General features: G+C 42.8%; 1 protein-coding gene across 1 annotated transcript; it reads right to left on the bottom strand.

Moving 5' to 3' along the window:
* Nucleotides 1-33724: 33724 nt before the first annotated feature.
* Nucleotides 33725-136333, bottom strand: BICC1 (BicC family RNA binding protein 1). The gene is made up of 21 exons (XM_063307748.1): nucleotides 135820-136333; nucleotides 104628-104674; nucleotides 97706-97775; nucleotides 65892-65971; nucleotides 64160-64318; nucleotides 63058-63111; nucleotides 61461-61655; nucleotides 59714-59965; nucleotides 56675-56806; nucleotides 52759-52945; nucleotides 51946-52104; nucleotides 51271-51467; nucleotides 49830-49971; nucleotides 48853-49009; nucleotides 47066-47231; nucleotides 45028-45067; nucleotides 42839-42993; nucleotides 39613-39766; nucleotides 38777-38937; nucleotides 37213-37312; nucleotides 33725-36474 (listed from the first exon to the last, which is right to left on the bottom strand). The coding sequence occupies exons 1-21, from the start codon at nucleotides 136013-136015 to the stop codon at nucleotides 36344-36346; spliced, it is 2934 nt and encodes a 977-aa protein (XP_063163818.1). The 5' UTR covers nucleotides 136016-136333; the 3' UTR covers nucleotides 33725-36343.
* Between the last annotated feature and the right edge of the window lie 7846 nt (nucleotides 136334-144179).

Genomic DNA, 144179 nt, shown 5'->3' with positions numbered 1-144179 from the left:
TTGTAAACCACCCAGAGTCCCTTTTGGGAGATGGGCGGTGATAATTTGATTAGTAAATAAATAAAATAAACGTAGTAGGCGCTTCCCGAAGGTCTTCTTTGCAACTGAGGCTGGACAGCTGGCTGGGCCTTGCAAGGAAGGGCTGACTCAGCGCCAGATGAAACGACTGTCCAATCTTCCCTGAGACTAAGGTTTGAGACAAACCTGAAAATTCCTTGAATCACAGTTTTTTCACAAATATCAACAGGACAGAATATTAAATAAATCAGGTCTACAGCCCATCAAGCCAAGCCAAGCCTATCATTCTCCACAGAGTTATGATGTCTCACAAGAATTTTCAATATATACATTTTGACTGCCTACCTAATGCTACTGAAACAGGAGTCGAGGAACTTAAAATGCCACAGGGCCTGGTTTGATGAGCTATAAATCAGGCACTCTTACTTTAAGGAGCATCTTGGGGTTGCCAAAAAGAATCAGTGCTGCATCTGCAGGATCCTGTAAAGAAAAGACCCATCAAACTTAGCAGGCCTAAAGAATAAGAGACCATCTATTTTCACATACAGTAAGCGAGAATAAATAAGATGTGTGAAGTGTTCGACTCAACTGGAATGCAGACATGTTTGCTGCTTTTAATACAACAAGAAACATTGCTATCCCTTTGGAAATCCGTGTAAGAAATTTCATATCTTTTCTGCAGTTCTGATCAGCCATATTGCACAAAGATTAATTTGAGGGTACCATTGTTCCTCCTCTTTTGTGAGAGGCTTCCTGAGAAGGTGGCAACATCATGGCTGCCACACTCCAATTTCTTTGATCCTTCTGTGAATGTGTGTGTGGCGGGAAAGGGATAAGGGAGGCAATTGCTTAGCAACCAGGAGAAGACAAGCAGATGGTGGAGGGATGCAGGGAGTGTGAGACAGAGAGAGACGGGCTTTTGCCTCTCTGGTCTCTCCTCCTCCTTTCTTCTACATTATCTGAAAAAGAAAATGCTGCTTCTGGCAAACGGAAGTACCAGAACTTGAGCTGGCAACTTGGTCTGATTTTCCTCTTCATTGTTGTTGTTGGTCTTTTTTTTTAATATCTAGATTTTTAAAAACTGATCAGGCAGAAGGAAACTGGGGAGCAACGTTCAATATGAAAATGATTCAGAATCTTTCCCCACAGCTCAGTTGAAGTGTCATCCTCCAGTCCTTCATCTGGCTGAAAAGTATCCCGGCACAAGGCCCACTGTCCCTGCTGCCATTTCCCATGTGGTCTCTAAAACCTCTGTTCTGGCTGGCTGCCAGGTCCTGGTGCCCCGATTTCAGGGGTGCATGACGTTTTAAGCAAACTGACTGGTCAAACCTGCTGCTTTGCTGCCCTCCTGCCTTCCGAACGTCACCAGCTAGGAGGAACCACCCGCCAATCGCAGAAGCAGGCCATAAGAAGGCTGGAAGACTTGGGCTGCAAAAACCAAGATGTTCACAAGATGGCGGTCAAGAGATACAGAAAACCAGTGTGTGGCTGGCATCTAGTGGTCATACAGTGCTTTCAGCCCAGCTCCGGTAGTTTTAGGCTAAAACCTCCTGTTTTCGGACATGTTCACTTCCTACTGTCAAAGAGTTTGCATCAGATAACTTTCTAAACTTCCAGAACATTTTGTAAAGATCCATAAGACATTTGAATCACTTTTGTACATCACAAAATCTCATGTCTGGACAAGACAGAGACCACCCTGACAAAAATGTCTTCTCCTTCCCCTCCTTCTCCCTCTCCTTCTCCTCCTTCTCCTTCCTCCCCTTCCTTCTCTTCCTTCTCCTTCTCCTTCTCCTCCTTCTCCTTCTCCTTCTCCTTCTTCTCCTTCTCCTTCTCCTTCTCCTTCTCCTTCTCCTTCTCCTTCTCCTTCTCCTCCCTCTCCTTCTCCTTCCTCCCCTTCCTTCTCCTTCTCCTCCTTCTCCTTCTCCTTCTCCTTCTCCTTCTCCTTCTCCTCCTTCTCCTTCTCCTTCTCCTTCTCCTTCTCCTTCTCCTTCTCCTTCTCCTTCTCCTTCTCCTTCTCCTTCTCCTCCCTCTCCTTCTCCTTCCTCCCCTTCCTTCTCCTTCTCCTCCCTCTCCTTCTCCTTCTCCTTCTCCTCCTTCTCCTTCTCCTTCTTCTCCTTCCTGCCTTTCCTCCTCCTCCTCCTCCTCCTCCTCCTCCTCCTCCTCCTTCTCCTTCCTCCCCTTCCTTCTCCTTCTCCTTCTCAAGTTACATTTGCATTATCCTGGCATGAAGACCAGATCATAATATATCAGATTAGATATTCCAGTTTTGTCTTAGAGGCTTATTGACTGAGACATTATACTCCAATTCTCTCAAGAAACAAGGACTACATTCATACATGGTTTCTTTAAGCCACAATCACCTGGGTTTACACAAAATGCTAAGCTATAAACTATGATTAAAAACCATGCAATGACTGGATTTACCCAGCATGCTAAATGAAACAAATTTTATGATGGCTTAGTGATCCCTCTGTGCTTAATGTAAATTCAGTTGTGTTCCCTGGAATGAACTCTCATGCATGTCTAGAACTGTTACTCTAAAGAGACCACAGGACCCTTTTGAGAATTGTCACAAACCATGAAGATTGCTTTAGACATATAGTATTTTTGAAAAGGAAAATACCTGCAAGGAAAAACACCAGCTTTCAGGCCTTTAAAAAGGATGGCAAAAAGTCTTCCAAACAAAATCTATCAGAGAAGCACTGCAGTGCCCAGATTTTTGTAAATGACTCATGACATTTCTCAGGGACAATGTCAAAAAGCATCTTGAGTCATCTTAATAGTCATCTTTTGTGGACAGCTGACAGGAGAGGCGATGCCCATAGTCAAAATCGCAGTTTGACCAGAGGCGAGACTCGGCCACTCTCCGATTTTAAGGTCAGCGCGCCATCTAGTGGTAGGTCGAAGTATACTTGCAAGTGGCCAAAATTCGCTATCCGTTTTGCACCATCCAGATTCTTGTCACAAATGCATACAAGGAAATAAAACAATGTTGAGAAGAATTAGTACGTTTTGGGCAATATTCCTATTTTGAAGCCTTATCGCAAAGGAAAGGGGGTGTCCTCTCATCCTTATGTATTATTTATGGTGGCAATTTTAGAACCAAAATTACCTCTTGCAGGATCAGATGCTCCCGTCTTTTAAGCATTTTCTGACCATTCTACACTCATGCGCAGAAACATGTTTTGGAAAGGAAATCTGCATGAAAGAACAGGCCTTCAGAATGAAAGCATTGAGCGAGATCTACCAGCCTCCTTAGACATGCAAAGAGATTTTGAACACATGCCTCAGAAGACAATTTGCATTTGCCAAAATGTCTTTTTCACAAGCTAAGATCACATCTTCATTTACAGTGTCTTTTCAAACAGCCACATTTTCTGAACGACATTTGCACTGCAGAATAACTGGAATGACAGTAATCCAAATCATTCACCATCATATGAATAATGAGCTCCTTTGATCTCTCAGTCACTCATGTGGCCTTCAAGTATAATGAGAAGGTCTTACAATCACATCTCACCACAAATCCTGATCTTTCCTAGGAACTGAGAAGATCTTTGAGCTTCTGGCCATTGATAAAATATAGTATGGAAAAATTAAGACGTTGTTTGCATTTATTGGTTTTTGCTCCAGTTCACACACTATGGTGTTCAAGAAAATCAGAGAGTGAAGGGCTTCCACTGTTTCAGTGAGTTTGCTTACATTTCTGTTGTTCCACAGAAACTGGGAAGACTATCATCGCAGGGGACATGTTTGAACTGACAACTGAGTTCTAATCAAAAGCTTTTATTTACATGTACTTGTGGTGATACAATGGCACGGTATCCTATAGTAAAGCTCTTATTAAAAATTGAAGGTTAGAACTATTTTACATTCATAACTACAGCCAACAACCCAAGTTCAAAGACTCAGGATACTCTCTAGCACAGGGCAAAACTGCCCTTAAGGACATCTTTCTGCAGAGAAAAGACTGGCAAAAACTTATACCCTTTTCTTTCTTTATGTGTTAAACAAACCAAGATGTTGGCAAACCTTGCTAGCCCATATTTTGTTCCCAGCACATATTTTTGGTTAGCAATGTCTGGTGCTGAGTGCTTAAAAGGAGGACCAGCTTTCTTTCTTTCTATTACACACCTCTCAGTTGAGTGGTCTATCAACCATCCTCCTCCTGAGTGTGTATATTGGGGTGAGGAACTGAATCTAACTGGGGAGGGAGGTAGAACTGGTTCCCTTTAAGTCTCACCAGGGCCAGCCAAATCAGAGTCAACCTTCTCCCAGAGAAGACTGCTTCTGCTCCATGTTGGGCGAAATAAGGTCTCACATTGGTCTCTCATTGCAAAATCAGACCACAGGCTAGATGTACTTTGGAGGCAGCACTTTTTGCTTCCTTGGTGAACACACAGAGCCTTCTGATAGCCTTCCTATTTACTTCTCACTCTTTCAGCAGTGATCCTGTTTTACGAGGATTATCAGTTTTTCCATACTGAGCAAACTGGCTTCGTTTCCTGCACTTGGTTGCTTGTAAAGAGAGATCCCAGGAAGTGCTGCAGTCAAGAGAAGAGAAAGGGGTTTCTCAACCTTAGCAATTTTAAGATAGGTGGACTTCAGCTCCCAGAATTCCCCAGCCAGCCGTGTTGGCTGGGGAATTCTGGGAGCTGAAGTCCACCTATCTTAATGCTGCTAAGGTTGAGAAACACTGGAAGAGAACTAGCTGAGACTATTCAAGGTTGTAAGTGGCTTTACAGAATTTCTAAGTCTTTTGGAACCAACACCTCTTTTGGATTTCTCTTTTGGAAAGGAGGAGACATACAGTACATCGAGCTCCCAGCTGTTACAGCGGTAAGCTTGACTAGACATAATACCCAATTCTTAATGGTTTGTTTTGCCATTTTTCCTGGTTGAATGAAAAAGCTGAGAAAAAGTTCAACATTTTGGCAAGGGGCAGCACAATGTATCTGGGAAAAGAGGGAACCATTAATGGCAGAAAAGGAGGCTTTCTGAGTCAACCACCACAGCACAGAAGAACATTCAAAATATTATGCAAAACGATTTTTAATTAAATGCAAGTTTTCCATTAAAAGCACTTTTCTCCTTAGGCTTATCTTGAGTCATATTTCCTCACTAGCATCTGCCAAATAATCCAGACTTGAGCTTCTCTCTTTTTAGCAAATAGTCCTAACTACATTCTTGGTTGAATGAAAAAGAAACCTACATAATGGTGTCCATCAAGCTAAATATAACTTGGATGGTTCACTGCTGGCTCTCTAATCTCCTGTTGTTTTGTTGTCTGCCTCAGACTGAAAAACAAACAAAAAGAAGTGGGGGAATATCAAATAGCTGGCAGGCCACAGTATATGTGATGGATTTCATCTGAGGGCTCACAGACTAATCCTTGGATCACATCAGGCTTGTAGATGATGGAGCCACAATAAGTTCTGTAACTACCAGGAAGTGGGGGAAGAATATCCTGTTTATGCCACCACAAACTCAGCCCAAAAGTTATGTTTTTCAATCATGTCACACACTCATTTCTAATTAGCTAATTATCTGGCATTCCATAATGTAGTGGTTAAAATCTCAACTCGAGCCATTGATCCCATCCTTCTCAAAATTCATGTCAATTAAGGTTACTATGTTTATTTTGCCAGTGTTTTACTAAACAAGCTGGTAGGTTTATTCATTTATCATATGTACCCCTCTGTCTTCAGCCAGAAAGGCTTTCAGAGCAGAATCAAGTCAAGCGTCCTTCAAGTGGAGCTTGACACATTCATGTGGTTTACCTGATAGCAGTACAGGAGCAACCTGGAGGCCTGGCAAGAAAGAGGTGTGGAGTAAAAAGGAAGAGGGGGAACCTTAGCTCAGAGTGGTGGGTCACACAAATTCCACAATCCCCCCCCCCCCATACGCCCAAGGCCTGCCTTCCGCCACTGGAAAGCCTTCTGCTGATGGCTGGCAGACCTTCTGGCAGAGTGTGGGACAGGCGCAGAGCTGCCATAGCTCCAGAGCCAGAAGCTGGAGGTGGGCATGCTTTCTCCTGACACAGTGGCAGCAAGTATTGATCCGTTCGTTTATTAAATATTTAAATGATGTTTTCTTTGCCTTGTGAGAGGAAAGAAGGAAGGAATCAGTCACAGAAAATGGAAGTTATGTTGTAAGGTACTGAGATTCAACGGACGAACACTGCTGCGGGAAAACGGGCCTTTGGCTTTGAGATAAGCCAGCCTCGTTCTACAGCTGACATCCACGTTGTTGCAGGGGCCTCCTGGACCTCTTCAGGCTTTCTTGTTATTTCTGGACGAAGCCGAACGTGGGGGCTTGGGGAGTGCAAGAATGTGGTGGTGAACTTCAAACAGGAAGCAAATGATGTACTGAAAAGTCACATTTTAATTGTATAAATATGAAATAACACGAGTGCAGCAAAGGAATGGCTTCTGCATCCAAGAGAAATAAAAGAGCAGGCTTCAGTGATGGAAAGTCCTGAGGTTTCAGAGGTTTGAGGAGGTGCTTCCAAATGTAGGGCTTGGAGTTCGGGGTCGCACGACGATGAAGACGCATTCCTGGCTGGCAGGCAGAGCCTTCTCTTCCTCCCAACTGAGCAGGGCTCCTGAGCTTCTTGGGCACATCCAGGCAGGGAAACTCCATGGGGCCATCCCCACTCCAGGGTATTTCTCTGGGCAAATGCCACACGGGGCGTCGGCCAATCTCCAGGCCGTGGCTACCCCCAGAAGGGGCTTTTCTTTTCTTCCCTTGCCCTGAGAAGCCAACACAGTCAAGACCAGAAATTGGGGGGGGGGGCAGAGAGAGGCGGTGATTCGGGTGGTTCCTCGTCGGCTGGCTGGCTCAAGCAAACCAACTGTAAGGGGTACAAAAAATGCTGCCATGCGTTTGGGTGGTGACGTCTGTGGCGTGGAATGTCAGTGGGGGACTGTCCCAAGTTCACCTCACCTTCAAATACTCCTGTTTGGTGAATAAACAATTTGGCTGCAAGTTCCCCTCCCAGCATCATTGGAGGTATGGCTGGCATTGTCCCAGGATGGGATCTGTTGGTGCTCATGGAAAGAATTCCTTCCTCCTGGAAGATGTCTGCAAGATCTACAACTGTACCGTTCTACATGAACTCTAACAACTGTTTATTCTACTGGCTCGTGGTCATGATTCACTGCTACTGCACGGCTGTCCTACTTTTGCATTTGGCTCTGTTGTTGACCACGTTGTTCTGATTACTTTGCAGGCTTACGCTGCCAAGCTTCTGACCATCAAGAAAGCTAGAGTGTCAATAGTCAGATATATTGAAAGGAAAAAGGATGTGATTACCAAATCTTGGATATCTTGGCTTTGCCTATGCTAGACCCCATTTGTCAATGAATATGTTTTGAGACCCTTTTGATCCTAACTGCCTTCTGATGCAGGGGAGATGCTGATCCTTGCTTACCAGACAGGGAAGGAATGTACCACAACCAGCCATTCCTAGGCTCAGAGAATTCTATTATAACTGGGTTGTATGTGTGACTTATTAAGTAAGTACTACTTAGTTTATTTTTTCAATGTTCAGAAGCAGTCTCTGGTCCAGAGAATGTCTAAGCAGGGAAACTGGCTCTGGTCTAATCTCGAACACAGGAGATGACCTCATGGGTTCCAAATCAAATGCTGACGGCCTTGAAAAAAGGATCATGCATGAGGTGAACCTCAGAGAACCTCAGAAAGTTCACAGGGGATAACCAGGCCATAGAAGAGGAGTCAAGACTGGCCACAGAGGGCCATGGCCATCTGTACTAATCAAGATCAGGTAGACACATGAGTGACTGGCTACCCACCATGCCAGGTTAAATGGACCAATGATCTCGTCTCATCACTTCAGACAGAACGGTTTAACGTAAGGGTTGGCTGTGGACGGTTGACACTACCAGACAGAGGGCCCCCCAAATAAAATAACATTTCCCCTCAACTCTCAAGAAGATCTCAGGTAAGATCTAGCAAGAGTTCTGCCATTTGACCTGGGTTGCTGGCTGGAGATATTAAAGTTGCACCCTGTAAAAGAGGGCTTGTCCTGGCTGTAATACAACTGGAACGACCAATTAAGGTTTTCCACCCAAGATCTTTGGGTGGAAATCCTAACTTTCATCTCTAGCAGAGGGATCTGCAGGGGAGTCAAAAACGTCAAGATGGAAGCCACAGTTATGTGATCAAAGCTCTGTACCCTGAGAGCTTTGAACAAACTCCTTGTTTCAGCCCAATCCAATCCTAAGTACAAAGTATTTCAACTTCATTTCAGCCTCTGTGTAAACTGGTGGCTAAGCACGCAGAATGGCGCTTCCATAGAAGGCAAGAATTCTGGTATCCCAGAATCAGCAGCAGTTCCTGGTCAGCCTTTCTGCAGATGCTCAGGAACGTTTTCAAACACCAGTCCTGCAGTGAAACTTGGCCTTTGTGCAAATCAAGGGAAAGGAGATTCACGGGAAACCAACATTTGGGGACAAAACCATTTTCTTGTGGAAATGTAAGCCTCAGGAGAGCCAAGTTATCCTGGGTCAAATCTCAAGGAGTAACTTTACTGGAGTAGCTTAAGACTTTTTTTGCTGGTCCTCCAAGATGTTTAAACATGAAAATTAAGTATTGCACTCCCCAGAAAAGGCAGAAAGCAGAGCAAAATATAAATCTACATTGGAAAGATACTCTGAGAGGAAGGAATTCTTCTGCAGTATATTGCAACATATCATTACTCTGTTTTTATCGTTTTCCATTTGGCAAAGCCTGACTCTGCTTCCTGTCCATTCCTCCTGAAGGGGGAAAAAAAAATAGGCCAGATGTGGCTCCATTTCAAATTGTTTTAAACCCTGCCAGTAGCAATAATAAATAACTGAAATGTTTCACAATTGGTTGGCGTACTTAAAATGTTAAGAGTAAGAAATGAATTAAAAAACACAAAGCAAAACATGTACAATAGTCCCAAACTTTCAAGGATGGTGCCAGGAAAATTGCGTTTTTGGTCTCTTCATGCAGTAAAATGCCAGAAAAGACCAAAAACGCAATTTAGAATAGAATTCTGGAAGAGATGGCACACCAGAAAGAGATTGCTAAAGATTTCAGATACATTTTCTTCAAAGGAAATGGAGATAGGTATCCAGAGAGATGATAGCTATTATTAATGTTGTTATCAAGAGTAGAGGACGCTGTAAAATAATTCTCCCAAATCCTCGCTCCTGAAAGTTAAAATCTATCTCCTTTGCTTAATTTTGCTGAGTTGCCAATTTGCAGTTTGAAGATCTTCACCGTCCCGTGGTATCTCTTCTGGACGAAGTGCGGCTGGTGCAGCGGGGCTCGTCAAGAGTTTTCGCAGAAGATGGCAGCTTCGGTTCCCATAAGTATTCCGACCAACAGGTTCAGAATCCATATGGGAGGATAGTTGTTAAACTAGTTTGGCACGATCTGGAGGCCAGGCCAGGGTCGGTGACGGCTGAAGTTTGCTATAAGCAAGACTTCTTCTTTGCAAATAACCCCCACCCTGGCACTGACTCTTAGTGCTATCCACTACCAGATTTGTTCCATGGAACCTTCATTCCCAAAACTGAGGTTTCATTTCATTATTTCATTATGAGAGATTTTGCATACTGCCTAATTCCTAAGCTTCAAAGTGGTTTACAGTAATGGAAAACTAAAGGAGGAGCTAGCTAATAAGGATTCCTCGGTCGTCATCAGCCCCCAAACGCCTGCAGAATGACATGGCCTTAAGGGCCTTCCCAAAGGCAGGGCCTTTCCAGATTTGTGCATTGGAATGCGTTCTTGGCTCTCCCACCTAAACTGTATTCATCGTATCTCTGGGTATCTTAAAAGCTGGCACTAACATATGCTATCATGCTTAACACGTGTATTTTTTTTTTTGTCTACTCCTATGCAGTACTCTCAATACTTGAAGATATTTAATGAATGCTAATAATGCTGCATGATTAAAACTCTGATGCCCCTCACTTCTGTTCAGCAGATGTAAGTGAATTATTACAGCTGATTAAAATAGTTTTTTTTACTCAATTTAGATTTTTGTTGTTTATTCGTTTAGTCGCCTCCGACTCTTCGTGACTCCATGGACCAGCCCACGCCAGAGCTTCCTGTCGGTCGTCAACACCCCCAGCTCCCCCAGGGATGAGTCCGTCACCTCCAGAATATCATCTATCCATCTTGCCCTTGGTCAGCCCCTCTTCCTTTTGCCTTCCACTCTCCCTAGCATCAGCATCTTCTCCAGGGTGTCCTGTCTTCTCATTATGTGGCCAAAGTACTTCAGTTTTGCCTTGAATATCATTCCCTCAAGTGAGCAGTCTGGCTTTATTTCCTGGAGGATGGACTGGTTTGATCTTCTTGCAGTCCAAGGCACTCTCAGAATTTTCCTCCAACACCACAGTTCAAAAGCATCCATCTTCCTTCTCTCAGCCTTCCTTATGGTCCAGCTCTCGCAGCCATATGTCACTACGGGGAACACCATTGCTTTAACTATGCGGACCTTTGTTGTCAGTGTGATGTCTCTGCTCTTAACTATTTTATTGAGATTGGTCATTGCTCTTCTTCCAAGGATTAAGCGTCTTCTGATTTCCTGACTGCAGTCAGCATCTGCAGTAATCTTTGCACCTAGGAATACAAAGTCTTTCACTGCTTCTACATTTTCTCCCTCTATTTGCCAGTTATCCATCAAGCTGGTTGCCATAATCTTGGTTTTTCTGAGGTTTAGCTGCAAACCAGCTTTTGCACTTTCTTCTTTCACCTTCATCATAAGGTTCCTCAGTTCCTCTTCACTTTCAGCCATCAAAGTGGTATCATCTGCATATCTGAGATTGTTAATGTTTCTTCCAGCAATTTTAACTCCAGCCTTGGATTCCTCAAGCCCAGCATGTCGCATGATGTGTTCTGCGTACAAGTTGAATAGGTAGGGTGAGAGGATACAGCCCTGCCGTACTCCTTTCCCAATCTTAAACCAGTCTGTTGTTCCGTGGTCTGTTCTTACTGTTGCTACTTGGTCGTTATACAGATTCTTCAGGAGGCAGACAAGATGACTTGGTATCCCCATACCGCTAAGAACTTGCCACAATTTGTTATGGTCCACACAGTCAAAGGCTTTAGAATAGTCAATAAAACAGAAATAGATGTTTTTCTGAAACTCCCTGGCTTTTTCCATTATCCAGTGGATATTGGCGATTTGGTCTCTAGTTCCTCTGCCTTTTCTAAACCCAGCTTGTGCATCTGGCAATTCTCGCTCCATCAATTGCTGAAGTCTACCTTGCAGGATCTTGAGCATTGCCTTACTGGCATGTGAAATGAGTGCCACTGTTCGATAGTTTGAACATTCTTTAGTGTTTCCCTTTTTTGGTATGGGGATATAAGTTGATTTTTTCCAGTCTGATGGCCATTCTTGTGTTTTCCAAATTTGCTGGCATATAGCATGCATTACCTTGACAGCATCATCTTGCAAGCTTTTGAACAGTTCAGCTGGGATGCCATTGTCTCCTGCTGCCTTGTTATTAGCAATGCTTCTTAAGGCCCATTCAACCTCACTCTTCAGGATGTCTGGCTCTAGCTCCCAGACCACACAGTCAAAGCTATCCCCGATATTGTTATCCTTCCTATACAGGTATTGCCACCTTTTCTTGTATATTGTTGCCACCTTTTCTTGATCTCTTCGTCTTCTGTTAGGTCCTTGCCATCTTTGTTTTTGATCATACCCATTTTGGCCTGGAATTTACCTCTGATGTTTCTAATTTTCTGGAAGAGGTCTCTTGTCCTTCCTATTCTATGGTCTTCTTCCACTTCCGTGCATTGCTTGTTTAAAAATAATTCCTTATCTCTTCTGGCTAACCTCTGGAATTTTGCATTTAATTGGGCATATCTCCCCCTATCACTGTTGCCTTTTGCTTTCCTTCTTTCTTGGGCTACTTCTAGTGTCTCAGCAGACAGCCATTTTGCCTTCTTGGTTTTCTCTTTCTTTGGGATGTATTTTGTTGCCGCCTCCTGAACAATGTTGCGAACTTCTGTCCAGAGTTCTTCCGGGACCCTATCTACTAAGTCCAGTCCCTTAAATCGATTCTTCACCTCCACTGCATATTCCTTAGGAATATTAGTGAGCTCATATCTAGCTGATCTGTGGGTCTTCCCTAATCTCTTTAGTCTGATCCTAAATTGTGCAAGAAGAAGTTCGTGATCGGAACTACAGTCAGCTCCAGGTCTTGTTTTTACCGACTGTATAGATGTCCGCCACCTTTGGCTGCAAAGGATGTAGTCAATCTGATTTCGGTGTTGTCCATCTGGTGAAGTCCATTTATAAAGCCGTCTCAGGTTGTTGGAAGAGAGTGTTTGTTAGGCTGAGTGAGTTGTCTTGGCAAAATCCTATCAGCCTATGTCCTGCTTCGTTTTGTTCTCCCAGGCCATACTTACCTGTAATTCCAGGTGTCATTTGACTGCCCACCTTAGCATTCCAGTCTCCCGTGATGAAAATAACATCTTTTTTAGGCGTGTTGTCCAGTAGGTGCTGCAGATCCTCATAGAACTGCTCTACTTCAGCTTCTTCAGCATCTGTGGTTGGGGCGTATATTTGGATCACTGTGATGTTAGATGGCTTGCCCTGAATTCGAATTGAGATCAGTCTATCGTTTTTTGGATTGTATCCAAGCACTGCTTTAGCCACTTTACTATTAATTATGAAGGCTACTCCATTTCTTCTGTGGTCCTCTTGTCCACAGTAGTAGATCTGGTGGTCATTTGATGTGAAGCGGCCCATTCCTGTCCATTTCAGTTCACTGGCACCCAAAATGTCTATCTTTAATCTTGACATCTCACCAATAACCACATCCAATTTGCCCTGGCTTACATTCCAGGTTCCAATGGTGTGTTGATCCTTAGAACATCGGATTCGCCGTTCACCACCAGCACCGTCGGCCGCTAGCTGTCCTTTCGGCTTTGAGCTAGCTGCGTCATCACGTCTGGGGCTAGTTGAACTCATCCTCTGTTCCCCCCCAGTAGCATTTTGACCATCTTCCGACCTGGGGGTCTCATCTTCCGATGGTATACCGACATATCTCTGGTTGTACTGATCCATTTAGTTTTCACGGCAAGAATACTGGGGTGGGTTGCCATTACCTTCCCCAGGGATCGCATTTAGTCTGACCTCTCTGTCATGACCTTCCCGTCTTGGGTGGCCCTTCACGGTTTAGCTCATGGCATCATTGAGGTGCTCAAGCTCCAGCACCGTGACAAGGTAATGATCCTTTGCTCAATTTAGATACTATTTCTATATTGTCTTTTCAAGGGGACGTAAGCAGCTTTTTTATGACCAAGTGGGGACAGAAAAGAGTAAGAATGATTACTTCCCATGATTTGGAATCGTATTTCCAAAGTACTCTTTGGATATTTCCCAATATTTCTGTTGAGGTAACTTAAAATTGTGTTTGCCTTTTTCTCAGTCACGTCACAGTATCTTCCTGCAGGGACCAGCATGCAATGATCATGCAAAGATTTTTCTTTCTCCAGTCCTGGAACTGGTGAAGAATGACAGAAAGCAGACTAGCAATTTAGAACGTGGTTATAAGATTACATTTTATTTCCAATTGACACATGAAGACATCCATCTGGTTACTGGGAAAACCTGGCTGTCATACAGCATTATATTCAAGGAATTAGGACTCAACGGAACTGCATTTGTATCTCTGTCTGATTCCAAACTTAAATACTGGCAATCAGCTGCTGGAACTCCATCCAACAGTGGGAACCCACACAGAGATCGGAGCAAACTGAAGTGTTAGGCAGGCTGCAGAATAGATGTCAGATATTCACAGCAATGAACAATCCCACTTTAGCATGGGCCCAAGCAACAGAGCAGACAAGGGGGCATTACTTTCCGAAATAAGGGCAGGAGAGCTCTCCCTCCAATGAAGACGGTGCATAATAATCCCTCACCCCATCATTAATGCCAACTATCTCTGGCTTTCATGCCAGACTTAATAAATCATATTTTGGAACATATGTGCTGAACTTGGGGAACAGCCTTGACTGCAATGAATCGATCTTCCTAGGTGGGCTAACATCAATAAATTGAGTGGGGCTTCAGCCAGATGGCTGTAAATAGGGAACAAGTGAGCTAAGCCATTTGGGTCAGTCTTGAGTTTGGGGTGATGGGGCCTGACTTGAAGAGGAAAAGTGAATTTGTGCCAAGAAATTAAATGGGTCCAAGAAAAGCATGCTGACTAGGTTAAGGGCCAGCTGCGATCTCCTCCCCAGCCACAAACATTGGTCCCTTTCCCATCAAAGTCCTGCAGAATCAAGTTCCATGTAATCATGGGTGAGTTTAGGGTCTGAAAACCTGCTCCAAGGACTAGGACTGCCAAGGGGCAAAAACACTTATGTTCAACAAGACCATTCTGTACCTTCTGTGAGTATGTAATCTTACAGAGACCACAAAACCAATCTCTGCTCCCCTTCTGAAGACAGCCTTAGGGTTAAAGCCTGCAATGGTGAATCAGGTATCTTAGATTAATTATATTGCTCTTCTGGAAGCTAATCTCTTTTAAGGAGCTTCCATATTTGATTTATTCCCCTTTCCATATGGAAATAACTTTTTGTTGTTGTTACTGCATGCATTCGGAATAAAACAAGCAAACACCTTTAAACACTCCCATGTTCAGTGTAAATTTTGCAGACCAAACTGCAAGAGGCAGAAATGTGTGTTATCCCAACCACTCTCATGGTTAGGCTGTTCCTGTGGATGAGAAAGGAGAGAGAGTGTGAAAGGCCCTAAGGTCATGTGGTGTAGACCAGTCTCTCTCTTTCACGAGGCAGCCACATGGTTTGATGCTGCCATCAAATGTTGCTTCTGTCTTTCTTTAAACTTCCAGAAAATTTGGCGTTTTCCATTAATGAATGGAATAATAGCCTATTTGATAAAAGATGTTGGTACAATAAGGGATTAGCTATATATGCATAACCATGGAACTGAGTAGAACTGATAGAAGTATTTCCATTATTTTTCTGGATCACAGTTCACTATCTAAATCCCTCCCTCCCTCCTTCCTTCCTTCCTTCCTCCCTCCCTCCCTCCCTCCCTCCCTCCCTCCCTCCCTCCCTTCGTACTGTAATTGAAAAAGGAAAGTGCTGCCCCTAAACAGATCATTACCAGATTTACACATTTACAAGCAGAAGAAAAGAAATACTAAGAGCCATTTGTCAGATAAATTGGCTGAAATATCAAGGTTCTCAAATACAGATTTTCAAAGTTGCATGTTGTTATCTTCAGTGTAGGAAAATCTTGACACCATACCCAGCAGCTTCCTGAGAAAGATTTTCTTTTTTGTGGGCAGTTTCCAGCTAAGCCCATAATAAATCAGAAAGAAGCTCAACACATTCTGAGGACCAAACGACAAGGCTTAAAAGTCTTCAGGCAATCAAAATTAAGCCTCTGGCTGCTTTCCTTGAAGCCAAAGATAAGGCAAACATTCCTGCTGACAGAAAGAGAGAGAAAGAGGGCGATACTCAAGCAAAGTCTTATTATTAAAGCCCTGTATTTTTCCAGATACACCAGCTGCTTTGGTGAGTTGCTTCCAAGATAACTGGGGTTATAATTCCCATAATTCCTAGCCTTCCTTAACTCGTGACACACAGAAGTCTTGTGGGGATCCCATCACAGGGTCATAAAGTCTGAAGACATCTACAGAGGTAAACGAAGATGACCCAGACATTTAGATGTAGACCTAGATATTTTGGGGGGAAAAGTGTCAAAACAAAACCTAAGATAAAACTGAATTACTAACCCCTCCCCACCAACAAACTTGCATAGAAACAAAAACAGAATAAAAACTTGGAAATACTATATGCATATACACGTATATGTATTAAGAAGAAAAAGCAGGTCAAACATATACAATATTTTTACCTAGAAAAACATTTGCACAGTTGAATGTTTCCAACTAGGGGAACAGAAAACATTGTCACTGTAGCTACTAACTTTGCTTGAAAACATCTATTCTTCACTGTGGGCTCTTTCTGAAGTGCACTGTTGTTGTGTTATTGTTTTTTTCCAGCCAAGATAATTCCTCTCACTTTTGAGTATCATTGATCCAGTGCAAGATGAAATATTCGATTTTCAGGATAACAGCAGAAAGTGAATCAGATGTTACATTAATTTTTGAGCCAGAGGAAATATGGACAATCAATCAACAGCAGGATTTGATTTGAAAGAGGGCTTGGTGATTTTCCCAATTCCTTCAAAATCAAAAGGATTGGCTAATTGGGCATTGCCATGAAAGACAGTAACATGGGCTGATTTTCTTACCCGCACACACCCAACACAACCCAGAAAGGTTATAATTGATATAGTCTAGCTATGGTAGAAAGGAGTCCCATCTAGGAATTATTATTATGCTCAATTCTTGTGGGTACAATATTGGAAGACCTGAAAGACCAGGTTAGGGCCAGGCTGCTGTGGAGAAAATCTATCTTTGTGATTGCTACGAGTAGAAAATGACTTGGCACATAATCAATCAATTCAAATTATTTAAATAAACATCTAACCCAACAGTTACTTGTGTGCTTAGCCCAACCAGCAAGAGGTATTGTCCTCTGCACCAAATTCCTGGCAGCTGCTGAAGCCTCAAGAGCGAGGAACACAGAGCAGTAACAAACAGATGTGAGGCAAATGGGGGTTAAGATTGTTGGCAGGAAGGCACATGGTGGAAGGCCCTATTTTGTATAGGAAGCCCTATTAGTGACACTTTTGAGGACCAGGAGATACACAGATACATCACTCTGACATGCAAGATGGACTATCTTATACTCTCTCAGTTGAAGTAGGTCATCCCTGTGGGAGACCATACAGTGATTCAGTTAATCCCCCACCTGGGCCTTCATCCTGCCTGCTCCATTTTCTGGTCCAGTGTGATGCTGAGAGAGGAGATGCCTCATCATTTTTTCCTACATCTGCTCTCACATCACATGGGGCAAAAGGCAGGATGAAACATTGATTCACCAATAAATGTGGTGGCCTGATGTGTTGTTGTTGTTGTTGTTATTTAAATGGGAGATATCGTTCATAGATCTTCCGGGTTTTCAGCTGAGCTCTGACTGAGTCCCGGCTGGTGAGCAAACCGTTTGTTGACCGTCCTTTTGCCTGTGTTTCTGGGACGTTTTTAGTGGATGTGAGATATCCATTCTACTCTTCTACATTGTGTCTCTCTTTGAAGTCTGGATGAAAGGAACGGAGAGGCTTTGTTATACAGCTGGCATGGCAACCCCCAAAGGCCCATGCCTGGATAATGGAATCAGCATCAGAATATCAAAGTTGGCCATTGCTATGGCTGTACAGTAGAAGCAAAAATGTCCTTCTCTGGCCCAGTGACCAAGAACAATAAAAAGGAGGAAAGAGAGTCACGGATGACAAATTATGAAGATGTACACTAACCCACTATCCTGCTGGAAATATCTATCTTGGGAAGTGGACCAATGTGTTTCTGTAGCTCAAGGTTTCTCCACCAGGGTTCTGTGGCACCCTCAGTTTCTGCGAGAGGCCCCTAGGGGTTCCCTGGGAGATTATGATTTATTTAAAAAATTATATCAAATTTGGGCAACCTCAAATTAAAGAGGTAAGTTTCATTCTTTATTTTCAGTTTAAGAACACTGTTAATGCATATAGACAGGCCTACCCGTGAAACGATTAGAGTCATTTTGTAACTTCTGGCCTATCTTTGAGCCTGAATGTGCAGGGGTTCCTTCCCCAAGGCCTGAAAAATATTTCAAGGGTTCCTCCAGGGTCAAAAGGTGGAGGAAGGCTGCTGAAGCTCCACAAGGACTCACGCATGGAAATGGGTGCTTCAGGCCTATTTCTTCCCTTGTACCTCATCTGTCTCTGACAATCACTGAATACTATACCTAGTAAGACAGATACTCCATTTTAAGTGATTATTAAATTTAATTTGTTGTTGTTTATTCGTTCAGTCGCTTCCGACTCTTCGTGACTTCATGGACCAGCTCACACCAGAGCTTCCTGTCGGCCGTCGCAACCCCCAGCTCCACCAGGAACGAGTCCGTCACCTCTAGAATATCATTCATCCACCTTGGCCTTGGTCGGCCCCTCTTCCTTTTGCCCTCCACTCTCCCTAGCATCAGCATCTTCTCCAGGGTGTCCTGTCTTCTCATTATGTGGCCAAAGTACTTCAGTTTTGCCTTTAATATCATTCCCCCAAGTGAGCAGTCTGGCTTTATTTCCTGGAGGATGGACTGGTTTGATCTTCTTAACTTTGATCTTCTTAACTTGGCGATCCTCCAGGGAAGAACAATGAAGCCAAGGAACAGGGGTGTTGGGGGAAGGGTAAAAATATTGACTTTTTTGACTCCCTTTGCAGATGCCCCTGGAAAAGAAGGGCAATAACAACAGCCAATCATGGGACCATTATGGTGAGGAAACTCTGATGGGGGAAGCAAAAACAGCAAAACCTGCAGGGGTAGCTCAGGCTTAAGCAGCTTAATGGTGGGTGGCTCTGCCCTTGACAAACCCAGTCCATTATTTCTCTTGCACTTCTGCCCTCATTTTTCACACTTTCCCATTTAAAACAGCAGCTGACAAGTCAGAATTCTGAAAGGCCAATTATGCTCAAGAGTCTATGAATTGTTGAACTCTTTTATCATAATGGATCTATTTATTCCAGCAGGACTTGCTTCTTAGCAGCACCAAGGCAACCAAATGCTTTTATGCCACAGGGGGTTGCTGGCAGAATGAGCTGATACAATGAGGGGGAAATAAATTACATCAAGGTGTTGGAAGGTTCCAGATCATCCAGCAACCCAACGCCATGCCAAGGGTGAGGACCTCCTTGATTAGGCTTATCACTCCTGGGCTGCAAGAAATCCAGATGAATATGGTGGATGGCAGCAAAGCACGAGCGCAAAATCTTAAGCATCAGCAACATTAATATTTTAGGACTCATAGATAATACTGCATTGATATTAACCTTTTTTAAAGGTTTAGCTAAATTATCAGAGTGTTAATAATCTCTAGTCAACATTGTATAAATACCACTGTACCAAATAAGACAATATATTATTCATGTTTTAAAATAATACTACTTGTGTTTTAAATAATAATAATACTTAAAAAAAAAAAAGACCACAAACTCTTAGCTGTTTGCTGCCCTCTAGCGGTCAACTGGAGTTCCCAGCAAAGAGATGGTAGCGGTCGAGCATTTCAGATGATCTCTGAATTCTTTCAAATCTATAGCTGAGATGGAGTTTTATCACCAATAGACTATAATTAACCCACCCAGGTAAAGATAAAGTTATCTAAATTATTTATGTGATATTTATGTGTTTGTTTGTTTGTTTTAAAGATTTATAAAGCCACCCACTGTGGGTGGCGTACAGCATAAAAACAAAGTATAAATCAAAAAAGAAGGAAAAAAAACAGAAAACCATATAGCAATAAACAAACAATATATAAATACAAAATATAAAATGTAAAACAGCAACCCAGTAGTAGGATCCTCAATGGATTTGAGAAGAAAAAACTATGTAAGAGTCAATTTTGTAATTGTATTTATATTTGCTGCAAAGGAAATTGAAAGCGTCTTCTTTCTATTTCTTTTTATTCTCCTTTTCCGCTCTTTCTTTCTTTCTTTCTTTCTTTCTTTCTTTCTTTCTTTCTTTCTTTCTCTTTCTTCACTCTTTTTATTCTTTATTAGTTTGTGTTAGTTTTTATGTTCTTTGTAAAACTTTTTACAAAATTTATAAAACAAAAGAAAAAGAAGGAATAACTACAAGCCCATATTATGTATAAATAAAGAACAAGAAAATTGTCCAATTGGAAATTGGGAAAAAAAAAGGAAAGAGGAAAAATAAAGAACTGAACGATTTCTACTGAAGAGGCTGAATTCACTCAACTGTTCCCAGCGTGCATGCGCGCGCACGCACACACACACACAGAAGACCCACAACTTAGATCACAGTTCCATAAAATAAAAACCACATTCTGATCTGCATCTAGCTTTCCCTAGACCTGAGCTTGCATTATAATTCCCTGATTTCTAACAAGCAGCACAGCTGACCTCCCTCCTTCCTTCAAAGCCGAGATAAGAGAGGGGCATCTTTGCCCTCCTGACTGATCCCTGAGAGTTTGAGGTCCGCGGGCTTCATGAAAATCGTTCTCTAAATGCCCACTTACTGGATTGACAGGTCAAGTTTTTGTCTAACTCTTTCAGTATCTGAACCCCTTGGATTCTCCCACTCACTTATTCCACATTCTCTACAGAATATGACTTGAGGTCTTTCAGCTGTTGAAGGTAATTCAAGTGGAGGATTCACCACAAGCAGTCTTGTTACCTTCATGGTGTTGACGGGAAGGACTCCCTGTCGCTCCCTCTTGCCACAGCCACTCCATATCAGATAAAAGTTAGAAGCCAAGGAGGAAGGAGTGCCATTTCTCATCCTAGATCACAGGCTGCTGGTTCCTGCAGCAGAAAAGAAGACCATTGGGGGGACATGTCCACATAGCTACTCTTAGGATTCTTTGAGGAATTATTTTGTATCTTTGTTTCTTTTGCTTCTACTTGACTATTTTTTAAAGATTCTATCATCTTTGCAGTTCAGAAAAGTGTTGAAACTGTTGTTGTTGTTCTTCTTGTTTTGGAGTTGTATTATTATTATTATTATTATTATTATTATTATTATTATTATTATTATTTCTTTACACAATACTGCAGACATAAAATTATCTCCCAAGGACAGAAGAGGAGAGATGCATTTGTTCTGCTTGGCGTTTTTCACAAGCTGCGATAGAATCGGAGGTTACTTTTATCAGTCCCCCTCGCTTCATCTAAGCACCAGTTCAGGAGCCCAAACAAAGCTGCAAGCTAAGGACCACACTCTCAAAGTTTTTAGTAGGTCTCCATGATTCCCAAGACACCATCGTTTGTACCTTCTTCTCTAATGTACCAACAGAGGAGGGAGAATGAAGGATGACATGGGCTTTATTGGATCAAAGAAACAGCAGCTCCAACACAAAGCCCTGGAAGATTTTATCTTCAGCAGACAGATAGATGTCCTTCCTCCAATAACTTCAGAAGTAAAGTTGCTGAGGAATCTGCTTAGTGTCTCAGAAGCTAAGAAGGCTCTTGGGCAAAGGAGGGAAGATGATAATAACAGAATAATCCTGAAATAAATGAAGAGAAGGTATTTTCATGTCCTACAAAGACTTTGGAAAGTTGTCTGTGTTTAATCACAAGGATTGCTTTTTCATCTCCTCAAATTCAAAGATTCACAGCATTTGAATTTATGTTTTAAAACATAAAACAAGTTTGGGCTGAAATTTATTTTAATTCATTCTTTTGAAAAGATCCTGTAGCAGTTTACGATGATTTCTGCTTTCAGACATAAAGACGTAAAAATTTTAAAAAAGGGGAAAAGCAAATGACCAGATGGAATGAAAGTGCTCAAGGCCAGGTGATCTCTCGGAAGATGGACGGACCTCTGGCCCATTGCTCTGCCAAAGCCTCACGGGATGGTTTCTGCCAGATGACACTTGGCAAAGATTGGATGGAGATGCATTCTCAGCAAAGTGCATGGTGGCCAGGCTTCCTTTCTCTTTGTCTCTTGCCATGTGACAACATACTTGGAGACATTATTCTGTTTTTTATGATCTTGAAGCATCCATCCAGGGATGAATTCTGTGTCACTCAGAAGTTTACACGCTATCATCATGACACAGAATGATCTGAATCAAAACTGAAATGTGGTTGGCTTGGAAGTTAAGAGGCTTCATTTCAAAAAAGTTATAAATGTTCCACGTAGTGGATTTCCCACCCCAAAGAAGTGCAGGATGGAGGGAAACCAGGCTGGTTTTATGATTACAATTTTGAAATGATGGTAGCAATTTCTGACTGAAGGCTTCTATGCAAGGGGAGAGGGGAGAAAAAGTCCTCCCTTTGACTTTTGGGGGGGGGTGCCTTCGAGTCAGTGTGGACTGCCTGGATAAGTCCTGCAGTTTCCTTGGCAGGATTTCAGAAGTGGGTTACCCTTGCCTGTTTCCCAGGGCTGAGAGAGAAGGACTGGCCCAGGGTCTCCCAGTTGGCTTCGTGCCTAAGGGGGGACTAGAACTCTCGATCTCCTGGTTTCTAGCCTGGTGCCTTCCCCACTACACCAAACTGGCCCTCTCCCTTTAACCATACATGATCATTAAGGCATTTTAGTGATGTGTACTCTGCCTCTCCAGGAGTTTTTTGGGAAATCAATATATACAATTAAATGAAGTAATACAGATAAAAGCTGAAAACAATGGATACTGAAGTAAGTGTAGTATGAGTAGAGCTAAATAGTTTAAAAAATTAAAGGTATTGGAGCATTAAATGGCCTTTGCCTGGATGGAGGACAGCAAAACTGGCTTTGACTTTTATTTTATTTTATTAATTCTGTTTACCTCTCTCTGTCTTCCCTCCCACCTGTCCATCTTACCTGAGCACAGGAGTCGTTCTGTGCCCCATCAAATCCCCTTCCTGCTTGCCCACCCAGGTGTCCTGACAGCCTCAAGTGTTCCAGTGCCACAGACATCCCATGAGTAAACTCCTGGTAGTCTCTCAACAGTGAGCATGTCCTTCCCTTGAAGCTGTGGGCAAGTTCCAAGTGAAGGCCTTCCACAAAAATCCCAATATACAGCACCTGCTCTCTGTGGTGATGCTACTTAAATACTCACAAAACATCATTGCGCTCCGTTGGCTGGTTCATAAATCAAGAACTGGGTGACAGGCCACCATGCGGCACTTGACGACATTCTGCTTTTAGAATCAGCCACTCCAAGTCAAACAACATTGCAGGCAAGTCACTTCCCTCTGAGAGAGACGAAGTCCCTGCAGGATCGTCTGAGAGTGGATAGGTGTTGATCTGTTGTCCTTTGTGGCTGATGGCCTGTCAGAGGAGCGTCGCATTGCTGTTCAAATTGCTTGAGTCTCCAGCATGGAGTCAGCTTAAGACTGTGAAGGGCCCCTATGTCCCCAAGAGTTAAGCAGCAGCAGTAGCAGCCCCTTTGCTAGAAAGGACACTTGGGGGCCTTCCAGGGGCTTTTCTAAGATTCTGATTTGCTGTCCTTCGAAGCCACAGTAAATGAGGAAAGGTCTGGAATGAATTTAGTCAAATCTCCAGGATGAAAATGGGAACTTACTGGAATATTGATGCAACCCAGCAGATGCAACGTAAGAATATGAGGAACAGCAATCGCATAGGATATTGTCCTCTAATTTTTAACTCTCCTTAAGAAATACACTTTATAACCTTCAACCATGCGAGAAGAGCAGAAAAGAGAAGAAAAAGAGAACAGTTGGCAAAATTCAGTTGCAACTGCAATATTTGTCTAGATCCTGTTTGTCCAATCCCTCCTTGGCTACCCACCGGGTTGAATCGGCCTGTTGTTGTCCATTACAATTTGCCTGACCCCTGTGTACCTGAAGTTTTTCTCAGATCCCTTTTCTGATGAAGATGATACCAACTATTTTTCAAAACAAATGCCCAACAGGTCAATTTCTCCCTAAAGTATAGAGGCAAAGAGGATTCTTCGGAAATTGCGAGTGATTTCCTGAAGTTGAGGGGAGTTTTCAGATGCCAGTCCTGGGCTGATAGCAGTAATGGAGAGACCTTTGCTCAGCAGGGAGAGGTTTCCCCATGAAGTTCACCCTGAGGTGCTCAGAAGGGGGACGTGGGGGAGACGTCACTGTCAGAGCTTGAATGCAGAGCTCAGCCACCACAAGGCTACTGGTGGGGAAAACGTTTGGTGTTCCCCTTCGAGATCCCTCCAGGAACAGCATTCCACTTGTTTCATTCATTCAACCTTCGGTTATCCTGTCATTGGACTGAAATATTGAGATTTATTTTAGCTCCTTGAACTTAATTTTTTTTTTGCAAGTATGACAAGAAAGCTCCAAACTGGGACAGCTTTAATCAGAAAAGGAATCTCTCCTGCAGCCCTTGTATTGTGCTGGTTGCTGTGGAAACCTCGAGATTTGGAGCCAAGTTCTTCCCCTGCATTTTCTTGGCCTGCTTCTCAGCGCTGCCCCTTCCTTACTTTCTTGGCTGTCCCACAGGCAGACATTCAGTGATGTCCTCCAGAGAGTCATATGGTTACTACACTATTTCTGAAAATTAATAAAAATTCTTTTAACCGTGTTATGAAATGTTAGTCCTTGATAGCTTCTAGCTCACCGGTAACTTCCTAGAGCAGTGTAAAAGCACACATGGTGATTTTACACACACAACATGTTTGAGGAGCCCATTTCCAATAAAGTGGGCATGGGGTACTTATTCATGGGTCATCAAATCAGGTTTAAGTCTTGGCAACCATTTGGACAAATGCTCTCCATACCGACCAGTCCTTGGGAATATCTCCAGCGTTTCCAAGGACATTCCAGGGATATCTTTGACTGTCCATCTTCTTGATTCACCATTTTCCCCTTGCACTTTCCTTAGCCTTGCCAAGCATGACCATTTTTCTCTAGTCCCTCCTCTGCTTGCATCCCACGTCCAAAAAAATGTGAGCTTCTGATTGTTGATAATCAGGGAAATAATTGTCCTTTATTTGGTCCAGAACAGACCAACCTCTTGTGGTCCATATTGGTGGACACAGAATTGGTAGCACTTCTTTGTTAGTCTCCTCACCTGCAGCTTTACGCAATTCAGTGAGTGTACCATGGGCACCTGGTGCTTCCCTGTCTGATGGCTGGTTTCCTGCCCATCACAGCTCCCTTCCTAGTGCAGTCAGTCCCTGAATATCTTCTTTCTGAATGACATTCTGTTATCGCATTTACGAAGGGCGTGGGTAGTCTTTCCACCTTTCTTTAACCTCTTTTGTTTCAGTCAGAACTCTTCTTTGACTTCTCTTAAATGTCCTTACATTAGTGGAACATTTTCTTGCTGCCCAAAGAGTCCACCTGTACAGAACAACATTTATGTACATCTGACGATTTCTCATAAGGATGAAACTGGTCAGGCAGTGCTTCCTGGCGGTCATGCAACTGAACATTTCCTTGTGGTTTTTCTGAGCTTATGAAAAAGTCTCTTGTTTTCCTTTTCTAGTCCTTTCTAGTCTGTTCTGGACTAAGCAATTCTTCTGGGGTCTTCCTGGCATGACACTGGAAGCCTATGTCAAGTTGTCATGCTTACTGCTTTTGGCCCACGGCTTTTGTAGCCTTTTGTGAAAGCCACTTGGATTTTTTCTTGGAAATTTGGAAATATTTTTTCCCCACGTTGGTTTTCCCACTGTCTTTTGTTTTCTCCCATAGCACCCTGGGCTCTCTTTCCATAAAGAAAGCCTGCTGAACCAGTTCCTTCCTTCAAGAAGCGGCAATAACTCATTGCAGATAACTGCTCACACTCACAGTTTTCCAGAACCAAAGGAAGCTTCAGGACAGACTTTCATGGGGTCAGATTTCTTGGGAGAGTCCTGGAGACTTATGCCAGTTTTGTCATACCCACTTTTTCAGGATAGGCACTGCTACTCATAGCACAGTGCCAACCTCTTAAGAGCACAGAGCAAACACTTGAGCTTCTTCTTCTTCATCATCCACCTACAAACTCAACCTTTCCCCCCTTTCTCCCTTCTACCAAAACTGAACTGTGTGTTTTGCCTCCTCTTTCTACCTAGGCAAATGGAGTCACTCATAGACAGGGATATAAGTCACTATGAACTTCTGTAGGAACGGAGGGATATAAATAAAGCAAGCAAAATATGTCTGTTGCCATCACCGGTCATGAAAGGCCCATAAAAACGTACCTTCAGAGGTCCTCATCTCGCAACTTGTGACCCAATAGCAAGATTTTTGCTCATTTTATCAGACCACATCTCTGTATTTTCATGGGCTGAAAAATAATAGAGAAATAGTTATTCAGCTTTTGGGGCCCCCAAATAATAGAGAAATAGTTATTCAGCTTTTGGGGCCCATTGTCTAGCTTTCTGAAAGAAGGGCAGTGTGTGGGGGGGTGTTCTTGCCATCTTTTTGTCCCCAACCCGCAGCCAAGCAAAACAACACTTAACAAATACTTCATGCTGGAAATGTAGAAGTGAGAGGAGGGATTATTTTATCATGGTTAACTTGGCTAAGGAGTATTGGCTCAATCTTAGAAGAGCAATTTGTAGAATTAATGGAAATACTTGTAAATGCAGACTGTTTTGTACTTCTCTCACAAAAACTTTACACAGTTCTCCTCCTTTGGTTAAAGCAATTTTTAACGAAAACATTATTAGCTTCAATATATATACAGTATATATAGGGTGTATCCAAAGCCAGGCCCCAGAGACCATTTATTACATAAATTACACTAAATGTTCAAATTGGTTGTCATTTTCTTCTAAACGCTTCCTTATTCCTTTGATGCATGATCTTTGAACATGCCTAAGTACAGTAACGTTCTTTCCAAAAAAACATTATTTAATAAAACATATTGTGATTGGCCTATGGTGCCTGACTTTTGATACATCCTCTCTGGGATGCTATCAATCCCCAATGGCTTATTGGCCCTTGGGATCTTGGGGCATCTTAATATTTGTCTATTACTGACAATTCTCTGTGATTTATTCTCCAAAGCTTAGTGAGTTCCAGGTCCTAGAATTCTTAGAAGGTGTCCGGTTCAAGGGGCATTTCATTCTGTTTCCCAGGATAGATATCCAAGGGGCAAAAAAATGCTTCAGAGGGTTAGGGATGGAGATGAACAGGGAAGGCACGGCCTGTCAGCTATTGTGGGACTCAAGTGCTGCTATCCTGGCCAACGTGACAAATGATCAGGCATTATGGGAATGGCAGTCTAATAACCCTGGAAGGTTACAGTTTCCCATCAGGGCTGTAAAGCAATCATACAAGTCAATCCTGAGCCTTTTGCTTCTCTCTAAGGCTTCTGGGCTCACCTTATGCATGGATTTAGATGGATAATGGAGTCTCCCCTTCCCTGGGATGGGTACAGGTATCCATGCTTGGAGGGATTTCTGAAAATAAGACTGAGTGTTTCCACATGAGGCGTTAGTGTTGCTTCTGGATCACCACCACAGCCCTCTGATTTCAGGTGCCATCAGCCAATTTACTTCTAGCCCAGTTGTGGTTCTGCAGGAGATGTCTTACCATTGGAGTGCCACAGACCTGGGGCACAGTTCCTTTTCCCAGTGGTGGGACGCCTGCCTTGTAGGCTCCAGAAGCCACCATTTACCATGCTTTGACTAGACCAGTGGAAAGACTTCACTGGTTGGAAGCTCTACCACAGACACCATGCCCAGGTCCTCTATGAAATGCCAAGTGCCTTAGCTGAAAGGCAGACTCTAACCCAGTGTTTCTCAACCTCAGGAACTTTAAGGTGTGTGGATTTCAATTCCCAGAATTCCCTAGCCAGCCATGGGTTAGAGCCAGGGCTTTTCAACCAGGGTTCCGTGAGAGGTCCCTAGGGGTTCCCTGGGAGATCATGATTTATTTAAAACATTATTTCAAATTCAGGCAACTTCACATTAAGGAGGTGAGTTTCATTCTTTATTTTCAGTTTAAGAACACTGTTAATGCATATAGACAGGCCTACCCATGAAACAAATATAATGATTTTGTAACTTCTGGCTTCTATTTGAGCCTGAATGTGGTTTCAGGGGTTCCTTCCCTGAGGCCTGAAAAATATTTCAAGGGCTCCTCCAGGGTCAAAAAGTTGAGAAAGGCTGGGCTATAGGAATGTGAGTTTCCAGCAATCAGCGTGAAAAAGTGGTGTCCCCCTAATTTAACAGACCACAGTGTAGGGGCTACAAAATTAAGCACTCTAAGAAACAAAGGCAAGGGATGGAAATATTTTAAGGAAGCTGATAAATGAACAAGCAAGCTGGTGGCAGACAGTCCAAGGCATGGAGGTTACAAGCACCCATGTTCTTAATTGCTTAGCAAATACGCCAAAAAATCATACTGGAACCACCAAAACATAGAACAGTATAACTGCTTTCCTGAGGGGCACTTCACCTCATTTGCCATCTCTCCAAATTAAGAACTTATTAATGGGCAGTTGAACTCGCTCTGAGCTTTTCCACAACTTTGTTCTGGCTTCCTTGCTCCTTGACCATTGCCAAAGGACAGGAAGAGGTGGACCTTAAGACACTCCAAAGATGGGGCAGGGCAGGCTGATGCTTTTAAACCTCCTTTCTGTATGGCACTATAAAGAGAATGCAGTTGGCTGGACTGCCCATAAAATTAAGTTGAATTCACACCTGTGTGTCCAGGCTGAACGTCAGCTGATGGCTGCAATATCACACTGCACACAACATTGCCTTGGCTTTTATGTCATATCCTATCATATTCATATGTTCAGCTACAAGCCACAAAAGGGGTTGATGTTCAAGAAGGCAGCTGTGAGAAAGAGACCTGTGCCACCAGCCAAATGACACCATTAGCCTGTCCATAAACCATTTCAATTTTGTACGGGAGAAGTGCCTGCCGTCCAAAAAGTTTACAAACCCAACCAGAAATCCTATCAGACGTAGCTCAGACAGCTTAGGCTCTTCCCTACGTTTCAGGATATGGGCTCCTAAAACCCCACGTTGGCCCACAGGTACGTGCAAAGTTTAGGCATCCTGATCAGGCTGTATGACGCAAGGAACCCCTAAGTGCACAGAAGCTGATATAAACTCTACCGGGTACAGAATCAGACATGATGGCTTCCTGCAAACTGGAGTGCGTTCTCCGCGTGGATGAGCCATTGTCTGCAGACTCAGATCAGGAAGGCAGTGAACGTGGGAGGTGCCCAAAAGCGGTCACCTTTCGGTCAGTACTTTGTACCACCTCCTTTGGCAGAAAGAGCAGCTTCCAAGTGTCTCCTGGAGGCAGCTAACAGGCTTTCCACTCTTGCTTTTGGATTTTTTCCATTCTTCCAGCTCGGAAGTGTCTTTGGCCTCCTGCTTGCCCTGTGTGTCTGAGGTCTCCCCACAGACCTTCCATGCTGTCGAGGCCTGGGGACTCTGGAGGCCATTCCCGAACCTGGATCTTTCTTTCCTGCAAGTGCTTCATGGTTGGTTTGGAGATCCTTTTTCAGACTGTTGACTTGCTGAAATATCCAACCTGCAACATCATCTGGCTGCACTGGATAAATAACTTGCAATATCTATAACTACTGTATATCAAATTGCAGGTAGTCCTCACTTAATGACCATTCGTTTAGTGATGGTTCAGACTTACGATGGTGCTGAAAAAGTGACTTACAACCCGTGCTCATATTACGACCATCACAGCATCCCTACGGTCACATGAACACAATTTGGGTGCTTGGCAACCGGTTTGCATTTATGACCGTTGCAGTGCCCTGGGGTCACATGTTTGCTTTTTTTGACCTTCCCAGCCCGCTTCTGGCAAGCAAAATCAATGGGAAACTGCATGATTTGCTTAACAACCATGTGGTTTACGGCGATTCGCTTAATGACCGCTGCAAAAAGGGTTGTAAAATTGGGTTGGATTTGCTTAATGACTGCTTCACTTAGCAACTGAAATGCCAGTCTCAATTGTGGTCATTAAGTGAGGACTACCTGTACTTCTTTTGAAGCCAGTGATGCAAGTAGCAGAAAAGAGACAAAAAAAAAAGAGGAATGTGTTCCTAAGAATGGTACCCTTTAGAGCTGACTTGCAGTTCCCATACATGAATTCTCCACATGAAAATGTTGAACAATTCTGGGTCTCTTTCTCACAATAGCGAAGAGGAAAAGAAAATCAAAGGTTGGTGAATTAAAATTTAGGAGAAGAGTACAGGTAAATTGTCTTAACCAACCCCTGAATAGCTCTAAATGTGTGTTTGTCCCATAAAAGGGGCTTTGCGCACGCACACACAGACACACACACCCCCAGAGCACGGAGAGTTCCTTCTGAATCGCTCTCAGACCTGGAAACCTCCACATTCATCACTTGAAAGGAACACCAGGCAGCGCTATGTTTATGTAAATATTAGGTCCACAGAGTTGTGCGTGGTTCCAAACACCGTTTTGGGCTTTTAATATTCAAAGGTCGGAGACAGGATGTGATGAAGAAACTGGAAAATCTGTAGCCAATTTCCGCAGAAGAGGACTATGATTCAACCTTCGATTCCAGGGCTTATGTATACCAGATGCAGCACAGTGTCTTCTCAATTTCAGCTATTAAAATCCTCTCATAATCCCATGGCTGAAGAAATCAACTTTCCTGTCATTTGGGTGACTTTGAGATCCCTGCATTTCTCAGGGACGTGCAAAGGCCTTAAGCCCACGGAAAGGATTTCAGGAGTGGAAAAGCTCACACCATGCTTATAGGGAGTTGACAGGTAATTTCAACGTTTTTCTCCTCTCCTTAATTTTGCCCCTCGTCCACCGCAGGATAGAGCTCTTCAGACAGAGATTTATTGAACAGTGAGTTGAAAACGAACAGCTTCTGAATTCAGGACCTGATGGTGGATAACCTCACTGGTGTGAGGCTAGTGGCTGTTGCGTAAACCAAATCCAGATGCAGGCTGGCCCACCTTCTCAGAAGACTCAAGCTCCCCCCTCATTTCCCTGAAAGGGTAGGGGATAGAAAGAAAGAAAGCTCAGTTTTGAATTCTGTGCGTATCAGGTTCACACTGGAAAGCAAAAGTGATTGTTGGAATTCTTTTTCTTAGTTCCTCTTATTACTCAGAACCCAGAAACGCTTCTTCCCTGAATGATCATTTCTGGCCTCAATTACTCTTAAAGAGTTCTGAAATTGTATGATAGTATCTAAGGAGCATTTGATAACCTTCACACTTGAAAAAAAGCAAATAATTATTTTATAAGTTAAACCATGCTTAACCTGCTTTTTCTGCTTCTATCAGCCTTTCTCAACCTTTCGACCCTGGAGGAACCCTTGAAATATTTTCCAGGCCTTGGGGAAGGAACCCCTGCACATTCAGGCTCAAAGATAGGCCAGAAGTTACAAAATGACTCTAATCGTTTCATGGGTAGGCCTGTCTATATGCATTAACAGTGTTCTTAAACTGAAAAATAAAGAATGAAACTCACATCTTTAATGTGAAGTTGCCTGAATTTGAAATTTATTTAAAACATGAAATAATGTTTTAAATAAATCATGATCTCCCAGGGAACCCCTAGGGACCTCTCACAGAACCCTAGTTGAGAAACCCTGGCTTCTACCTTCCCACCCCTCTTTGAATGACTGTATCTCTTTCTCTTATACCACAATAACCCCTGGCTTATCTCATCATTGGCTTAATTTTCTTGAGATAATTTGGCACACCCACCTATCCACCCTTTCTTTAAAGTTCTTTTTCTCAAAACATGTGGTAAACCAAAGATTTCCCCCAATGTTTATCTTGCAGAAAAATGGGTAAGGATGACTGGTGTGCCAAATGTCAATAGCTGTATAAACTTCATGTTCTAAGACCCTGTCATTCGAAAACTCAGAAAGAATTCAAGAATGGGACATTTAGAATTTCTTATGCCTTATAGTTCAGCCTGTTAAGGAGAAAAGCAGTGTGAGGCACGTGTCCCAGGCTTTGATTTCAAGAAAAAAAGTAATATAATAGAGCCACTAAAATACTGGAATGAAATATCAGAACTTTCTGTACTTCATGGATGGATTCCAGATTTCCAGAATAGGAGTCAAGGTAAGAAAATATGATGTATCACTTCAAAATGGTGGAATGAAACTGTTAGGTCATCATCAAGAAGGTCCCCATCAAATATGGCTTCTGCAGCATTTCTTTACCAGAATAAATCACTTTAATCCAAGTATTTGCCACCTTTTCCATCAGCTTCTTGTGAGGTTGCAACTGATTAAATTTGAATAAATAAATAAATAAACAGGCTTTGGCTGAACCCCACATGGGATTGTTTAATTCCTGCTGGGGCTGTGTTTTCAAACTTCAGTCACAAGAAACAGGACTGTAAATACATAGACCTTTATTGACAAACTTTAAAGGTTTAAAGTATCTTCCTTAATACATGAATTCAAAGCATTTTGGAAAAAGCGTAGTTGGACATGAAGAATTAGAGAAAACATTACTTTGATAATTTTTTCACAGTGGATGTAACATTGGCCAAGAGCATTATAAACGAATCTGGAGGTTTCTATAATTGAACTTTGATAAGTAGATATACTTATCAAATCCAGGCTTCATCACTGCATAGAGCTGTTGATATGCACATGGATTGTGTGATGTTAAGAAGTTCCCTTTTAATCAATGTAGGCTTAGGGGTGTAAAAAGATGCACATGGCATCTGTAGACAAGTCTCCATTGAAAGCCCTGCCTCTACAGATGAAAAGATATGCAGGCTAGGCTGGTCACTCTCTCCCGTTTCCCCAAAGCATCTCCCAAAGGCCCCCCCGCTTTTTTTGACATTTCAGATCTTTATTATACTTCAGATGGATCATGCTGAAGGCCCTTATTTCAGGAAGAAACCGATCAATCTGTCTCAGATTAATCTGAGCGTGGCAGGACAATGCACTTCCAACTGTTGTCTCCCATGTATGGATTGACTACAAAATACAGAACAAGATACCACTGTATCTGCTTCGTTTCAGTAGCTTCTTTCCCATACTTCTGCCACCTCTGGATTGTTCTCCCATCTCTTTCTCCAGCAGTAAGTCATTTCTCGATTTCCTCCTAATGTTCCTTCGAAGAGGCCACTTGAGATCCCCAGACCTTTAGAAAGACTCCCACCACAGAGCACCAGCAAATTGTAATTTTATATATATAATAGAAAGGGGAAGTTATTATTAAATGCATGAGACATAATCTTTATTAGCTGTATTTAATTTGTTCTAGTGCTGCTGAATTTTGAGAGGTCAAAGGCTATACCTCTGACCATTAGCTCTGCCCCAGAGTCACACACTCTGGCCTTATTTTCAGCCTGTGACTCAAGGTCTGGCATTATGTCTTTGGGCATTATGGGCTGGTATTTCTGGAGGAGATGCCTGTACTTTTTCACTATCCAGGCCTTCCTTCTCTGGATAAAATGTCAAACTGTCATTCTTCTATAGCAGCTGTTTAAAAACAATCATTCCAGTTGGATAGTCTTTTCTTTAAGTGTCTGCTTACCACACAGCATTACTTGTTACCTGCAGAAACTTTAATTAGCTCATCCAAAGGGCATCAGAATCTTTGCCCAAGAATCAATGGAGATCCAAACCAATGGAGTCCAGAAAATCAATCTTCTTTTTAAAATTCAGCTTAGATATCTAAAACATTACTTGTATTTTAAGTTTTGCTATGTTGCATGAAAGATAATGAATTATCTTTCTCAAAACAGGCACATTAAGGATAAGGCTCAGATTGTCAACCTGGCAAGGCTACTTTCCAGAAGAGGGTGGCTTTGGGGAAGAAGAGAGGGGGTGTTCAATTATTCAATCCCCACATCTGCATTTGGGAATTTGGGATCTCATAACATCTCCAGCTGTTTTGGTAACAGTAGACTGCATACATAAAAGGGAAGGAACTGAACACAGGGACTCCACACCACTACTGCAAAAGAAAAATAGCGACATGATCATGGTTCACAAGATACATGCCTTAATCCAGAAAAATAAAATAAAATTAAAACAGATTCAGAACCCACTGTTCTTCCTATCTTCCCTTTACAGTCACTGTCTGAGCTTAAGGGAAAAGTAAACAGCATCACTTTTGCTGTCTTTAGGGCAATCAATCCAGTTAAGAAAGAATATGATGTTGGCTAGTAAATGTCTGCAAACAAAACCAGACTTCATTTAATCAGCAATGTAACAAGGATTATATAAATTTATTCTTTCATGTAACATTTGATTAGTTTGAAATTCTCCATTTTTAACGTTTAATTCCATACTTTATTTATTTATTTAAAAAAATCACTAAAAAGGATCCCTTCCCTCCCAAAATACAATCTGTATCTGCTCTATATTTACAGATAACTGGTCGCTATAAAGGCACAAAATTTAAAACGAATGCTTCCGTATTCTTTGTGCATAACACAATACTGACAATACCGAACGTCGCATTGCCATTTTTTCCTCTTGTGGAATCCAAAAGAGTGAGAAAGTTTGCATTTCCAGTGTGGTTTATGGGTGTGGGGTGTCCCTGTGGAAGTGTGGGCCTGTTGTTATTCTTATATCTCAGACATTCTTCGCTTCAGCGCAGACCACTGCAGTTTCAATGCATCTTCCAAGTGTAGTACTATCAAAGCACATGGCCATCTGAGTCCAAACTGGGGGGGGAGGGGGGGGAGGAAATAGTACGCACAATTCCATGAGAGAAAAAATGTCCAGTGGGATGGATTGTGGGCTGGGTCTCAATGTAAACTGAAAGAGTGCAAGTCCTCATCTGAATAAGTCTGGCACAGATTAAACAAAGTTAGTTTTCCATTTGTGGTGGAACACTTGATATCCCCAGGTCCTGAACTTCTAACCCAAGTGCTTTGCTTTGCAACATAATAAAGAGACTCCCACTGAAGGGAGGTTGCCTGATAAAAGATTAGTATTCTTTGAAAATATCAGGACCTCTGTTTTGTACAATCTGAAGTACAGGCTATGTATCAAAAGAGAAAAAAATAATTGGTTTCTTGAGTAATGCACAATTCAACACTGAGAAAAAGCACTAGCTGTACTAATCCGGCCCTGTTTTTCCAAAAATCAGAGAAATATCAGCAGCTGTTTCAGCAGGAATGAGAGGCTGTTGAGATGTCACTGGATGTGATTAAAATGAATTCTGATGTGGAGCAGATGATTATTTCAAAATGTTACAACTACGCTCTTACCTTTCTAAGCTTCCCTTTGTGTTTTCTTCATCACAGAAAAAGGAATATCCACAAAAAGTGTGAAAACTACTTCTCACCCCTGTCTTGCATATATAAAAAAACCACCACGGTAATTGTTAATGCCTTTCTTAAGAGTGGTTTGCCTCCACCCTAAAGAGTTTGTACACTGTACATAAATAAAAAAAATTACAGTACAAGTAATTCACAATATATGCAATGGGAATGTCTTCCTTCTATTGACAAATTCACGTTTGGAAACATCATTTTGCGTCACTGAGAGGCACTTCATATTATCCTTCATAAATTTACACCAAGTCATTTGACAGGAACAATATAATCAGATTCCTCGACCTTTCACAATATAAGAACACAACTGTTTGCCCCACCAAGTTGTCCCACGAACTCTCTCCAGGGATCGCCCAAACACAGAGTCTTGAAAATAGCCCAACTCAAAGCGTTCGTGGCAGACAATTATGAACTTAAGTCAAGAAGGCAGGTGTCACGCAGGTACCTGACGAACATCTCAGTGGGTGCACGGAGACTCACGCCAGCCACATCCTTCTGGGAATAACAACAACAGAGCTGTCTTGTCAAATGAAATTAATGCTCTGTCAAACGAACAAGGGCCCGGAGGTCCGGCTTCATGAACCCCTTCCCATTCTCTACCATAAACTTTTTAGTAGATCAGTTTAATTTCTTACGCACTATAAGTGTACAGATTCTAAAAAATAAGACGTTTGCTATAAATAAAGTGTCCTTTAGTGGCAGTTTATACTAAAATAGTCTTTGCTTTGAGATAACCATTAAAATCAGGTTTAGCATTACAGGCAGCAGCTAAATAGGGTTAGTGATGGCAACAAGGTCCATTTTGGTCTTTCACTGCACCTTTGACAGTGTGCAAGCTCAGTTGCAAATATTTCGTTAAGACTTCCTTCCAAGTGAGGTTGGAGACTAATATTGGTAGACCTGATTATGGAAAATTTCCCTACAGTTGTCCAAAGAAAACCATCATCTACATTTCAACTTGCTCGTACCATTTATGGGGAGCCTTTTCACCTATCGTGGGAATGCACCTGGCAAACATGGATTAGTGCCACTACAATATCTTTTTTCCCATGGAAATTAGAGGAAAACAATAAAAATTTCCACAGGAAAAGCAATCAGAACACATAAAGTGCAGAAAGACCTCAATTAATTATTAAGCAGTACCAGAAATTTCCTTGATAAAAACCACAAGCTATGAGCCCCCATCTGGCACCCCTGCCCGTCACTCTCCAAAGAAGTAAAAAAAAAATTCATTCAGTGCATACAATATAGTTATTATAAGTAATAAAATACTAAACGCACCCTCCCCCCATATTATTGCAAATTCTGTCCAATCTACGTGAGTAAGGCATAATCCACATTTGGTGCTTGGAAAAACAGACAAATGTCCTCACTCCCTCTCGTTCGGCACATGACATTGTGCAAAAAAGGAGGCTTTGGCCCTTGATACCTAAACTCCCAATGTGCAGAGGGTGGTGTGCAGTGATGACGGTCCACAGGATTGCGCGTCCATTGATTTGTGAAGTCCACCATGAAAGCCTCCATTTCCTGCTACCAACGGCCACTCACACTGGCAATGTCCGAGTGATACTGATGGGGCAGTCTTCCGCTGGCACCGCCTTCCAGAAACGAGGCCCGGACATTGGAGGGGTCAAACAGTTTTCTTCGGTTTTTGTTCAGTTCTGTGGGGGGGAGGGGAGGGGTTTGGGGAGGGGACAAAAGCTTCCATTTAAAATCTGGCAACCCCATGCAACCTAAGAGAAAACACATTTCTGCAGTTTCACAGTCCAGTGAAAATGCAAATCAAATGAACGCAGGCACGTCCCTCCGAGATATAAAATAATGCAGGGTGGATCTGGGTAGGAGCAGGCAAGAGATCTGCCATGACTCATCTGGAGCTTGAGACAATCGTTCTGGATAATGGCAGGTTGAAGGTGAAAGAGGCAACAAGATGCTTACTTAAGAGGGATGCAATCAGCCCATGAGATTCCTGGCCTTTCTAAAGCAGCTTCTTCCAGGGAAAGCCTATAAGGGATGGGCTCTGTTTTGGGATTTTGCACACCCCGGACTATGAGCCATTATAGAGGTTAATCTCAGGGTAGCGATCAGACATCATGAAGCTCCTGGTTCCAATCTTGTGGCAGCTGATACTTGGCAAAGCTCCTAAGCTCACTCACGAGAAGTAACTCAATGTGAAATCAGCAGGTCGCACATTGAGCAGATACGCGGGTGGACGGAGGAGGAGAGAGAGATTAAGGCTTGCAGTATAGGGATGGGTACGGATATTACTATGCACAGGGGGACGCTGAGTTTCTGCAAACAGACATCCAGCATTCTGTGTATGAGAAGAACTCAGCCAAGGAAAAAAAGAGGGGGGGTGTGATTTTTACAAAGCACACGATGTAGCAATTTGCCTTTACCTGAGATTGCCAGCAGCATTTTCCTTCGTGCGCCAAAAGTAGTAATCCCAAGCTCTTTCAGATCCTGATCTGTTAGAGTGAGGAATGTCTGAAGATCAATCTAGAATAAACCACAACACAGTCACATCGCAATAGCCAAGATTAATCCATTTGTTTCTTTGTTTGTTTGTGCTCTTCCACTGAGAGGGCAGAGGGCTTGGGCTGAAGAAAAAAATTCCGCTGCATTGTAGACAAATCCGTCACACGTGAAAGAAGCAAAACCATTATCTCCAAGTTCTGAGTAATCATGGCTACTGTGGTAACAACAACATCCAAACCATGTTAAAGTCAAAGGGACCTATCCTCAGTATACGACGTTCTTATATCAAATGCAACAGGTTCTCTTGGAAGCCTGAAGAAATCCTAGGAGGGGATTTAAGAGCTTAACTAGATGAATCACTTTGGAACTCTTCATGGCACAGAATTCCTTCAAATCTCTTTTGGAGAGTCATAAAACCTTGGCTACCAGAACAATTCAGAGATGTTACTGTGCTCTAAAATTAGTTTATATCAGTTGAAAATTTCTAGATCCCATCTGAGTGGTTGCAAGGGAATTAGTATACATTGATTTCTAAAAGGCAGTCCCCTTTTAGTTATTCATGGCAGTTTCTGAAGAAGTTTTAAAATTACCAATTGGCAATTATTGGTAATTTAATTGTCTGTATTTCCCAAAACTGATGAACCGCTGCAACACAAACAAATTAATTTCATTGTTCTGCTGGTATTGCAAAATATTAGATAATTGATTTCTCTTTGGATATTTAATGAAATTGCACTGGCTGAAAAACATGTAATTTTTGAAGAAGCTTTCTGTTAAAGAATGCTTTATTCTGATTTGATCTCTATTTTTTAGGTGTCTTAAAAAGAGTTTCCTAATTTTAATTAATAATCATTAATTCAAGTAATGTTAACTTTTATTATTGCCTGTTTTTGTGGGGGTATGTTGTCCTCTGGTGTGTGTGTGCGTGTGCACACATGCAAATGCAAGCACACACAAGCAGGGATTGGTATATACACACACACACTTATGAATCACATGTATGTATGATAGGAATAGAATGTTTCAGCTACTTCTCTAACACTGAACAAGGAGTACCCACACAACTTTGTATCTATACAACTGAGTGAATTAACACACAGCCTGAAGATTCACAGGAAATTCCGTACTTTTTCTGCACTCCTATCAAGGCATCCCTTTCTGATCGTTTCCTGATGGCCAGGAGTCTTCACACTACCTAGGTCACCAGCCTTCCTCTTCCTATTGGTGTTCCCCAAGCGGGCTTGCTAATGGCATCCATGCTGCAAATCAAACTCTCATTCCTCCAGAGAGCTACTTTTCAGGTCTGAGTGCGAGCAACGGAAGGTGGTTTGGGAATGCAGAATTGGTCTATTCCTACAGCCAAGGTCTTGATAGACGTTTCAGAGAAAGTGCAGCAGATGGGAGCAATTTAGTTTGGAAAGCAATCAAAACAGTCTACAGAGAACAACAACAATGACAACAATAGTGCCTTTTTCAAACACTGACCTCTTGTTGCTGGAATATGTCTGTGTATTTGCCCAAACCCAGTTTGCTGAACAACTCAGGTAGGTCAGATCCCTTAAACAGACTGTTCAAGTTACAGCCGTTGCTTCCTGTCAGGGAGGAGATGCAATCCATGTAGTTGCTACTGCTGAGATAATGCTCACCTAGAAGTTCAAGAGAAAATACTTCTGAGCTTCTAGTTAGTTTGCATTCACTTAAAGGAGAATCCCACCCATCTGCTTAAGTTACAATGCATGGAAACTACTATGAAGTAGTGATTTGAATTTACGCCCACTGTTGAATTCTCAAGCTTTTACATTTTTGCTTTCATGGAAGCAGAACACAAAGAATACCAGTGAGAGGAAGGCAAAAATTACATGCCATCACAAAAGTGGGGGACGCTGGTTTTGTGCACCCCAGCCACTTCTATCTCTTGGGAGGTGGCCTGGGAGAATGGAAATAGCGTTATGACATCCGGGTATGAAGCAGAAGAAACAAGGACAGAATAGAGAGAAGAAATGTGACACAGGGCCGTAAGTGTCACCAGCTGTCTAATGCAGCGTTTCTCAACCTTGACAGCTTGAAGATGTGTGGTCTTCAACTCCCAAAATTCCCCAGCCAGCATGGGCAATCCTGGGAGTTGAAGTCCACACATCTTCAGGTTGCCAAGGTTGAGAAACACTGGTGTAATGTTTCTAATATGACATTCTATCATTTATAATCATAGGTTGATGCAACAAACTGATCTTTGTTTGCCTAAACCAACCTGGAACTAAATTTTATTCAAGCCCTTAGCTGTGCATCAGAAACTAGACCAAACCAACAGAGTAACTCCTTACTTGATTTTTGTTTCCGCTTAGGGCTTCCCATGGAAGAAACAAAGTCCCCCGGAGCTGCAGGGCTAATGCCGTTGTGATCTCTCCAGTTATCTGAGTCACTCCCACTCCCCAGGTGTTCCCGGCTGTTCGAGCAGGAGAGAGACATCGAGGAGCCCTGCAGGAAGAAGGGTGACCAGAACAGGTGGTGAAAATGCTGTCTCGGCTTACCCAAGAACACAAAAGCGATGGCGCAACCCATCTGCCAGTGAGCCCAGTAGAGAAGCCGTCCCACGGGCTTTGGGAAGTTGGAGGGAGGAAACAGAATAGCTATTGTCCTGATAAGCCACTTCATACTACAGGACGTGGGCTGGATGGTTCAGTTCATCTCTTTGCTGCTTTCCTACTCCCTCCCCTTAAAGCTGTAGTTTATGAAACAATGTTGAGAAGAAAGGAAAGCTTTAGAAGACTTTTTTGTTGGTTTAGTGAATTAGGAATTGTGCTGCAGTAGGTTAAATGGTAAGTTAACTGTGTCCCAATCCATGCCTCAGACCAATGTTTCCCAACCTTGGCAACTTTAAGATGCGTGGACTTCAACACCCAGAATTCTGGGTCTTGAAGGCCATGCATCTTAAAGTTGCCAAGGTTGGGAAACACTGCCTTAGACCAAGAAATACGAATGTGATTACTTTCTTTAATAATGACTAAGCAGAACCTTAGAGTATCATTTTATCTGTGCTCTCTTGCTGATATGTATTCAGGTTTCCTTCAAGATAAGTCCATGTCCTCTTAACATGGCTGCCTGTAAATCCACACTTTCACCCTTACTGCTTATCTCCTGGAGCATCCAAACCATTTCAATTGTTCCATTCAACTCAACCATTTAAAACTCTCAATTTGAGAACCAGAGATCACGCCAGGAGGGAACAGCAATGCCCACATATCAGCATCTGGGGCCAAGGGACCTTTCCTTCCAGTGCAAATAAGGTTTGGGGCAGGGGCATCCACAAGAGGTGGTTGCAGGTGCCTCCCTTCCTCTATCAGCCCATTAAATTCTACTGCAAAAACAGGAGCTCTATAAAAGGAAATTTGTGCTTCAATATTCAAGATAAGTCTGAGGAAGAATAAAATTCACATTCATCTCTCACCATTCTTCCCAAGCCAGAAAAACAAACACACTACCATACATACTGAGCAACGTTATCAGACTTTAATTTTTTAAAGCGTAAAGAGCATCTGAGCATACAACCGACCCCAAAGGCTCTGAGAAACTGCTGGCCATCAACAGAAAGACTTGCACTCTTTCTGCTGATGGATCAACAACTTGAAAGAAAATATGGGACTTTGCTTTTATACGTGATAACAGCAGCAAGACTTTTGTATGCACAAAGATGGAAAGATGCACAAATTCCCGCAATGGAAGAATGGATGGTGAAATTAATGGAGTTGACACAGATGGCAAAACTGACAGCATTGATAGGAGAAAATACCGTGATTGGATTTGTTTCTACGTGGAAACCACTTTTGGACTGTTTTCTTGTAACTGAAAAAAATGAAGTTTTGATTTTGGGCTTTGATGATTAGATTATTGGTGTTTTATAGAAATAATGTTAGTTGAGGTTTATTTAAGAGTAAGAGATTGATTTATATAGTACGCATTTATATCTGTGTTGGAGAAGGTTGGAAATCACCTTCTTATTCTTTCCGGCTATTTCTGCACTTTTTAGTTTTTCTTTTAATTCTGTATTCCAGCTTTTCTGTCCTTGGTATTTTAACTGTACTTTGAAACTCTATGAGAGTTCCTGTAAAAACAACAACAGAACTTGCACTCAATACTGGACGACAAAACAAGGGACCGAGGGATAGCTGCCAAAAGCTTGAATGCGTGAGCAATTTTTTAAAAAATTATTCTTATCAGAGAAGTCTTACCTACTTTAAGTAAAGGCATGCACAAATGAAGAATTATTTGCGAAGCTCAACATGATCAAAGCAGCAGTGTTTTTGCTTGGTTAACTTTAACCGTCCATCAGTGGCACACTGCGTCCTGCTGGGTTGTCCCAACTTTTAAACAACTCAGACTGATCATTTTTAAAACCAGTGTTGCTAAATACTCTGACACAAGTTATTTTCTAAGACTGGTGGACATTCTGCAAACAACCCAATGTAAGCAGGAAAAACAATGCAATCCATCTTTTAAAAACATTATTATTATTATTATTTTTCCCAAATGTTTCATGTGTAGCACAAACAATGAACGCCTGAGTCTCTGAAGAAATAGCTTGCAGAGCAAAGAACTCAGACTGTGGTTTGGTCCTGGGGCTACTGCCAAATGACTCAGAATCAGCTATATTTTTTTCGTCTCCTGATAAACTCCTACGGGGAAAAAAAGACAAAAGTAAAATGGCCGGAAGATAACACAAAACCTCTACTGCTGTTGCCGGCAAATGAGTTTTGCGGTCCTGAGAGGAAGGGGGCAATTTCCCCTGAAGGAAGACAGTGAAGAAGTTCCCAAACTGCGAAGCAGGAGGCCCCCTGCCCCTCACCCAAACTGCGGCCATGGACTAGAGCTTGGTAACTTTATACTACCCCGCTCCCTTCCCAGAGAAATGTCACGGTCACGTCATCTAATCTCGCTGCTAGAAGCACAGGCGCAACAGGGTCCGTTCTCCACCGGGATGGATCTCCCCACCCTTCTTCCTCTTTAGAAATCACCAGGCCTTGAATCCTTCCCATCTTCAAATTGTTTCATTTGCACACCTCAAAGAGCCAAAAGCCATGAAGGTGCTTTTCCTGACAAGCTGGGCATACATTTTAATTGGAAGCCATCCTCACCATCTCTTCAGGCTACAGATGGGGAGCCCCACATGGCAAGGATTTTACTAGACAGCTGCTGCAAAGCCGCAAGAGATCAGTAGTGTCTACGCTGGAGAACACGAATGGTCACAGAGGAACAGCTCCACAGGTGTATTAAATGGATCCAGCAAGGTCCTTTTATTCTTCTCTATCGACACAACCCTGGTTTTCTAAGTCCTTCCCTAGATTCTTTACACCTTCGGTTTCTTACAACAGACAAATAAAGGTTAATGTAGGACCCACAGTTTAACAGAGGCCTGGAGGAGTCACGCAAGGCACTTTGTCAAAGAGACTCCGAAGTCCCAGCAGCAAAAATCAGACGTGACACGCTTGGAGTTCGCACAAAAGGCTCCAATTTCTTCTTCATACAGAACACACACCCTGTAGTTGTACTTACCTCATAGGTTGTCGACATGGACGGTTTGTAGGCTACATGGTTAGCCCTTCTCAGTTCCTTGATGGTTTCTGCTGGCATCGATTTGGAGAAGCCCAGCCCACTCCACGTGTTCGTGGGGGTTCTCACCTCCGTAACAACAGGCTTTTTCAACATAGCTTAAAGGTGACAGAAAGCATATTTATAAGGATCCGTATTCTCTCTCTCTCCCCCCCCTTCTCTCCTTTTTTTGGATAATGAGCAGCCAAAGCGCTTTATGCACATGGCTCTTCAGATCCATACATTTTTCTGCTCTCAACTTTTACCACTTTCCAAATCTTTTAAACTTGCTAGGGTCACTTCATATTTCAGTCTATACTTCTGAGCGTGTGGCAAGAGAAGATTACGTTAATACGTGAGGTGGCCTGGTGTGTGCGTGTATGTATTTCTACACATGTACGCGTTGCACACCCATTCATTCACCCACACAAACTAAATCGATTCCTATAGATTACATTGAGAGAAAGGTTTGGAGGGCATATACCCGCCACAACGGTAGCTCTGAAGTTTCAGGAGACAGAAATCTTCAGAAGTAGAACAGAACTTATTTATTTATTTACTTATTCCAAACATAGAATGTGGCACGACCTTTTTCAATAGAAAAAAGGGAACTCAGTGAGGGGTTTTTTGCTGTTTTTTTTCCCCATCTCAATTTCAAGTGAGAAGTACGGGTAGTCCTCGCTTAACAACCATTTGTTTAGTGATGGCTCGGACTTACAGCGGTGCTGAGAAAACCGACTTATATCGTATTCGCACTTACGACAGTCGCAGCATCCCCGCGGTCACGTGATCACGATTTGGGTGCTTGGCAACCAGTTCACATTTATGACCGTTGCAGTGTCCCAGTCATGTGATCACCATTTTCGACCTTCTCAGCTGGCTTCCGGCAAGCACAATCAATGGGGAACCATGTGATTCGCTTAACAACCATGTGGTTTGCTTAACAACTGCCTCAAAAAGGTCACAAAATCGGGTCAGATTCGCTTAATGACCGCTTCACTTAGCAACTGGAATGCCAGTCCCAATTGTGGTCATTAAGTGAGGACTACCTGTAGAGACCAAGTTCAGAAGCATGGGAGTAGGCTACCAAGCAAACGTTTGGTGGGAAAGATTTTGCTAGTTGACACGCGGTTAAATAAAGGATGAAATTGTGTGTTATAAATGAAGGAGAATTCATATGTTTGCCCCCCAAAAAAAACTTTTCAAAAACCAAGTGGTTAAAACCTGCAACTTGTGGCACTCCCCAAAATGGAGGCTACCTAGTTATATTTGATGGCTGCAGACCAGAAAAGAAACAGAAAACCTAATGACAGTCCTTGAGGCACCTGCTAGAGCCACAATGACACAAGAATGACATCAAACGGGTCATAATGCCATTGCACTAACGCAATTTGTGCCAGTTGGATTGCATAACTGTTAAATTTGTACGCAGAGAGCATGATGTACATCACACCATTCCTGAATCACGATGGCTCTAGGGGTTGAAGGAGGAGTGCCTCAGTGGCAGCCGGAACGCCACACTCCAGCGTGCGTCATTTTCTTGCAGGCCCACTGCATCTTTCTATGGCTTCCATGAGTCTTCCCTATGTCTTTTCAGTGAGTCAGAGATACATCCAGTATGCTGATGCACACATATACCAACTGTGCCAGCTGAACGGAGAAAGGTCGGCACGAAACCCCGTTTGTCTTGTGGGTGTCGCATAAGCATGCACAAAGCCTTCAACCCTCCCAGGTGCCGTAAGACAAGGATATGCCCTGCTTAACACGAGAGAAAAGCTCATGCGGTCACGCCTAATTCCTGTGCCTTTTGCACACAGAAAATGCAAATAGAAACAGGAATAGTCCTGCAACAGGCAGGCCCGCTATTCGGATCACCTGCCCCCCAAAAAGGGCATCAGAGTCAAGAAGTTAAAAATTGACCCTGTTTGCTCAGAAAATGGAACTCCAGACGCCTTGAAAGGGAGAGAAAAGAAACAAAGAAAAGTGGGGTTGCGAAACGTGGTGTCTAAGCTACCGTTTCTCCATTTCAGCAACGACCGCAGCCCAAGCCGAGAGCAGAAGGGAATGGATTGCAGGGGGCGGGGAAGCAGAACCCCGTCCATCGCTCTGCTGACAAACAGATACATACTGCAAGTCACAGTTGTCCCACATACCTTTGGTTGCTAGTAGCTTCTTCTGTTCGTAGTCAAATGCCTAAACACAAAACACAGAGAATGCCACTTAATCACCGCCCTTGCTAAAGGTCACGCCAACCCTCCGCTCCACAAGCCACAAAGATTTTGATTGGGGTCCATAGCTTCGTCTAGGAGGAATGCTTAGCACCACCCAACAATGTGCCAGCAGTCCAACGAACTTTTGATATACTTAAAACCTCCATTTAAAACTAGCTAATTAGGGCTGTAATTACCACTGGGGGAAAAGCTGGGAGTATCAGCAATCCAGTTTCAAAGTATTGGGAATGTTCAGATGGCAGATCCACTGGACGAGCAATCCATAAATCTCTGATGCTGTTTGTACCAGTACAATGCACAGAGTGCAATCTCGGTCCCGCCCCAGAAGCCTCAAACAGGCCTGTGCATTGTGTCTTGCTGTACAATGCCCCTCGATATCCTGCAAGTTCACCCCATTTCCTTGGGAGACCAAGTGGTTACAAGCACAACCACACGGGGAAAAGCATTTAAAGGTTTCTGGAATGCCAGCACACCCCTCTCCACACCCCTCTCCACACCATTAAACTTCACTGTGTAAGGTCCGAGCCACATGTGCTATCTTAGTTTTGCAAAGGGCTTCTTGAACACTTCTGAATAAAAGCTCTTCTTGCATTCGTATCAAAAGTGTTAGTAGAATGGAACAGGATTTAGCCATCCCTTTTTTCTTTTGCCCAGCTGGGTGGCAACATCGGGCTAACCTTGATGGATCTCCAAAAGTGGAGCAGGATCGTATCTATATTCCTGAATGACCATGAAACCTGAGGGGCTGTAGGCTAGATTGGAAATTTTTTTTAAAATGGGGAACAAGGCAATGGCAAGCTCTTCCCAAGAAGACATCTCCATGAAGTTACATTCAAGGAGCAAGCCTCAACTTGATAAAGATTCTACCTTTATTTTCTTTTACTCTCTCCTTTCAGTTTTAATTTTATGTTTATTTTATATTTATTTAGCGCTGGATTTACCCCACTGTTCTGTGTATTTTAACACTCAAAGGTAGTTTACCACAATTACAAAAAAATGAAGTATAAACCCCAGCAAGATTCAATTAAAGCCAGTTGTTCAAGTCGTTCACAAGTAGAAGCTTGGCAGAAGAGATGTGTTTTTAACCACCTTCCTGTGGCCTGGGTACCACCTGGCAGCAGGGGATCGCCAGACGTCCTGCTGCTAAAATGGACAACCAGGCAGTTTCGGAGTGGGAGGGGAGGTCCCACTGATCACCAGTCCCTTAAACTGTGCCCAAGAGAGCCTTCAGTCCAGGCCTTTCACAATCTCCCTCTGCCTTTCACCTGTTGCACCAAGTGCTATTTCCGGTGACATTTCAAGGGAAGCCACGCATAAAGCTGACTGTGGACATTGAGATGGGTTTTGAGACAGCATGGGTGACTCTCACTACGTCCAACTGGCACAAGAAGGGTGCGCAGTTGGTGCACTAGCCTGTACAGGTAGTCCTCGCTTAACAACCATTCATTTACTGATGGTTCAGTCTTATGACAGTGCTGAAAAAACTGACTTATGACCTGCCCTCACACTTATGACTGTCGTAGTGTCCCTGCAGTCACATGATCACAGTTTGGGTGCTTGGCAACCAGTTTGCATTTATGACCGTCGCAGCATCCTGTGGTCATGTGATCGCCATTTTTGACCTTCCCGGCTGGCTTCTAGCAAGCAAAATCAATGGGGAACTGCGTGATTCACTTAACACTGCCACAAAAAGGTCGTAAAATCAGGTGGATTTGCTTAATGGCCGCTTTGCTTAGCAACCACAATTCTGGTCCCAATTGTGGTTGTTAAGTGAGGACTACCTGTACTTATGTAAATGCATCCACACACCCTCTGAAGCGCCTTTACACAGCTGAAGCCAAGGCACCGCCCAGCCGTATTCGCTATATTTACCAGGGACGAGGCATTATTAACTGCGGAAGGCACAGCTCCCCAGCAGCATTTCCCAGGGCTGAAGTCCACCCTTGGAGGCCGTCAATACCTGCATGTTCACATACGTAGACTGCGGGGCAAGGTGTGCTCTTTCCGAATTCTGCTGCGCGGCGGCCGCCCTCTCAGCTGCTCGTTCACTTCCCGGTGCCTTTTTGTCAGCCACCGTGGTCTCTGAGGCACTCAGTTCCGAATCCGACAGCAACCTCTCCCCCGGGCTGCAAAAACACATGTTTTCTTTTAAAAAAGAGATGGAACTTACAATTTATGGTTTTGATGATGAGACAGGATAGACCAGTGTTTCTCAGCCTTGGCCACTGGAAGATGGGTGGCTTCAACTCCCAGAATTCCCTATGCTGGCTGGGGAATTCTGGGAGTTGAAGGCCACCCATCTTCCAGTGGCCAAGGCTGAGAAATACTGGGATCGATGAAGCAATGCAACTAGATTTCACACAAATGGCCTACTGAAGGACAAGACCAATTAGCACACTCTCGAGGCAGTGCTCGTTTCTTCAGAACATCAGCTCAGTTTTTCAGCGAGCCGCTGGTGTTTGCTTCAGGCAGCCACACTGCAGAAAAGCCATCCTGAAGTGCGGCTGAAGCTTGACCTACTTCCAGAAACCAACATTTCCTCTCCTAGCTCTAAAACATCCAAATGCTACTGAGAAATAATACATAGCACTTCATGGACCAAAAAGTGTTTGTTTCCTAGCCTAATTTAAAAAAACAAAACAAAACCCTAACAGATAGGACTTCCAAAAGACCATGGTTAACTTCATTCCATGGGCTAGAGATCATCTTGGATCTCTCTTACATAACTTTCTTCTTCGTCTTCGTCATCTTCGCCTTCTCCACAGCTTGTTTCCCATGCACAGGGAGGCCTCTTTGGGAAACAATGGTAAGGATTCCCACTCTTCTATCCCGAATCCTCTCACAAGCCAAGGGGCAAAGCCGTGTCGTTCCAACCTGACCCAACCTAGGGGCTGATGCTTCTCTCCTTTGGTTGACTGTTGAGGCTGCCATAACAGCTAAAGAGGGAAGACATTCTCTCTGAAACACATCTAGATTTTATTTTTTGAAGCAGGCCCTGGGAACCACGGCTACAATCAATTCCATTCTTTTGATCTGTTTGTTTGTCTGCCTTGGGATACGAAGAGAGCTGGGAATGCTGCTGGGTGAATCACCTTACTGGATACCTGCAGTCCCACCGCTGCAGCCATTCATTAAGCAATGGGAGGCCCACCCCAGAGAGGAAAAGAGGACGCAGTTCCTCCCCCCGCCCCCCCGGAACTCTCCCTCAGAGTCAGTAGTGTGAAATCTTTTACATTTTACACTCTCCCAAACAGACTCTCCACTATGAAGCATGACCCACATCAGCAGGAATTTGGAAAGGAAAATAAAGATGCTTACAAATAACTGAAGCCTTGACCAAAATGCAGCACGCCACTAATTTTCTCAGAGGGAGCAAGAGTGATAGGTAAGAGACCAATGATAAATCAAAGAAGTTGATAGCTCATCACACATTATGCAGGTCTTTGCCAGAATTATTCTCACAGCCCAGCAAACCAGGCTTACAATGTTGGGGATGTTAGTACTGAGGAAAGGATAATATTAATGCAGTAGAAGTAGCCCAGTTATGATGGGGAAAAGCACATGAGCCCAATGAAAATCATCAAGAGATGATGCAAGATAATGCTGGTTGAGCTGCCTAGGTTGGATCTGAAGCTCCCTCCACGGATGTGTGATGAACAGTGTTTTTTATTAACACAACCACCATACAGAAAACACATTAAACCGCTCTGCACTTTGCACAATCTTCTATTTATAAATAATACATACTGTAAATGAGAATTTTTGGTGCCTTGCAATAATTCTACGGTCTGCCTCTTTGCACAGGGCTGCTTGGAGGTGCTCATCATCTGCTTCAGATCACTGGCATTTGCAGAATGCGAAGGACTTCTGGGCATACCCACTTCCACAAAAGCGTCATTGCAACCTGCAAAAAGCCAACGGCAGTGAATTTGCGCATGTGAAAGAATGACTCCCAACAGGGATGAGCTAAGTCAGAGGTCATCAGCTGGTAGGCACATGTGGAATTTGGGGGATGACAACACAAGGCTTCCACTTCACCAAAAGACAAACTGTCCTGGCTAAACGGGCTTGGGAGTTCCTCCTTTTTCAGCTGGCCTGGAGCATTTTATAACAAACTACTCACTACCTGGGACCCAGATGTTTTCTAGGACTGAAATAACTAGGCTTTATTAACACAGGAACAGGCAAAGAATCATATATTTAAGAAAAATGTATTGAGTCACATATTGAGGCCATATATTAAAAGACACGGACAACAATTTTGCTATGAAAGACTACCTCCACTGTTTAAAAATGGAATTAACAAAAATAAAATGCAAAGCTCTGTATACAGCTCCCCTTTTTTTGGCAGTGTTCCTGGCCCAGTTCAAAGGGAAAACATTGTATGCTGTTCACATGAACGTATTTGTATCAGCCCGTTATGGTTCGTTGTTATTCTGAACCAAACCACCAAGAAATTCATTTGGGCAACGCACAGCGACATTTTAGGAACGTTTTCGACATTTGATTGTGAGCATCGTGTCAGCATTTAGCTGATCTAAACAGGCTGCCCTGCCTTATGGTCTTGGGTACTTTTCAACTTTTAGAGCGGAAATACTCAGCTGGCCTTGAAAACGATTCACCAGCCTTCTTAACATGAAACTTTTAGCCCAAGGGGTTGTGCTGCCCTCCTACAGTGCAGAGATGATGCAACGTTAAGCACACAACGGTACTTTGGGTTATACCTTCGCCAGTATTTGTCTTGGCTGTCACTTGTTCGGAGGCATTATGGCTACCCATCGTCCGGGAAGGATCACTGTGGTTTGAACTTAATACGTTTTCACCAAGAGCTGTGGCAGAGAGTGCAGGATACTTCATAGTTGAGGTCTGGAACAGTATGTTAACCTACATTTAATCATCTTAGACTTTGAAAAAAAAAGTCCATTAAGGACCTCAATCAGCAGATTACTTAACACCTCTCTAACCCTGCAAAAAAGTATGAATAGGGGATATAATAATTTTATTCCTACCCCTCCTGTCTGTGGACACTTAGGAACGAGATTTTTTTTTTAAAAAAATAGCATTTCACATTTCCTCATAGAACTGAATCATCTGTATTAGACATATATATTGGTGACTTATCAAGGTGGGCACTTTCACTTGACTTTTATGACTGCAGCCCACCAACTGTGCCTCTGCGGGCTTTACGGGAACCATTGAGAACCTCACACACTGACTTGGCAACCGATTCATGCCCACTTTATTATCTAGACAGGGACAGATGAACTGAAATGAATCTTGAAGAATGACTTTAATTCCTAGAAGGCTTTGATCACGTTGCTTCTAGTTGTGTGTTCTTCTAACAGTTACACCAAGTCTGTCCGTGAGAAATCTCTTTTTTCTGCCAGATTGGTTGAACACAAAATTAGGCAGGTTGAGGAAACACACGTGGACCTTTGGTAGGAGGGACAGTGTTTAAATAAGTTTTTGACACTAGTGGACAACATCTGTTTGGCTCCTGGCTCTGCTGCGGGCCCATGGAGAGGACTGCTGTTCTGGGTTTACAGAATGTTAAACCATATACTTGAAACCAGGCTTACGGTTTTAAATATGTGTTTTATAGGCTTCGTTGAATAATTCCTTACTAATTGTTTAATTGCATTGGCATTCGCTTTGGCATTGTTGAAAAATGAAATTTCAGGATACCAATTTTATCAATTAATGGAAACATTCTACAATTTCCTATGATTTCGGAGAGCCTCTGCCACGTGGCAAGAAAACTACAATCGTGACTGTTTTCACACCCGGAGAAGCCAGAATTTCTAATGTTATGATACGCAAAGCCCCTAACAGAAGATTATTTATTTATTTATTTATTCATTTATTCATTCATTTATTTATTATTCACATTTCTATCATCGCCCATCTCCCCTCAAAAGGAACTATCCTGGTTAAGTTCCACTGAAAAAGGAACATCCCATAGAAGGTAGCAGCAAATCATTTTTGTACTGTTGCCAAGTAAAGTGCACCAGTATTTAAGCTCAATTAAAAATAAGCGATACTTTTCCATTTTGATATAAGCTGATTACACAGTACTGGGCAAAGTGTACTCAAAAGAAAACTCTGCTTAGTTCCTTGGGATTTACTCTCCAGGAAACATGCTTAGGATTACAGCCTTTTGTTTACCTTTACATGACCATTTAACGACGTTGGGTTTTTCTTGTTTTCCACTTGCATGCCATTAACATGAATATCAACAGGAGTTAAGCCGGGAGGGGGAGATGGTGTGTTTTGACTATAGTTTGGCACTCCTGACAACAATATACTGGTTAATGTGGCTTGTGCAGTAGGTGGCATCATCAGGTGAGGAATAGCAGAGAAACCTGGAAGAAAATGTTGGAAGATCTATCTCATTACTCTGCCTCGTTTCTGCTGATGCTGAAGATGCCTAAAGACCTAAGCAGAAAGTTAACTCACAATTCAGCAGAGCGAGATTGCACAGAATATGATCCAACTAACCCAGTACTACCTTCTCTGGCTGGCAGCTTCTCTCTTAGACTCTGGCACAGCTTTTTTTACACTTGGTTCCTTGAAATGCCAAGGACTGAACCTGGGAACTTCTGGATGCAAAGCATGTGCTTGACCACAAACAACAGGGAAACGAAATGGCCCAGGCACACTCTGTGCTCATCAAGAAGTCACAAGGAGTCAGATGATCCCATTTTACAATAATGGGATAGAATTAAAATAGAGGCATCATTTTAATGTCCTGGTCCCACATCTGTTCTGTAGGCTTAAGACTGCTAGATTTCTCTGTTTAAAATGTCTAAAATTTAAACCCCAAATGCACCTTATACCAACCTGTAGTGCTTGTATTAGCAATTGATGAAGCCCAGAGAGTTGGACTTGGGGTGCTTGAACTTGGACTCTGCAAAGGACTAACAGAACTATTAAGAGCATTTAGGAGGGAGTTTGTGGGGGTGGATGTGTTGACAGATAAAGTGGTTGGACCCAAGAGACCTGCAAAAAAAACAAAACCCAAATGAGATATTTCACATGTCTGTAGATGAACAACCAATGCTTTTTCAGACCAATTCAAAACTAAATGAGTGGTTTTACTGTTCTGGTGGACAATGAAAACATTCAAAGAAGACCTGCTCTACTGTAGGTGGCCAGGATGCCTACTTCCCTTGGATGCTGCCCCTAACTAAAAATGGGGTTTCCTGGCCTTCTGGTCTCTCTCTGCTCTATTCTCCAAAGATGTGCAGTCAACAGCCTACCTTGGAAAGAGGCCGCCAATGCATTGCATGCTTTATTCAGAAATCCCTTGGCCACCTAGCCCAATAATTATATCTCAGCGTCCATGACTGCAGTTCTTCCCTTATTGCTGACAACCCCCCTACCTCTAAAAATCTTCCCCTCACATGACTTCTATTTCCTGTATCTTCCTTAATTTCTTCCATTTCCCCTCATCAATTAAACAGAGGCTTTTCTTCCATTATTGTCTTTTCTTATGTACAAGAAAGAAAACACCTGCCCCACCAACATAAGCTTGCATGTACAAGCTGTTGTTCAGCCTGCTTTTAAAATAAATCCTTAAACCTTGAAAGCACATGGTTAATACAGCTCATTCTGAAGAGGCTACAAAATATTAGGGAGGGTTGTAGATTGTACCAAGTCCAGTTAGTCCGAGGCCAGCTGAGGTCAAGATGTCCAAGCCAGGACAAGAGAGGCCAACCGGGCAAGAGATGGGGGGCGGGCTTGTTGCTACGGCAATGCCACTGCTTTCCAGACCCAGGAGACACTTCCGTGCTTCATACATATTTAAGGCATTTCGCTCAACACTTTTCACAATCACAGACTGCCAAAAGAAAACATGGCCATGAGTGTCTAACACACATTTCAAACAATTCCAGACAACTGGCAAGAGTAACCAGTCCTGATTACAAATCCACTCTTAAACAAAGCTCCTCCTAGTAGTAACAGAAAGGGAGTAGCTCCTAAACTCCATGCTTTTATTTATACAAAAAGGCTGGAATGGTGCAGTGCATTTTGCTTAGGCTTCTTAGCTACGTACCAAATACGCTGTCATTGAAACAACATCCCTGTTCTGTAATATTTCAAACGATGACATAAATTAACCTTTGTGCAAAAGTCCATTCATCGTATCAGCCTTGCTTAGAATCACACTAAGCAACAATATTTGGTGTTGGATATAAATGTTGTTCCCTGCTTGCCTCACTCGAGGGGTTTCTGAGTCCAGCTGTGGCCCAGAAACAGCTGCAAATCTCTGCTTTAGGCAGCAAACCCACAAACACAGATCCCTGCCCTTGTTTAGAACTTTGTAGGAAATTATGGAGACTTTGCAAATTTATTTTATCAGTAGCTCACGCCAGCATTTTCCAAGTCAAATAAAAATATCAGAGCATAAACTTTTTTCTCAATACAGAGGGCAAGAGAAACAAGATTTCCCATTTTCCAGAGCCTTGAGACTCCTCCCTCCCCTCCATTCAACTTTATGCTAACTCTCTTTCACAAACAAGTCACCACAATAATTGTGTCAATGAAAAAGCATGTTTTGACACACAATGAGAAATTGGTTTAATTCATCTTGGTGGCAAAACAACGGTTCCATTATTTGAATCTGCATCTTGGGCTGTGGTCAAGTTGTCAGAGAAGCTTTTCCTTGTTGTGTGCAGTCAGCCTAAAAAGATGAGCGCCGTAAGGAATTTTGAAAAACATCTGGCCAGATTTTCTTCCTTGCCTGTGTTTCTCTTAGCCTTAAAATTACATAATAATGAAACGCTGGCTACATCCTTGTTTTTCTTGGAGGCATAAGACCAACAACGAAGACAAACTTTCTCGTACTTTTACAGGGATTAATTTGATATTAAAAATATAATCTGATGAAGTCATTTCAAAGACACCATTTACTAATTAATAACTATCTTTAAAAATAAAGCCCTCAACGACAGAATGGATATTATACTGTGGTGACTAGATATGCTTGTTCCTATTAAATAACATACATGCCAGTACCAAAGAAAGGAGACTTAACAGTATGCAAACTCTCACACAATATCTTTAACTTCATGTGATAGTGAAATCATGTTTAGGATCATCCAACACAAATTACAGCCTAGATGTTCAAGCTGGTTTTTGAAAAGGCCAAGGAACAAGACATATTATTGCTGATGTGTGCTGACCTATTAAGAAAACCAAAGAATACCCCAAAGAAGTCAATATGTGCTTCATTAACTATAGAAAAGTCTTCGATAAGTGTCAACCATGTTAAACGCTTGAATGCCCTTAAAAAAATGGGAATCATTTTTTAATGAATATCTCATTATCTTCATACAAAACCTACACACATAACAGCAAGCCACAATCTGGATGGAACACGGTGAAACGAATTGGCTCCAGACTGGAAAAGGAGTGAGACAAGGCTGTACACTCTTCCCTTTCTTATTCAACCTAAATACTAAACAAATATTGAGGGGGGCTGGGTTGGGAGATGAGTGTGGTTTTAAGGTAGGAGGAAGAAACATCAACAACTGGCTGATGACACTACTCTGACAGTCAAAAATGGAACGGATCTCCAAGCTCTAGTAATAAAAGTCAAGGAGCATTGTGAAAAAAAAATGGGATTAAAATTAAATTTAAGGAAGACTAAACTAATGACAACAGATACAAGCCTTAGAATTGATGATGAAGATATCGAACTAAGTGGTGGATAGCTTCTGACTTTCAGGATCAACCATCAACAGTAAAAGTAAAGCCGCCCAGAGTCATGTCTGAGATGGGTGGTGGAAAGATGTGCTAAATAAATAAAAATAAATAAAATAAAGGGACAAGTAGTAAAGTACAGCACTTGGTAGAGCAGCCATGAAGGTCTTGGAAATGATATTCAGATGCCGTGATGTGTCTATACCCACAAAGATCAGAATAAATGGTATTCCCTGTGACACTCTGTGGAAATGGAAGTTGGTCTTTGAAGAAGCAGGATAGGAAGAGGACTGATGCTTCTGAACTTTGGTGTTGGAGAAGACTCTTGAGAATTCTTGAATAGCCAAGAAAACAAACAAATGGATCATCAAACAAATCAATCCAGAGTTCTTACTCAAGTCAAAAATTACCAGGCTCAGATTATCAAATTTTGGACACATTATATAAAGAACAATCTTGAGAAATCTACAATGCTGGGAAATTTAGAAGGAAAGAGAAGAAGACGACTCAGCTACAGCACACTGCTGGGAGACTTGAAGGGCCAGATTGGCCAGCAAATTATCCTGGAGAAGGTCTATCTATGTGGTCACTATGATTTGACGTCAACTTGATGGCACATGATGAATGAACGAATCAACTAAATAACGAAAGACGTACTTTCTTTCCCTTCCATTATTTCACAGATCTCTATAGAGGTAGCAAAACTGATGAAGAATCAAAGCCCGTATAAATTAATAGAATCCTAATAACCACAGCAATTCAGTTTTAAATAGTTGATTTGAGATGTTTCTGCCCAAGGCACCACTGGAGTGAGGCCTAGAAAGACAAATGTTATGTTCTGTATGGGAAATGCTCATTTCATTCCTACAAAGAGAACAAATATTTTCCAGTGATAGATATATACAATTATTGCAACTTAAAATAGTGAGGCATAAATCACTTTTGCTTGCCTGTTGCTACTTCTACATAAAGAGTCCTTCTCTTTCTTGGAAAGGGAACAGTTTGATGTTGGCATCTTCTTCCATCGTGGAGAAGGTAGATGGGACCTTCAAAATGCATCACTATTCCCCTCCCCGCCCCCAATAAAAGGATCCTGCACAGATAAACTTTAAGATTCATTTGGTATTATTTTTTTTAATTACCAAAGTGTATGGTACTGATTATATCGCTTAAGCTACCCCAGACTGAAGAGGAAAGCGTATTACGGTGGCTATTAATTGCTAATTCACAAAAATCCTGAAATAAAGCCACGGTGACTCAGGAGAGGAGGAGGAGGGACATGGTGGAAATTGGCCTTGGCTGCAAACTCAGATTAGAGCCTAAATATAAAAACTTCAAAAATATTCACATCCCCTCCGCCTTTGGTTCCTTGTTTTCGTGTGTCATTTTATTTTATTTTTTTATTATTTGTATGAGTCTCAAAGGCTGGACATGGCCTGTTTAGTACAGCAAGTCTGTCCTGGGAGCAGACAGGTGACTGCACTGTCTTTTCCTTGTTCCTTAATTATGCAGCACTGCTAATGTCTAAGCCCTAATTCTTCCTCGAGGATTAGACGAGAATGGGCCGAGCCAATCAGGAAGTGGGGAAGGAGAGAGAGATGGTCAACTAGCAGCTGCAATGGAAAGTGGTTTTGGACTGGAGAGTGGAATTCCATCATGCTCCCAAACGATTGGTTTTCTTAGCTCTAAATGGTTTTACAAATCTTTATAAAAATACACACTGGATTCATAGCACCTCAGTTAAAACAAAAGTCTCATTATAATAAGTCCCTTATTACAATGATAAAAAGAGTCTTGCTTAATTTTTAAGCAGGATAAGTTAAAGAGTTGCTTGCCCAGAAAAACTAGAGCCTGTTCTACCAACCTTGCTCGTCTGCTTCGGCTTTGGCTTAATACTGATGAAGACATCTAGCTGCTCCATCAGCTGAGTGATAAAGTGTGGTTCTACGTCAATTTCTTCCTTCATATCAAACATCAGCACAAGAGGAAGGCAGCCCTGGAAGATCAAATGCAAAATCCAGTATCAGGTCCAGGAAGCACTTCATGTTTTGTGCAAAGCACAGTTGAACAACATCTTCTGCTCAACACATGAACACCTTCTCTCTCCTGCATTTTCTCACATGGCATTTCTAGAGGTTTCCAGATTCTAGAAAGGTCAGTTGCTTGACATATCCATACTGATAGACACACTAATATATCTACATTACTCAGGATGTTTCACCATTTCAATTCTCAGCACTTCACAAACACGGGCAGACGCACAACAACTGGTAAGTCTGGAGAGGATCTGCTGTATAACCAAGAACTTAGAAGCCCTAATAGTTTCCACTTTTATCTAGATGATCCCTAATTGTATTGGAAGGGAGAGTTAACTGAACGTCTCAAAGAGCCCCTTGAAACCAAAAGAGTCATTGCAGGTCTACTGGGAATAAATCTTCTGATCCCTTCAGCAATAGGCATGTATGTATGTACACACACACACGAGGTAATTATTTGCATACAGACATATTATCACCACCAGCTAAGTGATCATGCAGTAGATTATCCAGTCAAATCTCAAGAGGTGGAAAAAGCCAATAATGAAGGTATGAAAGCCAGGAAGACAAGACAATTCAGCACTGGAAACGTAACTAATGCATGCAAAGCATAAAAACAGAATTATGTAGCGAATCCGGCCCACTGCAGATGGCAAGATGAAAAATTTTCATCTTTCAATAATAAAAACCATATTTTCCATAAATTTGCAATTTCTAACTTTTCATTCCAGTTCTACCTTCTAGACCACCCAAGCACAGGTCTACTTCAACTGAGAATTGTTAAAATATTTTAAGATTGTTGTTCTGCCTCCCTTTTCTCAGGTTAAACACATCCAACTCTTCCTGTTGATGCTCACTTTCTTCTTCAGATTTTTCACACTCCAAGGTACCTCCTCTGGGTACAGTCCAGTTTGGGTATGCCCTTAATGTATGGCAACCAGAACCAGACATGGTACCCCAGAAGCAGATTTCCAATAAAAATTGAATGATGCAATCTTAAACTGCAATGTAGTCTATTTTTATAAATGGTGAAATCATGGTTAGCATTTCCTGTGCCTATAACTGAAGAAAGCCTTCCCACTAAATATGGCAAAATGAACTCTTCCATTGATGCATGGTTTTTACATCTGCATTAATCCAACTGGATTTTGAACACTTTGTAAGCTGTAACTCAACCCCACTGCAGGTGTGTGAGGGTGGGGGTAGGGATGGAGTTGGGAACTTAAGGAAATCTGCTCTGTTTGAAAGTAATGAGAAATGCCACTTGGGGAGAGCAATCAAAACTAACTGTTCTCCAACCTTACTACCCCTTTTCGTTACCAGTCAGATGAGGTCGTAGAATAAAAGAATCAGTGCCTGGACAGGTAAATCAGGCTGTTGTTGGAAATTTCTTAGTAAAATATTGGAAGGGCTCTATCTCATCTGACTTTGACAGTACAGAATGGCTTTCATGCCATTTCATTTTCTACAGTGAAAATGCTGGTTTTTCACTGGCCATTTTCAGGGTTTCATCCAATGGCCTGAATGGGGGTGGGAAGGGCTACCTATGACCCAGCCTTATTCACTGTGGCTCACAGACCCCATTCTAGAGAAGGGAGTCTAGTCCAGCAGGGAGGCAGGTGAAGCCATTGTTTTAATATATGTTTTAATATATATAAAGTTACAGTGAGAAACCGGTGCCTGAAACCCATGTTTATCACTTAGGAGAGTGACAAATTCCAAGAAGGGACAAGAAAAATAGTCATGAGACATTTCTGACTCAAAAACCTTAGCATTCTGAAATCATTCTTTCACATGAACGCCTCATTATTGTTTTCTGAATATTTAAAGTTACCATGCCCTACTCCTTCATCTTAGCACAAAAATAACTTTGATTTTGTTTCAATTTATTTTTAATATATCTGTACAGAAATAAATCAATGCCTTTGTTACCTTCCTCTAGGAACATTACTTAAAGTCCTTGTTTTTTATTAATACCTAACCCATGACCCCATGGAATATTGTGCTAGATCTGAATATTAAAATACTACAGAATAGATAAGGGAACCAGGTCTTACCATCCCATAAAATGTGTACTCCCTCGCTGCATTGAAAGAAAGAATGGCTCTGTTAATGACTCTCAAAGGCATGGACATCCCACAAGTGTATACGATGCTTTCTAGCACTCTCATGGTTACTATTTTTGGGTTATGGGATTTCCACATTTAGCAACTTCTTTGCACTTTCAAGTCTCAAATTCCAAAAACACACAGGAGAACTTAAAACTAGAGGAAACTTTGGACTGGATACCATCAGACTCCACTTCTGTGTCAAGGTATTTTCAAATTACACCAGATAACTAAATAACCATTTCTGAGATGGATAAGTGAACTATTTGCTTCTTTTCACCAGAGTTATGAACCAGCCAAGAGAAGCAGGTTAAATCCCCTTGATTTCAGAGGGAAAGATAGAAGCCATTAAATTAAATGGGATTCCTAAGTGATCAAGTTTTCTTAAACCATGGTCATTAAGTTTTAAGAGCATCACGCTATCTGAAAATGTAGACATACTACAGATATACCCACTGAGAGCTAGTACAAATTGAGGTTGCTAACCTGGGTTTGAACTCCTGAGCCTGATTCCTACTCAATTCACCAAGGGGAAAAGTATCCTTCGTGGTGTGGGTAGAAGAATTTCAGCCAAGCCTTACTTTCTGGGTGATTCTCTTCCATAGGAGAGGAGTGCCTAGTTACTGGTAGTCCTCCGGAAGTGACCTGAGACCTAAACGTACATTCTCAGTGGGAACTAGGAGCTGATGACCCAGGAATGACAGAAGTCCCTACTGTACCTGCTGCCACACCCACAGCCCCGTCCTTCAGAGTATTTACCATGAGATACTGTCTGGCAAGACAGACTGATTCGATAGTGCCTTGGAGGTAGACTGTGGATTTCTTCTGGGGGTTACTAGGATCGGGGAAATGGATCTGAGCACCAGTTCTCTGCATGATGTGCTTGATGTTGCTGCCATTTCGGCCCATCATGAAGAGATGATGTTGAGCTGCTATGTCTAGCTGGGTGCTGACAGGGATCGCAGAAGCCAGGCTCCCAGCCAGATGTTCCAAAAGCAGAGCTGTTCCTTCCTGTTCAGGAAAAGAGAGTGAAACAAACTTACATTCACTTCCTTGCTTTAGATCCTGGCCATTCGAAGGAGTGGAAAGCATCTTGTTCTGAAGGCGCAACTTTGAAATGCCCCATTTTGCAAAGTCCCACGCTTAAGATTGTTTGAAACAGAATGCTACGCCCCTTCCAGTAGGCTGAATATTCAATTTCTAGGAGATTATCCAGCAAGCGTAAACTCTGGTGATCACCCTAGTATGCTTGTAGGAAGAATATAGGATGACTACACAGTTCACAGGGAGAGGCTGTCTCTGTACGAACGAGAGCCATTTGGCATTTCTCGTGACAGAGGAAAGAGGATTTGCTTGCCACAAATTCAGCCTGAAAGCTGTTTATCATGGGACAGATAGCGCTAATAGGCGCAAGATACATTCGCATGAAGCCTTATGGATAATCATACAGAAGTAATTAAAACCAAGCTGTGCAACGTGTTATCCAAAAGTTCTCTCTTTTTAGTGCTCCACACTATTCTGTGCTGGGAAAATACGTAACTATATTTTACAGGATTGCACGACTGGGGTGTACAAAATTATGCCTGATATGGATAAAGTGGACAATGGGAAGCTGTTTTTCTCTTTCCAAAATACTAGAACCAGAGGTCACCCCATGAAATTGAATCCTGGAAGAATCAAGACAAAAGGACATTTCTTTCTATACAATGCATAATTAAACTTTGGAATTCATTATCATGAGATGTGTTGCTGGCTACCAGCTTGGCTGGCCTGAAAAAGGGGCCGGACCTATTCATGAAAATCATGGAGATCAGTGACTCTTAGCGGGACTTCTTCTGAAGGCCACTGGCTGGGAGACTCATTGGCTTCCTTGTGCAGTGAGTTGGCCACTGTGAGAGCAGACTGCTGGACTAGATGAGCTGGGGGTCCAATGCAGCAGGGTACAGCTCGTGTTCTAACGATAAAACTATACAGCCTGACGTTGATCCCAGGTATTTGTCTCCTACTGATGTGCATCTTGGCACACACTGTCCATAGACCAATAACTCAGAGAGGCTTAGCCAAATGCTGCAATGCTAAGCTAGAAAGATCAGAAGGCAAGATCACAATTTAACAGGCCTAGGCATGGTGGACATTATGTTCATGTTCTCTAAGCATCTTCTGATCGATGCATGGCAGCAAACAGAACCTTGCTCAAGGTAAAACAGATGGCAACAACTTTCTTGCCCAAACGTATATGGTATTGCCCATTGAGCTGTAAGCAGGCCCATCTTGAAATCTAAACATAGGCATGTGGTCTAGGCAACTCTGATTTCTACTTATACTAGAGAGTATCTCCAATTGCTATTTATATTATGCACGAATAAGTTCTCGAGAAGCAGCTCTGGAGGAGCATTCTCCTCCCCTCTTGCCCATAAGAAGCCTGAAGCATCTGCAAGCCCCATTTACTGACCCTACCCTCAGGAAAGACAACCTCATCAATGTCGTGCCCAGACCAATAATTTACCTTCACGGCACTAGCATTATTCTGGGATCCTCTGATGATGACCGTCGCACCATACGTCCGAGAACGCTGTTTGAAGGAAACTGAAATATTGTATGTCTGCGATATATGCTGAATCGTGGGAGAACTTGGATCAGGGATTGGTTGAAGGATTCCAGCTATAGGTAATTCAAACATTAACACCAAAGGGAGCAGCTCCTAGAAGGGGGATGAGGACAAATCCACAGCAAATAGTCAGTGTAAATACAATCATATCAGGTCTGTTAATATGCTGCATTTTGAATGTCAAGCTGAGAGGGCTTCAGGAGATACCTCTCCTCTGCACAGCCATCACACTGAACAGCCCCTTGTTATTAAAAACAAGGTGGTCTTTGTTGTCAATTCTGAGGCAAGGATTCTGCTCCTAATTGGCACTGATGGAATTTCAGAGTGGAGCAGAGAAGAAGGACCAGGAACTATTTCAATTTTGTACTTCATGCAATGCATCCCCAGTGGTCTACATCATTAAAAGGACATTTAAATACAATTAAAAAGGAGGAGAAAAACTCAGCAGAACATCAAAGGACAAGAATAGGAATAGCCTTAATGTGTTTGGCAGTCTCCAGCTTCACACACGGGCAGCAACGATGCATGGAAGGAAGCTCATAAGAAATCCAAGAACTACAGAAAGTAAGATTGACTGATGAAAGCAGGAAGCCAAAACCAACGATTTTCAGCAAGTGATTCAGTGGTTCCAGTTCAGAGGAAGCAAGAATGAAAATATTTGCAAGCTGGTAGAATTCCCCATTTTTAATAGTGTACAAGAAGTAAAGCCTGCTTTTTCCAACCTAAAGCATCTCGGTTGAATTTCCTATGCTACTTAATGGGCTACCTGGTCCCCACTTGGCTTGCCTCCATCTGTCCTTGGATTTTGTAATTACTACCAGGCTGCTCTTCCCTGTCTGCTTGAGAACTAACTCTCACAGGCCTTTCCAGTCCCAAGATTAGTGGGGTGGGGGTGGGGGGTTCACATGAGACACAAACTACAGGGTGATCGTTCTTTGCTTAGAAGGGGAGAGCATTTCAGAGAATGGGGCTACCACCAAATAGCCCTCTTCCCTGGATCTACATATAATGGTAAAATCAGGGGAGCCTCCATGGGAGGAAGATCTCCATGGAAGAAAGCACAGGGCAGTCCTAAACTGTTATGGAGACTTCTACGGAGACAAGACTAGGATTCCCCTCATATTCCTACTGAGTTGGCATTAATATTACTGAGACCCTTCCAGACCCTTGGACAGGGTGCACAGTGACAGGAAAGCTACAGAGAAGCTTTGTCCTTCTATGCTGTGGCTTATGGCATCACCTCTCTTGACTGCAGAAGGCGCAAACATCCTTTACATTCTACTTCACTTGACCTGCAGCTGAGCTTTAATTCCACTGGTATTGAACTAGGCAGTCAGGAAGACACTGAAAAAGGTTGTAGCCCCAGGTATGCTAAATTCCTTGAGCTGCAAACTTTGAAGTACACATAAACAACACTCCTGGAAGGAAAACAAACAAAGTTAATTCCCACTTTTCCTTTCTTAAAAAGGATGCCATGACAGCATCTCATAATTACCCGTATTCTAACTCTGGCAGACTCTACTCCGGCTGGTTGCCCTGCGATAGACACCTGTGAAAATTTAAAGACCAAAAGTTAAATTCTAATACTAGCAGGGGCAGCAAGAACAGTGAATCCTTGACTAAACATCAGTGCTCTGCAGATCCCTCCTGGAATTCTAGTGTCTTACTCTCAAAGACCTGTTGGCACACCAGGGTCATCCGTGGGGAGAGGTGGTAAAAGAGAGGGAAGATGGCAGACACACTCACAAAAGTCTTAAAGCCTATTACGTCCCAGTGTGGCACAGAAGCAAAAACTGTCTGGATATTTGGGCCTTTTTTGGTTGTCTACAAAACCTGAGAAGTTGTTGCCACAAGCACTTCACATTTGCCCTAGCCTTCACAGCGTTAAGGGCATTAAGAACAAGTTTTGAGATTATAAGGGCGTGCTCTTAACAAGTCTGCAGGAAACACAGTATAGCCGTTTTAGGACTTAGTACGGAAGAAGCGTTCGTCAGATAGAGAGAGAAAAACTGGGCACCTAAAGCCTACCACATTTATTGGACGTGTTAATGGGCACAGCACTGCTGGTGCACTCAGGGCTACCATGCACAGAACAACAAGGGGAATCAAAGGAAAGATAAAATAAGGTCAGTGATTTGTCAAAACCACACACTGAAACACAGTTTGGTTTCAGGAACATTCTATGCAATGCTTTAAAAATACGTTGTTGGGTCCTGCTGAAACAGTATGCATTGTGCAAAACTGACAAAATATTTCAGTGCACAAAGATGATGACAATACACCCAGAGTAAGCATTTACTGCTTAAGGCTTGATTTCAATTAAAGACACTCCAAGGAACCCTTTTCCTGGAACAGAGGACTTTTCTTAGCAAAAGCATGCAATTTTAGACATGCAATATGCCACCTCTTCCTCCTCCTCCAAACACAATCTCACTCACACACACACACACACACCCCCAATGTGAATGTGATACATCTAAGAGAACTGGGTTAAATGATTTTCCATGAAAGCTTTGCAGAGTCCTAGGAGACAACTCTGACTTCCTCAGATTTGGTGTGTGGTCCTAGGGTTCAACATAATCTCAAACAATACCCACTTGATTGCTTTTTTCCGCTTGGTTGTTTCTATTAGAATCTGGAAAATGGATGTGGCAGCCTGTTTCTTCCATCACCTTTTTAATATTATTTCCTCCTTTGCCGATCACATGAGAATGCTCTGTATGAGACACGTCCATCTTCAGGGTGACCCGATTACTCTGAAATAAGGTCCGAATATTCTTTACTGCACTCTCCCAGGACAGAATACATTTCAAGCTGCCTTGTCCCACACTTTACGAAACAGTTGGTATTCAAGCTCTGGTATCCAATCTAAACCCATTTTTCTGGTGAGATTTCATTCGGTCCATTTCAAATAACCTTTCCTGAGTTGCAGTTAGCAAGTGGGAGGATTTTTTAAAAAAAATTAAGAATGGAAATATTTTTTACCAACCAAAGGGAACATTCTTATCTCTGACCACGCTCTCTATCTCCAAGGTGCAAACAAAACAAAAATCCATAGATAGTGTGCATTTTTAAAGAGTTATGGCCATATGTAGTTCAAAACTGATAGTCATTAAAAAAAAAAGCTGTCCTTAAAAACGGATGTGCTTCCGGGTAGTTTCAAACTGCATACATATATTTTTGTCCAAGCAAATCCATGACTGTGCAGCCCAGCGTATCACACGTGGACTTGAGCACGGAGCATAGCAAACACCTTTGCAAACAGCTTTGTTTCTGAGGCATCCAGTCACCAAATGGTTGGTTAGCATCAGAATCATTTCTAGTTTCACCCCCATGAAACTTCTACACACATCCAGCGTAGAAATCAAGCAAAAGAGTTAAGAAAGTCATTCTCAACCCTGAAAAAAACGTTTTTAAAAGTTTTAGTGGTCCAATCTTTACTCATCAGGGGCTGGCACAAAGACTTTGTCACTTTCCAACTGCAACAATTTATAGGCTGGTTTACAAAATTGATCTTGCACAGAAACTCAGCAAGACTTGGGGCCGCTGTATTTTAACACTGCAATTAGTTTTTTCTGGCCCTGCTTTTACAGAGTCTGAGATGGGAAGGTGAGCGGGTGAGAGCAGTTTTAACAACTATTCACAAGGACGTGAACCGTGTGCCAATTTGGGAATCCTGATGTCAGATGAGTAATTAGCTGAGGACTTACTACCCCATTACTTCTGGAATCAGAATCAAGAGGCAAAGGACCAACCCGTGAAAACATCCCTTTCCCAAAGATAGGCAACATTCCTACATTTGTTCAAGGTCTAGATACATAATTTGGGTTGGCAAAAAGTTTGACCTAAGGTGCATCTTCTTTATTTTAGCTACATATTTTGCTTGTTATGGGCAAGTCAGGATGCTTGACCATGCCTGGTGGCCAGCTACTAGAAGCCACACCGTGAATAACTGTGGCAACAAAGTCCTTACATTGAAGTCCCTTTGGCTGGATGCTGCTTGAAATGCATCAGCATGGCAGAACTGGCTAGATTTGACATTTATATAAGCCGTGATTACACACAGAATTGTTGATGGTTGTAGACTGATTGTTTTTGAAATCTTGGGGAACTGACTATTAAAAATCCATAACAGATAGTTCATCATCTCTGGTGAGAATGCCTTTGAGAGACACGTGACAGAATATCTTAACTTCTCTGATTCTTGTGAACACTCAAATTCAACTTAGGGAGGTCCTACTGCTAAAAAGGCTTTCAAAATTAAAAAACAAACAAACCCTAAAACCTGGAATTCTAGCCCAAAGATGAGTAGTTACATTTTCAACTTACTTTTGTGTCCAAGACAGACATGATCTTTTCTTTAGCTTCTTTAACATTCTCCTTTTTTCCAGAGACTTTAATATGAGGATCTTGAAAGAAAAAAGAAAGAAAAAAATAGTTACTTTGCAAAAAGGCCAAATAACTTAACAAGTCGCCCAGTCTGTCTTATACAAGCAAGCATCCTGCCTCATGCTTTTCATACATATTCTATTAGATAGGTTATACAACAAACACACAGGAGGCACCCTGTGTATTTCCTGGAGGACAGCCCAAAGCTGCTTCGTCATGGACTAATTTATGGCAGACACATTAATTTCCAAAGGTTTGAGATGGGCTATACTAGAGAACCGGTCAGTCAGTTAAAAAAATTCCATTTCAGTGAAACAGGTTCCAGGCTATATATTAACCCTGCTGGAATGTAACACAACTCACTGTTAAGCATGACATGCTCTATGTGCCATCACAGAAAAGTGGGAGTTTAATTCCCTTCACAAGTGGCCTCCCAGAGTAAAGGCACTGCCAGTTTTCAAGTAGCTATCATCATCATCATCATCATCATCATCATCATCATCATCATCTACATGGACAAGTCCATGTACTTTTCTTGGCCACGTTTTCAGAAGGGGTTGGCCCTGGCCTTCTTCTTCCCAGGGCTGAGAGAGAGGGACTGGCCCAGGGTCACCCAGCTGCCTTTGTGCCTAAGGTGGGACTAGAACTCCCGGTCGCCCGGTTTCTAGCCCGTTGCCTTTAGCGACTACACCAAACTGACTCTCATTAATTCTGAGCCAGATTTACGAGCCCCAACATTCATGAACAGCCTGCCCATCCACATGTAACATTTCTGTTTATGAATGGGAAGACACAAATACACCATGCTCGTAAAGCATCTTTGCCTATATTGCCTGGAGGGTCTTCTAGTTCCAGCAAAGTAAAAGGACGCCAGCTTTTTCTCTTCCTTCAAGCATACTTCCTTACGGGGTCCAGCAGAAAAGCTAGCACTGCATTAGGGTCATACCACGTCCCACTGAAATCAGTGGAAATAAAATATTAATTTCTACTGACAACTGGAATAGGGATGCTGGGATCCAGATGACTAATCACCTTTGCATTGGCTGGGCTCCTAGGCCAGATACACCCTTCCTCTTGAGATATGGCATTAACTGAACAGAGGCGTAGGAATGCATGCAGACGAACACCAATTCCCCAAAACTGGTGGATAATGCCACCATTCTACAACATGTTGGATGGAGGCTTTCTCTGTGCAGCCTAATGACTACACGGACACAACATAACTGAGCTGGCAATCTCGTTTGGTCTGCAGACACATTTGGCATTTGGAAAGCACGTGGCATCATTCAATAGGAGGCAAACTAGCCCTGTCAGATGTTTTCTACCCTCGCAGTGGGTAATCCGAGACATTCTTGCTCATCAGCATGAAGGTGTACCAGCTCCTCTCCTCCTCCTCCTCCTCCTCCTTCTAATTAAAAGGATCTTTTAAAAGGTCAGGTGGGCCAGACAGCCTAGTAGGCACCAAGGGAAGGGTCTGCAAGGAGACCTGTGTCACTGACACCATACTGTGTAGCATAGCAGACTTCCCGTGCTGGCCTTGTAGGAAATATGAGTGCTCTCTGACTCATACGAGTTGGTCACGTCCAATCAGAGCTCCCTTCTGGATCCAAGTTATTACATATGTTAATTTGGGCATGGGGGAAAAAAATAGTCTGATGCTGGACTATACTTCCAGAACGTGGGATCAGACATCTTATGAAGAACTCTGGCATTCAGCAAAGATTAATTATTTTACAGAGATGGAAAGAAATCTACACTCCTGATGTTACAGAATGTATTCAAGATACATGTTCTTCATAGATTTTTGAAATATCTTTATAGTCTAAAAATGAGAAGATGAGGCAATATGTTTTTATAAACTTAATTTTAGGGACTGAATTAAAGTTATATTAATGTAATATGGATCTTTTTATTCTCTTTCTGTTCGTTTCCACCACCACCCCATTTTAGTTTTATAATCACAGTTATGTATGTATTACTTTATTATACTATCACTTTTTTGTTATACTTCATTAATAAAAATAAAAATATATTTATATTATTTAAAATATACCATACTGTGTACTGATGGTATACAAATTTTATTTCAATTATATCATTTCAATTATGTGTATTCACTCTTCAGCTCTTCTCTGTGGTTCTAGGATTAAAATTAAGCTTCTAAATTAATCTGGGCTTCAGTTATGCTGAGTGTTGGATGCCATTTGGTTGATCTACTGTCAAAGTCTTCCTGAGTCAAAGGACTGTCTTTAGGCAGAATCTGACTTCCCCTGTATTAAAGTCAAAGGCAAAAGGCAAAATCAGTCAGTGGGACAGTTTTGTTGAAATATCTTTTCTGAACAAGACCATGTAGATGCAGTAGCTTAGTAAGGGTCAGGTTTCCCCAACTGTGCTCATCTATAGATGTCAACTCAATCAAGCAGTACTGATGCTCCATTCCAGAGGCCAACCCCGCCCCGCTCTGCTTGTAAGCTTAATGAGTACATCTTGTTTGGCATAGTTTTAAAACTTTCTTTGTATTGACTGCCTAGTGAGACAATGTACTCTTCACTGGAGTCCTACCCAATGCAGTAATGGAATGAAAGTGACCACTTCCTGAATGTGCTTCAGTAGTTAACTCTCTTCTGGCATGGTTTTTATCTTGCTATGCGGATGTGGCACTAAAATCTTCAGTAACTTAGAAGCCAAGAAGGACAGCACCATCTGCTGTTGTTACACATTATCAGCAAGTTACTGGATGATTTCTGTGCAGCTAGCTCCTTGCCGAGGCGAGAACAGCTTTGCACCCACGCTGCCACTGATGCAATGTATCTTGACACACGGCATTGTTGCAACAGCCTGGAGCTATTTTGCTCGTGTTCCAGGCAAGATCTCGAAAGCTTCATAACTGGAACATCTTTGGAAACTAACTCTCCTCTCAGTGCAACGTGGCATTCTTGACAGTATGAAATCATGCAATATACACATACACAGACTTCCTCTGTGTGTGTGCATGCATAGGGTCATCTGAATCCCTCGAGTGAGGGTAAAAAGGATTTCTAGAAAAACAGAAGCCACGTCCTGGCTGATGGGAGGAAGAGACACTAAATAAAGTGGGTGAAGTTCACCCCTGGCTGTAAGCCACCTTGTGTTTTCTTTGGCTTTGGCTCAGCAAGTGATGGGAATCCAGGCAATTGTGGCTTATTAAGTAAACCAGGCAAAACTTCACATGACAATCTATCAGGGACCCTGTCAGGGTAGGTTTTCTGCAGTGAACAGAGGTTGCTTTAGACTGCTCTAAACTCTGTAATTCTACACAATAAGTGTTATAAACACACCCACCATAATTAGTATGGGGAAAACAGGCTACTAATACAAGGAAGACTCAGACTTTTAGCAAGATTTGAGAAGAGGAGAATGATCTTCTCCTTTTGAAGATCAGCAGAAAAGCCCAGATGGTTCATAAAGGAGATTCATATATCCTGTTCCTTCCTCAACCAGCTAATTGATTTATCTGCATAGTATTCCATTTTTCCTCTAGGAAGCTGACATAACGTTAAATGAAGCAGTGAACCAGGTGAAGCACTTTGGGACAATCTGGTCAGATTGAAGCAGAAACCCCATTTCAGATTTCAAGTAGAACATGTGAAGACATGCTCAGAATGTAATTATTTTCTTATGGTACTTATACTCTCCTCTGAGAAGGGTCATGAAAGCCATATTTGGTAACAATTGAAGAGAATATTTGTAGCTCAGGACTCCACATATTTGTTAAAAATATTAGATAGATTGAAAAAAAAATACTACTATTTGAGCATTCGGTTCTGCCAGACATAAAAAAAGGCTCTTTCTGTAACATGGTGAACGGACATGAATGCACACCTATGTACTGAATATGTTCATATTTTAAATTGTTTACTACATTACACTAAGAGCTAATTTTTCTGTAGTATAAATCTAGCTAAACAAATTACTTAGTGCACTTACAACTTGTTCCCCCCCCCCCCAGACCAAAGCTGGATAGCACATGGCCTAAACTTTTAATGTTAGAGACGCTGGATCACTGTGGTTACGTCTGAGAAAACTAGAATGTTAAAAGTGTTTGAGAGAAGTACAGCTGACAGAAGTTAAGGGGTTTAAAATTAAATGCACAGTGTGGGGGATATGACACAGCTCTCTGCTCCAAATTCCATTACTCAACTATTTGAAGCTACCTTCTCATGGAAGATCAGACACACATTCATCAGGGAACTATTAAATGCCAATCAGAGTCTCAGTAAAGTGAATGTGGATCCTGTAAAGAAAGCCAGACATCTTTAAAGTAGCTAGTGCAGTCTGGAGGCAACTGCACATGGGGAAATAGTGTTGCGTTCTAAAATAGCACATTAGACGTTTCCCTATGTCAGCGCAGGCACAGAAGGGCAAGGATTAGAGGTGGGATACAAGATTTTGACTATAACCCTGATTTAACTTGCTGAACCCCATTTTCCCTACAGCAGGACTGAAGAACCTAGATGTTGCAAATGCTGCCGATCTGCAACTCTACGCACTTCTTATATTCAGATGTGTGAGCTGAGGACTCTAGGAAGTTCAAATGAGGTTCACCTGGACAATCAGAGGGCCCTCACTCCACAATGTAGAGCTTACTACACATCAAGTCTGGGGTATTATCTGTCTTCTGATTCTGTTAAATCTCTAAAGGTAAGTTATCCTTGGAGGGACTACGGTACGTACATCAGAGGTTTTGTTTTTTTTAAAAAAAAATCAGAATCCCACCCCCTTCTTTCCATCAATCTTGCTAAATAAAACTTAGTATTGTGCTTGCAAAGACGTACTTCTAACAGGCTAAATTAAAATATCCATTCAAATGATGCTTTGATTGTTTAAACCTGTTTCTGGGAGAGAAGGAACTGTTACCCACCCACTTAGTCATCACGGAAACCATCAGTGGGGCTCCTTAGAAAATGAAAGAGAAGAAAGGAAAACAGGATAATTTGATCCTGCATACCACAAAGCCAATCTTTCCATGGGCTCCAGTTCATCAGTGTTTTATGGTGTCCAATAATCTGTACCAAACCAAAGATTGTGAAGTGGTATGTAGCAATTAGAGACTCTTATGAATCAGCATATCTATCTATCTATCTATCTATCTATCTATCTATCTATCTATCTATCTATCTATCTATCTATCTATCTATCTATCTATCTATCTATCTATCTATCTATCTATCTATCTATCTATCTATCTATCTATCTATCTATCTGCACATGCTTTTGGAAAAATAAGATTTGGAACAGAGGTTGATGCTTCAGAATCCCACGCATGGTTGGCCTGTTCTGAATGATTCAAAGTGACTAGACAGCAGAACCCTACACTGTGCATTCCTTTAGTCATTTCAGCCCAAGCATGAACAAAACAACAAAAAAGATGCGAACATCACCATACTTATCATGTTCTCTGCATTGAAGTAATTTTTCTTTATACCACAAAAACTCAGAAGGGCAAAATGCAAGATTTCCTGTCAGGATCAGACCTGCTTCTGTCATGCTAGTGTAACAGAAGGAAACAGAAAACTGGACAAATATCTTGGAATAAACAAGCATTTGCTCTCTTTTTATATCGGTGATGAAATCCAGCTTCCTCCTTGCAACTCTTCCCAACTGGCAGTAACTATCAAACCCCTGCAAATAAATCTTAATCAGATGTACTGAGTAGTAAAACCATGTTCTTAGGTGGCATTCCACCACAAAGCACTTTCGTCTGCTCCATTTAAATATAAAGAAGTGAGGAAACATTAAATGGTGTTTTCAAAGGTTCCGGGAAAATTCCGGAGCTAACTTGCCATAACAGCTTGGATTGTCTGAATCCAAATTTCTCTGGACATTCATCTCTGTCTCTCTTACTGTAAACTACAATGCTGGCGCAGGGCGGCTGTGCAGGAAGAGATGGTAGAAATGTTAATGTTACTTCCATTCTGATCTGCTTTCCCACTATTGACCACTTGGGGCTACCTCAGCAGGCTGGGGATGATAGGAACTGTAGTCTTACAGGTCTGGAAGATGCCGGGTTGGGAAGAGTTGGCTTGTGAACTGTGCTAGTCATCCTCTCTAAAGATCTTCCTTTAAAACAGAGGTGGAAACACCCTGGCATTGCCCTGCCCGGAGCGACCGAGTTCCCAGATGCGCCAACCCCAAAGCAGTCAGGGGGGTATCAGCCAAGCAGTACAAGCAGAGCCAAGGAACTCACCCTTACAGCCCTGCCCAACTCCACTTCCTCTTTGTAACAGGTTGCCCTCCTGTTCTGCACCCCTGCTGAGTATCACATGAAAGCACACAAGGGGTGTGAGTGTGTGTGTGTGCGCGCGTGCACCTGTGAGGGAATGCCTTACCCTGTGTTTACACGCCTCTCTCTGAATAGTGGAGCTCACCTAAGTATCTTTCAAGCCAAAGACAATACAAAGTGATTCTGAATGAAAACGGCACAGGGAGACAGGTGGGGAAAGTCTAACATTGCCTGCTGGCTCAGAAACAGAATGACCCATGAAGCCCTCCAGGACTGCCATGCATGTATCGTGTCTGGGCTTCGGGCTTTCAGGCCAAAGACAGAGAGTTTTGCATGTGGAATGCTCCATTGCTGAGACTGTGGATGGATGGGCCACCCCAGCAGGGTGTGCTCAATGACAGGTGGCAAAGGTGTGCGTTTCCTGACCAACCAGGCAAACCAGCATGGGTGACTTCTCTTTCCCAGTTCAAAATACACTGAGGAACATGGCTTTGTTCTTTTGGCAAGATGCGCCACGCCATGTATTATTTTGCGGGTCTCCTATTGTGCTGCTGTGACGTTGGATGGCACCTCCAGCGTGAAAGGCTGCTGTTCAATCAATCCCAGGGCATGCTGTCTTTGGAGTTGCTTCAGTTAAGTGCAACAGAACATGCAAGAACATTGCAGCACTAAACAGTGATGCAAGGCCATAAGCAGGACTCTCTCAGCAGCTGGACATACCATTTCGTGCCAACGCATAGCCTACAAGCAGTCTGTAATAAAACCTGAGATTGAAAACATCATCAGTGAACAGGTGCGAGTGACAGGACTCTGCCCTCCCAACGACCACAACTGGGACCAGAATTTTGGATGCTAAGCAAATCGATCATTAAGTAAATCCGACCCAATTTTATGACCTTTTTGCAGCCATTGTTAAGCGAATCGCCATGGGCATTAAGTGAACCACATGGTTGTTAAGCAAATCACGCCGTCCTCCATTGATTTTGTTTGCCAGAAGCTGGCCAGGAAGACTGAAAATTTTATTCATTTATTTATTTATATTTCAAATTTCTGTCACCGCCCATCTCCCCCAAAGGGCGGAAAATGGCGATCACATGACCATGGTCATGCATACAAACTGGCTGCCAAGTGCCCAAATTGTGATCACGTGACCACAGGGACAGTGAGACAGTTATAAGTGTGAGGACCAGTCATAAGTTGGCTTTTTCAGCACTGTCATACGTCCAAACTGTCACTACATGAACGGTTGTTAGCGAGGACTACCTGTACTGGGGAAATAGGAATTTGCTTAATACTGTGAATTGACAAGAACAAAAACTGCTACTACTATAAAGGGGCTTTGAAAACCCGGGCTCTTGTAGAGAACACTTCCATCCTATCCAGAATAGTTTCAGTCCAGACATGTGAACAACTCCCAGAATCTTCACCTTGTGTGATCATTGCTAAGAATTCTGGGAGTTGAAGTCCAGACACTCGAATGGCACTGAGTTTTGGAAAAGTGTTTGCAGTTGATGGCCACTGTAACCTAATAACTTGTAAAAAGCCGACGCTGTAAGTATAGCATTATAAGATGGAGCAGATTTCCTTCACCAGACGGGGCCGACTGCTACATGACCTTTTGAACAGGAACACAAAAAAGTCATCCTTTAACAGAAAGAGTTTGCTACAGCATGTGAACACAACGCAACACACAGCACCCCTCAATGCCTTATCAGAGTTTATTGTACTTTTTTATGAAGCATTCCATTGGAAACATTCAGTTCTGTTTCTAAAGGTTTTGGCAAATGTTGGAACCAGCTAGCAGCCAAATACCTTAATATCTTTGTTCCAAGAGATTTAATACTTTTTGGCTCAACAAATTTAAGATCCTCCAGGAAATCTGGATGACAAGAACTGCTGCAGCCATTACATTAGCTGCCCCAAGGCATAAAACAAAACTTTTTCCATAAACCAATTTATTAGAATTGAACGATTTAATGCTTGGAGAAACATACCAAGGGCTTGAACTTTCCCTTCTGTATCCAGAACAAGAATCGTAGCAATTGAAGTTTGAATGAATAAAAACCAATACGCTTCTAAAAGCAACATTAATGGGAGTTAAAAGCATATTTCAAAATGGTTTCTTTACTTGCATAGAAAAAAAAATTAGGCCAATTTATTGAAAAATAGAATCATAATTCTTTGTTTTTTAACTGGCAACATTTGTAACTCAATGATCTCTGATCAGTTTATGCTCAAAAATGAGAATTGCTTTTAACAAGGCCCCTTTGACTTAGACCTGACTTCGAGTGACAACATGCAGCGAATGTGGAATTTTCTTGGTAGGGACACAGAGGTGAGTTGCCACTGCCTCCTTCCAAAATGATCTTTGACATCCCAGTCTTGCCTATAGCCCTGTTGGTCTCCTATTCAGCAACTAGAGAAGCATGTCCCTCCTTTGCTTTTTTTAAACCAGCCAGTGCTGGGCCAGATACGCCCAACTGAACAGTGTGAGTTGTGCTTAAGCTGTCCCTTTAGCTTCTACCAAAAAGAAAGAAATCCAGTTGCCATGACTCAACTTACAGATATTTCTACCTGGATGACTGAGAATCTTCATCGACATGTCCCTTTGGATACTTGAGTTATTAGCTAAACATTTTTGAGATTTTTGTTACAGCAGTAATATTCTATTACAGGAGAATTCAAGTTCAAAACCATCAATTTTTATTGCTAAATCAGTGACTCCCTAACATTGCAAACCTAATGCATTAATGAATTCCTGAAAACTGTACAGAATTTTTAAAAAAATGGATGGGCCAAAGATTTGTTCAGGAAGTTCTAACCACAGAAGTTGGCTTAGTGTTTTTAAGAAAACAAATGTTTTAAAACGTTTAATAAAAACAGGCGCTTGGCCTAACTCAGACTTGAACGTATAGACAGTAAGAACAGTTTATTTACACACGTGCACAACATTTTTGTACTTGTTTCGTATTTCTCGACTAGAAGAGGATTCAGTGAACAACGCCATCTTACTCAGAGGACAGTTACTGGTCATCTTGAAAGCGAAATTCATATTAATAACAGAAAAGACAGATTTGCAGTTGCCACTGTTCAAACAATTTTTTTTAAAAAAAATCTTAGTTTTAATCACAACAAAAGAAAAATGACTATGTTTTATATTTTCAATAGCTTTCTTACTATCAGCTTATTATAGGGAAAGGGAAAGAGAGTCAAAACAGACTCACAAATACTCATTTTAAAAACTGGGAGACTTACGTGCTTTGTTGTTTTAGAAGCTTTGCCCCCCACCCCTCCCCTTTTCATTCTGAAACTTCCCAACCATGATGCTAGGTAACTGGAATTTTCAGAGCCCTTTTGTGTATCAGCAGAATGATCCGTTTAACATAAGCAGCCAAGGACAGTCAAGACATTCTAAGTTGACCAACATTTAATTGCAAAGAGCAAAGCTAAATTTATTCCATGGTTACGTGTCCACACAAATGTACACTGGAAAGCAAAGATCTAGATGAGCTTGAGCAGTGCGTTAAGTGAATAGGATGGAATGTAATGGGGAGAAATGCTAAGCTCTGCATCTGGTTAGGAAAATGGTAAACCACCAGTCTAAGATGAGGTAGATCTGGCTTGGGAGTAGGACACGTGAAAGGGATCTGGGTGTCCTTGTCAATGACAAACTAAACATGAGCCAGCAGTGTGATGCAGCTGCTCAAAAGGCAAATGCTATCTTGGGGTATACTAAAAAAACCCAAAAACCTTAATATCCAGGTTATAGGAAACAATTGTTCCCTTCTACCATGCCCTGGAGTAGTGGTCACCACACTTTGGAGCAAGTTTAGAGGATATGACCATCCAGGCGGTGAAGGGTCTGAAAACCAAATCCTTTGAGGAATGGTTGAAGGATCTGGGTATGCTTAGCCTTCAGAAATGATGGCTTTGGGGAGATTTCATAGTAGTCTTCAAATATCTTAAAGGATGTCACAGAGAAGCCATGGATTTATTCTACATTGCCCTAGAGGATAGAACCAAAACCAGTGGATTAAGACTACAAGGAAGGAGGTTCAGAGTAGACATCAGGAAAAATGTGGAACAGGCTGCCACGTGAAGTGACGAGTCTTTCTTTGCTGGAGGTCTTCAACAGTTATCTGTATGAAATGTTATAGCAGAACTGGCACTAAGCTGGGGTTTAGACTAGGGGCCCCTCAACTCTATGATTCCCTGACTTCCATCAAACAATAAATATGTCCCTCAAGCAATAAACAAAAATATCTATATCTAGTTTCTTATTAATATTGCAACAAGTATGACTGAAATGTGACTGTGCATTTCTCGCCTAGCCGCAACTGGCACAGAGACGTAATTTGGACCTTGGAGGTTCCAATTCAAAGTGAGGAACAGATCAAGATGACAGATGCAAGTCTGTGGCCAGACTGGGTCTGCAGCCTAATTCAATCACCGGGTCCCTTAGCTTGTCCTCCTCTCCCACGTTCTTGGCAGATCCTAAGCATGAGGTAAGAGGTCTATAAGAGCTTCTTCCACTTCTCTGCCGGAAGAGAAGAAGCTGCCCCTCTGGGCAACTTAAAGCTATAGCATCTGTCAACACACCATGCAGCACTCCCTCCTAACAGTGACTCCCAAAACATTTCCATGGGGGGTTTTGCTCGCTTAGTAAGTTTATGCTACATCCAGAACCTGCCAAATAACACTGGTGCCATTTAGGAGTTCGACATACTTGAAATAGTTCTCTTTACTTAGCAACAGTGATAAAAGAAGAATTCTTGATAGCATTATACCACAGACTCTGGTCTTTTGAAATGCACATGACAAATTGCATTTCTCTTCTGTTCCACAACTTTCCTAGACTTTTCTTTTACTGTTTTACAATTTCTACCTGTCAATAATATGTCTCAAATCCTGCATCGTAGATAAGCATTTTTAGCAAATCTTCATGTAATTTTATCGCTAATTGTTGACAGACAGTTCAGTTCTTTGCAATGAGGGACTATATTTGCATTATAAATCAAATATCTATGACAAGGTTACTCAACCTTGGCCGCTTGAAGATGAGGAATTCATGACTGGCTGGGGAATTCTGGGAGTTGAAATCCACACATCTCCAAGCTGCCAAGGTTGAGAAACACTGATCTATGATCATGATTTAAGCAACACATCTCCACAAAGGCTGCCACAGATAACCTTCCTGCCATGGGTCCTTACTGGCCGAGACAGAAATTCATCCCTTAGACACACACAGAAACACCCTGCAGTTCAAGCCGTGGCATTATGACTTATAATTATGACTTTGCATTTGGTCAAAAGTTTCACCCCAATAATTAATGCAATGAAGGGATAGAGTTTGCACTGTATTGCAAATGGCAATGTTAAACACATCTAAGCTATCTAAAACCACTAATGCAACAAATCGTCAACTACAGTGATACCTTTGTTTTCAGACTGAGTCTTTATCAAGTTCATTCCACTGATTATGCAACTGAAGTGACATTTTAACCAAGCATGTCTGGCCTTTCCCCCCTTCTTTTAACATCCACTATTGGGCAGTGCAAGTTGAACTGTTTCCTGGGCCACTCTCACCATGAGCAACCCTGAAGTAGCCCAGCATAAACAGCACATCTTGGAGTATTAATAAACGAGCACAAATTTGTAGTGTCTTAAATCATGCTACATCCTCCGTCAAGGAGAAGGCACCAGTTTTATTTTCTTCTGCAAATACTGTATGAATCTTAGTGTAGACCTGCCCTACTTGTGCAAAAAGAAAAAAGAAAAAGACAGAAGCCTGTGGTAGGACCTACTAAAGCATGTGACTGCCACAGAACTCACACTCTTTGGGGAGGTGAGCAAATTTCTCTGCTTCAAGCTGTGCCACCAGAGTGAGGGAAGAGGTTTATTATGGACTGACCAGTATTTGCTCATGACTTACATTTCACTTCCACTACAGAAAGGGTGAGAACGCCAAATACTGTTGGCCTTGGCCAACATGCACAGTGGAGAACAAATGTTCTCCAGCTATAGATGGGCACGTTGCAGTTGCAGCCTAGGCACATAAACAGGGAGGATGGGTCCTTCTCAAGGATGAAAACTGGGCCCAAGCCAGAGATCGTGCGGGGGCAGCCCTTTCCTCAGAATCATCTGATATGGGTATATTTCTAACATGGAGGCATTCACATAAGCAGAGAACAAGAAACAGATGTGCTGAAAAAGGAATGAAAAAGGATGAATATAAACCAAATATGATTTAACTTCTAGAATCACAGCCAGCAAAATCCTGGCAACTGGCTTGGCAGTTGTGTTGCGTACAATATAGATTTCTGGAGCTAAAGCTTGCCTTGTACTCTTCATAATGATGTTTAGAGACAAACAGTGTTCTAGAGGCTGTGACAGTTTCAAATCCTGAGAGACTAGCAACTGTTAAGCCTATTTCTCCCCTACTTAACTACCACAAACTGGCCATGACCATCCATCATTGATTGCTTCCAGACCCCCCCTTCCATTGTTTCAATGCTCAGATCATTCCCACCACATCCATTCATCCTTGGTTGGCAGCTCATTCTAGGTTTAGCTTTGCTAAGGTCACACCTCAGGAGCTACTGTCTGCAATCCCTCAAAGATGTTAACAGAGCTACCTAATTTTATTTATTGTTGTAGTTATTCCACATCCATTACCATGGCTTGTTTAAAAAAAGTTATGATAATTGCCAAAAGAATAACGTGGTGCAAAGCAGGAGTTGCCAACCATCTCCATAACTGATGACCTCCTGACAATGGCCCAGCCTTGCAGACTGGACAGTATAACTGAATGCAACCCGTTTCTGGGGTGAGGCTATTTAACAGATCTTAAGTTGGACCTTGCCAAGAAAACTGCAGGGACTTGTCCTGGCAGTCTCCGAGAATTGGACATGATTGAACAGATTTTTTAAAAAAAGTTTAATTGGGCAATTTTACCTAGTAAGGAAACAAATGTGAATGTACTGTCAGCATGACAGGTTCCCTCAAGAGGATTTTGTCCTGACTATAGTACATTTTAAAGAAAACCTGGATGGAAGCATTTCTGTTTTGAGAGAGGTGAATCAGGGATACCTTGGGGATATCCCATGTTAGTTCCCAACTGAAGCACAAATATTGAAGCATTTTTTTAAAAATACAAACCAAAATCAGTTTATTTCTCACGTGGACATGCACGCCACCCTATGTTTTTTTGGTTAGAGCGAATGCCTTAACATAAAACAGATGTAGCTGCTGCTGAAAACATATTGTAATTCTGATGGCATCCTAACAAACATGTCGTCAAGAAAATATCCACTACAAATCTTGATCTGAACACAGATAAATTCTAATGAACTTAAAGACACCAAGTAAATATTTTGCATTTACAATGAGCACTGAAAGTATTTTAGTGATTTAGTCACTTCAAAATACTGTTGCAATAAATTTTGCAGGTCGTCTTTTAAAAACCAAAACAAGCAAACAAGTAAAATATGTGGTAAGCCACCCTTTGGAGCCACAGAGACTATAGTACAGATTCCTTCAGTTTACCCACAAAGCCAGTAATCAAATAAACCCAATCTGAAAAGAATTCCAGTGTTATGCTACGTTCTCAACACGATGGACCACCCATCCAAGAGAGGTCTCCTTGTTTCCAGCAGATCAGGATAAACATGGAACAGAGTCATCCACTTTTGGCAAGTTAAGAATAAAACAATGAAATGTGGGAGATTGGAGGGATTGGATGGATGACAGAAAACACAAGTCAGCATTATCTACTTGAATGAAAAAGAGAAATCTAAACAAATCTGACTTGATACGGATGTGTTTCCTTGGATGGAACAAACACCACTGGATGATGTATTTAAGAGGGAACAGAATTTATGGAGCGGATTGAGATGGGGGGATGGACTTGGGTAGGAAGCAAGACACGTGGTCAAAACTTCTCACTCTTTCAGAATGTGTAACTTTGGAGGAGTGTTCACACTACCTCAGCCTGTTCCCCTTGCACCCTTCCTTCACGGGTAGAGAAGAACTTCCCAGGCTTGTGGGGTTCCGCCAAATGCATTTGCTGCCATGCTTCAGTCCTTCCATGTAAAATCAGAAAGTTGCAGATAGAGGAAGCGAGGACCGAGGTCACATTCTGAAGGTATGATTAGAACTGAGGCTGTGGGCTGTATTTCGTAGACGCTTTGTGCACACGTGCAATACATATGCAATCTCCCATCTCAGAATGGCCATGACTGCACGCCCAAATCCATTATCCTTTTAAGTCCTGAACAGTAAATCCAATAATGCTAATACTACTAATTTGATGGCTGAAAGCGAAGAGGAACTGAGGAGCCTTATGATGAAGGTGAAAGAAGAAAGTGCAAAAGCTGGTTTGCAGCTAAACCTCAGAAAAACCAAGATTATGGCAACCAGCTTGATGGATAACTGGCAAATAGAGGGAGAAAATGTAGAGGCAGTGAAAGACTTTGTATTCCTAGGTGCGAAGATTACTGCAGATGCTGACTGCAGTCAGGAAATCAGAAGACGCTTAATCCTTGGGAGAAGAGCAATGACAAATCTCGATAAAATAGTTAAGAGCAGAGACCTCACACTGACAACAAAGGTCCGCATAGTTAAAGCAATGGTTTTCCCATTACTAACATATGGCTGCGAGAGCTGGACCATAAGGAAGGCTGAGAGAAGGAAGATCGATGCTTTTGAACTGTGGTGTTGGAGGAAAATTCTGAGAGTGCCTTGGACTGCAAGAAGATCAAACCAGTCCACTCTCCAGGAAATAAAGCCAGACTGATCACTTGAGGGAATGATATTGAAGGCAAAACTGAAATACTTTGGCCACATAATGAGAAGACAGGACACCCTGGAGAAGATGCTGATGCCAGGGAGAGTGGAGGGCAAAAGGAAGAGGGGCCGACCAAGGGCAAGGTGGATGGATGACATTCTAGAGGTGACGGACTCATCCCTGGGGGAGCTGGGGGTGGTGACGACCGACAGGAAGCTCTGGCGTGGGCTGGTCCATGAAGTCACAAAGAGTTGGAAGCGACTAAATGAATAAACAACAAAAACTAATTTAGCAGTTTCAGTAAATTATCAAGAAACTTGTGTGTGTATGAGTATGCGTATATTTAAATCTAGCTATATATTTAAGTTAGGGTTAAGTTAAATATAGAGAGTCAGTTTGGTGTAGCGGTGAAGGCACCGGGCTAGAAACTGGGAGACCGTGAGTTCTAGTCCTGCCTGAGGCACAAAGCCATCTGGGTGACCTTGGGCCAGTCCCTCTCTCTCAGCCCCAGGAAGGAGGCAATGGCAAACCACTTCTGAAAAACCTCGCCAAGAAAACTGCAGGGACTTGTGCAGGAAGTCTCCGAGAATCAGACACAATTGAACGGATTAAGAAAATCTCTATATATTTAAGTAAGCGTCTTCTAATTTCATTTTATAGTAAACTGTTTAAATAATTTGGAATTGCAATTTGAAAGAAAGCCTTTTAAAGATACACAGATGCACCTGGCCTCGCCTTAAGGGCTACTGTTCCATAAATGTTCTATGCACAAGCTCACATCTGACTGTAGCCTTTCTACAGTCCTAGGACAGCGTTCCTTCCCTGCCTGGCTATGGACTTTCGGCAGCTAAAGGAGGCAGGCACCTGTCGCCATTCCTAGGCTTCCCTCTGGTAGGCATTGCTCCGTTACTGCTGGAGGCCACACCAGACCAGGTACTTTAGGACCGCCAAAGACAAGGTGTCCTCTCAACAGGACAGCTCCTCGCATCAGTGGCCGCAGCAGCAGAAGGCTCCATGAGTGGTGAGACAGCTCACAATGAAGCCACGGTCAAAATTCTCTCTCCTCTGACTGGCAAAGAAAGAGGCAAGCAGACTGAAGGACAACCATGCAATCCGGTAGTTCTTCCCAACCCAAAATGCAGATCACCTTAGAAAACCAAGTCAGCCAGTCTTTATCTGTATCTAGCAAGCCAACATTTAGAGGTACAGGTAGTTTTCTACTTACAACCATTTGTTTAGTGACTGTTCAAAGTTACAACAGTGCTGGAAAAAGTGACTTATGGCTGGTCCTCATGCTTATGGCCATCGCAGCGTCCCTGCAGTCATATGATCAAAATTCAGACGCTTGACAACCGGCATGTATTTACTATGGTGGCAGCGTCCTGGAGCCACGTGATCGCCATTTGCGACCTTCCCAGCTGGCTTCCGACAAGCAAAGTCAATGGGGGAAGCAGGATTCGCTTATCGACCATGTAATTCACTTAACAGACGCGGTGATTCACTTAATGGCCACAGCAAAAAAGGATGTAAAATCAGGTGTGACTCAGTTAATGACCATCTCGCTTAGCAACTGAAGTTCTGGTCTCAATTGTGGTTGTAAGTTGAGGACTCCCTGTACAGTTTCTCATGAATGTTTTCTGCTGACTTTCAAAAATAAGAGCTGCGCATTCAAAGTGACTTTCTCCCCATTGGCTTATAGATCTTTGACTACAGCACAGCAAAGCCATGGGAATAATTACACTTAAGAACTCATTGAAGCAGCCTGTTCCTAAACTACAGGCCAGGTTCCTTCAAATCCTTTTCTACATCTGCAAACCGCCAGCTCCTTCCATTCCAAGCAGCTCCATTTGGTTCCCTTTCCTGTTGGCATCCACCATTTCTTCATGGGGTTTGAAGGAATTATTCTTAGTTTTGCTTCACTGAGAACTATTTTTTAAGTACAGCACCCTTCCATAATGCGGCTAATGTAACAGACAAAACCAACAAGAGAGGAAACGCACAAGGATGGCAAACAAGGAACCTTTGGTTGCAGTTTATTTTAGTTCAAGTACAAGAATGCGTCAATATAACGTGCAGAGGAAGTACTAATTTATTGCAATGAACACATACAAAGGTACCTTTTTTGGCCCTTTAACTCTCTACTCCAGATCATCTTCCTAAAACAACTTCACCTGTAAACAGATAATCTTGTGACAGCAAATGTAAAACACAACATTCAAGGACCAATGCACAGAGTTACTATCCTGAAAAGGCAAAAAGCAGATCATTTTCAAAAAGCTGGCAATATCGCATGATCAGCGCACGTTCCTGCTGAAATGCATGTATCGTTCCTGACAGACATCTGCACGAGGACCAGCCTAGGACTCACAAAGAGGCTGGCAAAGAGGCCACATTAAGTATCAAGGCCAGCAGGACTGGACTGAACAAGTATGACCAAAATAGCACAGCTGTCCAGCTGCTTCTGAACGCAACCGGCTTAGCACTTGGGATGATTTATTAGATGCACAGGGGAGCAACACCTCTGCTTTGTGGAAACCAGCTGCCCGAGATACATGCTCCCAGTGTCTCCCTGGTGCCAGAGATGGACCTGCCAAAAGTTCATGTCTCTGTTGTTAAGAGATGTCGCCATCCAGGATTATTCCGTATGGCACAACTCGCCACCTGCATATGGATGGCTCAGCACACCGGGGAGATTTCCAGCCCCACCAAAAATTCTGGTAATATCTGCTCCCAGCATCAGTTCTAACCGTCTCCTGGTTGCAAGGATTCTGCACTAACCAACTGCCAAGACGTGTATTCAGCTATCAAATTAAAATACCAGAAGGTGGTTTTTTTCAATGCAAACATATATCAACGCATGACATACCCATGCACTTCACAGGAGACAGTCCTTTTGTATACCATGGCTTGATAGCTCCTGTCCTCTTCAGATTCACATATTTCCTGGTGAAGATGAACAAATCTTTACTGCCCAAGAGTGAACCGGTTAAGGGCTCAGTTTCTTGGTTTATAATGCTAGCAGTTGGTTCTTGCTTGTAATGCGACTCTCCATGGTTTGCTCAAGTACTTTGGAATATGATTCATCCTCAATTTAACGCTGTTTATCAGTATATTCAAGTATTAGACTTTTACAAATTAAGCACAGCAACTTGTACGACCTTCAGCAAAGGATCGTTACCTTGTCGTGGTGCTGGAGCTTGAGCACCTCAATGATGCCATGAGCTAAACCGTGAAGGGCCACCCAAGACGGGAAGGTCATGACAGAGAGGTCAGACTAAATGCGATCCCTGGGGAAGGTAATGGCAACCCACCTCAGTATTCTTGCCGTGAAAACTAAATGGATCAGTACAACCAGAGATATGTCGGTATACCATCGGAAGATGAGACCCCCAGGTCGGAAGATGGTCAAAATGCTACTGGGGAGGAACAGAGGATGAGCTCAACTAGCCCCAGACGTGATGACGCAGCTAGCTCAAAGCCGGAAGGACGGCTAGCGGCCGACGGTGCTGGTGGTGAACGGCGAATCCGATGTTCTAAGGATCAACACACCATCGGAACCTGGAATGTAAGATCTATGAGCCAGGGCAAATTGGATGTGGTTATTGGTGAGATGTCAAGATTAAAGATAGACATTCTGGGCATCAGTGAACTGAAATGGACTGGAATGGGCCACTTCACATCAAATGACCACCAGATCTACTACTGCGGACAAGAGGACCACAGAAGAAATGGAGTAGCCTTCATAATTAATAGTAAAGTGGCTAAAGCAGTGCTTGGATACAACCCAAAAAACGACAGAATGATCTCAATTCGAATTCAGGGCAAGCCATCTAACATCACAGTGATCCAAATATACGCCCCAACCACAAATGCTGAAGAAGCTGAGGTAGAGCAGTTCTATGAGGATCTGCAGCACCTACTGGACAACACGCCTAAAAGAGATGTTATTTTCATCACAGGAGACTGGAATGCTAAGGTGGGCAGTCAAATGACACCTGGAATTACAGGTAAGTATGGCCTGGGAGAACAAAACGAAGCAGGACACAGGCTGATAGAATTTTGCCAAGACAATTCACTCTGCATAACAAACACTCTCTTCCAACAACCTAAGAGACGGCTTTATACATGGACTTCACCAGATGGACAACACCGAAATCAGATTGATTACATCCTTTGCAGCCAAAGGTGGCGGACATCTGTACAGTCGGTAAAAACAAGGCCTGGAGCTGACTGTAGTTCAGATCACGAACTTCTTCTTGCACAATTTAGGATCAGACTAAAGAGATTAGGGAAGACCCACAGATCAGCTAGATATGAGCTCACTAATATTCCTAAGGAATATGCAGTGGAGGTGAAGAATAGATTTAAGGGACTGGACTTAGTAGATAGGGTCCCGGAAGAACTCTGGACAGAAGTTGGCAGCATTGTTCAGGAGGCGGCAACAAAATACATCCCAAAGAAAGAGAAAACCAAGAAGGCAAAATGGCTGTCTGCTGAGACACTAGAAGTAGCCCAAGAAAGAAGGAAAGCAAAAGGCAACAGTGATAGGGGGAGATATGCCCAATTAAATGCAAAATTCCAGAGGTTAGCCAGAAGAGATAAGCAATTATTTTTAAACAAGCAATGCGCGGAAGTGGAAGAAGACAATAGAATAGGAAGGACAAGAGACCTCTTCCAGAAAATTAGAAACATTGGAGGTAAATTCCAGGCAAAAATGGGTATGATCAAAAACAAAGATGGCAAGGACCTAACAGAAGAAGAAGAGATCAAGAAAAGGTGGCAACAATATACAGAAAACCTGTATAGGAAGGATAACAATATCGGGGATAGCTTTGACGGTGTGGTCAGTGAGCTAGAGCCAGACATCCTGAAGAGTGAGGTTGAATGGGCCTTAAGAAGCATTGCTAATAACAAGGCAGCAGGAGACGACGGTATCCCAGCTGAACTGTTCAAAATCTTGCAAGATGATGCTGTCAAGGTAATGCATGCTATATGCCAGCAAATTTGGAAAACACAAGAATGGCCATCAGACTGGAAAAAATCAACTTATATCCCCATACCAAAAAAGGGAAACACTAAAGAATGTTCAAACTATCGAACAGTGGCACTCATTTCACATGCCAGTAAGGTAATGCTCACGATCCTGCAAGGTAGACTTCAGCAGTTCATGGAGCGAGAATTGCCAGATGTACAAGCTGGGTTTAGAAAAGGCAGAGGAACTAGAGACCAAATTGCCAATATCCGCTGGATAATGGAAAAAGCCAGGGAGTTTCAGAAAAACATCTATTTCTGTTTTATTGACTATTCTAAAGCCTTTGACTGTGTGGACCATAACAAATTGTGGCAAGTTCTTAGTGGTATGGGGATACCAAGTCATCTTGTATGCCTCCTGAAGAATCTGTATAACGACCAAGTAGCAACAGTAAGAACAGACCACGGAACAACAGACTGGTTTAAGATTGGGAAAGGAGTACGGCAGGGCTGTATACTCTCACCCTACCTATTCAACTTGTATGCAGAACACATCATGCGACAAGCTGGCCTTGAGGAATCCAAGGCTGGAGTTAAAATCTCTGGAAGAAACATTAACAATCTCAGATATGCAGATGATACCACTTTGATGGCTGAAAGTGAAGAGGAACTGAGGAGCCTTATGATGAAGGTGAAAGAAGAAAGTGCAAAAGCTGGTTTGCAGCTAAACCTCAAAAAAACCAAGATTATGGCAACCAGCTTGATGGATAACTGGCAAATAGAGGGAGAAAATGTAGAAGCAGTGAAAGACTTTGTATTCCTAGGTGCAAAGATTACTGCAGATGCTGACTGCAGTCAGGAAATCAGAAGACGCTTAATCCTTGGAAGAAGAGCAATGACAAATCTCGATAAAATAGTTAAGAGCAGAGACATCACACTGACAACAAAGGCCCGCATAGTTAAAGCAATGGTGTTCCCTGTAGTAACATATGGCTGCGAGAGCTGGACCATAAGGAAGGCTGAGCGAAGGAAGATTGATGCTTTTGAACTGTGGTGTTGGAGGAAAATTCTGAGAGTGCCTTGGACTGCAAGAAGATCCAACCAGTCCATCCTCCAGGAAATAAAGCCAGACTGCTCACTTGAGGGAATGATATTAAAGGCAAAACTGAAATACTTTGGCCACATAATGAGAAGACAGGACACCCTGGAGAAGATGCTGATGCCAGGGAGAGTGGAAGGCAAAAGGAAGAGGGGCCGACCAAGGGCAAGATGGATGGATGATATTCTAGAGGTGACGGACTCGTCCCTGGGGGAGCTGGGGGTGTTGACGACCGACAGGAAGCTCTGGCGTGGGCTGGTCCATGAAGTCACGAAGAGTCGGAAGCGACTAAACGAATAAACAACAACTTGTACGACAGAAGTTATGCAAGACTTTGAATGGGTCCAGTTCCTCTAAGCCAAAATATAAGCTCCAGATCTAAAAATAAAAAGCTATGTAAAAACCTCCAAGAGTTCTATAGAGAAACAATAACATACCAGCAAGAAGCCAAAACCCAGTGTAAGAGATTACTGGGAAAGCTCACATAATATTTTGGAGCATGAGGCGTTAGAGGTGTAGCGAGCACTGAAAATGCTCAGCTCTTCCCCATTTTCATGCCACGCATTCACAGATACTACAGCAAAGACTTCAAAAATAATTCCTTCCCATCACTGGAACTCGGAAGGGTGAATTTGTTCCATTCAAAATACTGCAACGTTCCCTTTTCAGACACACGTGAAATTTTGGTTCAAGATACGCTGATTCTATTTTGTAGCCCAAGTTAGCACAAGGACATTTAGACGGCCTCTTCCAACTCTTATTCCTAACATTAAGATCCGTCAAGAAGCCCCTGGCAATACTGTGGGAGGCTAGGAACCTGGAGAGGCAGTTCCCTGGACCCACAAAAGGGTCAAACTGGGTAGAGAGCAAGGCACACACACAGCAATGCACACTCCAGGCAAGAAATCTGGAGAGAGCTGGGCTCCCATTGGACTGAACAGGACCACAACCTTCTGTATGGTCTGGGATCCAAAACGGCAGGGTCCTTTGCACCAGCAGCTGTACTCCTGTTCAAGCAAATCCCAGCCTCCCACCTGTGTGCAGGTGGACTCCCATTTCCCCCCCCCCCTTGGGATTCAGGCAAATTCCTGAAGGGGGCTAATGACAGGGGTAAGTTTTGGTGAGGTTGCCCTTTGTATGGAATTTTGAGCCAAGGAGAGCAACTGGCGTATTGTAATGGTCTGTGGGAATGACCTCGGGAGACAGGAGGAGGAGCCGCAGCCTCAACAGCCGTCAGGCAAAAGGTATCTCAGCCCACAGGAGGCAAAGGGGCGCAGGAAGCATCTCAGAAGGGACCCTCCCTAGTCCCCTGGAAAGTAAAAGGAAAGGAGTGGAGAGGGGCTTTCAGGCTTGAAAGATCAGTTGACGTAACCTTACGATACGGGGAGCGTCAGCACTCACAGTTGGTGCCTCTTGTCCGGACTCCCTCCAAGGGCTGAAGTGTATTCGGGAAAGCTTTAAACATATTCAACTTTATTTATTTATTTCCCTAGCCTTACATGCTGCTTCCATCATAACTATAATCACCTAAGGGTAACAGTGACCATATTTTCTTGGAAAAAATAAAGGGCAAACCTGGAAACGGGACAAATCTGAAAGAAGTTCATCAGGATAAAAAAAAATGTTTATAACGGCTTTACAAAGAAAAACTCAAGAGCAAAACCAAGAAAATAAATAATTAAGTTAACTCAACGTAAAAGACACTTTTCTATAATAAAGGAGAAACGGTCACTGTATCTATAGGTGGAACCCTAATCCCAGTAAAAAGATTAAAGGAATAGGGCCTGAGCAACATGAATAAGTAAGCCATATCAACCACACTGCGGAATAACCATCCAAACAGTAATTCAATCACTTACAGCAGGGAGGGGACCAAGCATGTCTCAGTCACCAAAAGCTTCTTGAAATGGCTAGGTCTTAATGGCTTTCTTAATGCCTAAGAGCAGTTTTTTTACAACCTTGTCAACTTGAAGATGTGTGGACTTCAACTCCCAGAATTCCCCAGCCAGCTGGGGAACTTTGGGAGCTGAAGTCCACATGCTCCAAATCTTTCTCGACATGCGGCTCCTGCTAGGAGCAGGATGTTCTCAAGATACCCGTTCAACCACATCTTCTAGGCTGTTAGAATCCTCCCCATTTTTTTCCCTTCCATTTTGTATTTTGTTTCAGAATCTTTTTTACTGTATTTTTTAAAATTCAGAACTACCCATTCACCCCATTTAAATATGGAATACACTTCTATAAATATAAGAATGCTGAAACGGACCAACCATGTGATAGAAAGTATCTGTATATAAGAGAGGGTTTTTCAGTAACTAAGTTCAAGTCTTGCATGCCGTTGTTATCCTTGATACCATACAGTTCCTTGAGTTGGAAGGTGGGATGTAAAAAAAGAAAAAAGTTAAGAATTGTATTCATTTGAATTTAAGTATGGAATCCCCACCCCACCCCTTCTTAAAGCCTCAGGACAGATAGCAACTGCTCAAAAGGATGAATAAGAAATATTTGCCTCTTGTTCCTTTTTTGCTCACCAAAATGTTTTTGCCCACCGAGGAGTTTCATGCACCAGTTGATTACATCCATTTATTTTGGCTGCCTCACACTATTTTCCCACCAAACAGGTTAGAGTTATTGATCAATGGTTGACAGTTACCTCTTCAAATTCTCATACCCACACCATAATCTCAACAATTGATTATGTCTGTGGCGAGCAAAAACTTTTTGGGCATGAGATTTTAACACCTGTGATAGGCAAAAAAGGAACAAGAGACAAATATTCAAAGAATGATTCATGATATTCTGTATACATGAATGGTAGCCTATACTCAAAGATCAAGAGAACTTCAGCATTTTCAGAAGATGATTCTCACGCAACTGATACTCCTAGGCAGTTGTAAGTTGGGGGAAGGAAGGAAGGAAGGAAGGAAGGAAGGAAGGAAGGAAGGAAGGAAGGAAGGAAGGAAGGAAGGAAGGAAGGAAGGAACAGAAGTAGAGCACATCCTTCTTCCCTTCAGGTTGGGCTTAGCCTGTATGCTGTTTTCCAGACAAGCACAGGGGACGCAGGGCGAATGATTATTTGCATTCCTTAAGCACTCATGTAATGTTCTGGCATCAAGTTCCATGAATGGAAAAGCATATTTTGGAGCTCCCCTGTTCACAGATGTTGCTGCTGCAAATTCTCACTTACAGATTATGCTGCTCATATGGGAAGACCCCTTGCCTGCATTTTAAGTATTCAGATAAAAAGAGGTGGTTGTAGAAATACTTCAGCCAAAACTCCTTGGCTCCTAAGGGACAAATGTTCACAAACACTCTTGACATCTTCCCAGTGGCTGAAAAACCAGGTTTTCTATCCTCAAAACCTGTATATCACAAAACCGTTTGGCAGTCGTGTGCTGCTTCCAACCCCATACCATCCACTGAAACCCAAACCCAGCCAGCATTGCTCCTCACAAAACATAGAAAAACAAGGAATCCCCATTGGGCTGCTCTGCTCTTCACACTGGGACTGGAGGTGATGAAGAATTCTCTGGCTTTGAAGAGTGCTGCAATCAGAATGCCTTTAAAAAGAGAATTCTTGGAGAAGCATACTTAACTGGCCCACAGGGATGACCCCAAATATTTTTCTGCAATACTGGAAAACTTAACAGAAAGCCAAAAAAATAAAAAAACAAATCTCTCACTATTCCATTATTTCTTCTTCAGCTACCTTACTTGTCCTGTTTTGTCTACTTCTGTGTTTCTCAACCTTGTCAACTTGGAGATGTGTGGACTTCAACTCCCAGAATTCCCCAGCCAGCATGGCTGGTTGGGGAATTCTGGGAGTTGAAGTCCACACATCTTCAAGTTGACATGGTTGAGAAACACTAGTCTACTTGCTCTAGCAGCCATAATCCTGTACCATGGAACTGGTCCTCCCCACAAGGCAAGTCTTTCTTTTGCTTCTCTGTAGGTACAACTCCAGGAAAATAGTACAGGCCAAATGACACTATTTCTGCCAATATGCAGACCTAGAACACAGGTTGTGTCAGTTCTCGAGAAGCTGCTTATAGTAAAGGAATAAATCACGACACATACTCTTACAGTTAGACATCTGCTTGTGGTAGACCTGGGGCCATTTCACTGCTCCCTTCACCAGAGTAGTTCATCCTACATGGCATTTGGTCAACAGGCATAAAAATGAGACAAAAGGTTTAATTGAAATGTTTGAACTTTCCAACACAATGTATTAGCCCTACTTCTTCTTTTTTCCATTTTACAACTGATGCCACTGTGTATTTAATCATGCCAGTCCAATACAGAATGTCTAGTTAGTGGGAAACTTGCATACCATGACTATGGGTAACAATGATGATGCAACTTATTCCACAACAGGGTGCACTTGCATTGTTAAAATATTCTTCATATTCACCTAGACAAAACCACTCTGTTCATGGTAATTCAGAACATTTGGGCTTGTGGGAAGACTATTTTTCAAGCATCCATGTTCTGAATGCATTTTCAAGACATCTGTAAAATTTTAAGAACCAAAACAACCTTCCTTGATCTTGGGTCCTTTAGATGTTTTGGGCCAATTCAAAAGTTCCTAGAATATAGCACATCTGAAAGGCACTAGATTGGGTTAAACGTGCATAAAACAGAAGAAGTATATTCTGTTTTATGCAAGTTTACAACAAGTGTACAACACAGGAACAACACAGAGTATCTTTGGAAAGAGAAAAGTTTCCAGCATTTGCGGCAGCAGGAGAACTCTTTATGGCTCAGCTTGGTGCCCCTCTTTCGCACAGCTGTATGCAGAACTGCAGATGCTCCTTCAAATCAGATTACACACAGCAGAACTGAATGGCCTTTTCCATGTTTCCTTTCCCTCCCCTCCATCAGGGAAAAGAAGATTCAAAGCTGAGCCTCAGAGGAATTCTGCTTGATGCAGAAACACACAGCCCAGTTGACGAAATACCTAGGCCTACTTCGGTCACCATGGAGACCTAGGGAGGAAACATGCCAAGATTCACACATGCCTGTCCTGGTGAATGGTTAAAAAAAACCCAAACCTATACTTTGTACCTTGGGAACCAAAACCTCAAGAAAATGCTTTAAAGAAAATTCTGCTGGCAGCAGCCCACGGGACTCCCCATACAAAGCAAGTGATCTTGAATTCTCCCTCCGTTCATAAGCTGCGATTGACTCTGGGCATACCAAGCAAGAGGACCCCGCTGCTTAGCAGGTAGCTATGGAAACCAAGGGACCCACCGCTAGCCTGCAGCAAAAGCAGGGGAGATAAGGCCGTAACCACACAGTTTAGATTGTTTTCACAGCTGTGGCTTTACTTCATTTCTGATCAAAGTCATGAGCAACGTCTTTCCCTTTTAAGGGGCCTGAAAAATATTCAGCTTGATCGCAGAAGAGGGTAAACATCTGTAAGCACAAATAATGAGGTCACTGCAGATTCACAGAAATGCAGAAGTTGCTTCTGGGAGCTCACATGATCCTACGTCATTTCTGAGTGTTTGGGCCCAGTCCTGGTGGGAGAAAGAATAAAACAGCCTTCGGGGAAGGTTACCCATTCTCAACTCTGGACAGTGCCCTGTGCAAAGCATGCTATGGTCTCCTTTAATCTGAGGCTGAATCCTGGTGCCTTCATGGACAATCCAGGCCAGTTTTCTTGGCAGTAGGACAGAAGAAGGTTGCCACTGCCTCCTTCCAGGATGTTTTTTCGATCTCCTGGTCTGGCCCACAATCCTTGAACTCTCTGGCAGTATCCCATTTAAAAACCAACCAGGAATGATCCTGCTTAGCTTCTGAGCCCAGAAAAGGTTACTCCACTTGGCCTTTGTGGGGATGTGCTCCAACTAAAACATTGCCATCCATAATCCAGGGTGGGTGATAGCACAATTATTTCATATCAATACAGTTCATAAGTCAGTCCTGAAAATGTTTGGGATAGCTGACGTTTACAGCTATAGCTGATTTTTCATTGCTGCTTGCACTTCCTGGCCATGATACCTAAACATGAATGTGAAAGAGTACCAAAAGTATTTGGTACTTCAATACATTTAAAAGTATTGAAGTATGGAGTCCTTGGTGCTCTCTGAGCTTGGTTGTCTGCTTGTAGACATTTCATTACCCAACTAGGGAACATCATCAGTGCTGGTGACTGTGGGGTTAGCTCCCTGTTTATATACAGTGGCTTGCCCCAGCGTGGGTGGGGTGTGGTTTTCTCCTTGGTATTTCCTTGAAACATTTACACACTATTCAAAAGAGGAATGAAAAAGCTAAGAAGGAAGCAAAAAGACCAGAACACATCCTCTCCAGCAGCCAACACCCAGATAAGTGTTGGAATTATCAGGGGGTCAACTCAGCATTGTCTCATAAGCATAAAAGGGGGTTTTCTGTAGTAAATGCATCTCTATTGTGCTTGTGGGATGTCACATGGGTTACCTGATTTCCACTTCCTTTTTCTTGGGTTTGGGGATTAACAATCTCCATTTTTACCCTTCTGGCACACCTGCAAGCAGGAGGCGCTGCAGAATGCAGCTCTTGTCCTTTCATCTCGCTTGCACGCAAACATTTCTATTTCCATAGAAAGTGTCTACAAAGAACCAGGGATGAATAAGTGCTTTCTACTATAAAGCTACTTGTATCCAGATCTACCGAATAAATGTAAGCTAATTTTTTTTTTCTCTTCATCTGACTACTGTGTGAAGACTGAATTCTTTTCTGAACGTAATTAAGCTTAATGTACAAGTGTCTTTTTTGGTTCACGCTTCTACTTTGCAAGATTGTTGTTAGCTGCTTGGAGTTCTTTTATTAACCTTTAAAAACTCCATCAATAAGCAGGGAGCACCAGACAAACAAGCTAGCAGAAAGCAATACCCTAATCAAGGAACCACCAAGGAGATTGATCTTTGTTTATAAAAATTACTAAGTGTTTTAACACTAAGGACAATTGTGGGGAAGAAGGAAATTGGAAAGATGAACGTGCTGTTTGCATCTGCAGAAACACTCTGCTGGTGTTTTGAAGGGCCTTAAAAACCGCCCCCTTCCCCCAGGGTTTGGTAAGGATGGCTGAAGCCCCCTTTGAGTTGTCTGGGTCTGTTCTTTTTCATTCCTGTCTGGTTTTGTCATCTTTGCCATCTTTTACTTTTTTATTTTTGTCTATTATGGCACTTTTTTTCCTTGTTTTTAAAGCTTTTTACCTGTGAATCACCCAAAGTCGTTGGGAGTTGGGAAGTATATAAATAAATAGGTATTTACCATTATGTAGTTCTACATTAGCTTACTAGACAGGATTGAGCTCCTGGTTTGTTTTGTTTCATGCTAAGTGATAAGATTTGATAGAAATCAGATAATAAATCAAGCCATGAAGATCCTCTATTTCTTCATTCTCAAGTCAGAAACCGTCTGTTTAGCAAAATGTTGGCCTTTCGAATGCACTTAATACAACACAGGAAACAATACAGAGAACCCATGCCAAAAGACATGAACAGTGGAAATCCAAAGAGTCTAAGGAGACAGAAATGATTAACTGCAGCTTAAGGCCGTTTGCCATAAAGAAAACCAAAAACCTTAGTTAACCCAGGATTTTTGGGGGGAGGGGAGAACATGCTTAGCATTTAGCCTTTCCCAAAGCAAACTTTTTCTCTCCATAACTAAACTTGTCAAGCAAATTAGGACAGAAGAATTCTTAAAAAAAAAAAAATCTCTGGAAATGTTTCATCTTTTTTATTAAAGGGGAAGGAGGAGAACAGAGAGATGGAGCAGCCCGTGAAAGATCGGGGAGCATCTTCCTTCAAACTGCAAAGCCAACCTGGCCTGAAAGTTTTCCACAGAACCATCTTTAAATGCTGACAGTCTGAACCAAGAGTGCAAACACCAAGTAACAGGACTGTGCTTCTTGGATTTCTAATTACTTGTGGGCACGAAACACAAATGCCACAGACAGGAGAGAAAAAGGAGGGGTTTCTGAAGCAGGCCAGCTGGTCTGGTTTTAAAGAAGTTGTTATCTGACAGTATCTGACGAAGAGTGGAAATTGGACCAAGGGCCAATGGCTGGAGACGATTCCTTACCCACATCTAGTTTGGACTACCGAACCTCTGAGCTCCATCCAAATGCGATAACTCTTTCAAGTGGTTTTTATAATAATATGACTCATTCTACGTCTTCTAGTTTCACATATATTCCAAAAATCTGCACCGTACTGGGAATAACATCCTGCAACTTTGCCACACTTTTACAGACACTTCTACAACATCATTCTGCTTCAACGGGAAAAGCCAGTAACTTTGACAGCAAAGTCTATCCAGCTATTTCCTTTAAAATTATCTCTTTAAAATGTCTTTAAAATCTAAATTTAATTTAAATTCAAAATTTAAAATCTCTTTAAAATGATCCAACTGTGTTCAAGCTACAAAATTTTTTAGAAGGTATCGTTTCGCAAAACTGGACTGTAAAAGCCAGCCTTCTTGGTAGACAAAGCCTTTGACATTAAAAAATCAAGGACGATCTGCTGAAAAACCTCCATTTAGTGAACGTTAAAAAATGCAGCACTTCAACAGAAGCCAAACCTCAGTAACAAAAACTTTTCAGCCTGCCCACTAGCCAAAAAATGCCACACCTTTACAAGATGTTACAGTGCTGACATCTCAGCCAGAACACAAGACCATGATTTCAAAAGAAGCATTTCTGCAGACATTAACCAAATGTCATTTGTGGTGTTGGTTGTTGATGCCGAAAGCAGTGAAGATATCTGCATAGGATAAAAACAGAAGGACCGCGTGTTGGTAGAGAAACCACTGTCCGCATATGAAACCTCAGCAATGAGGGAGGAAAGCCACCAGCTGAGTCCAGGGGTTGTCTCCCTTTGTCGGCCGACAAATGAAAATAAAACTACACGATGACCTTATTTGCTTATTTGCTTTTTAATTTTTCCATCCAATATTTTTACTCTGCATAAATGCAAACACGCTTAACGATGATCCTGTGAAAACATCCCATATGTCAAAACCTTTATGTCGATTCCTTATATACTTTGTACCCTTCAGTTAATCATGCACTTATGGTATGGAAAACATGATATTAGCACCAATAATTTGGAAGACAGACATTAACATCGTTACAAGCTGATCATTCACGTCCAAGTGCCAATGTCTGCAAGCAGCTATTTCTCACCAGAACGAATCCAAGCAGCTCAGTTACAGCAGAACAAGCTTGTCTTTAACACACCCTACATGAGGCTGTCCCAAATTCTATTGCCAACAGAGCAGACAATTCCAGCCATAGAGATGCTGATATCCGGATCGCTTCACACGCAGCTGGCCTTTAATCCCTCTATCTCCTTCAGAGAACAGATTGAAAGGACCACCTAACTCACGTTCTATGTTTGAAGAAATTGGACTTGCCTGAAATTGTGCTTGATAAAGCCTTCTGACTTGCACGCACACCGAAACACTGCTCTAGTTGATGAACTAGCTTTTTTTTTTAATGGTTGCTATCTGTTCTGCAGTATTTTATCGTAATATCTTTCGCAATTCTGTTAGTGTTCCAATTCTATGCTCGGCTGTTCTGTTCTGAATTTTCCGGTAGATTAAACATTTGATAGAAATGTTTAAAACAACAATGTCTAAACAGACTTGAGATGTATTCATTTATGGATGCCTGTATCTAAATACCAATACAGATCCAACTGTTTCATTTTTAGTCTCGTATCACTTCTGCATATTTAAGAAGCAAGCAAGTCCTACAGGGAGCATTCCAATTACATAGATACCTTCTTAAGTTCATATTGTGCACACTTGCCCACATTTTTTTAAACTCCACACTTGTTCATTTCTAATACTGATACTTTAGTCAGATTTAAGGCAAAAGAAAGCAGCTGTTTTTGTTCAAGCCAGAACAGCAAAGAAAATCAACTGCTCCAGATGGACCATCATTTGCCCTTCTATTTAGGTTTACGGAGAAAAAAAATATCTATAGGAGAACATTCTGTGTTTTCTGCAAGGGAAATGTAGCTGAAGAGATTACAAAACAAAGAGATGTGCCCATCTTTCCATATTCAAAGCAACCTAAGACACACATACTGGCTTCTGCTAAATAGTTAGCCCTGATTAAGGTCACAGAACCCCAGATGTGGAGTTACTGTTTTGATTCTGCCCTTGGAAACATTGTCTGAACACAGCTGGAAGTGTATTCCTAATATGGCACTGATTCAGGAAGCAGCTGTTTCGATGGTCTTCAAAGCAACCTGGTTCCTCCTTCAAGATGCTTGATGTCCTTCATCATTCGAATGCCAAATATGATATAAGGAAATAGTTTTTGACATCTAACTAAGCCCCATCACATGATGATGGTTTTAACAACTTTTCAGTGTATTTAGGTATCAATTTACTACCACTGGGGTGGAAGTTTCAGTAAGCCCTTTTTATGAATTGATGCACAAATGCAATACACACAATCAACGGAGAAACAGTATTTAAGTTCGCATAAAGCAGCTGAGATTGTAGTTTGTATCTTGAAACAAGGGAAGGTAAATGAATGTAGCACAAAATTTAAGGAGTTAATATCAGATTGACTTGGAGCTGTAGATTTTATCTGTGTTCATAAGGATATGTCCAAATCACAACGAAAAAGCAACGTTTACCTTTTTTGGATTTTGCGCCAATCTTCAGTTTAGAGGGCCAAGCAATCTGGGTGTTAGTTTCCTCCATAATCTGTCAAAGGACAAGAATTCTTGGTTTAAATTTAAACACATTTGCTGTTTTTTTCCCCTATCAGACAGAAACAAGGATAATTTCTAGTAATTCTGAGCTGCTGCAAGTTGCCTTAAAATACCAAGAAAATTGCTTTCAGAAGACCAGCCTAATTTAACTCTAGTGGGAACGAATCTTACATACAGTCAACCTCTTACAAATTGTTTGTACTCTAGCATTTTTAATTGAAATACGATATCAATACATTTAAAAAGTTACATTTTAGCTGACTGCTCCCTATTAGCCTCCCCCAATTATAATATTTCTTCTCTGCATTTGCCATGGTATGCTCTAAGTTTTGCCAACATTTTCTCAGAAAGAGTTATTCAAAATTAATTAGTAACTGGGCAATGTCCTCCAGGGTTCTTTTGCTGCTGCAGAATCGGGCTCTGATCCCCAGCTCACAACCTGGCTCTGAAAGAGGGATCTGATCATCAGCTGGTAGGAACAGCTGCCAGCATTTTAATTCCGCAGTGGGGACAGGCTCTTATCCTGAAAGCGTGAGCAGTTGATACAACTGAAAAATACAATACAATCCAACAAGTCTTCATGCAGTTGTTTGTCTTCCATCTCAAAGTCCCCTGTTATTTCTATTATCTTCTGTTATCTTCTAAGGTAGCGTTAGTGGCCACTTTAAGATGTGTGGACTTCAACTCCCAGAATTCCCCAGCCATCCTTGCTTTGAAGTTGAAGTCCACACACCTTAAAGTGGCCCACGATGAAAAACACTGCTCTAAGGGCTAAGCACAGGAATACTACATTTCACAGTAACGGGCAAGCAGTATAGTTCAACAAGCATTCTGTAAGGCTAATTGCATTTCCAAGACCTGTAACATATTCTATACAGAAAAAAAAAATCACCCACGCAACCCTCAATTTTAAAATTAGGGTAGTTTTAAACCCCCCTCCCCCAATGTTTTCTCTATGTTCAAGTTGTCTGTAAATATTGAAACAGAACACCCAGAAGTCCAGCAGTGTGGACTCTTTGTATATGAAGCGCATGTAGGACCTGTCGTTTTCAGATCTCTGTCAAGGGATATTAGCTGGGGAACTAGATTTTATTTCTCCTTAAATGCCACTAGAGGACAGGTGGCCCAATCTGGACATCGTGGGAACAAATGGGAGTTAGCTGAAAATGGGAGCCGCCAACGTATCTTCCCTGTTCCCACTGTCACCATAAAATTAGAACATGAAAAGGAAAGCATATGAAAGCCCAAACATCAAGAATATTCAAGTTATACCTTGCAAAGCCCTTACGATATCACCAAAAAAAGAATGACACAATAAATGGAATAATAAAACAAAATTATCATAATCTTGCACATCCCTGCATAATTTACTATTCGTCCCTTTCATCTTATACCCAGAACTGCTGGAATTGACAAATATGGGGCATCTTTGCTTCCAGTGTGGCCCATCATCCAAACATGTCAGTGTAAGAAATGCAGCACAGACTCCTTAAGAGTGCCTTGGTGAGTCTCTGTGTGAATCCCTGCTCTGGGCCTACCTCCTTTCTAATTAACTGATGCACTAAACCATAGCATTCTGTGCTGGTAACACCCCATGTTTACCTTCTGGCAAAAAGTAAGCTGTGCATTAAATAACATCAGTGTGCCCACCTCCTATTTTAGGTAAGAAGAAAGGAAGCATCGGATTTCTGAGTCTGAGAAGTTGACATAAATAATCCAGTTTCAAATACTGCAGTTTTAAGAAATCATGTCTATAATTATGATTAAAGAAACTGCATCCTTTGCTGGTGCCTTACAGGAAAACTTTGAAAGACAAATACACACACTGAAAAGTTTATACTTGTTTCTATTGCCTATATCAATAGAATTCCTTAAAGCCACTATTTCCAGAGGATGGTGCCATGTGGAAAAAGTGAGAAATGTCAGCCAGGACTCAATGCTCTTTGCTTTGTATGGGTTTCAGCAGCCATGGGATAATAAATTGCAGCTGGAAGACTACTCCCAAAAGAGGCAATTCTACCATGACATGCATCTATTCCCAAGAATTCCCAAACACAGATGTGAAATAAGAATTGTAACAGTGTCAAGTCTGAATGCTAAATCACACAGGTCTCTCTCTATAGTCTTTTATTCCTCAGGCAGGAGAAGGGACTATATGTACCTCCTGACTCCCCAAATTTGGAACTTTCTAAAGAAGAACAACCCTCTCTGCTTGGCAGAGTTCTGAATGAACATCTTGAAAATCTGAACCATCTTGGAAAATTGAAACATTTTGAAAAATCTTGAAGATCAGAAAAAGTGGTCAGAATGTAGGTCCAGGTGGAAGCTTCAGAGTCAAAAGTGGACTTTACCCTTGTTGCTTGCATTCCCTCAGTCCCTCTAGGCACATCATCTGACCTTTGTTAACCCTGATTTAAAATGAGCTCAGATATTTTAAATCTTGCCCATTCATCATTTCAGGATCTGTATGTGAGATACGCACAGACATACATGGTATATGTGCCCAATTGTTACAACTGCTATTCTGTTGATGCTTCTATAAGGTCTTGACCAATGTGGTTCCTCTGAGACAGATGGGTCTTTTTTTCCTGCCCAGGGCCCTTCCCTACTTCCTGGCCCACAGGTACGTGATCAGTGAGGTGGTGATATCAGTGTTGTAATCTAGAAGTCATATGGGGCCACAAAAGTGAGCATGCCAACTGTCCACCTGTTCTAAAAGTGTGTTTTATGCGTGCTATGTGTGGTAGCTCCCAGGAATTTGGGCACATGTTGCATAGAAAGCTAAGCACATTAACTTTTTAAAAGCTAAATAAATTAGATGATTCACACAGAATTATATGGATGGACATGAAGAAGATCAACAAAGGAATGGAAATACCTTTTGGGTGCTTGCAAACAATGGACAGGAACAAATCCATGGGTATATTTTGTTTAGAAGTGTGAGTGTGTTGCAACAGAACACCCAGAGGTACCTATGGGACTTCTGATTTAAGAGTAGAAGAGTGGTTAGGATGTATGACCAGGAGGAAGCATAAGGCTCCTTGTGATTGAGATATCAAAAGCAGGCTTAACCTTTGTGCGCACAGTTCCTTACTCCTTTGGCAGAACATCTGACCTTTGTTAATGTTGATTTAAAATGACCTCAGGTTAAATTAGAGTTCCAAAAGGGAGCTATTTCAGTCACAGAAAGCAACACTTGGGAGAAGGGGCAGCTGTAATTCTGGGGACCCCTGGCTGAGCCCCATCCCAAGTGGCATTATTTGGGAGGTCAAAACAGAAAGTCATTGCGGCAACTATACAACAGGATTGAAACTGGCACGACTTAGTGGAATACTTATCACAAAAAGAGTCCTGCATTCACAATATTATGCAGACTAAACCTGGCCCAGTCCATTTTATATACATACATATAAGATTAACATCTGACTTAACTCTGCAAAGGCTAATGAATGGGCCTTAGGAACCAGCACACTTGCTCACCAGAGTGCAATCCAAAAAAATCATTGTCTTAAGCAGCTTAATGGGTGTGTGTCCTATTACTCAAGATGTTCTCTAAGACTTACTCTGGCACCCCTGCAGGGTTGAAAATCTAGCCATTTGGGCTAATGTGAACTGGTTCCAAGCAGCGCAGTTCTTCTGTTCCAAGTCTTAACCCACTCAGCTTCCAAATGAGAAAAGGGAACAACTAAACTTTTTGTCTTACGTACAAATTTTAACAGATGTGTCTAAAAGAAGGTCTATCCCTTATTCTTGCTGGAGCTACAGATTGCCTCTAGAAGCCAGGAGCTTCTCTGGACACAGTCAGAAATTATGACGGGCTCTGCAAATGGCAAAGTCTCACTTTAAAAAGGGACAAGGGGGGAGGAAAGAACATGAAAGCCAAGACTTATGGTAGAAAAATCTTGCTGCTTTCATGCTTGACTGATGGCAGGTGGAAATGGTAATAGCAGGTTGGTAAATTGATGGAAAGCAGGCAAGACTGTTAAGAAGTCAGCCAGGTTGTCTTTTGCTGACCAACACTCATGATTTAGATCTGCTCATGCTATCAAGGGCTGTCTCAGCAGCTGGTAGCTATCCATGTCTGGATTTAGAAGCTAAGTGGGGTCTGGCACAGTTAATTCTTGGATGGGAGGCCAGGGCAGTAGACTGGACTGGGGAATCTAAAAAGCATACTGGATGATGGTAACGGCATGCTAGTTATCCATTGCTGCCAAGAAAACTTCAAGGGTCCAGGAACTCACCAGGAGTTGAGAGCAACCTGAAGGAGACTTTACAATCACATCCTCCCAACAAGCCATCAGCCTCACACACCCCTTTTTGTTAGAAATCCGCCCCTAATGTTACCGCATATTCCGAAACAACTGATAGCAGCATCATATTTCAGGGTTTGTTTGTTTTTTTAATCGTATGGCATAGCAGTTTGGTGTTCATGCTGCTTTTTTTTTTTTCCTAGCTGGGAAATTCTTGTGAGGTCCAGCAGCCAGATGTGTAGACTATTTAGCCGTGAGAAGTCACGTTGCCTGGGGTGCACCATGAGGAGGCTAGTCTACATTGCGCCGAGTTGGGCTGAAAGAGAGTGACTGGCCCAAGGTCACCCAGCTGGCTTTTGTGCCTAAGGCAGGACTAGAACTCACAGACTCCTGGTTTCTAGCCCAGAACCTTAGGGTAAGATATGATTAAACTGGCTGTTAGAGAACCATGTATCCATGACATTTTTTAAAAAGGGTAGCCAGTGATGATGGAATTATTACTTCAACTGAAAATAATTCAATGACTAAATCATATCAGATACTTCTGAATGTATTTAATCAATCAATATAGATAGCAAACTATAAAAATTTAGATTCCGGGTGGCTTATATAGGATTAAAAAACAGAAAACTGACAACAACAATTCAATAAAGTATAATGCAAGGCAACCAAGGCTCCAACTCATTACTGATGGCATCATCCAGCACCCGGGTCCAATGCCCAGGGAAGAACATGGTTTTCAAGGTTTTACAAAAGGACATTCCAAGTTCAGGGGCCATGCTGTTCCATAGGGCAAATGCTGCAAGAGAGAAAGCTCACCTCCTGGGCCCTACCAGACGACACGGCATAAAACGGGGCATCCCCACCTTGTCAGATCTTGTGGGACAGGTGAAAATGATCTGAGAGAGGCAGTTCTGAAAATCACCCAGCCCTATGCCATGAAGGACTTCACAAGTGGTAATCAGTACCTTGAATTGCTCCTGGAAACCAACCGGGAGCTGGCACGGCTCATAAGCCGCCATGTTACTTGGCTGTGCCACACTGAATCCATAACTACTTGTGCCACCACATTCTAGACCAGTTGCAGCTTCTGAATGGTCTTCAAGGGCAGGTCCATGTAGAGCACATGGCAACAGTCCAACTGTGAGATGACCAAGGCACAATCTAGGAATGGGTGTGATTGTTGCACAAAATGGATTTGTTCAAAGGCCCTCCTGGCCACAGCTGCCACCTGCTCTTTAAGCAAGAGCTTATCTAACTCTGCATCCAGTTTGACTTGAAGAATTAAATTTCTGGTTCAACGTGTTTGTTTTCCCAATTTTTAATAAACTGACAATTCAAATCTAATCACACTTTCAAATAGGATCTTGGCTGATTCACCCAGCCCTCCTTAGAACCCATCTGCAAATATCTGAAATTTCTAACCTTTCTGTCATCCTGTCTTCCCAACAAGATGCATCCATTTTAATTTCTTATTGCGCAATATTCCCCAACTCCCTTCCCCTCACAATTTCAACACAAGTCTTCCAGCCAGACACATGACCCTTGTGAGAAAGTTTATGATTTAGAAAAACTATGGAGTTAAGTTAGGGTCACAGTTACTCAAAGCCACAGCACCGTTGTTCCTGCTATTGCATTCCAGTTCATACAGGGTGGGTTTTGTTTTCTCCTTCCACAAACTTGACTTTTTATTTTACACAACAAAAAGTTTCAACAGACTGAAGAAAACTGCAGAAAGTAAATGAGTAAGCCATGCGCAATTACTCCAAAAGAGCTTTTCTGAAAGGACACCCCCAGTTTCTCTTTCAGCCACAGTACTTTACACGCTACCAAAAATGCAAACTTCTGCAAATTTACATTTTTTTCTGCAATTCACATAAAGATGATAAATACCTCAGTCTAGCTGTGTCAACCAACCACAAGTACTGCATCTCTACAATTACTTTTCCTTCCATCCTTAAATAGCAGTGTACAGCAGGAACAAGAAAAACAAGAACCTTTGTCTTCGACACTGAATGTCTCCAATTCAGGCAGAAGCCAATTATTTTAGGGATTTGTCCCAAAATCCTTACACACACACACACACACACACACACACACACCATTCAGGAGCATCCATGAAAGACCAGCCTAACCACAAAGACCACATTCCTATATATTAGTGACCAAGCTAACCATCATGGAAACGTAATATTATTTTTCTAAACAGAAGAACATCCCAAACTCATTCCTGGCCATTATGAATGGACTTAGAATATTGGGGGGGGGGGGGTATGACTAGAATCTGGATCCATACTGTGGAACTGAATATACACTCCTCAGTCCTAAGATTTGTGCTGTTAGTCAGGAGACCCAGAGAAGATGAAGAGAAGTTTCAGAAGGCTGGGCTCACAGATCTTAGATCGGACATGACCCATCCAGTGGCTTTGTATTATTGCTCAGTGGGAAGGGCTGGTCATGTATGTCTCCACTCTTCTGTAGGTCCTAAGGATCTTGCAAAAACAAGAACTTATTGTCCATTGTGTGCAGGTCTCAGACACAAAAACATTTCTGTTAGTTGCTGCAGGCATACCTATGAACACAGCAGCTCTTACCTTCTGGAAAAAGTCCTCTCCACTCTTCCCCTTTCCTTCAGCAGCAGCTGAAAACAAAATGGCATACGATTAATCAGATATACGGCAACCTCTTTCTCCTTGTTTACTGACCAATCTAGGGCAATCATGGACATCTTTGTGCGGGCTCCTCAAAGCAGTCTGATCTGCCAATGAAAATAGTGTTGATGGCCGAAGTGTATGATTAGACTGAATATTAAAGTTTTTGTGAAATAATCTAGTATGAAAACTCTTCATGTAAATGATGAGAAGACCTTGGCTGATCAGCCATGATTTCATTTTGGAGAACTCTTTTCCCCAAAACTGAAAATGAGAAATATTTTCAGAAAATGAAATGAAATAAATAAGGAGAGCCCAACTCAGTTACATTTCGCTGGATCAGTACCAGATATCTCTGTGTCCAAAAAGTCTACCTCATTTTTCAGGTTTTGGGGGTTATTCATAAATTTTTATACTGCTTCCTGTGGAAAGTATCCCAAAACAGTTTACAAGTATAAATATACATTATAAGCCATACTTTAAAAACAATACAAAAATCCTAGATAGTAAAAAAGCAAGGGAAAAGGGTAAACAAAAGCAGATTTTTTTTTTTCCAGGTGAAGAAAAGGTGTTCAACAGGAACCTAAAAGATATTACCCATGGCATCTCAAGGCCAGGAAGAAGCCATCCAGAAGTTGATTGCTTCCACAGAGAAAGGCTGTCTCACAGAGGCCACAAGATGGCACCCAGTGGTTTTAAGCACACACAGACAAACAATCCATTCCTTCCAGAGGATGATCCTTGCCTTTCCCATTACACTAAAACCAGCCATTTTAGAAGGACATGTGGCTATTGGCTATTTAGTTTCGAAGAACAGCTTGCATTTCCTCCTCTGTTATTAACCCTTCTAGCCTTGTACTGGATCCAAAGAACTACTTTAGGCCAGTTTAAGTGCTTGGGTACATGCTGTGACATGTGGAAATTTTTTTTCCAGCAGCATAAAAACACCATCTGAGATATCAAAGTCTGTCTCGGAGCGATGCTCTGTTTGAACCACTGCCTTCTCAGCTATGCTGAAAGTCATCTTGGGCACAGAGAAAGCTCTGCATGGTTCTCTGGAACCTCACTTAGAGACCTGATATAATCTAATGCTTTTCTTTGGCTTTCACCACTGAAGTCTTTGAACTTCCCTCAATGAATAAACCAAGTCTGTCTGCATCTTCGGGAGTCTCCAGTTACATATCACTTGCATAACTATATTCTGCCCCAAAGAGAACATTTCCAACATACTACACTTGATCACCTCAGCTTGAAAGTGAAATTAAAACTAAACAGAATGTGCTGTGTTTTGTAAAAACACATTGTTGTAGTTTTCAGCCACCGGTACTTAAGCTAATAAGAGGCTAGGAGTGTCTAATTTCTTTCAGTGTGGGAAAATCGGTTTTTGCCAGGCTGAAAGGAAAAGAATACACAAAATGCTAAAATCTCTGTTGGGGCACCACGGTGGCCTTTGGCATTCCCACAGGACCATGCAGACTCTTTGCCCCACCTTTTTTGGACACTTGAAATAAACTCTGACTTTAAAAAAAAAAAAGGAGGGGGGGGGAACTGGCCTGCTGCATCACATATTGTCCACCTCTACCATCATCTTTCTTCCCAAGAAGGCCTCTGGGCCGCATCATGTCTCTTGGAGCGATGGACAACTGCAGTGCAGTGGGGTTTGGGGGGTGGGTTTTTTTTTTCTGCTTGCATTTGGGCAAATCTTTCCTTTGTCTCTTGTTGTGTGTCTTAAAGCAACCAATCTGCGAATGTGCATGCACACACACTCACAGCAACCCTTTTGCAAAAGAACCCACAAAATTGGGGAGGGGGCGATACTGCACATCTTAAAACTGAAAAGACAAAGTGGAAAAAAAAAGTCCTCATAGGCAAACAGCAACTTCAATTTTTAAACCCTACCAGGGGAAAAGTTAGCAAACTAAGAAGAATGCTGGATAAATCCTTGGGCTTTCTGGGCCGCAATTCTGACTCTGGGGTGCGGGAGTAACTGGGCGTTTCCCAACCTCAAAAGGTATTCTTGTTCTCCAGAATAGACCACTCCATTCCACAAAGAGATAACTGGGGGACTAATTTTCCAGAAGGAAACCAGCATGGATTTATAACAACCCTGATCATGATGTAGGGGACTGACACCAAAACTGTCTGATATTCAGTACCTATTAACCTAAAACTTATTCTTTTCTTATCTACTGGGAGTTCAGCTGACCACATTTAGGGAGCCAGATGACCAACTAAACTCAGTTCGTAGGTTGTGATCAAACATGTCTTTCTTCTGCATGAAGAACCCCCAAGAGGTGTTAGGTTTCCCAATTTAAAAAAAATAAATAAAAAAAGAGAAATAAAGGGTGTTGATTCTATAAGCAAAAGATCATCTGGTGGGATTATTTTTCCCTTGCAGCCATTTTTAACCAAAAAATACCGGCTATTTTTCTTTACCTGCCTATGACTGTTCTGCCAATTCTATGGATAAAACTTCTCCAATTTGGATTGTTTTCCACTTTTTACTGACACTGGGGTCACTTCTTTTCCATCACTGCAGGATTCAGAGAATTAAACCTGAGGATGTGGACCAAGCCCTTGCCAGTCAGAAGCCAGCCACCTGGCCGCTTGACTCTGGCCCATCTCGGCTCATGAAAGCAGTCAGAGCTGGACTGGTAGGGGGTGGAAGAAAAGTGTTTCACTAATTGTTGTTAGAACAGGTATTTGTTTTGGCCCTCTTTAAATCTGGACAAGAGTTTCACAGTTGATAACGTAGATATATTTCAGTCAAGCCTTGATTTAGTAGCGGTCACTATGACTGATGGATCCACATCAAGAACCAGACTGGGGAAGTATCTCCTTGTTGGTTCTGCTTTTTGTCTAAAGCAGCTTTCAAAAGAAACCACCAAACTTGATATTTTTGGTTAGATTTTGGGTGCAGCCCTCAACCAGGACATGATGAATGAATGATCTGGAATGCTCCCATCGCCAGAACACAGTTTTTGGCAAATCTATGGTGCTCCACACCTGGGGAATCTTTTTTGCTTCACCATGCTGGCTGTGATAAAGCTTAAACACCCTGAAAGTGATTTGCCTGCATGAGAAAAAAAAAAAACCCTCTGAATTTCTAAGTAATGAATAGAACATCCCCAAAGAATTTGCAAGTTAGCAAAAATTGACCTAAGCTAATGGCCACATGGCTTTTTCTCCTATTATGAAAATATACAAACTTCTGTTAACTTCTGAAATTTAATACACTGAACCTTTTTCCATTACAATATTTATAAAGATTACCGACCCTTTATAAAAAAAGCACTCCATTCTGTATAAATTACAGGTGCGTTGAAAACAGTATCCATTTCTATTCAAATATATATTTGAAGCAATTTGCATTTCAGCTTCACTCTTGTGGTTTCCACAGTTATCATGTAAGATTGCATTTCATATATTTCTCATTTGCAGCCAATACAGGGCTGCAAATGTTCCATCCAAAACTAACAGCAAAAAGTTGAAACAGGCGTTAACGATTACGGTATCCATGAACTTCAAGATCTTGTCTACTATAAACATGAAAAAGTACTACCGAACATTCTCGAGATCAAATTTAAACAAATTATCCGAAAGTTCTAAATAAGTGTTATTGTAATTAAAGTTTATGGCAGCAGCCTCTGGAACATTTCAGAGAAAAGAAAGGCCTATAAAGCTACGGAAACTTTTGTGTAAGGACAGAAATTCTGAAAGCATCATTTGCTTTTCAGTGTACATCTTTCTTTCGTAATCAAAGCCATCCCCAAATATTTCGACGGTGCTGATATCAGCTAAATGAGTCAGTAGCTTTGAATTCTGTAGTGGCTCAGCTGTATTCCTGTCTAGCATTCTGAAATCAGTGGACAATGAAATAATCCAGTATTGAAATATCCATCCAGTGCAGCAAAGGTCCTGGGACTTCTCAGGCAGGTCCATCCTATTTCCTTGGCAAAAGTGCAGAAATGACTTTCCTCCTTTCACGACTTTTTTTTAAACTTCCCAGACTAGCTTGCAGTCCCTGGGATTCCCAGATGCTCTCCCTTTCTAAATCCTAACCTTGTCCAGCTCTGCTTAGCTTCTCAAGATCAGCCAAAGTCAACCAGGAGCTGCCGCCCAACTGGGCAACCCTAATATTGAAGTGTCATATTCCCCTTCATTCAGCAATCTTCCATTTATGGCTTTATGTTTTAATTCTGTCCTTTCATCTGAGTGTCCCATAGCAGTCCATTTTGCAGATTAGTGATGTGGAACCTCTTCCAGTTCCACACTGGTGTAGCTTGTCTAAAGCTTGACCTTGATGTCATGCAAGTGTCCCAAGCCAGACAGAAGCTGAAGGCTCAGAGATTGGGGCCAAATTTATCTGAAAGCTAAATTATTATGGAGAACATACGAACATACCCTATCTAAACTAAAGAGTCACTTTTCTAATGGAATCAAAATCTGTATTTAGTAGCACGGAAATGAAGTCATTGCTGATACAACATCAAAGCAAGGGAAACCTAAATTGTTACAGTATATTTTTGCAGCTGTCTGGACAGAGACATTTTAAAAAGCAAATTGTGAATTCTTGCAGAAGAGGCAATACATTTTTTTCTCTGCAAAAGGCATGTGCCTCGGATCTGAGGAGTCTTAATTTCAGAAACCTGAAAAAATATTGTCAGGAGGGGAAAGAATGCCGATTTCGAGATTAAATTTTAAAAAGCCATGCCTTTTTGGACTGACGGGCTCTCCAGCACCTCAGGTTAAAGATGCAAAGCGTCTTCTCACTGTGAAGAACAAACTTCTTTGCAAGCCTACACAAGGACTCCGTAAGTTTCCAGGGTTGGCTGCCCCAAAGGGAACAGAGGAACGAAAGATTTGGCAAGCCTCGCAGACCGCCTGTGTCTTAGTTCCTACTAGGGATACAGGCGTGGCACATTATCAACCCAGCAGATTTTTTTAAAAGTTATATTTCTGAATGACGCTTAAGTTTATTTTATTCAAAATGGTGCAATAAAAAAAGCCAAATCCCCTGGCCTGTCCTCTATCCTCTAAAATAAACATTTATATTTGGATGCTTTTTAGTTCAGAAGTTTCATGAGACTATCAGAAATAATGTAGGGCTTTCTACATCTGCATAATATAAATTAAATCATGGAGGGGCAACGGGCTTCCTAGGTCCGCGCAAAGCTCCCAAAGGCCCCCTTTCTATGGGCCTCGGACTCCCCCAAATGCGACCACTGGAAATTAACAGCACCGTTTCCTGCCATTTTGAGGCAGGAAGGAAACAAATGTGGTGTAAATTCTAAAACAGGGGAACACACAAAGTTTTCTCCAAAAAAGCGGGGGAAGGTTCAATCTTCATCCATGTATCAACACTTTCCATCACTGCTTGTCTCCTCCACTCCACACCCACCATCCAACATTGACTGAAAGCCTGAAAAAACATTTAATTTTGTAAAAACTTTCTATGCAAGAGTAATTACTAACACAAACGATGTAGAAAAAGTCATGCGCCTTGTACGCTCACCCCCCTGGAAACAGAATAGAAGCTTTCAAAACCCACAAACCAGAATTTGGATCTACAACTCTTTCTGGAGAATCTGCTTACCATGGGGATTTTAAATATGCATGAAAACAAGTCTGAGTACTCTTAATGCATAATGCTGCCAGATAAGAAAATTGTCAAGAATGAAGATAAAACTGCATTTTTATTCCATCTTAAAAAAAAAAAAGGGGGGGGGAGGTATCTAGCACTTCAGACATATTGTGCCTGGCCTGCACGACCAGAGATGGTGACTTGGACCCCAATCGCTGTACTCCTAGTTGCATATCATCTAGCAGTCTGCCCCCTGAAGCTGACTGATGTCCCTCATGCAGTACTGCAAATTAGTGACACCACCTTGATTTTAAAAAGCGTGGCAGTTGGCAAGATAATGGGAGCTTCAATTTTATATATTATGAGATGGGTGGGAAGCACCCCCAACCTGTTGAGAAGGACAGCTGCTTTCCATAACTTCCAGGTTCCAACGCATGTTGGAGAAGGGCAGAGAACTACCCTTGACATCAGCCCTGGGTTGGAGGCACTCACAGCAAACCAGGTTTCTTACTACTTTTGAGGGGGCACTGATGGTCAGGGCAATATCAGGGATGACCCTTCGACCCCAAGGGCCAGTGGCCAAATGAGTCCAGCAAAAATCTGGAGAATCCTGCTAAAAGGGCATTCCCTTTTAGGGAGCATTACAATCCAGTTGGATTACTACAACATGCTCTGCATGGGGCTGCCCTTGAAGAATATTCAGAAACTTCAGCTGGTGCAAAATGCAATGGCACGGGCAGTTATGGGTGCTGGTCACTTGGCCCATGTGCCACTCTGCTCCGTGAGCTGCATTGGCTACCAGTTGGCTTCCAGGAGTGCTGACGGTTACCTTTAAAGCTCTTTGCAGTTTTGGGGCTGGGTTACTAATGGGACCATCTCTCCCCAGTGGTATCTACCCATCCTATGACGTCTGGCAGGAGAGGCATGCTCTGAACCCCATCTGCAAGAAAGTGCCATCTGGTGAGACCCAAGAACAGGGCCTTTTCTGTCATGGTGCCCACCACCCGGAACATCATCCCTCCAGAGATCAGACTTGCAGTGACCCTCCCGGCCTTTCGCGAGGCATTAAAGAGTTGGTTTTGCCGTCAAGCCTAGGTCCCTGATCGTATGGGTGAGCCCGTTTCCTGGTTGCACTGACTGTGGGATGTTGTGAATGTTCTGGCTGCTATTTTATGCTATTTCTCTTGTTTACAGTTTCGGTTCCTGCTGTTATTCTAGTATTTGGTTACTGCTGTTATTCTGTTTTTAATTGTTAGCCACCCAGAGCCACATATATGAGATGGGTGGCCATATAAAAATATAATTCAATACAATTATATGAAAGTAAATAAATCAATAAACCCCATTGCACATGCCCATTATGCATTTCTGGGCAAACTGAAAGCAGCTCTTCACTGATTAACTTTTTTTTAATGGTCCCCATCTAACCAGTGAAACTCTGGGCGGCAAACAAAGAAAAAAATGCAGCACCTAATCCAAATCAGTTTATAAAAACCAAGTTGAGGGGCCCTGATTAAAAATGTCATTGCCAACGTATCGCCCACCTTTATGCCGGAGTTCTGTTAACATCCCAGCCCCAGTGCCTGGGGAATCCTACCCTTTCACAACAAAACACACATCAGTCTGGCATTAAATTTAACAGGACTGAAACACATAAAATTATGGATCAAAATGATTTAATTATTCACCATGACATAGCTCAATTACTACAACATTTGGCCTCAGCACTTCCATACACTCAAAGCATTTCACATTCATTTCCTAGCTTTAATCCTGCAAGGGTGGATATAAGTGACTTAAACAAAATATGAAATTGTGATTTTTAAATACATATCATTAAGAAATGGACACAGCTCAAAGATATATTCATGACCATAAAGCCAAGAAATTACGGTGTTGCACTAGAACTCTATAACCCTACATAATAATTACTGTTTGCATAAAAGACCTGCTCACAAGCTTTTGCCACCTACCAAGATGAATTTTATAAGCTTATATTTTTCTCTACAACTTCCATATTCAGAAAAAGACTTCTACAATTTTATCAAATATTTGTTCTCCAGGAAGTGAATTTGTAAATCAACATGATACTCAATAGCCTGAAATGAGATAATATTCTGCAGTAGTTTCCAAAAACTGAAACTAGTGATGGTTGGAATACCAAGGCCTCTTTTCCCTCACAACTTAAGGCAAAGAACATTTTATTTCCACACAAGCGTGAAAATGCTGAGAAGCAAATGATTAACTTCTAAAAATCTAGTCGAACAAATTAAAAGGACATAAAACCATTGCTGGTTCATTTGCTTACTTCCTTAGAAATGGCCATAAAGATTTTTTTTCCCAGCTCAACAAAATGTGAAGCGATCTGTAGTTCTCAAAACCACCACACCCACAATGGTGTATTTCTGTACTGAAACCACACCAATTGTGTCTGCTGATCAAAACCATCCGGTTGACCACAGGCTCAAATAGACTGGTTAATTTGGTCAGGCAGACAAACATAAGTGGGTCCTCCACTGAGGTCCTTGCCTATAGAGTTAAGTTTTTAAAGGAGATCTTGGGGATCCAGCAGACATGCAATGCAAGTCCTGAAAGATTGAGAGCCATGTGCCACTGAGCAAGATTATTGTGGAGAAGTTATTAAAGGACCAGGATCACCAGCTGACATGTCAAGCAGTAGGAAGAGCCTGGGTTCCCACCTGATCTGCATTACTAAAGGAGTAGTGGAGGACAGCGGTCAGTGATGCAACCTCTCATACACCTCATTATGGAATTGGGTGCCAGGAGCATTTTTTTAAAAATAGATTTTGCTACATTCATTGTCCAACTGAAGTGTGCATTTCTCTAAACTGAGTCAAGTAACAAGCTTGCTGATGATAAACTAATGTTTTAACTTGGATATAGGCCTTTTCCCTTGGAGATAATCGTATAGAAGGCATGCAGGTTTGGCTTCATAAGTATTGGCTGAGGTCAAACTGGATTAGGAACACAACATAAATCAATTGTCAAAGGCGTTCTCTTGGCCAAACTAGCTGCTTGTCTCCTTCACCACTTTTTAACAAGAACACCTCACTAGTCTGCTAAGCAAGGTATTTTTTTCCCTAATTGTATAGAATTACAAGATATATAGTCACTTGAACAATACTTTTACCACTCATCCTCTTCTCAAGAAGACCTGGCATGTTGGACTGTTGACAGCACGTGATTTCAGATGCAGAGACTCTTCCATTTCTCACTGAAACATCCCTCTAGCAAAATATTCCCAGTGTGATTCAAGGGCTTGCTCAAAATCTCTTGCCAAACGGCCTGTTCTTTTCAGAGACACAGGAATTGTACTAATTTGGAAGGAATGTTAGGGCCCTAACAGGAAAAGGCAGCCCTGCTTCTTTAAAAAACCGTCCTGGATATTACTATACATGCTTGCCGCCAGTGTGGATTCCTTACAAAAACAGTGAAGTAAAAACAGCCCCATTCACTTAGCTCAAATGCCCTTTCAAATGCTTTTAAGTCTTCTAACTTCCACCGCATTTATTCCTTAGCAGATCAGGTAGGAGGTGGCTGGGTACCTGTGGGTCACCTGGGCATTCCTCATGAAACAAAGGGAGATCCGTCCCTCCAGGGATCGAAGTAAGTTCCCGCCTGGCATAGTTGCCACTAACAAATCTTCTCTCAATTTGGCACTCTTCTGTTTATTTACTAATGTGACTTAGTGGAATGGGGAGAGACTAGACATTGGCTCAGCATTGATGGAAATGCGCAGGAACAAAAATAAAAGTAAGGTTGACTGTCCAACTTAGTACGTTCATTGTCCAACTGAAGTTTGCATTTCTCTAAACTGAGTCAAGTAACAAGCTTGCTGATGATAAACTAATGTTTTAACTTGGATATAGGCCTTTTCCCTTGGAGATAATTGTATAGAAGGCACGCAGGTTTGGCTTCATAAGTATTGGCTGAGGTCAAACTGGATTAGGAATACAACATAAATCAATTGTCAAAGGTGTTCTCTTGGCCAGACTAGCTGCTTGTCTCCTTAACCACTCCAGGTTGTTATTTGGTTGTTGCCTGGAGCCTTCTTTAAATGAAATTACTATTATTTCAACCAGTCCTGCTGACCCCTGGGGCCCTCCCTTGATTTAACCCTAACCTCCCAGTTCCCTTCATTCAAGCTGAATGTTGGAGCCCCCTTGGATTCTTGACCCTCTTCATCTTATGCCCCCCCTCAGCAATCCAGCTGTTTTAAAACCCTTTGAGGGAGAGGGGCCACTTTTATTGCCATCCCATCCAGGGGTGTCAGGAGGGTATGGCCAAAAAGGGCAAAGAGACAGCAGTGATCATGCGATCAAACCACCATGATACATATAAAAACAGGCAGAGGTTTGATCACATTACCATGGTTACCAACAGGACTTTTTTTTACCATACCCTGTGGACCCAATCAAGATCAACCCTCCACACACACACACGCGCACACGCGCGCACACACACGAGGAGCTGTGCATCCCAGACCAGAGTTGAAAAAAAATCAGGCATCATCCCATCACACTTGTTCAACCTTTGGAAGTTCTTATGAGCAAGTTCCAGCAACATGAACCAGAATGACACAAGAATGCTACAGTATTCTGATTCAAGATGCATCTGGAGAAGACTTCATGACGGGGTACCAGTGGTAAGATCTCCTAACATCTACCTGCCGATACTCACCTGTCTTGTCTGAGACAAAGGCCTCATCTTGCCTCATACTAGAGTTAAATGAAGATGTACAAGGTTGTTCCGAAAAACATTTTGTTGGCCAAATAACACTCTTATTTCCGTAATATGGAAAAAACTATCTTATGAGCCATAATTTATGCAACTATGTTCTCCTACTAGAGCAAGTGAATACTCTTCCTTCTCTTATTTGATAGGTAAATACCATCAACACTTTGGGACCAGAGAAACTAAGCTGCCTGCCTCAAAACTGCCATTCAACTTATTTTCCCTTCACATCATAAAATGCCCAGTTCTGACATACGCGTAGGAAACTTTCAAGTGAAGCCTTAACCAATTAATATTCTGGTCAGAGCTACTCATGGTACTATTTTGTTTCTGTTAATTGTCGATCTTCTTGAAGTAAAGATTGCTGGAAGAACCAGATAAATATCGATTCAGTGGTAGAAAGAGGAGAGCTAGGCCATCATCAGCTCTGGTACAACCTGTTTCATCAAGTCTTCTTTCTCCCCCAATTATCAATCTACAGCCCACAGAACAGGACAAGAGGAAAGAAAGGGTCCTCCACCAGCTGAGAAACCAACAGTTGTTGGGTCCTTCTCCTGTTTCAAACCGCCCTTGTATCCCCTATACTGTAAGTATATCAAACAAAGAGCATTTGGCTGTTTCACAGCTGAGTAACATCTGGTCATTCCAAGAATTATGTGGCATTAAGGTAGGGTGCCAGAGTTTCCTTGCTGTTGTTGTTCTCTACCCAACTCTTTTTCCTTATGTGCCATATGTATTTTAGATTGTAAGGCTGAAGGAAGAAACTGTTATATAAAGCATTCAGGGAGCCTTTCATGGGAAGAGCAAGGTATAAATCCCTAAAGACAGACAGTACAAAACCTACAATAGAAAATCCACTCTACCTGTTTCTTTTCTCCTGTCACCTCAAGCCTGCTTCCAAAACCACATTTCCCAGACCAGTTGACATTTTAATATAAAACATTTCATCTAATTTTTCAGTCCCATCTCATTTCTACATTTACAAGACAAGGAGAGAAAAGGAAAGAGATGGTCAGGCTTTTCTGTTCTTTTTTCCTCTAATTCTAGAAGACAACAGAGACATTCTGTGGCTGAGGAAGGCCCAGAAGAGGCAAAATTTCTGACTCTAGCACAGCAGTAGAAATGGTCAGTGGTACAAGTTTCTGACAAGCTCAGATGAAAGAGAAAGCAGAACAAAACAGAATTGTGCTTTGGTCCAAAAATTAGAGACCTTCAGGATTATTTTTCTAGATATTTGATTTACACATGGCTTTTCACCGAGTTAAAGGGAAATGAGGAAAAAAGAATGAAAAAACTAGAACACCTTTGTGTTTACAGTAGCAAAATTAGCAGGTGAAAATTTAATAGTTTGATAATAAGGCCATGTAAGTACACTGTCAAAACCCTCCTTAAATGGCTGTGGAATATCAGACTTTCCTCTTCATCCTTCAAATCTAAATTATCCTAAGGATTCTACTGATTTTTGGTTTTTTTCTGGCTGCATTTAATATCCAAAGTGACTCATTTGGCCTTATGAAAAACATGAAGCTGCCCGGCAAGAGCACTCTCACTGAGTTTCCCACTAAATTACAGGTTAGAGGTATTATGTAACCTTCCTTCAACTTTTTAAAACAGAGGCATTTTTAGGGGTTCAAGTTTGCAGCAGACAGAGAATCATGCGCACAAAGACAAAAGCTGTGTTGCAAATTGTGCATAGGGCTATAAGCCCTGATAAAGCCATATGACTCTAGAGAAAGGAGGCAAAGGATCTTTAGTGACCACTAGTGGTGAGCAAGCTGTTGATACTGGAGCTCTCCCCATTTCAAAATGGCAAGACTTTATTAGAAGAGCAGAAACCACTTATAGTTATGAATTCCATTTTTAAGCTGCTTCTTACTCAGTGTCAAGGTGAAATTAAAATGTGCATCAGAGCACCATCCCTGCCCTGCAAATATGACCAAGTTTCAGTTCCTCTAGACCAGTGTTTCTCAACCTTGGCCACTTGAAGATGAGTGGACTTCAAACTATGCTGGCTGGGGAATTCTGGGAGTTGAAGTCCACTCATCTTCAAGTGGCCATGGTTGAGAAACACTGCTCTAAACAGTATGTTGAACAGCTAAGCTTTTCTTCCATCCTCCTCCTCTTACAATAGCCATTTATTATGATTTTTGCCAGAAGCAAGAAGACTCCAGCAGAAGACTGCTCACAAACATCCTCCTCAATATCGGCTCCTTTGACCTCCTGCACTGTGAAGCTGGCTTGCTTTCAGAATTGCCCAAAGCCAACAACGCAATCCCCAGACCTCAGAAATTTGGGGCTTCAGCCAACTGATTGCTTATTATAAAGAAGCACAATCAGATAAGCTACAAAGCCAAGAATGTCTTCTAATTAATGGTAACTGACCCTTTTTATTGTATATCGTGGAAGCATCTGATTATCCAAATGAGAAGCAGAAACCCAACCTACTTTTAGAAGAAGGCATGACCAGCACTTCAGTGGTCTGATAAAAACATAATTCTTGGTTTGCAAACTGTGCCAAGCCATTGTTTTATTCATGAAGACCCTACTACCATTATTCACCTAACTTCTAAGCCAACATCAAAATCAGCAAGCCACATCATATCTTAGCATGAAGTGGAGACATCACAGCATTCCTCCAAATCACAGACATGTCAAGTCCTACAGGGCTACAAACTCAGGAACAAGAACCAACCACTTGGATTTCCTGAAAGATATTTATCGCTAGTAGGATAATGTTACAGAATCTTGAAAGCCTGCCAAAGCAATTCTCCAGATCAACTTATACCTAGCAAAGTGACTTAGTCTCTTTCTCAACTCCCCCCCACGTCCCCTTCCCTGGACTCAGGAATCTTTTTTGTAATGTCGAACTCCCTCCTGTAATGGTTCTGCTCCCTCCTCTACATCCCTCCCTCCATGTTGCATTAGACATTTCATCACACTGCCAAAGCATAAGCCATGGTTGGGGAACAATCCCCTAATAGTGGTAACCTCAGTTGTTTGATTGAGACATCCTGGCAAATTCTATAGTTATAAAAGCCTGGAAAGAGAAGAAGGAAGTGAGCAACACAGATACTCAGAAGAGGACCGGGGACTTGATGCGCGTCATTAGAAGGTGCAAAATGCTTTGACCTTGAGTGAAACATGTCACAGCTCACAATTGCAGTCTTCAGTATCCAGAAATAAATGGCCAGATGTTCTCCTTAAAAAAATCAAAGCATTCAGAAAACCTCGTTGGGGAGATGGGTTAATTGATAGGACTGCTAAAAAGAGAGTGGCCCATTTTGTCCTCCAGTCTGTGGCTGAATAACCCAGGGAGTTTGCTCAAAGACATTGAGAAGGTATTTGTAGTTTGCTCAGAGAACTGCACAGATTGGACCAAGGATGAGGGCAGCCTTCTGTCCCCATTACTTCCTGTAGACATTTTGTTTTCAGAAAAGAAAGTAAGTTCTAAAGAGTCATCCACAATTTGGATGGTAGGCAGCAAAAACTCTTGCTCCACAATTGAGCTCAATTTCCACTGTTTCATGTTTTGAGCTCAGAACCCTGGAAGTACTGCATTAGAAGAAAACTCAGGCCTGCACACTCAATATTTTTTATTCCAATGGAATACTTCCATTGTTCTAAGGCTCGAAATAAACATGTTTTCCCTTTTGCACACACTGCTAGTGCAATCACAAGCAGTTGTTAAAGAGGCACAAGGGACACAGGCCTAGGACAACTGAACACAGCCCTCCCTTCTGAACTACTCCTATAACAGTGCACTATTAGTGATTCAGCAGTATCTGGCAGCCAAATTCCAGGCCAGAGATTTATAAACTTGAACTGTTCTAGCTGACATCTGCAGCTGGTACAATGCAAGTTTCCAATACCTGCTCTGAAGACTGGCTTCTCATACATCTACAGTGGAAACAGTGCTTTAGAAATAGCCTCAACCATGGTATCATCCAATGTGATCTGCAAAGAATTTTAGGGATGAGAACTTGCTGCTAATGCCAGTTACAATCTTCAGTGCCATTAGTTATCACGCAAGCAAATTTTAATTTAAAAAGTTAGCAAACCTGGATGTCATCCAAAAATGAAACCAAGTGAGACGGGGGGGGGGGGGGGGAAGAGTCCACAAGACATTTTTAATATTCCACTTTGTGACCTATTTCAAGAAGTGCCCCAAAATGGCTATGAACTAACACTGCCAGCATGTTGAGATCCACTTTCGTAGAATAGTTCTCTCACAAAAATAAGGCATTTTTGCAAATACGTATTTTCTCAGAGAAGAGGTATTTTAAAACACATGGATATGGTGCAAATTTTGGAAAAGTGCTAAATTTCAGTGGAGGCTCTATTCTAATCCCCACATTAAGCCCGAAGGCAGAGATCAGCCAATTCATACCAGAAATGTTTAGAACGGATTTTTATTTATCAATAGGCCTTACTTTATACTGCAACATCCCCAACAGCTGAAAACACAGGACAAAAATTACACAGCAAATATCTTAAAAACCAAAAATATATCCGTATAGGAATCTGCCAAGGCTAAGGTTTAGCCCAGGGTTTCTCAGCCACCTTAAGATGTGTGGACTTCAACTCCCAGAAGTGGCTGGCTGGGGAATTCTGGGAGTTGAAGTCCACACATCTTAAAGTGGCCAAGGCTGAGAAACCCTGAGGTAGAGGCTGGCACTACTGAACCTGGAAACCAAAAATCTACAATACTGCTATCTGCTACCAGTCTTCTACAAAGAAAGATTCTGGTTTCTGTGTGCACAGATTATAGTAATGTGAAAGGTGCCCTGTGCCAGCACCGAGTCATGTCTGACCCTTTGGCGGGGACACTGCTTTCGCAACACTTTCTTGGCAGACTATAGAGCGGGGTGGCTTGCCATTGCCTCCCCCAGTCGTCACCTTCCCCAGCAAGCAAGCCGGGTGCTCATTTTACCGACCTCGGGAGGATGGAAGGCTGAGTCGGCCTGAGCCGGCCACCCGAGAGAGAATCCAGCTTCCGCTGGGATCGAACTCGAATTGTGGGGAGAGTTTCAGTTGCAGTCCTGCCACCTACCCCTCTGCGCCACATGAGGCTTCTATTCCATGCTATAGTAAAGATAATATTTCAAAATGAGGACGAGAAGTTTAGAAGTTCCTCTTTCGGACAGCCACATTAGCAGATGGACAATTCATACATTGGCTGAAACTGAAGAATGAGTGTGTAAAGAGGAGGAGGAGGAAGAGGAGGAGGATTTACAAACTGCTCAGTCCAGAAGCTCATATCCAACACAGTATTAAACATAATATAATTAGGAAATATCAAACTGTATTGGAAGGAAAGCTCAAGTATTGATATTCGTTTGCCCTATGGATAATTGTAGAATAGTAGAACAGTTTTTATGTTGTAAAGAACTTGAAGGAATAGAACTTGGCCTTGGCTGACTTGGTGATGAAGGTGAAAGGTCCCCTGTGAGCACTGAGTCATGTCTGACCCTTTGGAGGGATGCTGCTTTCACAACATTTTCTTGGCGGACTATAGTGGGGTGGCTTGCCAGTGCCTTCCCCGGTTGTCACCTTCCCCAGCACAGATTATATATATTGACTAAGCTTTATCATTTAGAGCAATCATGTTTTGCATGTTGCAGAATACTTCTCAATGACCTGGTCACCTGTGGTGAACGAAAATATTTTCAAATGATTATGCAAGGAATCCTTACAACAACTGGATAATGTTTAGCTTAATAAGTAGTAGTGGAGAAGTCTTAATGTGCATGGACTGGCAAATATTTGTATATGCTTACTTATATATATATAAGCTTCTCCATGCTTTCCAAATTAATTTGAGGGTCCATACCATAAAGTGTATGCAAATACAATACAATAACAGATGCATATTAAAATATTAATTTAAAAAAAGGACATCTACCTGTCCTGGATAAGATATAATAGTTAAATGTCCAAGTAATCCACAATCAGCTACTAAAATTCCTTCAAAGACATTGTAGTGGAATAGCAAAGTCCTTAGGATGGAAGGGTGCAGATCTCCACTTCCTTCTGCTAGAAGCCCTTTACAGTAGGTCTTCACATCCCAGCCCCCTTCCTGTTTGGGGCCAGTGACCTAGTACTTTTAGCTGCCAGCATCTAAGATCCAGGAGACACCATACCTGATACCTTCAATCCCAGGTGTGAGAGGAATAGGACTCTCCAACCTGTGCTGTTTTCTCTGGCAATAAAACAGTTTAAAAAGCAAAACAAAAAGTGGAATAATTTCTACAGCAACATTCATGGCTACAGAGTGCTGAGGTAAGCAACTAGAGAAATCAGCCTTTCTTCTTTCCCTTGGGAGATAGACCAATCTCCTAAGAGATAAATAAAAGCAAACTCTATTAAAAACAAAAGCATCAAATATAACGCCCTTTCTAACTTAACCAAAATGCAGACCTTCAGTGTTGAAGGAGATAAATACAGAACTGCCTCAATAAAACAGCTGTTTGTTAGTAAGTTTTAAAGGTCCTCTAAAATAAGACACAGTGTCTCAGTTAGAACACAAGATGTTCCTACTGAGATAGACTTCGCTTGTTTGCTGCCCCCAAATTTCCATTAAAAAGAGATGGGGGAGATGAGTTCCAAGTTAATATATAGAGCACAAGTGATCTGAAGGAAGGGAAATACTGTATACAACCTGATGTGTACCTAAAAAGCTGAAGGACACATTATGACTGAGCATGGACAGAGAAATAAAAAATACTGGACTTCTACAGCACAGAAAAACAAATCTAACAGAAACTCATGGCCAGACCCATCCTTTTGCACGGGTGGGGCTTCAAGTAAGTCTTGACACGTGGTGACTGGAATACATGGTCACAATCCATGCAAATTTCTTGCACCTTTTTTTTTCCAGAAATGGCTTGTCAGTTCCTTCGTCCAAGGGCTGAGACTGAGTGGCTGGTCCAAAAGTTACCCACCTGGCTTTGTGCCTGAAGCAGGACAAAAACTCATGGTCTCCCTGGTTTTGAGCCCCTTGCCTTTAACCGCTACACCAAACTGGCTCTCAGACCCTTACACATCTCTACAGAAATAAGACATTTTAGCAGAAGTTCTGTTTACGTTCCCCACTGATTCCTGGAAATTCCAGCCATGTATTGGGCTTGTTTGCAGACATGGTACACCCCACTTGTTTTCCTAGCCTCGGTCCAGCAACTTCTGCTTGGTTTTTAAAGAACCAAACCTTCTTCTACCCTCAGAGAAAGAGAAATCTTAGACCGGTGGGGATGGTAGGGACCATAAGGTTCCAGACTCCTTGCAGGATCCAGGAAAACCAATTCAACCATCCCTGAGAGGCAGTTGTCCACCCTCTTCTTAAAAGCTTCAAAAGTGGGAGACCTCACACCCTCCTTAGGTAGACTGTTCCACTATTGTACAGGTCTTACTATCAGGTGGTGAGCTGACCAGTATCTCTCTGTGTCCACATGAGGAAAGGTTTCTTTGGAGATTTTATTGGGAAGGTCTGAGCATCTGTGAAGCTCTGAGCCTGTCAATGGACAAGGGGGGTAATGATGAGGACAGACATCAAGTAAACTGATGCCAGTGTTGCCAACCATACTCTACTTTTGCAAAGTTATTCTGAAGCTTCCAAGATGTAGGGATGGATTGATCAAGCTGGTGATTAAGTACGCTGTTTAGCACCCTGATAACCCTAATATTTGGGCAAATGAGGTGAACACACAGGACAATAGCTGCAAACCACCACAACAGAAAACCAGCAATAGGGATAACACAACACAACACATCAGAAAACCCAATGAAAGAATAAATCAAATTAAAGACTAAAAGAACTCAAAGGTTTCTTACCCTCCCTGGGAGGAACATTCTCCATCTGATGCTGGAAAAGCCAGAAGGGCACTACAAGGTGGTTGCCCAAAAAAACTGCATGGACAGGGACCATGTGCGTTTCTCGGACCTTTGACTGTGAAGGGTAGGTAGGGCTGTCTGCGGCAAGAAGTACTGGAGGAAATATGCCACGAAACAATCTGGCCATAAGCCGTTTGGGGCTTCAAAGGACTTCCCATTGGCTGAGGCTTCAGCAGCATTGTTTTTCAACACAATTTCCAGGAAAGGGAGGAAAACGATGCAATCAGATAATTTAACCCACATGGGGGACCAAAGCAAGATAACCTTCAAAGTCTTGAAAAATGCACAGTCGTGAATAAATAAGATAAAATAACCGAAGAACATCACACAAAATCTATGCAAAGAAATTAACTATGGGGAAGTCCTGAAATCTACTCCAGATACGATTTAAACAAGGGCGGAGGGCTGGATGAGTTCAGAGCCAGATTGCAGACCTCGCTCCGCCATCTGCACGTGCCACTGGTGGTGCTCCTAGCTACCGCTATTGCCCAGGCTCCTGGCACATATTTTTCAAGCTGAGGGGCCAGGCATAACACAACGGGGCAAGCCCAAAGAAGCTAGAACCACACAGTTGGCTGAAATGGATCTTTAATGCTCATCTGGCACAGAATGCTGGAAACTAAAGGGGAATTTCCCAGCTTCACTTACTGGGAGTTTGTTTGTTTGTTTATTGGTTTATTTATTTTTCAAATTTCTATCACTGCCCATCTCCCCCAAAAAAGGGAGTTCATAAAGGCTGAGCGTCTCTGAAAACCTTGACATGCTTTATCCCAGATTTCTCCCTAGCTGGACTGTTTATGTGATAAGCTGTCAACTGCCTTGCCTACTGCTCTTCCAATCTCCCACAACTGGACCTTTGCAAACCTGGCTAAAGGCTAGACTCCAGAAGGCAGGCAAGGCCAGGACCAAAGGAGAGGTATACAAAACAGAGATCAGAACAGCTCGTTTTGAAGCTGGAGCAGGCAGGATATTCTGAGGACGCTGTATCAACCACCAAGCACTCAGCACACCTATAGGCCAAAATGTAGTCAACATGATTACTTCTCATGTCCCATTTCCCCCTTGCAATAACTCAGATTACAATTTGAAGGCAACTTGAGAGGAATTCTGAGTGCTCCAGTCTAAGGTAAGAACAAGAGACAAGATGGCATTTTGCTCTTCTGAGGAGTACCAACATTACGAGTCTGCCCTTTGCTCAACCCATCAGCACTGGTGGCTCGGCTGCCTGTACCCTCTTCAGGCCTCACAGGATAACAGCAAGGGGAAAGGCCAGGGGGAATCAGTTCCTGCTGCTACATCCACCCTGGATCCCAATCCGGCAAACGGGGTGATATAAAGAGCAAGGAGGACCAGTTGGCAAAGAAAGGGAGAGATGGGTCGAACCTCGGCTCAGCCACTGCTGGAAAGCAGCCGACGGAATGTATCTACCACAGACAACTGCAAAAGTAGGCAGGTCCAAGAAACAAACTTGCCTTAAACCGTTTCTCTAATCTGGGGTCCTCAGAAATGTTAGACCGGAATTCCCATGCTGGAATTGTCATACAACGCATCGGGAGGGCAGTTGGGAAAGGCTGGCCTGAAAGCAGCAATTTGCCAAGGCTGGAGACCTCCCAAAGGGGCGAAGGTTAGGACAATATGAGAAGAAGAGTTCCCAAAATGCCTGTGGCTTTTGATAAAGGGATGGATGGGACACAAACAAAAGTGCACTTTCATTGCGGGATCTCTCTGGTCATGCGTTTGGGAATGACTGCTGTAAAACTGCAATTATAAATACTTGCGGAAGAGGAGAACACGATTCACTAGTTATTTCACTTCGCTGGATGGGGTGGGCCGTATATTCTATCTCTTCACCCTTTTTAGGCCTAAAAATACCCACACTGTATATTTCAAATGCCTGCTGAATTCTGTATCAAAGCACATTGCGGAGCCTTTGTTCATTCTTCATCAGAAACGAAAATCACTGTAACATATAAACCAGGGGCATGGTATCTTTCGAACTTATCTCGCTGCACTGGACGTTTTTGCTATTATCATAAAATGCTTCAATGCACAATAAACTAAATTCATGCTTAATTTAACCAAAGATCTCAATTTTTTTACCTGGAAACATCACACTGTCAACAGGTAAAAACTAACAACGGCAGCAAAGACAGCCAGGGAGGGCTTCTGAGCTCCAGCCTTTGCAGAGGATGACTCTTGTGTGCTTCACAGAGAGGTCCTTGCTTGGCATCAACAGCACGGTCTTAAACCCTTTGCAGAGCCCTGATTTTCATCATGCATTGCAAGCTGAGACCCAATTTTTGTTTTCTTTTTGTTTGGGAATAAAACGGACAGAAATAAAGATTTTTCCAGAAAAATAAGCAGTCTTATTTTTTTTAACGCTGTTCATTGCCACTTGTCTCCAACTGCAGCTTTCCAATGCATTCCTCTATTATAATTGGTGTGATTACTGCCTCCTACAAACAGCTACCCAGACAATTCTTAGCACACTTTAAGTGGAGGTGCCTGGATGGTGTCATGATACAGTCTATGAACTAAAACTCATTTGGCCAACAATAATTGCTTAGGCCTGTGAAAGACAATGAGGACAATGTGGCTTAAGTTAGCAGAAACCTTCGCCCACAACGAAGGCCCAAATTCATCACCAAAGGGACCAGGGGACCTTCTTCCTGGACCAAAACATTTGTGAACTGCCATTCTTTTCATTTTAGCCTTAAGCATAAATGTTTTAAAACACACCAAGTAAACATTTCAGTTCAGCATCTGTTCAGACTTTGCTGATTTGCCAGAAGCTTCACTACAGCTTAGAGTTTCATGATAATCTTGGGTTGGCACTGAAAGCATTAGAAATAGCACCATGATTTGTAATGATAAAGAATGATGGCAAAATAAACCTTATTAGGTTATTACTTTATAGCAGCTTTCTACCACTTCTTGTACTCCGTGGGCCTCGCTGGCTGAGAATCCTGGGACTTGCAGTACTGAAAGATACTCAGCTTGGGAAAAGTCATGTCCACTGCTTAAGTGAATTCTCAGTAAAATAAGTAGTAATTAAATAAAAGCCCGCCCTCTCAAAAAGACTGCTTTGGTCCACTGACCTAGTCGCAAAATATATAGCAACTGATGGGCTAACGTGGGCAATTTGTGAGGGATCAAAGCCTGAATTGCCTGCTGCTGTCACCATAATAGACAAAGGGTCCCTATGTCTATTTCTCCACCTGATTTGAAATATGTACTATATATTTTCAGAGAAAGGAGGATTTTTCAGGGAAATGATGTTCGATATACAACCCAGCAGCTGAGGAGTGCACGTTGGTCACAGCTGCCCACCATCAACTGTTCTGAGTTTGGGAAGCATCCTTGGGTACAGCGGCTGCAGCCAAGGCTAATCAAGAGCAGGAGAAATGACTCAAGGGGATGTCTGCCCAACTTCCTCCTCTCTCATTTGGGTCATCAGCAGGCTTTGATCAAAACCCCTCTTTCCTTGCTTTTAAGAGACATAAACAGCCTATAAGACATTTAGCTCGCTCAGGGTTTCTCAACCTTGGCAACTTAAAGTGTGTGGACTTCAACTCCCAGAACTGATGGCTGACCGGGGAATTCTGGGAGTTGAAGTCCACACATCTTAAAGTTGCCAAGGTTGACAAACACTGGACTAGATCATCTTGAAATTCCACAGCAGAAGACATTAGTGGCCGAAAGAGAGAAAGAGAGAAAGATTTTGAGACAATGTACTGGTTCCCTACTCAAGCTCACCCAGTTTTCTTCAACAGATCAAGTTAGTAATAGTCTATCTAAAGGTTTTACATGGAAAATATTTCTATTTAAGTAAATGGACTTAAGTAAATGAGGTGGCTTTTCACTTTAGCAGGATCTCCTAGACTGGTGTCACTTTGGATTTTTTAGCACCGGATTAAAATGTTCCTGATATTTAGGTATTTCCAAGAAAACAATGAAACTTTAGAATGAGTTCAATTGTAATTAACTAATGTTATTAGAAAAATAATTGGGCTTAGCTTTTCTTTAAGAGGATTGTGTGGATAATCTCAACAGGAGCAGATCATTGTCTCCAATTTTCCTTTGCTATAATGTATATTTCATTGTGCATTATATTGCTTTTTAATTTATTATTATTACTATAATGATTTCCCCCATTATTTGGGGGTCTTTGACTGTAAATCAATAAAATAAGTTAGTGAGGCCAGATTATTGGGGAGAGTGTTTTGTTTTTAAGTCATTATTATTCCTGTAATTTTATGTAAATTATTCAGGAATCACTTTGGTGGCAAAATGAACAGCACCACCAACTTTCATAACTTCTCACTTTATTCAGTGCAGATATCTCTAAACATCTGGGGAAAGTATATGCAAATGAGATGCAAATTTCATGTCTCATTTTGACTGCGAATATTGCATTTGCAGAATCTGGGATGCATCAGGATCCCATTATCCATTCAGTTACGGATAAACAATTATCAAGATATTTGGCCCTTCAAGTTTGCGTGGATGAGAAACGCTAGCATGTTTATTCACTAAACAGCCAGCTTTTAATCAGACTGTCCACAACAAGCAGTTAAAAGGACATAGTTTCCAAAGGGAGGTAAAGATTATAATGTAACCCACAAGAATGTGCAACCCAGTAATACTTAACTCAGACATTTATGCCAAACCAAGATAACCTGTTGTACTGCTAAGGAAACACTGAAAATTTAGAAAATAGTATTATTACAATAGTTAACAAAGGAATGTACAAACATTTAAAAAATTACTACCACCACAAATCTATTCCATACATTTATTTTTCCTTAGGAAAGCCTAATCAGCAAATTTGGCATATGACTTTTTTTTTTAAAAGAGTAACTGAACCCTTTCCTGCTACACACACATGAAAAATGAAATGTAAATATTCTTAAGGATCCCTTGGCTGCTGCAGAATCCAAACTGCTAACCCAAAACTTTGCATTTTTGCCTGCTAAGCAAGGAGCTTTAAAAATGCTCGAGGTGGAAGAGGAAGGGTACCTAGACTCTTTCAGACGTTTATTATTACTAAAAGTATTTATATAGCACAGAATGAACTTCCTGCATTGCACACCCACCCACTCCAGAATCCTCCTTCTAAAGACTGACTTAACTTGACTTTGGAAATCCTTCCGCGTCTGCAAGGGCCCTGATCAGGACAGTTGAGAGCAAGTCTTTCAAGGCTTGCAATGATCACCAGCTTTCCAGTTTACCAGCCTTGGCTGTTAAGGAATCATATTCAAAGCTGAATTCTCTGAGAGGGCCAGAACCAATAAACAGTTTCTTTTCTCTGCACATGTTACTGTTAGCTGATTCAAGTTTTCGGGCTGTTTGGGGGATAATGGGGACTGAAATCCAACAGAACCGGAAAGGCACCAGGTTGGAGAAGACTGAGGTAGCCAATGGAACAACGTAAGCCTAAGAAGAGTTCAGAGACCAAAAATGCCTATTTCTGTAACCAGAAAACATCAGCGCTACAAAACACCATTAACTACAAGGCCTGCTGAAAAAAAATGCTGCACATTTGTATAGATCAGGTACCAGGAGGGAAAAAAAATGCCCAAACACACATCCATAGGTTTGGACCATACGTTAATGCAACAAAGTTGTTAAATCAGGGGAAAAAGAAAAACAATCTTTGAAACACTGTAACAATCTTTTTAGATAGTAGAAAGTGAAATTGAGCATGATACACATCCTCGCAACATTTATAAACAAGCAGCTTATTGCTGAAACAAACTTCAGAACAATGTCTTTTGCCAGCATTCCAGCTTTGCTTCAAATGCACCCAGAGTTACTTTTTTTTTCTGAACGTTTTAATATTGCTAAAACGTCCCTTTGCAAGATTCCATTCCCATTGTGTCGGAAATAGCACCTATGCAGATGAAACCAGCTGGAATGGTCAGTGGCCTTGATTAGGAATGAAGATTGACTTTGTGGAGGAATCAATGTGGCAGCAAAGCTGAGTTGTTGCACCTTCCTCCCTTCTGCAGTGCGGGCGTGTTGTGTGCTGCCCTTCGTATAAAGTTGTGCACCACTTAGGAGCGGGGGCGGGGGGGAGAGGACTGCATCTCCGGCTTTTTAAAACAGACCACCATGTTGTCCTGAGACTTGCAGACACACCCTGAAACGTCTTCTGGAATCCCATCTGTTGCATAGCCATCGGACATACATATTGTATCAGGCATGTCAAGAGAGACTACAATGGATCGTATTTTCATAGTGAGGATTCTTCATAATTTCCAAGCCTGCTGAGGCCTAATGCATGTGGGTTAGTCACTGAAGATGTCGCTACAAGTTGGGTGGACTTGTAGGACTGCCACACTTCCCTAGAGAGACACAACTCACACATTAGTATCTGTGGTCTCCTCTTCTTCTTTGGACACACTATACTTAAAAGCTGAGGAAAAGGGTCAGGAGAGCCAGTCTGGTGTACCCGTTAAGGTGCCAGGCTAGGAACTGGGAGGCCATGAGTTCTAGTCCCGCCTTAGGCACAAAGCCAGTTGAGTGGCCTTGGGCCAGCCCCAGGAGGGAGGGAAGGGCAAACCACCTCTGAAAAACCTGCCAAGAAAACTGCAGGGACTTGTCCAGGCTGTCTCCGAGAATTGGACACGACTGAAGGGATTAAAAAAAAGTGTCACAGGCCGCCACAGACTCCAGCTGACACTGATCAGAGTTCAGTGGGCCCTCAGGGCAGTCACCCAACTCATCAATCACCTTCTAAGCATTCAGCCTAGGAGATCATCCAGGTCAAACCAATTGCTCAGCCCAGTAATAGGGAATACATTTTTTCCCCGCATCATTTCCTCTGGAAAAAGCTAACAGGAATGGACACATCCCGCTCAAATGATCATGAAGATTTTCAGTTCATCAGGGAGCCCCTACAGCGCATCGTGCTTTCCCCAGCCCTCCTCCAAAATGAAGTCAAAAGGTGCACACGAGGCCTGTCTCCAAAGCTGCACCAGGAGGTACATCCAAGCAGAGTGTGACTGTCAAGCAGAATGGCCTCACCTGTCCCAGCTCCTGGTCAGGGAAGAGTCTCTGGTCTTGCAGCCAGTGAGGGACTCTCCAAGGCACAGGCCCACACAACCAGCACCCCTCTCTTTCTGGAGTTTCTCCCTTTGAGGCTGGAGTTCTAAGAAGCCCCAAATGCCCCATAAGCAGGTAGTAAAATGTGCCCCAGGAGTTGGGGGAGGGACATTGCCATAGCTAGGCCTCCAAAGTTCTTAAGCCCTCCAGAGGTCAGCGCAAGGGAGGTCCTGCTTCTAGCTGGACAGGGGCACTGGAGCTCCAATCTTTCAGATGGGGAGGGGACCACAGATTACTGGGATGGTGGTTTGGGAAGCAGCACAAGACTTTAAAAAAAAAAAACTTGGAGACCTTCACAAGGTTAGGAATAAGAACACCACACTTTAGCAACCAGCTCGACAAAAGAAAAATGTAATTGTCCACCCAGCCAGCCAAGAGGATTTATTAAGAGGCTTATCCACAGCATCACACTGATCTAATTCTTAAGTTCAGTCATTCAGATGGCACACAGAGTTTTAGGTTATCAGTGTCTGTTTGGAGCATCCTGGAAGTGTTGTATGCTTGAAACACTTCCAAAATACTGCAAACAGAAAATTGTACTATTAAAACTGTGGTGTTGCCTTCAAAAATGGGACATTTCGTAAAGCTTCATGTTTAAAATGGTCCCTAACAAAAGGTTTTGCAACAGGACCTGCTGAAGTCCTGTTGACCTCAATGGATTTACTCTCATCTAAAAGTTCATAATTTAATAATGCTTAAATTGTTTTGCCAAAGAAAATACCAGTATTGGTATCTAGAGAGGAACACTTATACTGGTACAGCTACAAATGTGGATCCAAGACTTTTACACAACTGTATTCTGAAAGTTCAAAATTATAGAACTGTGGAAATCAATGACAGTATATAACACTTGCTTTAAAAAAAATCCAACATAAAGAACGGATAAATTAGTGATAAATTTAGAAAATAAGGTTTCAACATGAGCTTTTTCAGAAGAAAGATGTAACTTTTTAATACATTCAAGATACCAGAAGGCACCTAGTCATTAAAAAAAAACCCATGTATGAGTGAACAAACTATTAGGAATGTGTTGATTAACAAAAGCTTATGACCAGGCCTGCATCTCTCACAGCTACAGGCAGCTCAGCTTTCCATATCTGCCTACCCTTGGGGAAGTATTTCAAAGGCGGTCGGGAAGAATTTGGGGCATCATTCAAGACGAGCCAATTCAGTGCTGACTATCCCCAGGTCCAATTCGGGTTTCCCGCGATATAGCTCCCATTCACTACACCCACACACACCCACACACCAGGAATAAATGTGACAGAATATACAGGTTTGACATGTATGGTTAGGATCTACAGTTGTAGTGCAACTGTACGGAATATGTCCACAGTCTGTGCTGAGATACAGATGCTCACTGACGTAGACTTCCGTGCATTGGCTATCTTCATTTGTGTTGCAACAAATAGCATACAAATTCTTAGTACACCTTATTAATACACCCTATATGACAATAAAGGAGGTGGAATGAGAGGCAACATCACACTGGATTAGCTGGATGAAAATCTCGGCTCTCCAGACACAAGCCTTCTTTCAGGAGCCGGTTATTTGGCAGAGGCTCACAGATGCAACTCGGCAAGGTCTGACTCTTTACTGCAGACCAAAACAACCATAGATGCATAGACAAGGCTGCCCACTGCAGTAACACAGGGGTCACGCATAGGCCTGGGCGCCAAGATTTAAACTCTAGGCCTCCTCCTCCCTCCTTTCTGAGCCATGGGAGGAAATGGACATGGGTTGATACAATGGTTCACTCTTTTCTGAGAAACGCCATTCCTGCCTTACCAGCTTCACTCCTTACTTGTACCAGCCCCACACATTCCTTTAAAGATTACTCTGAAGAAACATGCTAACATGAATAAAGCAGACATTGGTTTCATGTCCCATCTCTACATCTGCAATTCTCATGCCACAGTGACCAGCTAACCCTGGGTTTCTCAACTGTGGCAACTTGAAGATGTCTGGACTTCAACTCCCAGAGTTCCCCAGCCAGCATGGCTAGGGCATTTTGGGAGTTGAAGTCCACACATCTTAAAGTTGTCAAGGTTGAGAAATGCTGATCTAGAGCACGAATGCAGAAACTCAGCCCATGCAGCTTGTGTCTTCCTTCGTTTTCTCTCCAGATAGTTACCCTCTGCCTTTCATTTTCACATCTTACTTTCTTCTCCAACCCTCTTTATCTGCTTGCTGTCTTCCCTGCTGTTCTGCTGACTTCCTCCTCCACTCTATCACTGCCTCTCCAGCCACCCCCCATGGCATTTCCCACCCCACCTGACCTCCAAAGCCCACCCACCCACTTGGGCACCTGCTAAAAGGCAGCATTTATTTTCTTTGAACAGTCATAGCCATCTCTAATAATGAGACTTGGTTTTTTTGACTGACTTCTGCAAGCCATCAGCTTCTTCCATTTATCCCACATATCAGACAGCGCCCTCTACTGATAAAGAAAAAAAGCTTCACCTTCTCACATGGGCTGCTGTTGGGATTTTGCCACCACATCAAAGGAATAAATACATTTACAACAAAATCAATGTAAATGCTTGAAAGAGAAATTAGTTTGAAAAATAAAAAACGAGGTAGACTGAATGAAAATAGAAGTGGCCTATCTGTGTGTGGAGCACTAGGATGCAACTCTTGAACAAACAGAAGCTGATGCAGAAAATGCCCACTGAGATATAAGGTTTCAAGGAGCTGAGAATCCGCTCGCACTCTCCCCGCTTAATTAAGCAGCAGTTCACACACATAGACCTTTTCAAGAATCACTGCACACTTTTAGGACTGGAAGATATCTCCAATTTAAAGTGCAGCAATTATAGTAAGCGATGTGAACTTTTTGCTCAGCTGCATACCAAGAACACTGTATCAGCAGAGCAAAATATTAGCTGCTTAAAGATTAACATGCCCCCCAGGAGACTGAATCTAAATTGAAGCAAATTCCAAACGTAAGTCCGTCATGCCAAATGCTTTCTTGCTACTCACAATCCACCAAGGTAATCAAAGGCTGTGCTGAGGCTGTTTGAATAAAACACCGAGAAGGTAGCACACATGCCCCTTATGGGTATCTGTGAACCGCAAACATTTTGGGTTTTTACTATCTTGAATCGGAAAACAAATATTCAGTGTGAATTTGCTTTCCTGCTCAATGGATGGATGAGAGCTACAAAATATTCCTCAGCTAAGCAATGCAAGTGAGTTAAGTTCAGTGCCTAGCAATTACAGAAACACAGATTTTTAAAATAACATTTATTGCTGTCTAAATAGCCAGATACACCTTTCAAAGTTCTGTTCATACAAATAATTAGCCAGAACTCTTAAGAAGTATGTGTATGATGAGAATAATAATGACATTTTAAAAATAAAACACAATGAAACAAAGAACAATAATCACAGGATCAGTTATCTCTATATATTCCTCCTGTCTGGGAACCCCAATACATCTGGAGGGCACCAGGTTGAGGATGGATGGTCTACATAATGCCAGAAAGTCCATGCTGAATGAAGCAGGAGAGCCATCTGGATCAACAAAGTCATGAGCAGAGCATGAGTTTCATCTACTATAGGATTCATTTTTTCAAAATTGTACTTTTATCCTGATTTTACACCAAAACTGCCCCAAACTGTTTACAATCAGGGAGTTTCTTGTTCTGTTCCAGATTATAAATCAAAACTGATCTTCATAAAAAAAAAATTAAAAAACCAAGTTCACATAATTATACAAAAACTATAGTGTACAGAAGCTATTTCTGATGATTTCTGATCATCTGCTTCTTTGTGAAGCAGTTGTCCATACTCAATCAAAACAACTTCCTCAACATTCTAGTAGAAGCAACATAATTCAAAACAGAACTGAATTTAAGACATTCCAATGTAATCATAAGCAGTTATGAGGTCACATTTGCAGCAAAACTTCAAGCATTTCCCATCATGCACTGAAACATGCATAATTTTTTAAAATAAACTGGAATACACCGGATCCAAATTACCTTCCATCTTGTATGAACTTAGCTGTCCTAATGAATTATCCTATTATTACTGAATTTTCATTCACAGAATAGTGGTTTCCTCATGGGGTGGGAAGAACTCTGGGACACCCAACACCTTCCTGGGCCTTGCTAAGAAGATAAGTAAGGCTGAACTGGCTGCTAAAAACGTTACCTTAAACAATGAATCCCCAAACTGGGGCATCTGGTTAATAAGCAGTTTTTCAGATGTGAAAAGATGGCTTTACAATATTGATGGCCCTTCGCAGCTGCCTTGCCTCGAATGTAAAATCTGCCCTCTCTGTTTTATCTTGAATACTGGTCAAACAAGCCTCAGCATCATCCAGTATCAAATAATGCCGAGTCAAAGACTTCTGTGGCATTCGCCAGCTGTGCGGCAGATAAGCCAAGATGCAAAGACCCAGTTCCATCCCTATGCTAGTTGAGTGTGATGAGACACGCTATCCAAGTCAACACGAGGGTGGGGGTGGCTGGTCTTTCGAAGAATATTCTTTAACAGATCATAGCAGCTCAGGGTATCAGAATCCGGCTTGAATTTCCAAAAACCTGCGGCAGATGTTTGCACTTACACAAATTAGCGTTGCAGAGTCCGCACCGCTTTCCATCCCAGTGACTCAAAATTCTACGCCTTTCGTGACGTGGGGTCTGGTCTCTCTTTGACAACCCCGCGGCACGCACAGCGGCTGTCGGTCACCGAAGATCCGGCCAGCAAAACGCACCGCTCGAGGGGCCGCGAAGCGCGACCGGCGTCTCCCTTAACGACCCAAACCCACACACCGATCTGATGCCACCCTCTGACCGGGCTAATTTCCGACCAACCCAGCCTCCTCGGCCAGATGAGACAAACATCTGTAGGAGAGAGATCCTTGTCCACATCTGGGATGGGAGGCGTTTGGGGCGCGAGACGGGAAGGGAAATTGGGAAGGGGGGAGAAGAAACGCGAAACGGCAGCCGAGACGGGGAGCCACCTACTTCGGCGGGCGCTCGCTCCGCAGGCTCTTCCGAGCACTGTCCGGGCTGGCATTTGGGGTCGGGCGGGGGGGCTGCGCCTGAAGCATCCCAGAAGCGTCGCGCTGCAGCCCTGGCAGGGCCTTCCCGGAGCAGAGGAGGCGGTTTCCGAGGTGGAAGCTCGACCGAGAGCTGGCCCACAGAGCGGAACTGGCCTGTTCCTCCCCCTCGCTAAAGCTGTGGCCCGCCGCTCGGTTTTGCCACGGCCGCAGCCTCACCCCAGCGCCCCGGGACGCTCCTCGCGCCGCCACCAGCCCGTCTCCCGAAAGCGCCTTTCCTTCGCCCCAGCCCAAGCGGAGCAGAGAAAAACCGTCCCGAAGAAAAAGATCCCTGCCCGCCCCGCCGCGCGCCGGCAACAGCCCGGCTCCAGAAACGACCTCCCTAGAAGGGGAGCGGGGACGCAACCGAGCCGGGCGCGGCCAAGACGTCCGCGGAGCCGCTGCTCGCAGGCTGGATCGCGCCGCGTCCGGAGAACTGCAGCTCCGCCGTGGAGCCCGGGCCGGAGACCACGCGGAGATCCCGCTCGCTCTTCCATTCCTTCGACCGCCTTGCCAGGGGCGAGGAGGGACCCCGCCCCCCAATCGTCCGAGCGGCTGTCCCTCTGCCCGAGATGGGGAAAGGGGAACTCGCGGCTCCCCGGAGCGCCTGCGGCCGGGAGCGCAGCCCTAGCGGCGCCGGCCCCTTTCCCCCTTGCCACGTGGAGAGCCGCTGACGCGCCCGCCCGGCTCTCGTCGCTTCCCCGCCCGCCGCCCGCCGGGTCCCGCTCCCGCTGCGGGTCCGGCCCGCTCACCTTGCAGCATGGCCTCCAGCTTCTTCCTGTCCACGCGGAACCGCTCCTCGCCCCACTCGGGGCTGCCCGGGGGCGCGCGGGAGGGCCCGGCCGAGCCGCCGCCGCCCCCTCCGTCGCTGGGCAGGGGCGAGTCGGCGCTGCGCTCGCTGTTGGAGCCCGGGTCGGAGAGCGCGTACCCCGGCGGCGGCGCGGCCATCCTCGCGCCGGCCGCTGCGCCCCAGTCCCCGGCGGCGGAGAGGGCGGCGGTCGCGGCGACCCCCGCCCCGTCGCCCTCGCCCGCCGCCTGCTCCACCTCTGCCCCGCAGCAGCAGCAGCAGCCGCCGCCGTCGCCCCTTCCGGCGCCCCCGCCGCCGCGGGAAGCTATTTGGCCCCAGAGGCGGCCGCCGCCCCCGGCTTCATCCCAGCCCGCCAGAGCCTCGGTGGCTCCTCCGGCGCCTGCCGCCGCCGCCGCCGCCGCCGCCTCGGGCTCCCCTCCGGGCGCGCGGCCGGAGCTGCAGCCGCCGCCGCCGCTGCTCGCTTTGCACAGCGCGCGTCCCGGGCCGGCGGCGGCTCTGCTGCGCCCCCATCCCGCCCGCAGTCCGCACAGCATCCCCGCCCCCGCCATGGAGCCGCCCGCCCAGCCGCGGGCGAGGGAGGGAGGGAGGCGGGCGGAGGGACGGGGGGAGGGCGGCCGGGCGGGCAGCGCGGGGCGGGTCGAGTACACAGCCGGGCTGCGAGCGCGGGAGGCCGGGCGGCGAGTGGCGGGCGCTGCCGCTGGCCGGGCCGAAAGAGCTGTGTCCGGTGCCCGGAAGGGGCCGCCCCCTTAATTATGCCTTCCTCCCCCCCCTCCTCCTCCTCGCGCTACAGCGGCCCCGATCCTGCCAGGCGAAAGGCGGCCCCGCGAGCGCGCAGCTGCTCCGCGGAGTCGGGGGCTCAGGAGGGCACCTCCTCCTCTCGGGGCGGTGCGGGGCCCGGCCGGACCTTCGGGGCAGAAGGAGAGGCGAGCCGGCCCACCCCAGCCCCTCCCCAGGGCAGCCTCCAAGGTGGCTCAGGGTAGGTCCCGCCGGGGCTGTGGGGCGCTCCACCCACCAGTCGGTTCCGCGGGGTTCGGCGCCATCCCAGGAAAGGGCTTAACAGGCGGTGGTTAAGCTGGAAGATGAAGCTCGCCCTTGGGTGCTGGGCTGGTGGGCGAGCTGTGGGTGGATCCACTCCTGGGAGGCCAAGGCGTTGCCCAGGCGAACATCCCAGTTCATGTAGGCAACCCCAACTACCACCCCCCCCTCGCCTAGCTGGCAGATGGCAGAGAAGGCGTCCTCCAGCCGGCTGTTCCCCAGGTCAGCCAGAAGGAGACCCTTGGCAGGCCCTCCACGGTGGTGGCCTGAAGGGCACCAGCTGGAGCAGCTGGGTGGCTGATGCCCTGCGTTGGATCAAGAACAACACACCAAGCAGAGTTCATGCAACCGTGCCTTGCTGAAGTAACCCTCTTGGCTGGCTTCTCACAACATGCTGAATCGCAAGATGTCAAATCCTCTTTAAATTAAGCTCAAGTCCTGGTGACTTTACGGACAGGACAGTGTAATTTTCTGGGCCGGCATGGGGAAGATTCCCACTGCTTTCTTTCAGGGCGTGTTTTTTTTTTCCTTCAACTTCCAGCCTGGGATTTCTGGATAGTCACCCTCCAAGAGATAAATCGCCCAAATATTGTTTAGCTTCCAGGCCCATCTGCCACTGCTTGCTGAAACAAGCCATAAACTAGCCAACCACACCTTAGCCTGCTATGTTGTCTGAACCAAATGTGATCAGTTTATGGTTTGTTAAGTTGAATGCAGTGTACTCTGAAGGTGGGGGCAAAAAGAAGTTGGCAAATGCCTTATTCTTTGGTCAGTTTTCACTCTGAAACTGCTTTCCCCAAGTTGCTTTCTCAGTCAAGGGAAGTGAGATAAACAGAGGCCTTGTCTTTCCCACTGCAGCAACAATGCAGTTAAGGATGCCGCATTGAGTTTTTAAAGGACCAGGTTAAGAAGGCAGGAGAAACCTCTCTTCTCCTTTCTTCCCAAGACAATAAACTCAGTTTGGACTGCATGCTTTAAAGAAATGCTGTTAATCTCTGATTAGTTCCCAGGGTGGGTAAGTTCCTGCTACCCCTTTAAACCTACCAGCTGAGAGGGTTTAACAAAAAAAAAGAAAGAAAAAAGAAATTAACTCATTGCCATAGGATATTGAAATCAGTATGAACAGAATTTACTTTAAAAGGTGCCCCATTAACAAAAGAGGAGTTTCCCCTGGGTGTAGATAGAAATTAAACATTTGGGCATTTGGCCCTAGTTTTGGGCTGCCAGATGCAGGAGGCACATCTAGACATTTTCTCTCAATAAACTGCAGGTGCAAAGGCAAGGGGTTTCTTACACACACTTGCTTGGGAATAAGAGTGGGATTTCTGTCCCACAGAATAGTCACAGCTTGCAGAGAGCATAAAGGTTGTACTTTTAAGAAAGCCAGATGGTTATCTATCAACAGTTTCTCATGAATTGATATTAGATATTTGCTAACTCATCCGTTTGGACCTCATAAAAGAGGGAGTTGATTTCTAAATCCTGCTTCCTTTCAAATAAATGCTTATAAAGGCCAGAGTCCCTTTTCTGGGGAGATGGGCGGTGATAAATTCGAGATAGAAAGAAAGAAAGAAAGAAAGAAAGAAAGAAAGAAAGAAAGAAAGAACGAAAGAAACATTTGTGCCATCTGCTACCAAGAATAATGGTGACCTCCTTGGTGGGGCCATTGTACAAATAGTCAAGATAATCTATATTAGCTATATTATTCCTCTATAAAATGGTGAGTATTCAGGCCATCCTAAATAACTTGAGAGAATCCATATATCTCCTCTGTGTATGTTTATTTACAATAGAAATCAACTCTTTAATGACAGGGACTTGTATTTTTTTTTTAATCATATGGCATAGCAGTTTGGTGTTCATGCTGCTTTTTTTTTTTTCTTGCTGGGAAATCCTTGTGAGGTCCAGCAGCCAGATGTGCAGACTACTTAACTGTGACAAGTCATGTTGCCCGGGGTGCACCACGAGGAGGCTAATCTACATTGCGCCGAGTTGGGCTGAGAGAGAATGACTTGCCCAAGGTCACCCAGCCAGCTTTCGTGCCTAAGGTGGGACTAGAACTCTCCTACCACGCCTGATTGGCTCTGGGGCTGAGAGAGGGGGACTGGCCCAAGGTCACCCAGCTGGCTTTCATGCCTAAGGTGGGACTAGAACTCTCCTACCACGCCTGATTGGCTCTGGGGCTGAGAGAGGGGGACTGGCCCAAGGTCACCCAGCCAGCTTTCATGCCTAAGGCGGGACTAGAACTCACAGACTCCTGGTTTCTAGCCCAGAACCTCAGCCGCTAGACCAAACTGGCTCTCTAGGGACTTGTATTACAGCTAAAAACAGAGTCAGCGATTTTACCAATCTGCATGCAATTTGGTCAATGCTTGTATTATTGTTATTATACTTTCATTATACCTACATTATTACAAATATTTTTTTAGTGTGCCGTTTTAGCTACTTATAAATCATATATGGGAAACTGCAGGATATTTAAATCTTTTCTTACCATGCATTCTTTTCCTTCCAAATTTATGCTACCCAAGACTTAGAATAAATGTTGTTGTTGTTTATTCGTTTAGTCGCTTCCGACTCTTCGTGACTTCATGGACCAGCCCACGCCAGAGCTTCCTGTCGGTCGTCAACACCCCCAGCTCCCCCAGGGACAAGTCCATCACCTCCAGAATGTCATCCATCCACCTTGCCCTTGGTCGGCCCCTCTTCCTTTTGCCCTCCACTCTCCCTAGCATCAGCATCTTCTCCAGGGTGTCCTGTCTTCTCATTATGTGGCCAGAGTATTTCAGTTTGGCCTTTAATACCATTCCCTCAAGTGAGCAATCTGGCTTTATTTCCTGGAGGATGGACTGGTTTGGTCTTCTTGCAGTCCAAGGCACTCTCAGAATTTTCCTCCAACACCACAGTTCAAAAGCATCTATCTTCCTTCTCTCAGCCTTCCTTATGGTCCAGCTCTCGCAGCCGTATGTTACTACGGGGAACACCATTGCTTTAACTATGCGGACCTTTGTTGTCAGTGTGTTGTCTCTGCTCTTAACTATTTTATCGAGATTTGTCATTGCTCTTCTCCCAAGGATTAAGCGTCTTCTGATTTCCTGACTGCAGTCAGCATCTGCAGTAATCTTTGCACCTAGGAATACAAAGTTTTTCACTGCTTCTACATTTTCTCCCTCTATTTGCCAGTTATCAATCAAGCGGGTTGCCATAATCTTGGTTTTTTTGAGGTTTAGCTGCAAGCCAGCTTTTGCACTTTCTTCTTTCACCTTCATCATAAGGCTCCTCAGTTCCTCTTCACTTTCAGCCATCAAAGTGGTATCATCTGCATATCTGAGATTGTTAATGTTTCTTCCAGAGATTTTAACTCCAGCCTTGGATTCCTCAAGGCCAGCTTGTCGCATGATGTGTTCTGCATACAAGTTGAATAGGTAGGGTGAGAGTATACAGCCCTGCCGTACTCCTTTCCCAATCTTAAACCAGTCCGTTGTTCCGTGGTCTGTTCTTACTGTCGCTACCTGGTCGTTATACAGATTCTTCAGGAGGCATATAAGATGACTTGGTATCCCCATACCACTAAGAACTTGCCACAATTTGTTATGGTCCACACAGTCAAAGGCTTTAGAATAGTCAATAAAACAGAAATAGATGTTTTTCTGAAACTCCATGGCTTTTTCCATTATCCAGCGGATATTGGCAATTTGGTCTCTAGTTCCTCTGCCTTTTCTAAACCCAGCTTGTACATCTGGCAATTCTTGCTCCATGAATTGCTGAAGTCTACCTTGCAGGATCTTGAGCATTACCTTACTGGCATGTGAAATGAGTGCCACTCTTCGATAGTTTGAACATTCTTTAGTGTTCCCCTTTTTTGGTATGGGGATATAAGTTGATTTTTTCCAATCTGATGGCCATTCTTGTGTTTTCCAAATTTGCTGGCATATAGCATGCATTACCTTGACAGCATCATCTTGTAAGATTTTGAACAGTTCAGCTGGGATGCCGTCCTCCCCTGCTGCCTTGTTATTAGCAATGCTTCTTAAGGCCCATTCAACCTCACTCTTCAGGATGTCTGGCTCTAGCTCACTGACCACACCGTCAAAGCTATCCCCGATATTGTTATCCTTTCTATACAGGTCTTCTGTATATTCTTGCCACCTTTTCTTGATCTCTTCTTCTTCTGTTAGGTCCTTGCCATCTTTGTTTTTGATCATACCCATTTTTGCCTGGAATTTACCTCCAATGTTTCTAATTTTCTGGAAGAGGTCTTTTGTCCTTCCTATTCTATTGTCTTCTTCCACTTCCGCGCATTGCTTGTTTAAAAATAATTCCTTATCTCTTCTGGCTAACCTCTGGAATTTTGCATTTAATTGGGCATATCTCCCCCTATCACTGTTGCCTTTTGCTTTCCTTCTTTCTTGGGCTACTTCTAGTGTCTCAGCAGACAGCCATTTTGCCTTCTTGGTTTTCTCTTTCTTTGGGATGTATTTTGTTGCCGCCTCCTGAACAATGCTGCCAACTTCTGTCCAGAGTTCTTCCGGGACCCTATCTACTAAGTCCAGTCCCTTAAATCTATTCTTCACCTCCACTGCATATTCTTTAGGAATATTAGTGAGCTCATATCTAGCTGATCTGTGGGTCTTCCCTAATCTCTTTAGTCTGATCCTAAATTGTGCAAGAAGAAGTTCGTGATCGGAACTACAGTCAGTTCCAGGTCTTGTTTTTACCGACTGTACAGATGTCCGCCACCTTTGGCTGCAAAGGATGTAGTCAGTCTGATTTCGGTGTTGTCCATCTGGTGAAGTCCATGTATAAAGCCGTCTCTTCGGTTGTTGGAAGAGAGTGTTTGTTATGCAGAGTGAATTGTCTTGGCAAAATTCTATCAGCCTATGTCCTGCTTCGTTTTGTTCTCCCAGGCCATGCTTACCTGTAATTCCAGGTGTCATTTGACTGCCCACCTTAGCATTCCAGTCTCCTGTGATGAAAATAACATCTCTTTTAGGCGTGTTGTCCAGTAGGTGCTGCAGATCCTCATAGAACTGCTCTACTTCAGCTTCTTCAGCATTTGTGGTTGGGGCGTATATTTGGATCACTGTGATGTTAGATGGCTTGCCCTGAATTCGAATTGAGATCATTCTGTCGTTTTTTGGGTTGTATCCAAGCACTGCTTTAGCCACTTGACTATTAATTATGAAGGCTACTCCATTTCTTCTGTGGTCCTCTTGTCCACAGTAGTAGATCTGGTGGTCATTTGATGTGAAGTGGCCCATTCCAGTCCATTTCAGTTCACTGACACCCAAAATGTCTATCTTTAATCTTGACATCTCACCAATAACCACATCCAATTTGCCCTGGCTCATAGATCTTACATTCCAGGCTCCAATGGTGTGTTGATCCTTAGAACGTCGGATTCGCCGTTCACCACCAGCACCGTCAGCCGCTAGCCGTCCTTTCGGCTTTGAGCTAGCTGCGTCATCATGTCTGGAGGTAGTTGAACTCACCCTCTGTTCCTCCCCAGTAGCATTTTGACCATCTTCCAACCTGGGGGTCTCATCTTCCGATGGTATACCGACATATCTCTGGTTGTACTGATGCATTTAGTTTTCACGGCAAGAATACTGGGGTGGGTTGCCATTACCTTCCCCAGGGATCACATTTAGTCTGACCGCTCTGTCACGACCTTCCCGTCTTGGGTGGCCCTTCACGGTTTAGCTCATGGCATCACTGAGGTGCTCAAGCTCCAGCACCACGACAAGGTAACGATCCTTGAGGTCTTTCCTAAGTTTTCCTCCCTAATGGTAGAAGTCTGAGTTTATTGATCTACCTTCTTAAAGTGTTTCAGTAGTCATTGGTTTACTAATATTAATGTAAAACATCACGAAATCTCTGCCAAGGTGGGACAAATTGCTTCATCCTTTGATGAAGGGTGAACAGTAAAAATTTTCCGAAACAGATAGGTCACACGTTTCTGACAACCATTCTTCGACATCTGGAATAATATCGCTTTTCCAATTTTTCAACATGATTTTTAGCCCTCCCTCCCCCAATGATTTAACATCCATTGATAAACAGATTCCAAAGCTTTGGTATGTAGTTCAACTATTTATTTATTTATTTAGCACATTTACATAGCCACCCTTCTCACAAACATATGATTCTGGGCAGCATACAACACAACAGTTAAAAACTCCATAACAATAAAAAAACAATCAAAAATAAATAAAATAAACATATGACAGAAGGCTTAACTGACACAAGGCTTAACTATTCAGTTGTGGCTTTCTCATCCTTTTCTCTTAGAAAGACATTAAGCAAAACAATACCATTCCTAGCATAGAGAAATCATGTTTTCCTTGCTTCAGAAAAAGTACATTTTGTCACACCTGGCTGGGTGCTAGGGACAAGGTGTGCCTTCTACTTTTTATAAGTGGGGTAGGCACCAGATCATACATAACTGGAGTGGGGAAGACAATAATGTAGATTAATGAAGAGCAATAATGCACATGTGAGTGGAGACAGAATTACTTTTTCCCCTGGATCTTTGATAGATTTTTTAAAAAAAAACTATGAAGTCAACTGTGGGATTTGCATGCCTTAAAGCCAGGTGCACACAGTTCCTTCCCCCCACTCCTTGTAGTGTTGTAAACACATTAGAGGAAGCACAGTGCTCCTCCATGAATAAATGATAAATATGTGCTGCAGATCTGCATTTTCTATGTCCTTGGAATATTATTGTAGAAGTGTAGACATGGAAAGGTTGATTTAGGCCATTGGCTCTGACTCCTGCAGAATCCAAATTAAAGCACCCAGAAAGACAGCTGACTATCTTGGCTTGAACAAGGAAGGGGCATCCCCACCTCCCTGGAAAATTGGTTCCCTGTCAAACCGCTGTTAGAGTTAGGAAAATGGTCTTTTGGCTCTTCTGTCAGGATGTTAATTCTGTATGGAAGTGGCTCAAATGACTTCTCAGCGGAAGTCCCACCAGAAAAAGACAGTAGTTCCTGCATCTTCCTGCTCAGAACAGCTCCACTACTTGTGAATCATGGATGCTGAGGTCTGACGTGTCTGGAGGGGGCCTTCCTGCCACCACCACCAGAATAACAGTAGTGAGACTTGGTGTTGCACCGTGTCAAGAGAGATGACTGTTGGACTAGAGGTGGGCAGCTGATAGCTTAGAAACCACCAGACAAGGACCAGGCTGCAGGCTCTTTCCTTGTCACTGAGTGGGAAAGAGATGGTATGAAATATATTTCTGTCTGGATACTTGTTGCCTTCTGT

Source organism: Candoia aspera, chromosome 6 (genome assembly GCF_035149785.1).
Source record: "Candoia aspera isolate rCanAsp1 chromosome 6, rCanAsp1.hap2, whole genome shotgun sequence".
NCBI classification, from domain to species: Eukaryota; Metazoa; Chordata; class Lepidosauria; order Squamata; family Boidae; genus Candoia; species Candoia aspera.
The sequence above is the reverse complement of the archived record's forward strand: the minus strand, read 5'-3'. Positions and strand labels throughout refer to the sequence as shown.

Coding starts and splice junctions, on each gene's coding strand:
- BICC1 (XM_063307748.1), bottom strand. CDS start 136,015: ATGGCCGCGCCGCCGCCGGGGTACGCGCTCTCCGACCCGGGCTCCAAC. Junction 63,112..64,159: donor AAGCGGAAAAAAGCAATCAA/GTGGGTATTGTT, acceptor AAATTTTCACAG/GTGTCTATCGCAGGGCAACC. Junction 56,807..59,713: donor TTGCCAGACAGTATCTCATG/GTAAATACTCTG, acceptor TTGATCTTCCAG/GGCTGCCTTCCTCTTGTGCT.